Raw genomic sequence first — 110,196 nt, 5'->3', positions numbered from 1 at the left:
GGAGGATCCTGGCTCGTCTTTGCTTTACACTGGATATCTGTGAGGCTCCTCAAAGTGTATAGTGCTGAATTCTTCTCTCCCAGCAGTTTACAGACTGCCTTGGTTTCTCTGGAGTCACTCCTGACTCTGACCAGTGCAAGAGGAGATTCAGACCTTTAGTGTAGAGCATGTGTGAGCTGGAACAGGTACAGAATGTATGTACAGGCGTCTTCCTGCAGCTTGGGGGACAGATACTTCTGTATAATCTGCTTCTCTTAAGTGCTGGGTTTTTACTTGGTTTTATGGTCGGATGGTTGAAGACAGAGTTTGCTTGGTTGGGGATAGAGTCTCTGATCTGCCCTTCAGGAATGTGGTGCATTGAAAACTGGCAAAAGGGGGACACACAGGGGTTGCAGCCCCACTAAGATTTGGCCCATAGATGGAGATGGATTGGGTGTCTGGGCCAGACTAGAGTGAGGCTGTGACCCAGTGCACCGAGTCACTATGCCGCTTGGTTTGGGGGTCTGCTTAAATGGGGGATCTGGGGCAAACTGCCCCTCAACCCTGGGGACAGAGGATTCTGAGAGTCAAAGAGGGACAGTCCCACAAAACCCAGGACTCTGCGAGGTCTGGGTGGAATAAAGTTGTGTTACATTGCAACTTTCCAGCAAAAGTATCAGAGGGGTAGCCATGTTAGTCTGGATCTGTAAAAGCAGCAAAGAGTCCTGTGGCACCTTATAGACTAACAGACGTTTTGGAGCATGAGCTTTCGAAGGTGAATACCCACTTCATCAAATGCATGTAGTGGAAATTTCCAGGGGCAGGTATATATATGCAGGCAAGCTAGAGATAATGAGGTAGTTCAGTCAGGGAGGATGAGGCCCTGTTCTAGCAGTTGAGGTGTGAAAACCAAGGGAGGAGAAACTGGTTCTGTAATTGGCAAGCCATTCACAGTCTTTGTTTAACCCTGAACTGATGGTGTCAAATTTGCAGATGAACTGAAGCTCAGCAGTTTCTCTTTGAAGTCTGGTCCTGAAGTTTTTTTGCTGCAGGATGGCCACCTTAAGGTCTGCTATAGTGGAGGGAGGCTGAAATGTTCTCCTACAGATTTTTGTATATTGCCATTCCTAATATCTGATTTGTGTCCGTTTATCCTTTTCCGTAGCGACTGTCCAGTTTGGCCGATGTACATGGCAGAGGGGCATTGCTGGCATATGATGGCGTTGCACTCACAGGATCGCAGGGGTTGCCAGACCCAGGGTCCCTCTACCCACTCTCCTGTCTGTGACGCTGGCCAGCACCAGAGGAAGGAGCAAGACATCCCACAGTTCTAGGATAACCTGTCCCCAGGGGAAGATCCCTCCTGACCCCATTCCACCACCTCCTTCCTCCTTAATCCTTCATCTTCTCCCCCTTGGGCCTACAGGGTTTGTTCATGCAGCCCCCAGTGTCTGGATTGGCCTCTCTCTCCTGGAGCTCAAAGGAGCCTTTCAATCCACCTTCAGATCCCTCTTCAAACCCCACTTCACAGGGCCAACTCCCATCACCGCCTTTTGCTCTGCTGCTACTGGCTCCTCCCCCGGGGCCCAACCTCAGTCTCGGGTTTCATGACCTGCCCTTTCATGCTACACAACACTGGTTTGGCATCTTCCTGTCGTTACCCTTTGCCCATCCCCACCCCCATCCCCTGCAGCCCTGCCCATCTCAGCAGTGGGTGAGGCTGGTCTTTGGGACACAGGCAGAGCCCAGGGAATGGGAGGCGAGAGCAGCAAATGGCAGCACCCAGCATGGACAGGAAGCACCGATCTGAGCTAGCCCGCAGGATCAGAGGATGCTGATGGTGTGAACAACCAGCCAGGTGCTAAGCGATTTCTTGACCAAAGGCAATTTCCTGTAAGAGACCGCGGGTCAGGATCATGCTCGTGTGTTTGCTGAAGTGACTACAAAAATTTCCAGCGAGCTCTGTGGCTGGTTGCAATTCTTCCTACTACCTGCACTAATTCCGAAAACCTCTCTATTGACCTGCCGGATTGTAGCAGCACGAGCTGGTCAAAAAACACACAGTGTGATACGCAGCTATTCCAGCAGGTCACTGATATATAGAAACACAGAGGGAAAATCCCCACCCCACAACACAATCTTAACTCTGCCCTCTTTGAGCCCTGCCCCAGCCTGCCACTAACACACATACCAGCACTCTGCCCTCACACGTGCTACAGGACACGATGAGCACAAAGCCCGTGAGTGCGGAAGGGCAGAGAACTTTGGGGATCATGGTGGATGATCAGCTGAACACGAGCTCCCAGGGCGACACTGTGGACAAAAGGGCTAATGTGATCCTGGGGTGTATAAATGGGAATCTCGAGTAGGAGCTGGGAGGTTATTTTACCTCTGGCTTTGGCCCTGGTGTGACTCCTGCCGGGATCCTGCGTCCAGTTCTGGTGCCCACAATCCAGGATGTTTCAAGGATTGGAAAAAGCAGGCGGGCACATATGATAAGCACCAGCAGGGACTGAACCAGGCAGTTTCAGAGCGAAAAGCATGAGCCTCTCTACAGTGTGAACCAGAGAGCCAGGGGCTGTATGGGGGGCTGTAACAGACCCACATCCTCTGCAGATCAAGCACAACTGGGGACACCAAACATGCCGTGGCCAGTGATTTATACAGATCCATACATCCCCTCCCACTCTGCCCCCCAATGCTCGGGGGTGGGAGAAGAGGTTTCTTAGTTTCCCAGATTGCACCACTTCTGGGGGCTGAGCTGAGAAGAGCGGGATCAGTACCCAGAGGACATCGCAGTGGAAACGATTTAGGAGGCCAGAAGTGTGGACTCAGGGTGAACTTGCATCAGTTTGAAACCTGGTTCAGCATAGCTAGCTGAGGGGATTTTGTATTCAAAGCCATTCTGTCCAACCCATGCAGGTCTCCTGTACAGTCCAGGGAGGTTGGAGGAGAGAGATGTAGCTAAGCCCACACGTGCGCTTGGTACCTGCATTTCCTGTGTGGTTTCCCTTGAAGAACGGTCAGTGCTGGTGGGAGCCCTGACCTGCACAGACCGAGTCTGAGGGCCAGTTAATAGGGGGCCTCCTTTCCCCCCTCTGAGCAGCTGCTGGGAAATCAAACCAGGGACATGCTTGGCCAATGGAGGATGAAGAGGGCTACACGGTATTAAACCTCCGGCCAAAGCAGAGACAACCAGGCCACGCGCCAGGAGCTGGACCCCAAGGTAAGTGACTGAGCATCCTCCTGGGGCGTCCACTTTTTGCAACGCAGCAATTCCAGGGTGTGGCTGGGGCTTCACAGAGACCCACGGGAGCAGACATTTACTGGAACCTGGGAGCCCAACTCCACTGGATGGCTCTGACAGTCCCAGCCTGGGCCTTTGATCAAATGGTCCTATCTGGCCTTAAAACCTATGGACCAGCCCCTGTGTGTTGCTGTCACCTGCATCTCTGCAGAGCCAGGGCAGGTGTGTGGTTTAAGTCACCTCTTCTCTTCCCGGGTTGTTAAAAGGGGACAGGTGGGGGGATCCTGCTTAGATCCTGGGCAGGGGCCCAGCAGCCCCTGCCAAGCAGAAGATGCAAACACCCGCGCTAGAGCAATGACCTGGTGGGGAAAGGTTTTCTACCCATGAAGCGGGAGCCAGAGATGTCCACCTGGTGGCACCAGAGCCCCAGAGATGGGAGAGACCGCCTCTGAAGAAGGCTTGTCTAAAGAGACCCCCCTGCCAGGCCAGGCCAGGGGCTCAGCAGAGAGACCCCAGGCAGTGCCAGGGGTTAGTGACTCAGCTGTAACCAGAGACAGAAGGGAAGTTTGGACACTGTCTCCTCTATAAATAGTTAACGACCCAAGCACTGAGCCAGAGAAGCTGGGGGGGCAGCGAACATGAATAGGACAGAGGTGGGGGGATGGGACACATGGAGCCGGAGGTGGGGGTGGACAGGGAGGCTGGGAACACCCCTGCCAGAGCAATGATGGGAGCCATCAAAGCCGCGTCTCGGCGTCTCCATGTGGCAGGAATCCCAGATTCGCAACGAGACCGAGAACCTGGAAGAGACGAAGCCGCGAGTGCATCTGGGGCTGCTGCAGAGGTTGGGGGACTGGAGCCCAAAGCTACAGCCTGGAGCACGTGATTAAATGGCTCCTGTTATTAAAGGACAAATCGGGCCATTGTTTTCCCCGTCGCTCCTGCTCTGACTCTCCTGGGGCCCCTAACCCGAGTGTGCCCAGGCAAGTGGGGCTCAGCTGAGAAAGTGTCTGACTCCCCCTGCAGTCTCTGCCCCCTGCCTGAGGACCAGACTCTGCCAGGGACTCGGCCCACAAGCCCACCAGCCTGCCTTAGTCTACCCCCCCGGCTGCTCTGCCCTCTGGCTCCATCTTCCCTGCCCAACCCGCCCTGCTGCTCTGCCCTCTGGCTCCATCTTTCCGGCCCAACCCCTTGGTCAAGAACCTCCTGCTCCCTGCAGCCCCTGCTACAGCTTCCTCTCCATCTTCCCCTGTGGGACCAGGAGAGGCCGTTAATGAGGCTCAGGTGGGCTGGATTGAAGAGCCCATTGTTAAATATTTATTCCCCATGTAGGTACTGACAGAGGGCTTGGCTACACTGGAGAGTTGCAGCGCTGGTGGTGGGTTTACAGTGCTGCAACTTACTCACCGTCCACACTTGCAAGGCACATACTGCGCTGCATCTCCCTGGCTGCAGCGCTGGCTGTACTCCTGCTCTGCCTGGGGTATAACGATTGCAGCGCCGGTGATGCAGCGCTGCTCCGCCTGTGTGGCCACCAAAAGCGCTGTAATTGGCCTCCAGAGGTATTCGGAGGTATCCCAGAATGCCTGTTCAGCCACTCCCAACAGTGCTGCAAATGCTGCAAATGTGGCCACACTGCAGCGCTGGTAGCTGTCAGTGTGGCCACACTGCAGCGCTGTCCCTACACAGCTGTACGAAGACAGCTGTAACTCCCAGCGCTGTACAGCTGCAAGTGTAGCCATACCCAGACTGTGATCAACTCTCTCCTTCACCTTCTCTTAAGCTAAGTAGTTTGAGCTCCCGGAGTCTATCACTAGACGGCAGGTTTTCAAATCCTTTAATCCTTCTAGTGGCTCTTCTCTGAGCCCTCTGCAATTTATCAACATCCTTCTGGCACCAGGATAGAATCCCAGCCACGGTCGCAGCAGGGCGAAATCCAGAGGTAAAATAACCTCCTGGCTCCCACTCGAGATCCCGTTTATACATCCCCGGGGCACATTAGCTCATCTGCTCACAGCATCGCATTGGGAGCTCATGTCCAGCTCATCAACTGCCACCATTAACTGTTGCTGCTTCCCAGGATAAAGTCCGCCATCCTGTCAGTCTTTATTCAAGAGTGTCTGAGCCCCTGTCGTTTTTTCAGTGTGGACACAGTGCAAGTCACAGACCAGAGTCAGAAGGTGTGTGTGGTGCAGTATGGACCGGCTAGCATGGCTGTAAGACCTGGAGCCAGCAGTTGTCAGCCCAGGTTCATGCTGCAAGCACAGACTTGGAAACACTATGTCCACAAGGCCGGGACCCACAGACCAGATCCGGGTTTATAATACAGTGTGAATGCTCCAGTTCGGATCCCACAGACCCGGGTTTACAATGCAGTGTAGACAAACCCCCAGAGGCTCTGTTATGATTAAGGAGTCCCTCTGGCTCCGCTTGGGTCCCAGTAGGCTTCCCTTCTTTCCTGAGCTCTGTTCCTGCTGTCACCAATCATGGACTGGCTAGGCAGGCAGGGTTCGAATCAACCCCCCTGTCCCCTGGCTTTAGCTGTGTCAGAGCAGGCCTCCATCTCCGTTCCTGTGTCAGTGCCCAGATTCCTCCCCGGCAGCCCAGTCCCCGTCACCCTGCCACCTGCCAATCCATGACCAGCTGTCTTGTCCCAGATGAGGCACCGTCCCAGAAATAGCCCCCGGCGCCCTGCCTCACACCCGGCCTTTGTTTGTGGCCTGCTCAGATCTCGGGCTTTCCTGGTCCCTGGAAGCAGCAGCCCCCACCCAGGTGAGTGAGCATCTGCTCGGCTTTAAATTTCCCAGCCCAAGCTGGGACCCCAGTCACCCTGGGCAGTTTGCTGACAGTGGAAAGAGTCAGAGCCTATTTTCCCAGCCCTTTGAGCACTGCCAGCATCTAGCCCAGACCCTGGCCCAGAGAGACCTGTCAGCGGCCGCAGGCTTGTGGGGCTGATCAACTGCAGTGCAGATGCTCCGGCTCACTCTGGATCCCGGGCTCTGAGCCCCTCCCCCTGCTGCGCCCCAGCAGCCACCCGGCAATTCTGTAATTTCGCAGCCCTAGCCAGAGTCATCAGCCATGGCCCAGCCCCTGGGGTTTGACTGCAGCGGAGACATCCTCGTAATCTCTGCGTGACCATGGCTGGTTTCTTGGCATCAGAGCTGGCCTGGAGAACACGACCCTGCTTCACATGCCAGCAGAGACAGGCTAGGGGCCCAGAGCTGGAAATCTCTCTGGGAACAAATCCTTCCAGCCTTCCCATGGGTTATGAATGATGCACCTTGTCTAGCCATTCCGTGCACCTGCATTGGGGTGCAAATGGGATTTGAACGGGGCTCCAGCCCTTGGTCTCTTGTAACTTGCTGGGGAAGGGGATGCCCATCTGGTACTGTCTAATCAGTGACCGATCCCCTCCCATTGAAATTCAGCCCTGCTGCGCTTCTCTTTCCTGTCTAGGGTGACCAGATGTCCCAATTTTATAGGGATAGTCCTGATATTTGGGGCTTTGTCTTATATAGGTGCCTATTACCCCCCACCCCATCCCAATTTTTCACATTTGCTGTCTGGTCACCCTATTCCCGTCCCATCCCCGCCCTGATTCGGTAGCAGTGGAGAGCTCTTTGCTGAGCAATCGTCATGGTGTTCACTCACTGCCAATTCTGGTCTCTCTAGCAACCCAGGAGCACTTTCCCCAACAGGCCCATGGGACAGAGTTTGCAGCCAGAGCCGTCCGGGGAGAGGAGCGGTAAGAGATGCGTCATTAACGAATCTGACCATTCTGTGCCCTGGTTGTGCACGGAGCCTTCACGACATCAGCCAATAATAACAGCCCACGTCCTAGGGTCTCTCTTCAGTGTAATGCAACATTTTCTTGGCACCTTCCCCCCTGAATCCATCAGACTTACCCAGAATCCATCAACTGCTGACACCCTCACCTGCCACTTGCTATTATATTTGTATTAGAGAAACAGCTAAGTGACCCAACTGAGATCAGGGCCCCATTGTGCCAGGCGCTGCACAGACACACAGAGGAGACTGGCCCCACCCCAGCTGAGATCAGGGTCCTGTTGTGCCGGGCGCTGCACAGACACACAGGGAGAGACAGTCCCTGCCCCAGCTGAGATCAGGGCCCCGTTGTGCCAGGCGCTGCACAGACACACAGCGAGAGACAGGCCCTGCCCCAGATGAGATCAGGGCCCCATTGTGCCAGGCGCTGCACAGACACACCGAGGAGACTGGCCCCACCCCAGCTGAGATCAGGGTCCTGTTGTTCCGGGCGCTGCACAGACACACAGGGAGAGACGGTCCCTGCCCCAGCTGAGATCAGGGCCCCATTGTGCTGGGTGCTGCACAGACACATAGCGAGAGACAGGCCCTGCCCCAGCTGAGGTCAGGTCTCGTGCTGAGCACTGCACAGACACACAGGGAGAGAGAGTCCCTGCCCCAGCTGAGATCAGGGCCCCATTGTGCTGGGTGCTGCACAGACACACAGGGAGAGAGTCACTGCCCCAAGGAGTTTACCATCTAACTAGACAAGGGTAGGTCTGTTTTCCCCGTTTTACAGATGGGTTACTGAGGCCTAGGGAGATGAAGGTTCAGATATGGAGCTGGGTGGGAAAATGGCAAGACAATCTGAGTTCACAGGTCAATGTTAGAGCACTTGGAGTCACTGACCTTTAATCACAAAGTGACACTCAACCATCATCATAGCAGAACTGGGCCCCATCTAGCCCCCCCCCCCCCCACCCACACACACCCCCTCATCCATTCCTCCCCCAGCCTGCAGCAGGTCTGGTGGCCCCAGCAGCAGGTACTCCCCAGCCTTTCTAGCTGAGGTCTCTGGGGCTTGTGGGCCCATACTGACATGGTCTACCTTTACTTTGGAGGTGGAAGGAAGCCGGCTGAGACGGCCAGGGAGGGGTCTGAGCTGGAACACGGCCTATGTGTTATTGTGGACAGCTTCTACAGATACGCCAAGGGCCCGCCTGGAGCAAAGGCACTGGACCAGGGGGCTTTCCAGAACCTGCTCAGCAACGAGTTGAGCCATCAGCTCACGGTGAGACCCGGCAACTGGCACCCCAAGGCAACCAGAGTCATCAACCACTGACTGCTAGCAAAGAGGATCTGCTGATACCTCTTAGCCCTTCCCTCCAGCCTCCTGCTATCCCAGTTCTGGGCCTCCCCCCGGCTCTGCCTGTGTCTCTCAATCCCAATTTGCAGCCCCTGCTAACCCAGCCCTGGCTCCCTCGCCTCCAGAACTCCCCTGGAGCTCATCGTTCCTGACCCACAGCCCCCTGCTAACCCAACCCTGGCTCCCCCACCCCCAGAACTCCCCCAGAGCCCATCAATCCCAACCCACAGCCCCCTGCTAACCCAGAACTTGGCTCCCCTCCCCACAGTTCTGCCAGTGCCACTAAATCCTGACCCACTGATCCCTGCTATGCCATCTCTGGCTCCCCACAGCCCTCACAGCTCTGCTAATGGGCTTCGAGCTTGTATCTTACCTCTCCTTTATACACACATCTGTGTGTGTGTGGGGGGAGCAATGCTAGGCCAATCCCCTCCAGCAGGGGGTGGTATTGCATCCATCCCAGCAGTAGAGCCTGTTACTGATCTACATGTCAGACCCTGCCCCGAGCACTGACTCTCTGTTCTTTGGTGTGTTTTAGAACACAGAGGTCGAGGCAGCCGTGATGCGCACCTTTGAGAAGTTAGATGCCAACAAAGATCAGAAAATCTCCTTCGACGAGTACTGGCAACTCATCGCCTGGATTTGCCAAGTGATCCGGCGCCGTGATTATAATGAGTAGTGACTGGGGGGTTGCATCTGGTGGGGAAACTGAGGCATGCGCATCGGGAAAGGCCTCCAAATCCTTTGCCTTAAAGACTCAAAGCAAACCTGCACCTCCCTCTCCCTTGGAAACCCAGTGACCTTAATCTGCCTGCTGGGATCTCCCCACCCCCATCCTGCACATCTTATGTGGCCCCCGCCCCTCCTCGCCAGGATCCCATCCTGATCAGCCCTCGGCCTTTTCTCTCCATGCTGCCCATCTCTCCCCAGTGCTGCCCAACTCCCCCACTGCTGGGATTCACCCCGTACACCCCGAATCCATCCTGGCCTATGCTCCCCATGTCACCCTCCTCCCCTGCTGCCAGGATCCCTCACCATTCCATGCCCCCCCTCCAGCCCTGGTATGGGATGCCCACCCCACCCATCTCTCCAGCTGCTGGGCTCCCCCGCCGATCCCTGCCCCGTTGCTGGGATCTCTCCCCCACCCCCTACGGCCTGCCCTCCCAGTGCCACCCTGCTATCACTTGGTAACATGGCTTGAATAAAGAGTCTGCTCTGCGCTCCAGTGCGTCTCTGTTCTTACTGCAGCCTGGATTGGACTGGTCGGTTCTGAAGCGTGGACACGCCGTACAGCGCACAGCCAGCAGAGGGCAGTGGGGTGCTCCCAGGCTGGGCACATCATTGTCACGCTGCAGGCGGGACTCAGACAGGCCAAGTTCTGGGACTTTCTCAGCCGCCCTGGCATCCCTCTGTCCTCCACCCTGGCATCCTCCCCTGCTCCTCCCTGGCATCCCCTCGTCCTCCTCCTCTGCTCTGCCCTGGCATCCCCCCATCCTACGCCCCAGCATCCTCCTCTGCTCTGCCCTGGCATCCCCCTGTCCTCCAACTCGACATCCTCCCCTGCTCTGCCCTGGCATCCTCCTCTGCTCTGCCCTGGCATCCCCCTGTCCTCCAACTCGACATCCTCCCCTGCTCTGCCCTGGCATCCTCCTCTGCTCTGCCCTGGCATCCTCCCGTCCTCCGCCCCGGCATCCTCCCCTGCTTCACCCTGGCATCCTCCTCTGCTCTGCCCTGGCATCGCCCCGCCATCCTCCCCTGCTCCGCCCTGGCATCCTCCTCTGCTCTGCCCTGCCCTGGCATCCCCCTGTCCTCTGCCCTGACAACCTCCCCTGCTCTGCCCTGGCATCCTCCTCTGCTCTGCCCTGGCATCCCCCCATCCTCCCCCCTGCTCCTCCCTGGCATCCCCCCGTCCTCCTCCTCTGCTCTGCCCTGGCATCCCCCCGTCCTCCGCCCCGGCATCCTCCTCTGCTCTGCCCTGGCATCCCCCTGTCCTCCACCCCGACATCCTCCCCTGCTCCGCCCTGGCATCCTCCTCTGCTCTGCCCAGGCATCCCCCGTCATCCTCCCCTGCTCCGCCCTGGCATCCTCCTCTGCTCTGCCCGGGCATCCCCCTGTCCTCTGCCCATACATCCTCCCCTGCTCTGCCCTGGCATCCTCCTCTGCTCTGCCCTGGCATCCCCCCATCCTCCGCCCCAGCATCCTCCCCTGCTCTGCCCTGGCATCCTCCTCTGCTCTGCCCTGGCATCCCCCCGTCTTCCGCCCCGGCATCCTCCCCTGCTCTGCCCTGGCATCCTCCTCTGATCTGCCCTGGCATCCCCCCGTCCTCTGGGTCCCAGCAGCGGGGCCAGGGTTGGCATGGTCTAGCCATGCTGTTGTATGATGGGGCACGGGGCAGATTGGTGCAGCAGACAGAGGTAAAGGGTGTGGGCTGAACCTGGAGCTTCTGCTCACATGAGTCAGAGGGGGAGAGGCCGTGTCTACACCTGAAGCACTTGCCTGGTGCGTCGTACCAGCAAAGCAGTCCTAGGGTGCACGCCACTCAGACTGTCACCGCTGTCATGGTTGAGAGAGCCTGGCACGCAGGGCCTGGGGTAAGACCCAAGGCCGTGCTGTGAACCAAAGCCAGGCCCTGTGTCAAAGCAGATGCCTCCAAAGTTCAGTGTTTGTTACAGGCACTTGGCAGCAGTATCGCTGGTGCTGCTGAAACACAGGAGCCCCATAGCGATACCAGGCCCTGGGTGTTCATGGGCACATGCTCCAGAGGCTGGGCCAGGCCCAGCCCAGCACAAAGCCAGGCAGAAGCACAATCGTGGCAGCTGGTACAGGAGCACACGACCCCGAGGAAAGCGGAGGCCAGGGTGATGGATGGGGCTAGTTTGGTCGAGCCCACGGGTACAAGGTGCAGGGGAATAACTAACCACGTCATGTGGGTCCTGCTGCACCACTTATTTGGATCTGGGTGCAAAAGTGATTCAGAGGAGGGGATCTTTGTCTGGCTTAGGGGGCAGTGGAAAGTCCTGCCGCTGACTGAGCTGGTCTGGTGTCATGGGCGGACACACCCCAGTGTGCCTGTACACATACAAGGCACTAGTACCGTCCTTTGTCGGCAATTAACTTGGCCGAATGCCTTCACCACTGAACTGAGTGTGTGGTCGCTTGGGGCAGTTTGATGGAGGTCTCCTGAGCCAGCTGTCTGCAGGGCCGGTGGGGCATACAGAGAGGGCAGACAGACTGATAACGCTGGAGTGGCGATGCCATGTAGGTTTGCCCTGCTGCGTGATACATCAGTAGCTGATGTAGACCCAGCTGTTTCTTGGAGATGCTGCCTGCCAGAGAACCTACTGAATGGACAGTGACCAGTTCATCAGGCATTGCTATGTCAGGATTTCATATTGGTACCCAGACACCGAACACGAGTGTTTTGAAGAACATGCATCTGTTTGGAGACAGTGTCATTGACCCCAAATGGTGACTGGTGCTAAGGGGGGGGATTTGTCCACACAAGTTCTAGTGACTATGGCACATCAGCAGTACCAAGAGCTTCTTTCCCAATTTGTTTTTTCCTTGGCCTTTATGTGATTTGCGGCAATGAGTTGGTTCACGTTTGCTTGCATTTGGTTAAACAGTTTAGTGATGTCACGCACTTTGTAAGAGGGGGATGGCTCCTTCGGTAGCCAGCCCTTAATCCCTGGAGTTACAGGCTTAGAGACAGTTTCCCCTGCCTGCTGGTCACACTCGTGAATGTTCTGTTACGTACATAGAAAAACATAATTTTCATATTAGCCTGTTTCCAATTGGCCTTCAGATTCGGATCATCTCAAAATGTGACCCATCATTCCAGCTAGAGTTTGGAGTCTGCTACTTGGAGAGATCCCAAACCGTGGACTAGTCTCTACCCAGCCACTTTGGCCTGGGCACAGTTCTGATAAGGGGCTAGTACATCACTTCACAGAGAAGTTTACAGCAATCAGACAGTGGCTTTTACACTGTGGCCAAATGTATCCATATCTCAGTGATTTAAAACCACAGTCACATGAACTTAGTAATATACGTCTTTAAACACCAGTTAGATCTGGCCCAGCAAGTGGTTTCTAGCTGGTTGCCTACTTCGTATCCATATACAGTAAACTGAGGTGTAGTTGATCCATCTGTTATTTGTAAAGCTCTTTCTAGATGCCTGGGGGTTTCTTCGCTGTGCACTGTCTTCCTTCTGCAGGATGCACCCTTAACGTTGGTTAACAAATAGTGTCTTTGCTTCACACTTTCGCTTCGGTTCAGTAACCCAAATTTAATACACAGATTAATTTAGTTCGTTTGCACTGAAATAGGGACCAAGTCTTTTATAACACAAGCTTTGCTTTTGTTCTGATTTTCGCAAGTCTTTAGCATAGACAGACCTGTTTTAGATACGTTTGCAGTTGTTACATAGATATCCCTTTTCCCTTAACGTGTGCATTACGAAGTTTTTCATAGTAAGCACAGTGCTTGATTGCTAAAACGAGTGCTCTCAGTCTTCCGTGAGAAAGTGTCCGGCTCTTCCCGGCTGAGCACTCTGTTTTTGCAAAATAGTTAGGAATAGAATTTTTACTCAAGCTTTTTTGAGTTAATTTACTTGTGATCCCAATCCCACCATTATTAACTGTTCAGAAGCACAGACTTTACTGACCACTGCTTCACTTCAACATAACATAAAAGAAAAGAGTATAAAAATTACACCAAAATGAATTGTAAATGCAGGTCTGTGCAAACACTTTGAGGATATAAAACTTTCATGATACTTGTTTGTATCTGCTAGACAAAGATGGACTCCTGTTGAAATAGTTTGATTAACTTTAATATTTTGTATAAACAGGCATAGTATATATTGTTATATTTTTGACATCTTTGCTATAACATTCTTATGATTATATTTGAAGATGCAAACAAGTTTATAAAAACAAGAGCTGTCAATTAATTGCAGTTAACTCAGGCAATTAACTCTAAACTAATAAACTCGATTAAAAAAGTAATTACAATTAATCTCAGTTTTAATCACATTGTTAAACAATAATAGAATACCAATTGAAACTTATTATAAATATTTTTCAATGTTTTCTACATTTTCAAATATATTGATTTCAGTTACAACACAGAATACAAAGTGTAAAGTGCTCACTTTATATTAGTTTTGATTACAGATATTTGCACTGTAAAAAGAAACAAAAGAAAAGGTATTTTTCATTTCACCTAATACAAGTACTGGAGTGCAATCTTTTTATCATGAAAGTGCAACTTAAAATGTGGAATTATTTGTTTTTTACATAACTGCACTCAAAAACTTTAGAGCTTACAAGTCCACTCAGTCTTACTTCTCCTTCAGCCAATCGCTCAAACAAACAAGTTTGGTAACAATTTGCAGGAGATAATGTCACCTGAAAGTGAGAACAGGCATTCACGTGGCACTGTTGCAGGCGGCATTGTAAGGTATTTACATGCCAGATACGCTAAACATTTGTATGCCCCTTCATGCTTTGGACACCATTCCAGAGGACTTGCTTCTGGGCTGATAACGGGTTCTGTTCGATAACAGTCCAAAGCAGTGAGGACTGATGCATGTTCATTTTCATCATCTGAGTTAGATGCCATCAGCAGAAGGTTGATTTTCTTTTTGAGAGGATTTGGGTTCTCTAGTTCCCTAATCGGAGTGTTACTCTTTTAAGACTCTTGACAGCATGCTCTACACCTCGTCCCTCTCAGATTTTGGAAGGCACTTCAGATTCTTAAACCTTGGGTTGAGTGCTGTAGTTAGCTTTAGAAATCTCCTACCAGTACTTTCTTTGTGTTTGGTCAAATCTGCAGTGAACGTGTTCTTAAATCAAACAACATATGCTGGATCATCATCTGAGACTGCCATAGCATGAAATATATACGTCAAGGCGTTCAGTCACAAATTAAGGCATTATTTTTTAAACAAGAATCAGCAGCATGGAAGCATGTCCTCTGGAGTGATGGCCGAAGCATGAAGGGGCATATGAATGGTTAGCAGAATGGTATTATATTACTGTTCAACAGTCTGCTGAAAACTGTGATTAATCGTGATTAATTTTGTTAATTGTTTGACAGCCCTAATAAAATAAACCCCCGAAATTGACATTTTGCTAATATTACCTTGACGTTAATGCTGAAGATTCCCCTTACACTGTTTCCTTGTAATAAAAAACCTGTGATTAATAAAAGAAAATGCTTTTTGTTTGCAATTACATGTCTTGTTGAGGCAAAACTATATATACATCTATTTATCACTCAGGCCTTTTTGAGCTTTGCAAAAGAATTAATAGGTGTTATAATAGTTATGTGCCATGATATTAAAATAGTGCAGTACTACTTCTATTAAAAAAAAGTACAAAACTGACTTTTGTTGCAACAATTTTTCTTCAGTCACATGACACAAACAACATACCACACAGGATAACATGTGTGATGTGAAAGAAACTTTCAATTGTTTTTAAAAATGCTATTACATGGAAATAAGAAAAACTCATGTTTCAAATCTTAGTTGGTGTTTAATTAGAAGCAGAGTCTGTATTTCTGTTGCTCGGCAACCATATCTTCACAAAAGTTAGGAGTCATTCCAGCTGTTGCATTCCTGAAGGGTTAAAATAATTAATTCGCTGGGCTTATTAAAAAGAAAGTTTTTAGCTTGTTTTCTTTGCTCGTTTGTTGTTTCGTTTTCAGTTGCTTCATCTTTTCCAGCGATGGAGGCGTCTGTAATAACTAACTTTTCACTTTTAAAAGGAAGAGAGGGCAGAAGTGAAGGGAGGCGGAGGTAAGGGGTGAGAAGCAAGGTAGGAAGGGAGGGAGACCTGAACCAAGGGAAATTAGCAAACTCTGTCACGTTATCTTAAAGTACAGGCAGCACCAGTGAGTTTAGTAAATGGAGAGAGGATATAAAGGAAAACGTAACCAGTGGGGTACAATTCAGATTATATTATGAGCTATGAGCGAGGAGTGAGGCTCCGGGGGTGAAACACGATGGGAACCCGCACCCCTGGTTTTGATCCTGGCTCTCAGCGGACAGTGGGGGTTGTTGCCTGCTCATGAAAAACTTGTTTGTTCCCCCAGTGTCTGTTGCTTTTGTCTGCCTGCCAACTGGGTTGCAGGAGCGCCCTGGCCAGCTGCAGTTAACTGTTTCTGGGCACCTCCATGGGTTAATGCAGCAACCTCAGGTGTTACTTGCTCACTCTCGGGGTTCCACTTGGAAGTTCTTTGTTATCACTCCCCTGTGATCGAATCCAGCTCCCGTCTCCTCATGTGCTCTGTCACCTGGACCATTTTTAACCTCATCTGATTTACCAGTCCAGTGACAGGATTGTTTGCTGCTTCCCCCTCCTGGGCACTCACTTCTCCCGTTCGGCCTAGGTCTCGGTTCAGGCTTTACTGGAGCCTGGCACTTATCCGATGGGTGGCCTCTGCCCGTGGCTTGTTAGGTGGCTGGTTCGGGTCATTCCCAATGTCCCCATTGCAGCCCCGTTCCAGCCATTCCATGTGCCAGCTTTTAACTCTGCTCTGGCCACCATGTTCCCTTCCTGTCTCCATTGTTCAGACACTACAAAAGTGCCCAGAGTTCGTTGTTGCCCAGCAAGACTCAGACCAGGGGGCGGCAGGTCCCTCTCTTGCAGGTTCTCTACAGCTGTTTCCAACCATCTGTGCTGTTCCGGGGCCTGCCGTAAGGTACCATGTCTCTGCACTGCCGGCTTCCCTGGCTCTGCTGTGTCTCTTGTTTCTTTTCACTCTTTTTCTGTCCCTGTTACTACCCCCCAGCGAGTCGTCTTAACCATTTAACAGCCACAGCCATAGTTTGCAATATTGTCCATTTCTAACTCTTACTACTTTTCAAGGCTACAGTCTCGGCCTGAGCCTTACAGATTTGCTGGGCAATCGTCATGGCGCTCACACCTGATTCTGGTCTCTCTAGCAACCCAGGAGCACTTTCCCTTGTGGGCCCATGGGGCAGAGTCTGCAGCCGGAGCCGTCTGGGGAGAGGAGCGGTAAGAGACACGGCATTAACAAACCTGACCATTCTGGGCCCTGGTTCTGCACGGAGCCTTTACTACATCAGCCAATAACAATGGCCCAAGTCCTAGGGTCTCTCTTCAGTGTAATGCAACATTTTCTCTGCACCCTCCCCCTTTCCCCTCTGAATCTGTCAGACCCACGCAGAATCCATCATCTGCAGCCACAGTCACCCACTACTTGCTGTTATGATATTTGTATCAGAGAACCAGCTAGATAACCCATTGTGCCGGGCACTGCACAGACACACAGCGAGATCAGGGCCCTGTTGTGCTGGGTGCTGCCCAGACACACAGGGAAAGACAGTCCCTGCCTCAGCTGAGATCAGGGCCCCGCTGTGCCAGGCGCTGCACAAACACACAGGGAGAGACAGTCCCTGCCCCAGGGAGTTTACAATCTAACTAGACAAGACGAGGACTGTTTCCTCTGTTTTACAGCTGGGTTACTGAGGCCTAATGAGATGAAGGTTCAGATGTGGAGCTGGGTGAGAAAATGTCAAGATAATGTGAGTTCATAGATTTTAGAGCACGTAGAGTCACTGACCTTTATCACAAAGTGATGCTCAACCATCACCATAGCAGAGCTGGGCTCCATCTATCTCTGTAACCCCTCCACACTCCCATCCATCCATTCCTCCCGCAGACAGTAGCAGGTCTTGTATCCCCAGCAGCAGGTATTCCCCAGCCTTCCCAGGACATGGGCTCCTAGCTGAGGTCTCTGGGGCTGGTGAGTCCATACTGATACCATCTGCCTTTGCTTTGGAGGTGGAAGGAAGCCGGTCAAGATAGCAGAGGAGGGCTCTGAGCTGGAAAGGGGCCTCCATGCTATCGTGGGCAGCTTCTACAGATACGCCAAGGGCTCCGAGGGACCTAAGGAGCTGGACCAGGCGGCTTTCCAGACTTTGCTCAGCAATGAGCTGAGCCATCAGCTCACGGTGAGACCCGGCTACTGACTCCCCAAGGCGACTGGAGACATCAACCACTGGCTCCTAGTAAAGCGGGGAGGGTCTCTCTCTGACCCTCAGCCCTGCCCTCCAGCACCCTGCTGTCCCTGCCCTGGGCTCCCCGCCAGCTCTACTGGTGCCATTCAATCCCGACCTACAGCCCCTTGCTGTCCCAGCCCAAAGATCTCCCCACAACTCTGCGGGTGCCCCTCACTCCCAACCCAGAGACCCTGATTAGCCCAGACCTGGCTCTCCCCACACACCAGCGCTCTGCTGGTGCCCCTCAGTCCTGGCCCACATCCCTCTGCTCTCCCAGGAGTTAGTTCTGCTCCGCACAGCCCTGCCAATGGCACTAAATCCTGACCCACAGACCCCCCCTGCTATGCCAGATCGGGCTCCCCACAGCTCCGCCAATGGGCTTCGAGCTTGACTTGTATCTCACTTCTTCACACACACACACGTCTGTGTGTGGGGAGCCCTGCTAGTCTGACCCCCTGCAGCAGGGGGCAGCAGTGCGCACACACTCGCACAGACACACACCTGGCAATAAAGCCCATTACTGATCCACATGCCCGATGGGTCCCCAGCAGTGACATGCTGTTTCCTTGCTGAGCTTTAGAACCCAGAGGACCAGAAGGCAGCACTGGACATGTTTAAGACGGTGGATGCCAACAACGATCAGAAAATCTCCTTCGACGAGTACTGGGATCTCATCGTAGAGATCTGCCGAGTGATCCGGCGCAGCCATTATAACGACTAGTGACCGGGGAGCTGTGTCTAGTGGGGAAACTGAGGCATGCACCGCAATGGGAAATGCCCCCAAGTCCTTTGCCTGATGCACTCAAAGCAAACCTGCACCTCCCCCACACCACCACATCCCCACTAAACCCAGGGACCTTAATCTGTCTACTTGCTGGGACCTCCCCAAGCCCTTCCCGTTCCGCACGTCACGTGCTGCTGCAGCTGCCCGTCCCCCTCACCTGGATCCCACCCTGATCAAACCTCGGTCTTTGCTCCCAAGCTGCCCATCTTTTCATAACCCAATGGCCCCTTCCCTCAGGTCGCCTGGGAAGGCAGATCAGAATTGTATGTTGCTAACGCTGTTGCAAGCATCACAAGGCATTTTGGGAAGGGTTAAAGGTGTGAGTGCAGAGTGGGCGATTCCTTTGCAGGTTGCGAGAGGCCAAAGGGAGAGGAAGGAAGAGAGCAGACAACGGGTTACCTCGACACTTCAGCTCCAAAGAGAAGATGCTGGCCCCAGTCCAAGGTCACGGCGCTCGACAAGCTGAGCAGGGCAGCAGAGATTGCAAAAACAAGCGAGACGGCAAGGTCAGCGAAGGGGAAAACAAAGTCCCGCATCCCTGGAGCTGATGTGTTTTAGAAAAGCTGAGGAGGCCACAGAAAGCAGGTTTGGACTGGTACAAAGAGCACCAGGAACAGAGGTCCCTGAACGAAACACCCCCCAAAGAACCGAGGACTTAAAAACCCTCCTGAGAGCCAAAACAAGTTGGAGAAAAACAGCAGACCCTGGACGACCTGTGCATGGGACAAAAACTCCTGTCCACCTCTCCCCCTCTTCTTCTTACGTTACACCCAGGATTGGCCAGCTTCCGGTAGTGCGGGTGTGAGTATGAAAGGGGGTTAGGGCTTGGGGCACTAACGCTTTCTTCCTTCCTCTGAGTGACATGGGAACCCCCAGCACTCTCCGCTCTTATTTCATTAATAAAGTTTTAAAACTTAGACACTTGATGTGCTCCGTCATCTCCTCCCCTACCGATCCTGCGGCCTCAGCCTGATCACCTGACCCCTCAGGCAGATTGTGACAGATTTTTGTTACCAATCTCCCCCACTGCTGGGAGTCACCCCATACACCCCAAATCCGCCCTGGCCTCTGCTCCCCATGTCACCTACTTCCCCTCCAGCCCTGGCATGGGAGCCCCACACGACCCAGCTCTCCATTGCTGGGATCTCTCCCTGACCCCCTACGGCCTGCTTTCCCCATGCCACCCACTGCCCAGCTATCACTCGGTAACATGGCTTGAATAGAGTCTGCTCTGAGCTCCAGCCGCGTCTCTGTTCTTACTGCAGCCCAGATCGGACGGGTCAGTTCTGATGGGTGGACATGCAGTACAGCACACAGCCAGCAGAGAGCAGTGGGTCCACTCCCAGACCAGCCGCATCATTGTCATGCTGCAGGAGGGACTTGGACAGACCAAGTTCTGGGACCTTCTCAGCTGATCTGCTGCCCTCCCAGCACCCGCCCTGCCATCCGCACCCGCTCTCTGACCTTCCCAACCTGTCTGCCACCCACACCTACTTTGTAACCTTCCCATGTGCTCCGTGACCTTCCCAGATTGATGCAGTGTGAGTGTAGACACTGTGACCTATGTCAGTTCTCAAGCAGCTGTCCCACAATGCCCTCTCTGGTCACAACTGTGAACACCACTGCCCAGGGATCATACAGACAGGAAACCGTCCCCCGCCCCCGCAAAAATCCTGCATACTTTTTGAAATGCCTTTTCCTGATTGCCCACCGGTAATGGCCATATCACAAGTCTTTGCTTTGGGAGCTGGGGAAAGGAGAATCCATCACTCCTTTGGCACATGGATCAGTCCCTGTGGCCCCTGGAAAGCAAGTTTTCTAAGAGTTGAAGGAAAGGCTGAAACCCAGTTGTTGAAAGATCAAAATCGACTTGGAAAGACACCGAGGGTCATTGGTGATTGCGTGGAAGGTTTGTTCGGTGATAGGAGCTCTGTAATCAGGGGCTAAACATTATGATGACGTGTGTGTTATAAAAACACAGGATTAAGATGAGAGGAAGAAACAGAGAGATTCTTCAATTTATAAATCCTGCGGCTCTGCACTTTGCTTTTCTCATTTAGTTTGGTACAGTTCCTGTATCATCGTTCATATAAGCAGGGCTTGAACTGGACTGGCTGAGTTCTCATTTAAAAAAGACAAAAGGATGGCCCTAGAGCAGTTAACATCGCAAAGGAAGACCTGAAAAGGGCGCTCCAACGCTAACTGTTTCATCAATGCCTGCCTGAGTTTGCAAAGAGCCTCAGACAAGAGCCCTGTGGAGTGTGAACAGCCCCATGCATCTCAACGGGGGCGAACTCGGATGCCACAGCTATCGTAAAATGTCAACACTTCACTATGCGAGTGTTCAGAGACTGTAGGAAAGCTCCTACGAGGAAGAGCTTTGCAATCTACTCTAGGTGAGCACACATTTCAGTGCCGTGAGATATTAGCACTTGGGAGATTTTTTTTTTTTTAAACACACACCCACTCACCCACCCACGGAGCTAGAATTCAGAGAGCCACAAAAATTGTATTTTGAGCATCTGCACAATTGCTGGTGAATGGCATCAAATTTCAGAAATCTTTCAAATTGGAGCTTTATTCAGTCCTCTCAACAGTTACAAAAAACTATTTACAGGCGTTGGGCTGGATTCTCCTGTTCCCCTCGTGTAAATCCGGAGAGACCCCATGGGGCCAGGGCTGGATGCTGAGCGCGGTGTCAATCCAGAGCAGCCCATCGATGGCAGAGTCAGGGCAGGATTCTGATCCGGTCAGCCAGTGTGAATCCAGTCACTCCAATTCCGTGCATGAAGTTGCCACTGGTGCAAATCAGGTGTGACTTCAATTTAGTTACTCCTGATTTACACCAGATGAGAGGGGAATCAGCCTCACTAAGGCCAGTGCGGTTACTCATTTACACCCATCAGCAAAAGCAGGGTCAGTTGCTTTGTCTCTCAGGCCCCTGGCCTAGGGCAGGATAGGAGCTGGCGCCCACAGGGGAGAAAGGCCCGAGAGGAATCTCCTCTGGCTGCTGGAAAGCATCGAGTGTGGGGGGGAGGGGTGCATAAGGAGCGTAACCCAGCTGTGGATCACTCCATAGACGCAGGGTGCAGACCCACTCACACCTACCCCCACCCCCCACCTGCTTCTAACACAATCCCAACCCTAAGTCACATCTGGGAAGGTTGCATCCAACTCCACTCCCAGCCCATGGTTCTGGGGTGATCAGTGAAGTAGCCCCTCAAAAACTGATGCAGAGGGATGGGACCAGTTAGCCCCTGTGACAGGAGGGAAGGGGGGGAGTGTGTCATCATGGAACCCCTTTGCTGCTGAAAGAGATCTGCCAAAGGAGAGATCCAGTTTGGGGGAAGGGGTGTGCAGGGATGAGGGAGAGGTGCTGCAATTTAACCCCTTCCCTGCTGGAGATCCACTGAGCTTCCTGATGTCACCACTGAACACATCTCCCCTCCACCTGCATCCGGATGTCGGATGGCGGCAGCCCACTCCTCCGGGCCGGGCGCGGGGGCCCCTCAGGAGCTCTGCTTCTGCCTCTTCCAGAAGCGCTTGACGTCAGAGTGGCCAGCAGGTGTCACCACCATGAGGCGCTTGGCCGGGTTCTCGAAGACCAGCACGCCCAGGTCCCGCGCGTGGTTCCGCAGCAGCTCAAAGTCCACCTGGGACAGGAACTGGTTGTATAGCACCCCTGTACGGGGGGAAAGGGAGGAATGGAAAAGTGAGAGACATGGAGGGATGAAAGAAGAGGGAATGGGGTAGAGAGGAGGAAGGATGGATGGAGGGAAAAATGGGAGATGGAGAGATAGGAGGAGGAAGGATGAATAGATGGAAGGAATAGTGGGAGACATGGAGAGGGGGAGATGAGAGGGAATGGGGCAGAAAAGGGGAATGAAGGATGGATGGATGGGGGAGAGAGGGTGGAGGAGGAAGAGATTGATGGAGGCAGAAGGAGGTGGCAGAGAAGGGGATGAAGGACAGACAGATGGATAAATAGGAGGGGAAAGAAGAGGGAGGGAAGGACGGAGGAGGGAGATGAAAGGGGGAAATGGGGCAGAGAGGTGGATACAGGACAGATAAAGTGGAACGGAGGAGGGAGATGAGAGGAGAATGGAGCAGAGAGGGAGGAAAAAAACCCATCAGACTCCATCAGGGCACCATCTCCTCCCTGCTGCTGCTGCCCCCCCCCCCCCCCAGCATCCAGCCCTCCCCCCAAGACACTCACCCTCGGAGAAGCGCAGCCGGTCGCGTTCCAGTTCCCAGAGCCGGATCTGATCTGTGATGGTCGCGGGCAGAACTGGGGTCTGCGGGGGGAGCAGGCGAGGAGTCACTCAGCAGCTCCAGCCCCACGTCCCACTCCCAGCTCCCAAGGATGGAGAACATCTAGGCAACCATAGGGCCCTGATCTCTATGGTATCTGCCCTCTCCCCTCTGCCCACTGGGTCTCTGGACCGTCCCCCGTCTCTAACCCCTCTCCTCCACCTACCCTGCTCCATCAATAATCAGCTTTTCTTCTAGCCCAGCCCCTTTCATCTCTGCCCTGGCTAAGTCACTCCAGCCCCTAGAAGTTAGGGAAATATCAGTGGGGACCCAGGAGTCCTGACTTCCAGCCCCCACCCCCACCTTACTCTAACCCACTAGACCCCACTCCCTTCCCCGAGCTGGGGATAGAACCCAAGAATCCTGGCACCCAGCCCCCCGGCTCCTCACCTGTCTCAGCATCACGGGGTGCGCTCTGGTCCGTAGGAAGTGGATGATCTGAAGGCGGAGGGGACATTATTACTGGCCGGCACCCCCTAGCAACCACCCACAGCCTGTCCCTGCCCCCAGGGCTGGGGGTACAAACCCAACTTGGATGATCCTTCCCCATAACCAGACTGTCCCGTCGGAGGGGTAAGCGTGGGTCCATATGATGCCTCATAGACCCCCCTCACCCTGCTCTAACCACTAAACACCACTCCCTTCCCAGAGCTGGGGACAAATTCCAGGAGTCCTGGTTAGGGCAGAGGGCACTGGGAGCCCATTAGACCCAACTTCCCTCCCAGAGCTGGAAACTGAACCCAGGAGTCCTGGCTCCCGGTGGGCGTGCAGAGAAGGGAACTGGGCTATCCAAAGCAGGAAATGTTTGATCTGTTTCTCCCCCCAAGGGGCAGGCTGGGAGCCCCGTTGCTCAGGATTGGGGTGATCCCGTCCCAGGTGGGAGCCCTCATGGGGTCTCTGTGAACCCATGGCCCCTGCCCCCGGCTCTCACCTGCTCGGCCGTGATGCCGTTGGCGATGGCCTGCTGGACGCTCTCGCGGGTCACGTGGGCCACCACCAGGTTGGGGAAGCGATACTGCATCTCGGAGAAGAGTGCGATAAGCGCGATCTGCAGCTCCGAGTCTGGGGCAGGGCGGGGCGGCAGTGGATAGCAGACAATCAGGTAGTGGCCTTATCTAGGGAAGCCCCCTCCCCCCGAGGCATGGCCAGCACCATCTCATGGAATCAGTGCCCCCCAGGGAGTCATCACCCTTCGCAGCCTATGGGAGATCCCACCCATAGATCTCCCTGCATGTACACACTGGGGTCAGGATCACTGACCCTGTGTCAGAGGGGGAAACTGAGGCACGGGAAAGGGCACGTGCCCCTCAAGGTCACAGAGATCTGGGAACAGAACCCAAGAGTCCTGACTCCCAGCCCGTCTGCTCTGACTCATTAGCCCTACTCCCCTCCCAGAGCTGGAGATAGAACCCAGGAGTCCTGACTTTCACCCCTCCCCCCGGCTCCCATGATTTTGGCCTGTTAGGCAGCAGCAGCTGCTCTCATTTACCCCCACACGCTCCATGTGCTGGCGCTGCAGTGATGAGGGGATTGGGGATTGGAGACTAGTCACATGGGCGACCTCTGACCCTTGACCTCTGACCTGTGTAAGCGTAGACCCTGTAATTGGTCTCTACCACGACGAAGCCCTGGTTGTGGGTGTCCGTGGTTGTGCCAGAGATTCCTGAAGACAAATTAATGGCCAAGCGGGTGGGGTAATAGCGCCGTGACTTCCTCTGCAAGGGGGGGAAACACGGGGTGTCTTCAGAGACCCTCCTTTCATGCACAGCTCTGCTGGTGCCCCTCAACCCCGACCCGCAGCCCCCAGATCACCCCAACTCCCCACAGCTCTGCCGGTGCCCCCCAATCATGACCCAAAGCCCCCCACATAGCCCAACCTGGCTCCCCCCACTCCAGCTCCGCTGGTGCCCCTCAATCCCAACCCGCTGCCCCTGCTATCCCAGCCCTGGGCTCCCCCCACAGCTCTGCCGGTGCCCCTCAGTCCTTCTCCACATACCTTCCTCTGGAAGACCAGACCAAATTCCCGAAGGTGTTGAAGAAAATTGAGCAGCGAGTCGCTCATTCCCTCCACCGAGTAATCCTGGGAGGTGACGAAAGCAAAGTCGCTTTGTTTCCAGACATAAGGAAGCCCCAGTGAGACTCCCATATTATCAATCCCCTCAGAATCGCTCCCCATAGCTCTGCCCTGTCTGATCCTACATGTTATGTTCCCAACCGGGGGCTCCCAGCCCAACATCCATCCAGATTCTCCACCCGCAGCCTGAAATTGACCAGTAGGGTCAATTTCACGCAGCTTCCCTTAACTCCCCTCCCCTCCTCTCTGCAGCAGCAATGTCCCTGTAGAGGTTTTCTACCATGTGTTGCAAGAGCAAAAGGAAGGAGGGTCTAGTGGTTCAGGCACTGCGCTGGAGCTCAGGTGATCTGGTCTCAATTCCCTGACTCCCTGAGTGACCTGAAGCAAGCTGCTTCATTGCTCCCTGCCTCCGTTTCCCCAGCTGCGCAATGGGCGCGATACCCTTTCCCTGTGAGGCTCTCCGACGCTATGATTGTAAAAGAGAACAAACAGCCAGCAGGTCTCCCATGGAGAAGTTCATGATAGAACCTACTGTGTTTTCCTTCTTGCCTTGTTCAGCTGATCCAAACGCCAGTTAAATCAGTTTGCTCAAGAGGTGGGCCTGGGAGCCAGCACTCCTGAGTTCTATCCCCGGTTCTGGGAGAGGAGTGTGGTGTAGTAGGTTAGAGCAGGGGGGCCTGGGAGCCAGGACTCCTGGGCTCTATCCCCAGCTCTGGGAGGGAAGTGCAGTCCAATAGTTAGAGCCGGAGGTTCCCAGCCTACCTTGCCAAGGGTGGAAAAGCTGAGCTGGAAGAGGAAGGACAGGATCTCCACTAGGTCCATGCCCCGGGTCTGCAGGGGAGACAACGAGGGGTTAAAACAGCCGGTGGGGGCAGGGATGCAAGAGGCAGAGCTGCTGGGAAGTGGGGAGGGGCAGTGGGGAGAGGGGGGATAGTGGGGAAAGAAGGGGATTACTCCGGCAGCAGACAGAGGGGGAGGCAGTTGGGGGCTCTAGGGCCTGGGGGGAGAGACAAAGGGGGCAGGCAGTGGGGCGGGCGGGAGATCTCACCTCAGCGGACTGCAGGTACTGCAGCATGAAGTACCAGAGCTGGGAAGACGTGTCCAGCAGCAGAAACTGGAAGCCGGCGGAGGTGATGCAGGGGGGCTCTCCGGGTTCGCTGCTGGGGGCGGGCGGGGAAGACAGGGATTACGACTCAGCACCCCCGCAACTGCAGGTTGGGTCACTACAGCAGCCACTAGGGGGCAGAGGGGAGCTGGGGGGTCCCTGGTCTGTCCAGTCCTCGGCCTCCCTCCGTAGGTGGCCGGAGGGGGGGCTGGTTTCAGGGGAAAGGCCCGTGTCCCATTCTCCCCACCAAGCCAGCCAGTGCCCGGCCCTGGGGCAGGATCGGAGCCGGCGCCCCCTAGAGGGGAAAGGCCCCGTGTCCCCACTCACCTCTTCATCAGCCCGGCTTGGATGAGGAGCTGGGCGAGGTCCTGGCTGACCGCGGCGCTGGGGGAGCCCACCATGAAATGCAGGATCACCTGGGTGAGCAGGAGATGGACACAAGGATGGGTCAGCAACCAGGAACGCTCCAGACACATACCCCATTTCAGGTGCTGCCCTTTTCCGCCACCAGGGGGCCTCTCAATCCTGTTCCACTAGGCCAGGGGTGGACAAACTATGGCCCGTGGGCTGGATCCGGCCCACAGGATTGCCACCTCACGGCGTCGCTGGCCCCAAGCCGCTCCCAGAAGCGGCTGCACCACCTCCCTCCCCTGAAGCCCCCATTGGCTGGGAATGGGGAACCGTGGGAGCTTTGGGGGAGGTACCCATAGGCAAGAGCAGCGCAGGGAGCTCTCTGCCCCTCCTCCTCCAGGCCGCTTCCCAAAGTGGCACTAGGGAGCCTGCCCTGACCCCGGTGCGCGCCGCTGCCACCCCGGAGCTGCTCCAGCTAAGCAGCGCCAGGCCAGAACCCAAACTCCTCCTGCACCCCAAACCCCTGCCCTGAGTCCCCTGCCACACCCCACACCCCTCCTGCACTCCAGCCCTCTGCCCTGAGTTCCCTCATACACCATGCACCCCTCCTCCGCCCCAACCCCTTGCCCTGAGCCCCTTCCTGCACGCTGCACCAGCACTCCCTCCCGCACCCCAACCCTGCATGCAATTTCCCCACGCAGATGTGGCCCTCAGCCCCAAAAGTTTGCCGACCCCTGAAATAGTCAATGGCAAAAATCCCTCCTGGAACTCCGCACTCCCACGTTGCCGTGTGGCTGTTCCCCAACCGCCCCACCCCAGAAGTGGCTGCATTTCAGCACCGGGTGAGCGATCCCTATGCAGTGCTGCTGTGCAGCTGTTCTCCAGCGGCCTCACCCCAGAGATGGCTGCATCTCAGTGCATGGTTGAAAGGATGTGAAGCACACAAAGTGCTTCAGGATACTTTGTAATGAAGGTGTTGGGGAACTGTTTACAGGGTTATCTTAGTACAGAAGTGCCCACCCAGTTGAGTCAAGTGGTTAGACCGGGGGGGGCTGGGAGCCAGGACTCCTGGGTTCTATCCCCAGCTCTGGGAGGGGGATGGAGTCTAGTGGGTTAGAGCAGGGGGCGCTGGGAGTCAAGACTCCTGGGTTCTATCCCCAGCTACAGAAGGCGAGTGGGGTCTAGTGCTAAGAAAAGGGTGGTGGCTGGAAGCCTGGACTCCTAAGTTCTCTTGGAGTCAGCGCAGGGGGTTTACCAGCACTCACCTCCCACCTCTCCTCAGCATATTTATCCAGTGACGGGACATCCCGCGCGTGTTTGTCTGGTCCCAGCTGGCTGGTGTCATCGGACCAGGCCTTGCCCCTAGAACCAGGGGCGAGAGACAAAATGGATTCGCCAGGGTCAGAACAGGCCAACGGATGGAGCTGTGATCAAACAGGGACCGGCTCTTTAAACGCGCGCTGCGCCACTGGAGTTACCCAGCATGGCATGAACACAGGTCTTCTCCTGACTTTGCTGAGCAGCAGCGCCACTGGGTGGCCACAATGTGAACCGCAGGTTACATAGCAAGGCAGTGGATAGAACCCAGGAGTCTTGACTCCCAGCCCTAACCAACTAGACCCCACTATCCCCAACCCAAGGTATGCATAGAACCCAGGAGTCCTGGTTCCCCACCTCTTCCTCCCACTCTACCTACTGGACTACACTACTAAATGACTATAATTGGCACAGAGACCAGACCCAAATAAGTATTCTGATCTCAGTGATCCATCAGGACTCCTGGGTTCTATCCCCAGCTCTGGGAGGGCGGTGGGGGGCACCAGGATGCAGGACACCTGGGTTCTATCCCCAGTTATGGGAGGCGAGTGGAGTCTAGTGGGTTAGAGCGACGGGAGAGGCTGGGAGCCAGGACTCCTGTGTCCCATCTTTGGTTCTGGGAGGGAAGTAGGGTACAGTGGGTTAGAGCTGGGGGGCTGGGAGCCAGAACTCCTGGGTTCTATTCCCAGTCGTGACAAAGATTTGTATGGTCATAAGCGAATCCTGTCCCCTCTCCATACCTCAGTTTCCCCATTTGGGCAGTAAGGCTAGTGACTGCCCTGTGGGGGCACTGAGCTGCTCACGGCTGGAGTTTTCAGGGGGAATCAGGTATCCAGCACAGTCAGTCAATGGAAAGCAGGCACCTAACTCCCTTAGGAACTCCCAGCCCCCCTGCACACGGCACGTAGGCATCCATGCTGCTGCTCCCTATCCCCAGCTTCTCACCCGCCCAGCAAAGCGATGCGCAGGTTCTCCTTGAAGATGGGGTTCAGGACCAGCCCCTGCAGGCCCCCCGGGAGTAGCTGGGTGTGCCAGAGCCGCAGCCCCAGCAGGACGTCAGAGCTCTCCTCCTGCTCCCTGTGGCAAGACCAAAGAGTGAGTGAGCCGAGAGCCTGCAGTCACCTCCAGGCTGCAGGGCAGGGGCTGGGACCCCAGCCGGGGGGTCAGGAAGGGATCTGGCACCATGGGGTGACTGTGCACAATGAGGTGCATTATGGGAAGTTTATGACCTCCTCTGGTGCTGGTCACTCGGCTAGGGGACTGGCTGACTCATGGGAGATGGGGCCGTTTTCCTCTAGGGGGCGCCAGTTCTGATCCTGCTCCAGCGGACTGGCTGGCTCAGAGAGTGGGGCCTGGGACATGGGGCCTTTCCCCTCTAGGGGGCGCTGGCTCCGTACTAGCCCCAGCGTAGGGGACTAGCTGGCCTGGGGGGCAGGGAGTAGGACACAAGGCCTTTCCCCTCTAGGGGGTGTCGACTCCAATCCAGGGCAGGGGGACCGGCTAGCTCAAGGAGGTGGGGAATGGGCCTTTCCCCTCTAGGGGGCACCAGCCCTGATCCAGCCCCTGGCCAGGGAGACTGGGGGGTGGTGACCCCAGATCATTATTCAAACAAAGTTCCATCTACCCCACCCAGGTCACCTCAATGGCCCTCCAGCCCCCACTCACTTGACGTATTCCTTCTTTACCCATAATGCCACGGCAGCCTGAGGGAGGGGCTGCTCCAGGAAGAGCATCCGCATCACATAGTTCTTGGCCAATCCCGGCAGCTCACTGCGAAATACAAAACACAAGGACAGGCCCCCAGGGGCGCTCGACAGGGCAGCTCAACTAGGGTGCACCTGGGCTAGACACGCCCATGGGTCTGACCTCATCTGGCATGGCAGGGAGGCGGGATACCGGGCTAGATGGGCCCAGGGGTCTGGTCTGGAGTGGTAGGAGAGCAGGCGGGATACTGGGCTAGATGGGCCCAGGGGTCTGGTCTGGAGTGGTAGGGGAGCAGGCGGGATACTGGGCTAGATGGGCCCAGGGGTCTGGTCTGGAGTGGTAGGGGAGCAGGCAGGATACTGGGCTAGATGGGCCCACGGGTCTGGTCTGGAGTGGTAGGGGAGCAGGCGGGATATCGGGCTAGATGGGCCCAGGGGTCTGGTCTGGAGTGGTAGGAGAGCAGGCGGGATACCGGGCTAGATGGGCCCAGGGGTCTGGTCTGGAGTGGTAGGGGAGCCGGCCGGATATCAGGCTAGATGGACCCATGGGTTTGGTGCAGGGTGACAGGATACCAGGCTAGATTCAGAACAGTGCTGGAACAATCCTCCTAGTCTTCTCCTTTGCCTCCTCGGACCCAGCTGTCCCACCGGGGGGCTGGGGGGAGAGGGGAGCCCACGCACCGGAACACAGCCAGGCAGGTGGCGGGGTGGTTGTAGAGCCGATCCAGGATTCCTGGGCTCAGCCCCCGCAGGAATTCGTGCAGGTTCTTGCATTTCAGCTGCACCTTCTGCAGCTTCATCACGGAGTCCATCACCTGGAAGGCAGCAGGGCAGATCAGGCATGAGCAGGGATCCTAGAAACTTATTTGCCACGGGAGAAAATGCACAACCACCGTCTCTGGTGGTTGATTTTTGAATGGACACAGCTAAACAGACTCCAAGAAACTCTTTCTAGCATAGAGAGGTTACCAAAGGGCATATGAGGTTTGGGTTTTAATGCAGCTCAACTACCATTTCAGCCTCTCGACATGAGGAATTAAAGTTACGGAAAGATACCGAAATTTAAAAATCCCCCCTAAAGACTGTACCACTGAGCTCGGCAAGGACAAATTTCACGGTGATGGAAATTGCAAGGCTGCAGATGGCGTTGGCAGGCAGACAATTACAGAACACACAAAAAGCACTGACCATAAACGGAAAGAGAACAAAAATGAGGGTGAACCAGCCAGGCCATCAACAACGGGAAAGAAACAATGCACCGTGAGTGGATCATTCCAGGGTTTTACAACTGTAAATATATCAATAAAACGCTGTGTTCAGCAGATACCTCGATATACTGTGGCTCGGGAAACTAAAGTTCAGCGTTCCATTGTAATCATGGAAAAATGCAGATTTGTATATGGTGTTTTGTTTTTTTTAAATCGGAGAATGTTGGTGTTTTTATTATGGAAAATTAGGATCCTTGATGATGACAAAGGGTATCTGTGCCAGGTAACCCACCTTTACCTGCCACGTACTCTGTCTTCCTCTAGTGGCAGAACCGCAGAGGGGTTTCTGACTCCCCCAGCACCTCTGTGGTCCGGGATCTGCCCCCTAACTGGGGTGTGACATTAGCTTGGCTCCACTCCCTTGTGATTTGTGAATATAGGCTAATCAGCACCAGGCACGAGTGGATATTTAGCACTGGCACTTGATGTTGGAGCTTCAGCTGATAAGCTCCTAGGCCTTATTTCTAGAAGCAGAGGTATTATATGCATTATGGTAGCACCCAGACAGGCGGAGCCCAATTGCGTTAGGTGCTGTACACACACACAAGGCAGCTGCGGCTCCAAAGAGCCGACAATCTCCGGTTAGGGGCACTGATTTATTATTATTATCTGTAGTCCGATAGCACCTAGGAGCCCAGCCATAGACCAGACAGGCACTGCAGTGCCAGGCGCTGCACAAACATAGAAGAAAAGCCGACAATCTAAGCATAAGACAAGAAACAGAAGGGCAGGGAGCACATGGGAACAATGAGACAGCGTCGCTCAGCACCTGTAGCACACCAGCGGATAAATGATTATAGGTGTGACAAGGTGGGCATATTCCATGGTCTTGATTGAGCCAACGTCCATGCCTTAGTTTCCCTCTAACCTTTGCACTGCTGCTGAACGGGGGCAAAAGGGTTACATCTGCTCTTGGGGCAGAACTGGACACGCAAGGAACATGTGTCGTCTGGCTGTCTGGGGCGGACTGAAGGGGTTGTTAAAGGCTGACCCATATCAGTGGAAAACTCAACATGATGATGGAAGCCACGACAGGGAGGGGGATGAGAAGCCAGCTTTCAGGAGAGGCCGGGCTGCTCTCACCTGGGACTGGGAGAAGGACTGGATTGGAGCTCACAGCAGCCTGGCCAGATGGATTATGTCTTAACCTTCACTGACGGGAAGTCCTTAGATTAGGACTGGCGCAATCACTAAACCCTGCTCTGGTTCACAAAGGCTGCCGGGCGTTCCTGCAAACATGGGCTGGAGTGCACTGGTCCCTACAGAGGGTACAAGTCTCTATTAGGAGTCTAACTGGGCAGCGCTCACAGGATGAAGCAGGAGGGCCGAAGCGCAGAGTTTCAGTCTCAGAGGAAGAGTGGGTCCACTCGGGGGTCTGGCCCACTGACAGGCTTCCTCCAAGGGCCTGGGTAAAAACTGGGAGTGTAGCACTGACATGGTGGATCTGCGGAAGCAGGGGTCACGGCAGAGGAGAGCTATGAAGGAGGATGGCAGGGAAGCTCTGCAGACATGAATGTGGCGCTCCTCCCTAGCACAAGGGGCAGCGGGGGAGAAAGCGCAAAGGGGCCTGTCCGAAAACATACCAAAGTGATGGAGTCTGGGATCAAGGGCCGACCGGAGGCGAGAGCTGAGCTCTCCACGGAGAATAAGAGATTAGGTGGGGCTAGGCCGGCGTTCTCACAACAAATTTTTTGGTGGCCTCAGAATGTGACCACCATCTCTTGCTGGTGGCCACTCTGATAATTTTTCCTAAAATACTTAAGTAACTTTAGGAAATAAATAAATAAATATGCAGAGATACACATCCAAATCATGGTAATTTATTGACATGGGTGTTTTTTTTTCCTACAGACACAGTAATAAAAATAACGTACAGTTGTCTCTATTCTCTACTGGACCTACACAGATTAGAAACACAAACAACGTGCTTTGCACATTCTTGTCTTTCTGTGCTGTTGTTTCTTTTGCTTTTTTCGGTTGCTTTAAAAAAAAATAGAAAGAAAAAAAGACTTGCTAGCTAGTAAGTCTGTGCCTGTGAAAGGTGATGTCTGTATGTTTGTTAATACCACTCTTCAGAGCAGCAGACTTGCTAGCTAGCCCGGAGGCTGTGAAAAGCGATTATTAACAAACATACAAATATCGGTTCTCACAGCAGACTTACCCAGTCCACGCAAGCCAGGGGAGAAACTAAGCCATAGATGGGGAAGTGGGCAGGGAGACAGCGGTGACCTGGGGAGATGGATGGCGGGCTGGAAAGGCACCTGCTGCCACACAGCCAGAGTCCAGGGCCAGAGCCCAAAGCCTCATGACCAGAGCCTGCTACCCACCACCCCAGAGCTGAAGCCCAAAATCTGAGCCTCACCACGCCTGGGCAGGTGGGGAACTCACTGGTTGCCTGCTCTTCTGGCGTTTGTGGCTCCAGAAAGGGGCAGGGCCCAACCCCTGCTGACGGCCCTGGGGGAGGGCCCAACACTTTGCACCTGCCAGTCACTGCCCAGCAGGCTGTGGCAGCAAGAAAAGCCTCAGGGGGGCTGCATTTGCTGTGAACGGCACTGGAGGTGAGGCAGTGAGGCCTGGTGGACAGACACTCCAGAGAACTAAGTTCTAGTCCTGGCTCTGTCACTGGCTTGCTACGGGACCTTGGGCAAGTCACTGCTTTGTGCCTCAGTTTCCCCCAACCAGGAAAATCTTCATAAAGTCATAGAAATCTAGGGCCGGAGGGGACCTCAAGAGGTCATCCAGCCAAGCCTCCTTTGTACAAGGCCTTGAGATCTGCATAAGGGATCCCACCGCCCTCCCCGGTCCCCTAATTCCCTCCTTCTACAGCCAAGTGGCCCCCTCTGTGCCCCCACAAATACTTTACCAACCCCCCAATTCACCCCATCCCCCACAATTTCCAAGCTATCCAACCCCCTCCACCCAACACCACAGATGGGAACAAGGCTGCTGCTAATCCATCCCCAGCCCCTCAGGTAACCCCCTATTACCTAGCAATGCCCCCATCTACCTCAGGGCTTCCCCATTCTGCCCTCTCACTTCCCTAGCAATCGCCCCACTGCCCCACCCTGGTACTAGAGGGGCATCCTCTCTGCTCCCACCTATATCCCTAGGGTCTGCCCTTCCTTTCCCCCCCAGGGCTCCCCTCTCTGCCCCCAAGCTCCCCCCCCAGGGCTCCTCTCTCTGCTTCCCCCTCCCCTCCCCGGTGCCCCTTTCTCCTCCCCCTGCAACCTCCCCCTCCCCACTAGACTCCCCTCTTCGTTCCCAACCTCTCCCTCCCCCCAGGGCTCCCCTCTCTGCACCCCCTCTACAACCTCCCCCCCTCTGCCTCCCCCCAGGGCTCCCCTCTCTGCTTCCCCCCTCCCCTCCCCCCAGGGCTCCCCTCTCTGCACCCCCTCTACAACCTCCCCCCCTCTGCCTCCCCCTCCCCCCAGGGCTCCCCTCTCTGCACCCCCTCCGCAATCTCCCCCTCTCTGCCCCCAACCTCTCCCCCCAGGGCTCCCCTCTCTGCTTCCCCCTCTCCCCTCCCCCCAGGGCTCCCCTCTCTGCTTCCCCCCTCCCCTCCCACCCCCCCAGGGCTCCCCTTTCTGCCCCCCTCCCCTCTTTACGTCCTCCTCCCCATTGGACTCCCCTCTTCGCCCCCAACCTCCCCCTCCCCACAAGGGCCCCCCCAGGGTTCCCCTCCACCCCCCAGCCCAGGGGAACCCACCTTGGCTCAGCCTGAGCAGCCGCCCCGGGGATAAAGGGCCGCGAGCTCCCTCCAGTCCCCCGCCCACGGCTCCATGCGCAGCCCCCCGCCCCCCCGGCTCAGCCCTCCCACTTCCCATCATGCACCGCGCCCCATCATGTGGCGGGGGGGAAATGAGCACAGCGCCTGGGCTCCGCCTTTCTCCGCTGATTGGCGGGCGCGGGTGAGGTCACAATTGCCGGGCAGGGGGTTGCGGGGCTGGAAGCTGCGGAGTTGCAACGTGAGGACGGGGGGTGAGAGCGGGAGGAGGGGCGGGAGCCAGGACGCCTGGGTTCTCTCCCCAGCTCGGGGAGGGGAGTGGGGGCTGGTGGGTTAGAGCAGGGGGGCTGGGAGCCAGGACGCCTGGGTTCTCCCCAGCTCGGGGCTGGGAGCCAGGACTCCTGGGTTCTCTCCCCAGCTCGGGGAGGGGAGTGGGGGCTGGTGGGTTAGAGCAGGGGGGCTGGGAGCCAGGACTCCTGGGTTCTCTCCCCAGCTCGGGGAGGGGAGTGGGGGCTGGTGGGTTAGAGCAGGGGGGCTGGGAGCCAGGACTCCTGGGTTCTCTCCCAGCTCTGGGAGGGGAGTGGGGGCTGGTGGGTTAGAGCAGGGGGCTGGGAGCCAGGACTCCTGGGTTCTCTCCAGCTCTGAGGGGGTGTGTGGTTAGAGTGAAGGGGGGGCCTGGGAGTCACGACTCCTGGGTTCTCTCCCCAGCTCGGGAGGGAGTGGGGATCCAGACCACTGGAGGCAGATAGCTCCAGTCCCTGTGTCTCAAGTCTTGTCGCCTTCCCCAGCACCATGCCACCCCCGTGCCAGCATCGGTGTAGGGTGTGAGCTGCCAGGAGATGGGAACTCCCCCTTTATCCAGCTGGCAATCAGAACCACCCACCCCCAGACATGGCACCAAACTGGATTGGATCCGGCACTGGTCGGACTCTGAGCTCCCTCCGCCAGCTGCTGCTCCAGGCTGGGCCCCGGCACATCCCTTGCGGGCGGAAAACGTCCTCCCAGGCTAGCAAATCTGACCCTGAGGGGCTGGGGCAGAAAATGACCCAGCTCAAGAACAAGGCAGAGAAACGGAGAAGGCAGCGTGAGAGGCTGGAGTCCATTGAAGCCGGAGTTGCCCGGACGCAGGAGGTAGGCAGTGCTCTCTCCTGGCTGTGAGTGCTGACCCCAATGCCCTGTCTCTGGTGAAACTAAATAGCCCTTTTTAACTCCTGGGGAGGACCTTATTTTTCCTTTTCTGTGACCCTGATTTGCAGAGTTGCTGTGCGCTCTCTATGCAGCTGCCCCACCCCAGAAGTGGCTGCATTTCAGCACTGCAAGAGGAATCCCTGTACAGTGTTGGTGTGGACTGTTTTCCCCTAGCAGCTCCACCCCAGAGGCGGCTGCATTTCAGTGCTACAAGGTCAATCCCTGTGCCGTTGCTGGCAGCTGTTACCTAGCCGCCCCACCCCAGAGGTGGCTGCATTTCAGTTCAGTGAGATCCCACCCCAATCTTCTCTATCATAAATGACACAGATTAAATATCTGTTATTCTGTAGCGTGGCAAAGCCAGATCTATGCAATCGTCCCCAGTATGGAGTGTGGTTCATATCCCAGCATCCTCTTGGGTGTGTTTGTTGTTTTCCACAGGTACCTCGGGGGCAGGCTAAGGCGTGGACTCCGAAAGACGTGGTTCTGTATGACATCCCAACAGCCGCCGGTCAGAAGAAAGGTATGATGGGAAAATGTAACCTCTCATGTACCCCTCTGCCTCACAGCTGGCATGAGAGCATTCTGTGCAGGGTCCATCCATCCATAGCTTCGCTGTGTCTCTCCAATCCCTAGGCCAGGTACTGCCCCCACCCCGACAGAGACTTTGTTAGGGGCCTCTCTGTTTGTGGCTAACAGTATGCTGGGTCTCTCCCTAGACACTTCCGTGCCCCTGCCGGCCGCTTACAGCCCCCGCTACGTGGAAGCCGCGTGGTATGCGTGGTGGGAGAAGGAAGGATTCTTCAAACCTGAATATCAGGTAAAAACATCCCACGGAATCAGAGTATCACCCTTGACATGGGTGGTGATAGGGCTCAAAGCTGCACTAGGGGGCGCTGTGCTGCGGGGAGCGGGGCAGGGGTCTCAGCAGGGGTCGCTCCCCCCTCACAGTGCTGGCCCCAGCAGTGCAGTAGGGGGGGCTGTGCTGGTTAAAACACCCTCTCTCTCTGTCTCAGAACCAGCAGCCCCATAGGAAACCAGAAACCTTCTCCCTCTGCATCCCCCCGCCCAACGTCACGGGTTCCCTGCACCTGGGCCATGCCCTCACAGTAGCCATCGAGGACTCGCTGGTGCGATGGTGAGTAGGGGCTCAGAGGAGTGGAGAATGGGCTGTGGGGCATTTCCCCTCTGGCCCTGGGGCAAGGGACTGGCTAGCTCGGGGGTGGGGCAGGTTGTGGCACACAGGGCCCGGCTGGTGGTTCTACTTGTGTTGCAGGCGCAGGATGCAGGGCTGCCAGGTGTTGTGGGTGCCGGGATCGGATCATGCAGGAATCGCCACTCAGGTGAGACCAGAGGGGAAAGGGTCCGGGTGCACATACACTGCCGGAGAGTAGCCGCAGAGAGGGCTGATGGAAGCATTAATCTGCCGGAATGAGGGGTCAGGTCGGCAGAGCTACAGGGCTCCAGATCGTGGGATTTTTCCACCCCTGAGTGACGGAGCTAGGTCAGCTGAAATTCTAAGTGTAGGCTAGGCTATAGTGGATGTGTGCTGGAGGGAATCAACACTGCGCATAGTGCTGAAATGCAGCCACCTCTGGGGTGAGGCAGCTGAGGGGAACCGTTCCCAGCAACGCTGCACAGGGATGGCTCTTGTAGCACTGAAATGCTGCCACCTCTGGGGTAAGGCAGCTGGGGGGTCTCGTTGTGTGTGTGTGTGTGTGTGTGTCCCTCTCTCTGTTCACTCTCCCTTCTCCCCCGGCAGGCGGTGGTGGAGCGCAAGCTCTGGAAGGAGCGGGGCGCCCTGCGGCAGGACCTGACGCGAGGGGAATTCCTGGCCGAAGTCTGGAAATGGAAAGAGAAGTGAGTGCAGCTGTGGCATCACCAGCCTGAGTCAGTGCTGGGCTTTGCAGGGGCAATAAGAGGTGCTGGGCTTCAGAGAGCGAGACAGGGGCTTAGTGGGGGCCGAGGGCGGGTGCAAGGGCCCCTGTGTGGAGCTAGGGGGCGCTGTGCTGCAGACAGGGGGCTGGCACTGTCCCCTGGCAGTCAGTGCTGTAAATCAATGTCTCTTTCTCTGATCAGGAAGGGAGACGAGATTTTCCGACAGCTCAAAGCTCTGGGGGCATCTCTGGATTGGGACCGAGTCTGCTTCACCATGGATCCCGTGAGTGTCTGATGTGCAAAGATGCGACTGTTCATGATCCAGGACTCGTGGGATGTAGTGGTCAGAGCACAGCTGGCTGGGGTCAGGACTCCTGGGTTCTCTCCCCAGTTCTGGGAGGGGAGTGGGGTCTCTTTGGTTGGTCCTGGGACATGCCCAAGCGAATGCCATTCCCTTCAACCACACAGGGGTTCTCAGCGGCTGTGGCAGAGGCATTCGTGCGATTGCACGAGGACGGGCTGGTGTACCGCGAGCAGCGCCTGGTGAACTGGTCGTGCGCCTTGCGCTCTGCCATCTCCGACGTGGAGGTGAGTGGGGGGCAACGCAGGGGAATGGGGGTGGGTTGTATCTTGGAGGGCTGTAGTTGGAGGAGAGCAGTGTGGTTGTCCCCCCCCCCCCCCCCAAGTCTCGTGACACAGTCTCTCCCCGGCAGGTGGAGATCCAGCAGCTCCGCGGTCGGACTGTGCTCCCTATGCCCGGCTGCCCGGCCCCGGTGCCCTTTGGATTGATGTTCACCTTTGCCTACAAAGTGGATGGACAGGAAGGTGAGTTCCCAAGCTCAGTACAGGTGGGGATGGCAGGTGTTCCCCAGCTACCCCACCCCAAAGGTGGCTGCCTCTCAGTGCTGGGTGAGCGATCCCTGTGCTGTGTCGCTGTTCCCCAGCTACCCCACCCCAAAGGTGGCTGCATTTCAGCGTTGGGTGAGCAATTCCTGTGCTGTGTCGCTGTGTGACTCTTCCCCAGCGACCCCACCCCAGGGGTGGCTGCATCTCAGTGCTGAGTGAGCAATCCTCGTGCTGTGGGGCTGTTCCCCAGCTGCACCACCCCAGAGATGGCTGCATTTCAGCGCTGGGTGAGCAATTCCTGTGCTGTGTCGCTGCGTGACTCTTCCCCAGTGACCCCACCCCAGAGGTGGCTGTGGGTTTTGTTTTTTTTTTTTCTCATGGTAAAAATCCAACCCCATAAGGTCACCCCCTTTCTGTCTCTCCCTTGCCCTGTCTCTGTGTCGGGGAAGACGAGGAGCTCCCCGTGGCTACCACCCGCCCAGAGACGATGCTCGGGGACGTGGCTGTGGCCGTCCATCCCGACGACCCACGGTTCACGGTAAGGGGCAGAGAGGGGGGCATGTCTGGGATGAAGGGGGCAGGGTGTCTCGCAGGTGAGAGATCATCTCCATGGAGACAGGGTGGAGCCACTTTGGGGCAAAGGAGAATAAGTTGTCTCCTTGGAGAAGGGGGCGGGGTTTTGGGGGGAAGGCGGCATCTTCTCCATGGCGACAGGGCTTGGGTCTCATGGACGGAAAGGTGAACTGTCATCTCCATGGAGACAGACTGGTGTCTCCTGAGAGACGGGGCGTGGTCTCTTGGGGGGGAAGGGGGCACATGGCTGTGGAGAAGGGGCTGTGGTCTCATGGGGAGGAAGGCAGAGTCATCACTATGGAGATGAAGTTCATCGTCATGGAGACTGTCGTCTCTGGGGTTGGGGCGGGCTCTGGAGGAGAAGAGGGTCATTGCCGTGGAGTTGGGGGGTGAGGTATCCTTGGAATTTAAAGTGGGGGGTCACTGGAAGTGTCGGGGCATAATGGATCTTGGCTTTGATTCTCCTCTTTTATTTTGACAGCACCTGCATGGCAAGCAGCTCCGGCACCCATTCTCTGGGCGCCTCCTGGCCATCATCACGGACCCCCTAGTGGAGCGAGACCTGGGCACAGGTAAGCACCAGGCCCCTCAGCCCCGTCATGTCTCCGAGTTCGGCACTGGTTGGATGGTGGCTGTATTGATGTGGTGGGATCCAGTTGGTGTCAGGAGTGGGATCCAGGTCTCAGAGGTTCTTTCCTCTCCACCACGCCCACTGCAGGAGCTGTGAAGGTGACGCCGGCACACAGCCATGCTGACTACGAACTGGGCAAGCACCATGGGCTTCCCCTGGTTTCTGTGATTGGGGAGGATGGGGCCATGACAGCTGAGTGTGGAGACTGGCTCCAGGTAATGACTCTCCTCAGTCCTGACCCACAGCCCCCTGCTGTCCCAACCCTGGACTCCCCCCTTTCAGCTCTTCTTGTGCCCCTCAATCCCAACCCACAGCCCCTCTGTTTTACTCCTACTGCTCTGTTCCTTCGTAGGGCCTGAATCGCTTTGTGGCTCGCGAGAAGGTGGTGTCTGCCTTGAAGGAGAGAGGCCTGTACCGGGGTATGAAGGATCATGCCATGGCGCTGCCTCTCTGCAGGTAGTACCCCCCCCCTTGCCGATGGAGGATGGTACTGGGGAGTGAGGGGGGGGTTCAGTAGGGGGCACTCTCCCCTTGCTGTCATTATTAGCCCCAATGCCCCAGTGTGGCACTAGGGGACGCCGTGCTGCAGGGAGTGGGTAGGAAGTTCCAGGATATTACAAATAAATCTATTTCTCTTTTTCCATTGCACAGTCGCTCTGGGGACGTGGTTGAGAACCTGCTGAAAAGCCAGTGGTTTCTCCGGTGTGAGGGAATGGCCCAGAGAGCCCTGGAGGTGAGGGAATCCCCTAATGGCAGCTCCCGCATGGCCACCGCTCAGCACAGGGAGTCCTGACTCCCAGCCCTCTGCTACTTTAACCACTAGTTCACCTGACCTTGATTTAAGCTGTGATGGTGCCTCCATCTTGAACTGCACAGATCCCTGAAGCATAGGCTGTAAGAGTTAATCTTGCTCTGGATGGGACTTACATAAGAATCTCCTGGTGGTGTTTGATGGCAGTAATGGGATACAGAATTCTCTCCTGAGAACTTCCCTAGTTCTGGGGGTGTAGTGCAGCTTGGTCTGTCTGCCCTCTTGGAGGTTCTTCTGTCCAAGACAGGTTAGCTCATCAGTCTCTGTCTCGCTCCTCAGGCTGTGGAGTCAGGGCGTCTGAAACTCACCCCAGAATTTCATGAGAAGAACTGGAGGACGTGGCTGTCAAACATCAGGTGAGGGGAGTTCTGCCCCACTCTGTCATTAGATCCTCCTCCCTCTCCAGAGCTGCAGATAGAACCCAGGAGTCCTGGTGTCCAGCCCTACCTGCTGTAACCCACTAGACCCCATTCCTCTCCCTGAGTGGGGAGAGAACCCAAGAATCCTGAATCTCAGCCCCCCCATCTCCCCTCTCAATCCTGGGATAGAACCCAGGAGTCCTGACTCCCAGGCTCCACCCCTCTCCTTTCTGGAGCAGGATCAATCTTTGTCTAGTTTGTTATTGTAGGGTTGTTCACAAGCTGGCATGTCAACAATTCAGAGGGAAGGCTGGCTCCTTAGCTCAATCTGGAATGGCTCTCTATTGCCCCTTGTGGCTAACTGGGGAACTGGCATTAAACAAAATAATCTTATTGGCTTTATTCTTTGCTTTATTGTAGTGATTGGTGCATTTCCCGACAGCTGTGGTGGGGCCATCAGATTCCAGCCTATCAGGTCTCTGTCTCAGGGTCATGTGACTTAGGCAAGGTGAGCTATTTGCTTATCTAAAATGTTGTTGGCTGTTGGGGGGAGCTCCTAGTTATGCCAGCCCCAGCCTTTCCCAGCAGGAGGCACTGAGGGGAGTGGGGCAGGGACGCTGGCTGTTGGGGGAGCTCCTGGCTACTCAACAGGGTGCACTTTAGCTAACTTACTTGCATCTCTTGTCATCTGTTTATTAACAGGATGGAAGTGATGCATTGTGGGTAGTGGGCAGGACAGAGGCGGAAGCCCGCAGAAAAGCATCAGGGATTTTGAAGAGACCGGAAGAGGAAGTGGAGCTGGTGAGAGGTGAAGAGAAAGGGCTTCTAGGGGGTGACTCCGGCAAGAAAGGAGGGGGTAAAGCCTCAAGTAACAAACGGGGCAACACCCCAGAGCTTCTCACTCCTTGCGTGCCCTCACTTTTCACCCCTGTCTGCTTCAGGACCTGCTTTTGGTGGTTGAAGTGGAATACACAAAATTTCAACTATTTTTGCATAGGCTGTTACCCAGAATACTTGGCTTACGCCAGAGCAGGCCTTGGCGTCCCCATTCTGGAATCAGGGGAATGCCCTGTAAGTTTGGGGGTGCTCCTGAGGGCAAATAACCCCGGAGTTGTTTCTTGTAGTGATCCCCACTTGTTTCAGACCCAGGGAAATTGGGGTAGTGCCCTACCGTAAAGGAGGCAGACGAGACCATGCAGAGATAAAGGAAAATACCCAATCCTGTGGAAGTCGTTTATTATTGCAGGGTCCTCAGCGTGCTGCCTCTTTTGCTAACTTACCAAGCGGCTCATCGGCCGATGCTCTGTTTGTATCTCTAGATGCTGATGTCCTGGATACCTGGTTCTCTTCTGCTCTCTTCCCCTTCGCGGCGCTGGGCTGGCCCCGTAAGGTGAGCGACACAGAGAGCAAAGGGGACAGGTGGGATGCCGGGCTGGATGGGCCCATTGCCTGCTCAGGGTTGACTCACTCCTTCTCTTCCTTGACTGCAGGTTGGAGACCTCCAGGATTTCTATCCCAACAGCCTCTTGGAGACAGGCAGCGACCTTCTCTTCTTCTGGGTGGCTCGGATGGTGATGCTGGGAGAGCAGCTGACTGGAGAGCTGCCGTTCTCCCAGGTGTGTGGGGCAGGGAGAGCCTTGGGCTGAGATAATGGGGGCTGTGAGTTGGGATTGAGGGGTGCCGGCAGAGCTGTGGTGGAGGGACCCAGGGCTGGGATAATGGGATCTGCGGTTCTCTCTTTCCAGGTTTTCCTGCACTCCCTGGTACGCGATGCTCATGGCCGGAAGATGAGTAAATCTCTGGGGAATGTCGTAGACCCACTGGACGTCATTCATGGGGCTTCCCTGCAGGTACCAGACCCCCCTCCCTCCCCGAGAGACCCTCCAATGGCAAACTGGCCCCTGCTGCGTTCCAGCATAGCCCCAGAGAGACCCTGCAACAATAAACTGGGCCCTAAGTCTCTTCCCCGACCCCGAGAGACCCTACAATAACAAACAGGGCCCTGCATCTCTCCCTCAACCCTGAAGGACCCTTCAGTAACAAACTGGACCCTGAATTCCCCATCCCCCTCAAGAGAGACCCGACAATAACAAGGCCCTTCATCTCTTTCCCTCCCTGAGACACCTTACTATAACAAACTGGACCCAGCATCCCACCCCCAGAGAGACCCTGCAAGGACAAATAGGGCCCTGCACTCCTCCCACCCAACCATCCCTTTCCACCCTGCCATGCCAAGAGAGACCCTACAATAACTGGCCCCTGCATATCTCTCCTGGCTATCCCAGTGAAACCCTACCATTCCAAAAAGAAAAAAAAAACCAACCCCAAACAACACAAACTACGAGCTCCAGGAGACCCTACAATAACAAACTGGCTTGCGCTCACCGGAGACCCTACAAAAACTCATGCCTGCCAGTGATTAAGGTTCTCTCCTCCATTGCAGGATTTGCAGGGGAGGCTGCGAGATGGGAACCTGGACCTCCGAGAGGCGGCCATCGCTATGGAGGGACAGGTGGATCCTTCCCCTCCCTGGTCCTGCCCCACTGACCCCCTCCCCCATTCCCTTCATTCAGCTCCTCCCCTTCATATCATTACTCTTCCATTCCAGAGACGAGACTTCCCCCAGGGGATCCCCGAATGCGGCACCGACGCCCTGAGATTCGCGCTGTGCTGCCATCGGGTCCAAGGTGAGAGCAGGTGCCTTTCCCCTCTAGGGGGTGCTAGCTCTGACCCTGCCTTGGGTGGGGGAACTGGCTTGCTCAGGGAAAGGGACATGGGGTCTTTCACCTCTAGGGGGCACAGGCTCTGATCCAACCCCAGGGTGTGGGACTGGCTGGCTCAAGGGTGCGGGGAATGGGACATGGGACCTTCCCCCTCTGGGGGGTGCTGGCTCTGATCCAGCCCCAGGGCAGGGCACTGGGTCGCTCAGGGAAAGGGACATGGGGCCTGTGCCCTTTAGAGGGGAAAGGCCCCAAGCTCTGATCCAGCCCCAGGGAAGGGCACTGGCTGGGCCCGGAACCTTTCCCTATTTCTCTACTTTGCCTCCAGGGGACGACATTAGCCTGGATGTGGCCACGGTGCTGAGCTCCCGGCACTTCTGCAACAAGGTGTGGAACGCCGTCCGATTCACTCTGGGGGCCCTGGGAGAGGGGTTTGCCCCACAGACCCCAGAGGAGGTAATGGGGTATTTCGGGGGTGGGGAGGGGTTATGAACAGCATTGGTTTCCTCTGCTGGCTGTGGGTGGAACTGCAGGGGGCAATATAATCGGGAGGAGGGGGCACTGGGTATCAATGGCTCCTTCTGCTGGGCATGTGGCATTGCAGGGGGTAGTATAATGAGTGAACATGGATGTATCTGACATGCTCTGCTGGGGACAAGGTGTATGGCAGGGAGGTGGGGAAATACTGGGTCTATGTGGTGCCCTATTCTGGGCTTGGGTGGTATTGCAGGAAGGCAGCAATGAGCCCCAGAGATTTCTATAACTAGGGCTGGAGTCAATCTTCCATCCCCTCCCCCCCAGGTCTGCCCCAGCTCCCCCATGGACCGATGGATCCTTAGTCGTCTCTACCACACTGCAGCAGACTGCAGTCAGCGGTTCGGGGAGTACGAGCTGCATTTGGTCACATCCACCATCCACCACTTCTGGCTGCACAACTTCTGCGACGTCTACTTGGTGAGTGTCAGTTCTCCTCTGGCCTGGGTGGGAATCCTGCCCTAGCCCCTGTTTCTGCCTGTTTATAAAAATATATGCTCAAGAAGAAGCAGATCAGGATTGAGGGGTCTGGGGGGCCTGCGGGTCAGGACTGAGGGGTACAGCTAGACCTGGGGGGAAGGGGAATACCTGGGGGGAGGGGGGAGGGGAGATGTCCTAGTGTCTTGGTCCCATCTACAACCCTCCTTTGTTTATCCTTCCAACCCATCATCCAGTCTTCCACCCAACTTTCTAACATACCCAACCCAACGTATCCAGCCTAACCGTCGCATCCATCCAACTGTCCGTCCAACCCAGCCCAACTGTCATATCCATCCAACCATCCGTCCAACCCAGCCTAACCCATCGCATCCAACCATCCATCCAACCCAGCTCAACCCATCGTATCCATCCAACTGTCCGTCCGGCACAGCTCAACCCGTCATGTCCAACCCATCATGTCCAACCCAGCCCAACCTATCTAACCCAATGTAACTAACCAATCCATCCAACACAACCTATCTACCTAAGCTATCATCACCCTGGTATATGGCCTCTCCCTCCCTTGGCAGGAGTCGGTGAAGCCCGTGTTGCAGAGCAGGGATCAATCCCGGATCCTACAGACCCGCCAGACGCTCCTCAGCTGTGCCGACCTGGGCCTGCGCCTCCTCTCGCCCTTCATGCCCTACCTGACGGAGGAGCTGTGGCAGCGGCTCCCTAAGCCGAATGGGGACTCTGCTCCCAGCATCTGCGTGGCTGGATACCCTAGTGCTGGGAAGCTGGTGGGTGAGCTTGGGGTGCTGAACAGGAAGGGGTGGCTCAGTGGAGAGGGGATTGGGATCTCCAGGATGAGTTGAGTTCCCAGCCCTGCCACTGCCTGCCTGTGTCATTGTGGGCAAGTCACTGAATCTTTCTGGGCTTCTGTGAAACAGGAATAATAATTAATAAGTCTTCCCTCGTCTGGTAGACAATGAGCTCTGTGGGGCAGAGACTGTCTCTCGCTGTGTGTCTGTGCAGTGCCCGGCACAACGGGGCTCTGATCTCAGCTGGGGCAGGGACTGTCTCTCCCTGTGTGTCTGAGCAGCACTCAGCACAACAGAGCCCTGATCTCAGCTGGGGCTATTCTGTGTTACCGTAACACAATAATTAACAACAGCATCACAAGTGAGAGGTCACTGGTTTGTTACTGTAGCTTTGGTTATAAACCCATGGTCTTTGCTAGCAGTAGATTGACAGAGATGGTAGTAGGAGGTGGAGAGGTTGTTACTGGAGGGTTGATAATACACCCTGGGCTTTGCTAGCAATAGGTACAAAGAGGTTGGGGAATTTGGGCATGGGGGCGAAACACCTGGTTTGGTTTTGTAGGGTTGCGTGTAACACTTGATATTTACTCTCAGTAGATCCACAGAGGTAAGAGTTGGCCCTGGTTGGTTATTGTGAAGTTGCCAGGCACGTGTAGATCCACAGAAGTAGGAGCCAAGGCTGGGTTGTTGCTGTAGGGTTGACCATAAACTCCTGGACTTTAACAGCAGGAGAGAGCGCTTTGGGGGTGAGAGGTGCTGGGTTGTTATTGTAGGGTTGCTCATGAACAGTCAGCCCTGGACTCCAGTAGGACCTGGAGGAAGCAGCCTTAGGCAGTGCTGCTTCCTGGTGGGGCCGGTCGGAAACCACTGAATTCCCTTCTCTTCGCTGCAGGCCCATTGGTGTCGCCCCGCGGAGGAAGATGACTTCCTGCTGGCGCAGGAAGTGGTGCGGGCGGTGCGCACTCTGAGGGTGACCTACCGGCTGACGAGAGCCCGGCCGCCTGGTGAGCAGAGGGATCCCTGGCCGTAGGGGCAGGAGAGAGTTCATGCCCCATGGCCTCTGTGCTGAGCTTGCCAATGACAGGCACTGGTTAGTGCCACCTGGGCTGTGTGTTTAGGAACACAGCTAAATTGCCTTGTCCTTACAGGACATGTGAGGGTGCAGCCCATTGGGGACTGCAATTCCCAGCATGCACTGGGAGAGCAGCCTCACCCCATTGGCTGCCACGCTGGCACTAGCACCACCATGTCTACCTGATGTGATAGGTGTGGCCTATGGGGGACTACAGTTCCCAGAATGCACTCGGAGGGGAGCCTTTGCTCCATTGGTTCTAGCCTTATCTTGTGTGGTTGCCCTATATGGGTAAGATGGTGGCTGTGCCCCACTGGGGGAGACTGCAATTCCCCAGCATACACTGGGAGGGCAACCTTACCACATTGGCCAGCAACCTGGCTCTACCCAGTTGGTCCTTCCAACATGGTGGGTATGGCCAATCAGCACTACAATTCCCAGCATGCCGTGAGAGGGCTGCCCTGTCCCATTGGCTTATGGGCTCTCTCTGTCCCTACAGTCTACCTGATGTGCTCAGAGCCAGTTGCCCACAGGGTGTACGAGAAGTACAGAGAGCCCCTGCAAACCCTGTCCCTGGCCGGCTCTCTGGAGCTTTGCCCCTCCTCCAAGGGGGCGGAGCCTCCTGTGGGTTGGGTGCGGGGAAGAATGAACAACCACACTGAGGTCTATCTGGACCTTCAGGTAAGAGCCAGATGCAAACTTCAGACATCAGGGCAGGTTGGGGTGGAGGGGGGTGGGGGTTCACGAAGAACACGATAGTGTTGTTCAGTGAGGTGCATTGTGGGAGAGGTTATGGCTTCCTCTGGCCATCGCAGAAGGTGGGATACCGGGCTAGATGGGCCTGTGGCTCTGATCTGGGGTGGCAGAGGCCAGGGAAGGATCCCAGGCTAGACTGGTCCCTGGGACCTTGCGTTTGGAGATGGGTTAGAAGAGACAGGGGAGCAGTGTTCAGAGATCGGGGCCAATTGGGGAGAAGGCACCGGGCCGGTCAAGAATGTCCTGCTGGGGAGCCGGAGAGGAGACGACTCAGGCTCCAGTTCCCATTGCCTAGGGGGTTAACTAGGCTCTTGGCTTGAGGTTGCACCACATCCCTTGGGAAAATTATTTCCCTAGCGGGACTGTGGCTGTATTGCCACAATGGGGCGTACTTCAGGATTGAACCTGGGACCTGAAAACTCATCCTCAAGCCCTTCGGCTAAAGGGCTCCTCTCCCCACGCCACTAAGCTGTGGTGTCAGCAGCAGGATGCTATATCCACTGTCACCTCTAGAGGATGATAGGGTCACACATTAACCAGGGTGTCTGTCCTATCCCCAGAAGGGTCTGTTCTACCCAGTGTCACCTCTAGAGGGTAACATGATTGCACACACTTAATGCTTGTATTATTCTTCACCTGGCCATTTCTTACCATCCTTTCCTGACAATTCCAGGGGCTGGTTGACCCCCAGACGGAGCTCCCCAGGCTAGCATCCCGTAAGAAGAAGCTGGAGCAGCAGATCTCAGCGCTCATGGCACAGACCCAGGCATCTGGCTATCAGGAGAACGTCTCACCAAGAGCCCAGGCAGAGTGTCGGCAGAAGGTGAGGGGTGGCAGTGGCTGGTGGGTTTTATGTCTGGTTGAAATGCTTTTAAAATATGTATTCAGTGGGGGAAAAAAACCCTTTTCCTGCATTCACATTTTCACCTTTCTGATCATTATTTTATTATTTCTTGAATATTTGGGGGGGGGAGGTTAAAGCAAAACTTTTTTCCTGAAAATTTTGATTATTTTTAATCAAAACCTTTCTCTTTGTTTTCCCCAAGTTTCAAAAGTCACCTCCTTTTCTTTTTTTTTTGAAAACCATTTGTTTTTAAATATTTCCAGTCACATTTTTTTAACCCCACCCTGTGATTTCAACTGACTCAGATTAAAAAAAAGAAACCACTTGAGACAGATCTTAGGAAAGGAGAAACTAACACATTTGATTTTAAACCAGGCAAAAAGGCCAAGAAAAGCCATTTTTGAATTTTCAAAATTTCTTGGGCAAACGTTTTTCTTTTGTATGTAAGAGAGAGAGAGAGGGACTTGGGCCAGCGCTGTGTGTGTGTGTGTGTGTGTGTGTGTGTGTGTGTATTGATCCCAGTGACGGGTGAATTTGGAGGTGGGGGGATGTCAGCGATGGAGGACGTGACTACATTGATCAGATCTGGATTCCCCTCTCCCTCCTCCCTGGTAGATTTCCTCTCTCCGGACTGAGCTGGCGCAGCTGAATCAGGCCCTGGAGAGCTTCAGCCACATGGCAGCAGGCCTGGGAACGTCTCCATCAGCTGCTGATGAATAAGTCACCTCTGGGCAAACTGGATCCATCGCTGCTGGATGTGGAAGGGACCCAGGCGATCGGGAGGCCGCAGGCTGGACTCTAATGCTGAGGATCAATGTGACTGAGATGCGAAGAGTCTTGAAGGCCTGGAGGGGGCCAGCTGCAGGGGGTCACTCGTGCTGCAGAGCAGGACTGTGCGTGCAAAGCACCAGAGCGCAGGTGCAGACTGCTCTCCCTTGGCCACCAGGGGTCACGTCACAGTCGCGCCACACATAGCGCAAACAAGCCAATTTCTGAGGGACAAAGGAAACTGCCCTGTCTGGGTGCATGGCACATCCCTTGTCCCCCTCTAACCTCAGGGCAGGGCTCACTTACCTCTAAGGGGCGCCGTGACGCTCGGGCTCTGCCACCCCCTCCCCCCACCATGAGGGCAATTCAGACAGAATGGCCTCTGGGCTTGGATTTCCCGCAGGATCCACCCCAGAACCAGCTTCTGTTTGTCAAACCAGGTGCATTCCGGTGGGCAGGTGTCACAGATGTATAGCCTGTTCATCTCTAATGGCGCTGGCTTTTATGGAAATGAGGCGGGGCCCCGCGGGCTTCTGGGAAAATGAGCCACCGGGTCGGTGGGGAAGTTGGATCACCCATTAAAACTGATGGGGAACTAACCCGCTCTGTGATGTCTGAGCTGCTTTTAGAGCGTCGCCTGAAGACACAAGCCTGTGTGTGTGTGTGTTGTGGTTGTCACTGGGCTCCTGATTGTGTATGTATTATACTGAGGACCTTAGGAATTCCCCGTTAACACTCTGAAGTTTGGTAGGTTCTTGGTCCAAGATCGGGCCCTGGATCAGTAGAATTGCTGTTCACTTGGGAACCCTGGCGTGCAGGGGTGGAACATTCACGCTTAGAAAAAAAAAAAACCTTCTGTATTTGGAATCGTTTTAACACACGTCGCCAAGTGACAAACATTCCAGCCCAAGATAAGACAGAATGTGCAGCTGAGCATCTATCTACTCACACCGATCTGGCAGAACAACCTAAAATGTTAGTCATTATCTTCCTCCTCCTCCTCCTCCTCCTCCTCCTCCTCCTCCTCCTCCTCCTCATCATCAATGGTCGTCATGCCCACCTCTCCCAACCGCTGCTTATCCTAAGGCGTTTTGGGACTTATGCCTTGATTAATTGAACTAAGTTATTGTCTGACAGGCCTTGAGGTGCACTGGTTCATGGCTGGTCTGTCTTAACTTACACGGATGCCTGACTAGCAAATGCCTCTATCGTATTGCTCCTATATAAATTCATGGTGCTCCCACTTCTTGAATACTGCAGGCAGGTGTGGTCACCGCATTTCAAAAAAGATGCATAGGAATTGGAAAAGGTTCAGAAAGGGGCAACAAAAATGATTAGGGGTATGGAACAGCTTCCATAGGAGGCAAAATTGATAAGGCTGGGACTTTTCAGCTTGGAACAGAAACGACTAAGGGGGGATATGACAGAGATCTATAAAATCAGGACTGGTGTGGAGAAAGTAAATAAGGAAGTGTTATTTACTCCTTCACAGAACACTGGAGCCAGGGGTCACCCAGTGAAATCAACAGACAGCAGGTTTAAAACAAACAAAAGGAAGTATTTCTTCACACAACGCACAGTCAACCTGTGGAACTCCTTGCCAGAGGATGTTGTGAAGGCCAAGACTATAACAGGGTTCAAAAAAGAACTAGATAAGTTCATGGAGGACAGGTCCATCAATGGCTATTAACCAGGATGGGCAGGGATGGTGTCCCTGGCCTCTGTTTGCCAGAGCTGGGAATGGGCGACAGGATGGATCACTTGCTGCTTACTGTTCTGTTCATTCTCCCTGGGGCACCTGGCATTGGCCCTGTCACCAGACAGGACACTGGGCTAGATGGACCTTTGCTATGACCCAGTATGGCCGTTTTTGTGCCTAGACCTGCAGGCTACAGTGTGCGTGGAGTAGGGGGCTACCTCTTCAGACAGCATGATATAACTATTGTAGTGTGTGAACGGGGGGGTGTCTCTGAATGTGTTGCCACCTAGCAACTGCCCCTGTGTACACTATACTAGACCCATCACCAGGAGAGGATCCCCATTGGGTCAAACAGAGATGTGAGAGTTTGGGCTTGGAAGAATCAGGATTCTAATCCTGTCTCCTCAGTCCAAAGTTGTTACAGATGGGGAAAGGGAGGCACAGAGTGGCTAAGGGATGTGCCCATGATCACACAGGGAGTCAGTGGAAGAGCTTGGGATTGAACCTGGGTCTCTGGAGTCTCAGCCTCGCAGAGTAAATAGATGTGAGCTGGAGAAGTAATATGAAATGTTAGTGGACTAATAGGACAGGGATGGGTTTGGAGTTAAGGCTACACTGGCGCTTTACAGCGCTGCAACTTTCTCGCTCAGGGGTGTGAAAAACCACCCCCCCCCCCGAGCACAGCAAGTTACAGCCCTGCAAAGCGCCAGTGTAAACAGTGCCCCACTCCTACTAACCCAGCCCCCCTCCTCCCCACACTCCACTGATGCGCTAATCCAGTGATTCTCAACCTGGGCCACAGGTTGAGAACCACAACGCACCCCTCTCAACCTCCCCCACAGCCCCCTGTGCCCAGCATCTCCAACCCAGAGACCCCTCCACAGCGTGGGGCCAGGAGCATAGCCCTGGGCAGGGGATCGGACGGCAGGGACCCTGGAACCCGCTGTGTGGGGCCGAGCAGCAGCCCTGGCCCCAGACCCAGGGCAGCTCCAGACCCCCAACCCCTCCGGGTCGGCTGGCAGCCTAGCACACAGCTGCAGCTCAGCTGTGTGCTAAATTGGGCAGCGGGTTGCGCTAACCACTCCCCTCCCAGAGCCAGGGGCAGACACAAATCCACCTGCCAAGATGCCAGGAAGTGGGTGGGCCTGAAGGAGCTCAGCCCTCTTGTAAGTTTCTGTTTCTCTTGTCAGCCATGGCCGCTGTTCACCCAGAGAAAGCTCTGGCAGATGATCTGGCCTGTCCCATCTGCTTGGATTCCTTGCAAGACCCCATACTCTTGAACTGTGGGCACAATTTCTGCCAGGCCTGCATCACCCGGGTCTGGGAAGGACTGGAAGAAAACGTCTCCTGTCCCAAGTGCGGGAAGAGATTCCAGGAGAGGCATTTGCACCCAACCCCCCTGCTGGGGAAGGTGGTGGAGAGAGCCAGGCAGCTGGGGTGGGGGGCAGAGGGCAGCATGTGCCAGAGGCACAAGAAAGGTCAAGCTGTACTGCGAGGAGGATCAGGCCCTGATCTGCCTGGTGTGTGACAGATCCAAGGAGCACAGAGCTCACAGGGTGGTTCCCATTGAGGAGGCAGCCCAGGAGTACAAGGTAACTGGCTCTAACAACAGGCACTTGGAGCAGAGCAGTGGTGCTGGGAGGGGCAGTGTGGGGGTAGAACCCAGGAGTCCTGGCTCCCACAGCCTGGAACCAGTAATAGAACCAAGGAACTGTCCTAGTTGTGCGCTAAGCACATACCCCCCTTTCCCGGAGCTGGGTTTAGAACCCAGGAGTCCTGACTCCCAGCCCCCCTGCTCTAACCACTAGACCCCCCCTCCTCTCCCAGAGTTGAGGTTAGAACCCAGGAGTCCTGGCTCCCAGCACCCCTTGCTCTAACCCGCTAGACCCCCCCTCCTCTCCCAGAGTTGAGGTTAGAACCCAGGAGTCCTGGCTCCCAGCACCCCTTGCTCTAACCCGCTAGATCCCCCTCCCCTCTCAGAGCTGGGCACAGAACCCAGGAGTCCTGAATCCTCTCTCTGTGAGCCAAACCCTGATTTCCTACTCCCAGCTCAGCCTCCCACTATAAGCCAACCTTCCGCTGTTATTGACAGGGCCAGTTTCAAAGGCATCTGCAGATTCTGAAAGATGAGAGCTCCTGCCAGGAGGCCTTCACTATTAGTGAAGGGAGGAGGCTGGAGACGCTGCTGGTAAGTTCTTTCCCCAGCCCCTGGGCTTCCCTTGGGGTTCCCCTGCACTTTGCCGATGCAACACCCTTGCAGAGCGTGTCTCACGCCCCCCTCTAGTGGCTGGTCCCCATAGAAGGCCATAGCCTCCTACTGCCAGAGCTACAGTTAGTCTCTCTCTCTGGCCCAATGACTTTTTATGCCAGAGGTTCTCAAACTGTAGTCCATGGGCCACCAGTGGTCTGCGAGCTCCATTCAGGTGGTCTGTGGATAGTTCCGTCTAAGGTGCGCGCCTGGGCAGCTGCACACAAGCGAATGAAGGGCCACCCACCTAATTAGTATAGCCGTGCAGGTGTGGCTCCACTTCTCCACTGGACCCTGGAGAAGACTCGCATGTAAGGTGAGATGGTGGCCTTGGGCGGAATAGGGAGTAGGTGGGAGGGGGCAGTGGTGTGAGAAGAGAGTGTGGAGCGGAATTTGGGACATGCAGGGCTGCGGCGGCTAGAGAAAGAAGCGACTTACCTCAGCTCCAGGGCTGTGGCTGCCGGGGAGAGACAGCCCTACTTCCCAGCCCCAGCCCTGTGGCTGCTGTATCAGGGGAGAGACCTCCCTCCTTCCAGCTTCAGCTCGAGGGCTGCTGCAGTGGGGGAGAGAGGGAGAGAGGGAGAGACCCCCCCCTTCTTTCCAGCTCCAGCTCGGGGGCTGCTGCAGTGGGGGAGAGAGGGAGAGACCCCCCCCTTCTTTCCAGCTTGGGGGCTGCTGCAGTGGGGGGGAGAGAGGGAGAGACACACACCCCTCCTTCCCAGCCCCAGCTCGGGGGCTGCCATGGCGGGAGAGAGAGAGAGCACATCCCTCGCATTAGAAAGGTACGACTACTGATATTAAAATATGAGTTGTGTGCTTTTATTTATAGAACAAAAAAAGTTAATTCTTATTAAGTTTTTTTTATATAGTGCTTTTCTCCAAAGCGCTTTACAATAGTTAGCTAACAGTACAAACAACATTTGGGAAGATCATTAAATGGTCTGCCAAGACCCTCAGCAACTTTCAAGTGGTCCATGGGGAAAAAAAAAGTTTGAGAACCACTGATTTATGTAAAATGGAGCAGCTTCAACAGAAGAGATGGAGGGCACCTGGCCTTGGAGTATCCCAGACTCCCTGGTTACAGCACTTTCCTCAAAGGTGGATGACCTATGTTCAAATTCCAGATCCAATCAGGCCACATGGGGATTTGAACCTCTGTCTTCCACATCCTAGCTAAATGTCCATTTAACAACTGGGCTACTGGTTATTCTGGGAGCGTAGAGCTCTCACTTTGACCAGAAGTTCCTGCATCTGCGGAAGTTTAGTCAAAACAGATAAGTTCCCACAGAACATTTCAGGTGTGACAAATCAGTATTTTCTGATGGAAAAACAGAGTTGTTTAAAAATTTCTGAGCAGCTCCATTCTAACGGCTGGTCCTGCTAAAGGATAACAGCTCTACTGCTGCTAGGTAGTGGAGTTACTCCCTTCGCTCATGTGATCCGCGCTGTGGGATCCTAGTTTTGAAGATAGGTCATTATAAAGACTGAGTTCAGGCTGGATATCTCAATGGGTCCCACCCTCTAGGGGCTGGTCCTTTGTAGAGGAGAACAGTTCTGCTACTGCTGCCAATTAACCCAGTTTTCTATCAAAAAACACATTGGATGCTTGCACCTCTCTGTCCATCTGCTCCTCCCTCCCTTGTGTATTACCATGTCCTGCTCCCACAAATCCCATGCTGCCCCTTCACATGGGAATACCATGCCCTCCCTCTCTGAGGTGCCTGCAGCTGCGCATCCCATGTCCCAACCTGTCCCCCCTCTCTCCCTGCCCACCACAGGCTCACACCAAGGCCGAGAAGCAACGAGTGGTGTCTACCTTCCAGCATCTGTATTGGCTGTTACAGGAAAAGGAGTGCCTCCTGCTGAAGGGGCTGGGTAACGTGGCCCAGGGTGTGAAGCAGCTGCAGTGGGAGAACATCAGCTGCCTCCACCAGAGGGCAACACTGCTGCATGGACTGGTCGTCGAGCTAGAGGGGAAGTGCCGGCTCCCAGCTTCTGAGCTCCTGAATGTGAGGGGGGGAAAGACAGAGAGAGAGAGGCCCCCAACTTGCCACCCCTCTGCACCATCTCATGCTGCCAGTACTCCCCTTGCTTGCTGGACTTATCAGAGAATCACCCTCTGTTCCCAGCAGTGAAGGGGCTCTGACACACATCCAAGCAGTGCCGGTTTACATCTGACAGGGGGTGGCCTAGGAATCACTGATTCCTTTCTAACCATAGTCCACAATACTCCTGCTCCTGCTCCAGAAATACACGCCCCGGCTTCCCTTCCAGCCCCTGGGCCACCAAGCTCCAGTTCGTGACTGGAGAGCTGATGGTCTCTTCTTTCTCTCCCACGTAGGACGCTGAAAGCACCTTGAACAAGTAGGAGCCTCCTTCGTGCCCTCTGGTATCGGGGAGGGGGCAGGGGGGAGAGGCCTCCCCATCCCAGCTGCAGAATATTCCTGCTTCTGCATCAGCAGCAGAGTGGCCTACAAGCTCCATTTGGTTTTAGCTTGTGCACCCACCTATAGAAGGTCATGTCGGGGGCTGCACCTGTGGCAGTAGCAGAAGGGGATGGGGGTTTGTTTGGGTCCCTGGGGAGCCCAGAGAGCTCACCGAGGGAAAGGAGGGGCACACAAGGAGTCACTAAGGGGATGGGGGGGCCACATGGGGATCACCCAGGGCAAAGCAGGAAGGGGACCACCATGGGAATGGGGGGCATAGGGGGGCTGCCAGGTGTGGGGCAGAAATGGAGGGAGCTGTTCTGGGGTCACTGAAGAGTGGGAACAGGGTCACACATGGGTCACCGTGTTACCCGGGGTTCTTTCAACCCAAAGCTCTTGGTAACTTTTACTCTGTGCGGGGAGGTGTCAGGAAATAAATCAGGAGAGACACAGCCGTCCGACCGATAGATGGCTGGCACAAACAGGACAACACACGAGTGCTTTCACTTAAAGCTAAACTTTACTGAGCCCACGTCCAGACTAACCCGCGGCATCGGCGAGTTAAAATCGATTGCTCGGGGATCGATATATCGCATCTAGTCTGGACGCGATGTATCGATCCCCAAGCGCGCTTACATCGATTCCGGAACTCCATCAACCCGAACGGAGTTCCGGAATCGACACGGAGAGCCGTGGACATCGATGCCGCGCCGTCCAGACGGGTGAGTACCTCGATTTTAGAAATTCGACTTCAGCTACGTTATTCCCGTAGCTGAAGTTGCGTATCTAAAATCGATTTTAATACCTAGTCTGGACGTGGCCTTAGTCTAAAGCACTTACTTACGTCTGCAACAGGTTAGTAAAACACCCCCAACCCTCGACAATTACCGAAGCTGAGTGTGGCGCTCGAGTGGCACAGCGGCTGTGGGTGGGGAATACAAGATGTATCCGGAGGGAGAGTCCAGTCCTGGAGAGTCCCCCTACCTCAAACTTTCCCCCCTTATTTATACATTAATAATCGAATGCCATGTCCCTCAAAGAAAACTTGTTAAGCAAATAGTTTCAATGGTCAAGCAAGAGGTTTCCTTCTGATTATTGATTAACCAGGTGTGGGGTTTTCCCAGAGTTTGCAACCTTGAGACCCCAATAGACATTCCTGGGGCACATGCTCTTCTAAAATGCATGTATCAGCAACTTCAACACAAGTCTTATCAGGAAGGACGCAGGGTCAAGCTGCCCTTTCTGTGGCACCCAAAAAAACCCCTCCCCTCCTGCCTTGGTCAAACTGAGCCTGCCGAATAGGCTGCTTTTAACAATAAGCCATAGTGGTTTCAGGCACTTTACTGGTTTGCCAAAATCTACCCCTACAACCGAGAGGCAGGAAAGGGATGGGAAGGCTGCATGGGGTATGGGGGTGGCTGCGTGAGGGTCACCGAGGGGCAGAATGGGGAGGGGATGGGTGTAACTGAGGGGTGGGGAGAGGAAGGACAGGGACTGCACAGGTGCCTGTTTGTTTGTCCCTGCCAAACTTTTCTCCTTGGTCATTGGCTAAATGCCAAGGACCCAGCTTGACTCTCGGATCTCAGGGAGAGTTTTGGGGGTTGGCAAATAGATGCAGCATCCTACTGCAGGTCAGCTGTGCCCACTGGATCCAGCATTGCTGAGAGATGCTCCCCCTGGCACACTTAACATGCACATGGTTCCCTTAATACAGAGTCCCTCTGGTGTGTGCCTGTTTGTTTCCCGTAGGTATAAAAAGATGACGCTGCCCAAATTGGCGTCTGCACCCACGGCTGAACTGAAGGAGAGCATCAGGCATCACTCCCGCAAGAAGAGAGCTCTCCAGGATGAGATGTGGGAAAGCCGAGGTAAGCAGTGGTACTGTTGTTGTTGTTGTTGTTGTTCTTTTTATTTATGTAGGGTTGCTCCGGGGTAAGACATGTAAGGAAGTCTCTGCTCCAAGGTCTTTCCAATCTAAATGATTAATTATTTGTAGTGTAATTGAGTCTCTGCTGAGCAGTAGGAGATTTGGGGGGCTTCCTGTCAGGCACACTGGTTCTGCCAGTGGGTGCCCCACACTGGCTCCGCCCCCTATCCCTAAGCCCCACCCCCACTCCAACCCAGGGCTCCGCCCCTACACCACCTCTTCCTGCCCTTGCTCCGCCCCCTCCCCTGACACTACCTCCCCTGAGCACCTCATGCTCGCTGCTGGCTCCTTTCTGCCCCCTCCTGCCTATGGACTGGCTCTGAATGGCATGAGGGCTGTTATGCTGTATATGGACTGGGTCTGAAGGGAAGGGGACTGTTATGCTGTGTATGTACTGGCCCTGAAAGGAAAGGGGGATGTTGTGTTGTATATGGACTAGTTCTGAATGGCATGAGGGCTGCTATGCTCTATATGGACTAGCTTTGAAGGAGGGGGGCTGTTTTGCTGGATATGGATTGGGTCTGAAGGGAAAGGGAGCTGCTATGCTGTATATGGACTAACTCTGAAGGAGGAGGGGCTGTTATGCTGTATATGGACTGGCTCTGAAGGGAAGGAGACTGTTGTTCTGTATATAGACTGGCTCTGAAAGAAAAGGGGGCTGGTACGCTATGTATGGACTGGCCCTGAAAGGAAAGGGGGCTGTTCTGTTGTATATGGACTTACTCCAATTCTCTTCTGCCCCTCCAGAGATCCTGACCCTGGATGCCGCTTCCGCTCACCCTGGCCTGGTGGTGTCCCCAGACCGGCACAGCATGTGGCATGGGAACAGCAGGGGCTGCCTGCCCAGTGACCACCGCAGATTCTTCCCAGCCTCCTGCATCCTGGGCTCTGAGGGCTTTTCCTCGGGCCGGCACCGCTGGGAGGTGGAGGTGGGGGACAAAGACGGCTGGGAGTGGCGAGGGAGTGGCGAGGGAGTCCGTGAGGAGGAGGGACCCCACGGAGCTGCAGCCCCAGCACGGGGTCTGGGCTGTGGAGCTGGGATGGTACCAGCTCCTTCCCCTGTCTCAATGGCCACCAGCGGCAGCCCCGAGCCGAAGGCCCCACAGGATCCAGGTTTGTCTGGACTACGAAGGGGGACAGGTGTCGTTCTACGATGCCGAGAACCTGAATCCACTGTTCACTTTCACGGCCTCCTTCACCGAGACACTCTTCCCCTTCTTCTGGCTCTGGGCCCCCAGTGCCCGCATCATGCTATGCCCTTGAGGGAGACAGAAAGCCCACCCTGCCAGGACCATGGCCTGATTGCTAGGTAACAAAGATGCATGCCATACACCAGGCCCCACCAGTCAGGTTGCTAGGCGATGGACCAGGGACTCTTCAGAGCATAGTTTTGTATCCCTGCCCATCCTGGCTCATAGCCATCGATGGACCTATCCTCCATGAACTTATCTAGTTCTTATTTGAACCCAGTTCTAGTCTTGACCTTCACAACATCCTCCGGCAAGGAGTTCCACAAGTTGACTGGTGTTGTATGAAGATGTCCCTTTGTTTGTTTGTTTAAAGCTGCTGCTGCCTGTTAATTTCATGGGGTGACCTCTCATTCTTCTGTGATGTACTAACGCATACTTATCACTCCTAAATCCAAATCAAACTTATATTTCTGTAACACTACGACTTACATTTACTTAGCATACATTAATTATATGTAACAGTGTATAAATCATATTGCACACCACAACAATAAATGGATAATAAAAGGAACTAATGGGCTATAACCCCCCCATACTTGACCCCACCAGGTAACAGAGAGATGGCCCATAAACCCAGCCCTATCTGTGATCCATCTGTGGCAGAGGACAGCAGGGAGTACAAGTTCCCGGGATGCCGTAGGTTTGTTCTCTCCATCTTAACTCACCAAAACATGCCATGTAAGGTCTCTACAGAAAGCTGGCATCACACTGCTCCTCGTAAGCACTGAGAGATGCCTGGATGGCTGATGCAGCAGGAGCTGTGGGTGCAACCTGGACATCCCCCATGGGCAGCTGGTGTTGCAGGCCAGGGCATGCTGAGCCTCCCCAAACAGCCAAGCATGGCCCTGCCCACGCTCCACCCCAAATTCCCCTCCTGCTTCCCGCTCTTCCCCTGTGGCCCTAGCCCAGGCTGTTTCTCTTCCCCAAAGTGAATGGGGGCTAGGGCTAGGGCAGGCTGCTCAGTAGCCTGAGACTCGGAGCGGCTGGGGATGGTCACTGGACTGCCTGGGCTGAGGCCGCCCAGCGCTCCAGGGCTGGGGGTGGTCGGGCAGCCCAGCTGGGATGGGGAGGCTGGTGACTGGGGCCATCCAGCAGGCCGGGACTCTGGGTGCCTGGGGCAAGGCTTCTCCGGCCACAGTGGGTGGGGAGGGACTCCGGGGGGAGGAGTGGGGCCTCAGCCAGAAGGAGTGGGGCCAGGCGCTAGCCCCCCCGAACGGGAGGTTCTTGTGCCATCCACGACATCCCATTCTCTAGAGCTGTGAAGTGGGGCAGGCGGCCCCCAGAAGCTGACAAACACTGCCCGCCTGAGAGAAATTGGTTTGGCTGTCAGTGTCTCTGTGTAAACTGCATGTGGCTTCCAGCGAGAGGGTCCGGACGGGACGAAAGACAGCCGCAAGGGGGAGGGAGATGGCGTCAGATGCGACCGGGGTGGTGCTCTGTTCTGTTCAAGGTCGAGATCAGTCGGCTGCGGGCGTGTGCTCCCTCTGTGTGCTGCCCCGGCTCTGCGCAGATCGCTGGCACAGCAGACCCTGAGAGAACCCCAATGACCAAAGGCACCCGGCCAGGTTTATTGTCGAAAAGGAACACAGTCTCCAGCTCCTTGAATCAGATATCCAAGGTGCTGTGAGCCAGTACATATGTGCTCCCTGACAATGGACCGGCTCAGTCAGGGACTTTCCACTGCCCCCTAGGCCAGACAAAGACAGCGCCCCAGAGATGCGTTTTTATACACAGGTACAAACAGGTTACACATCCCTCCTGACATATTGAGGTACAACCCCTCTACGTAGCAAGGTGCTGCCTCTCACTTTGTACATGGTGGTTCGAACAAAACACCTCCACCCATCATATTCCCCTTCTGACCCTGTCTTTGGGAGGGGTGGGCTTGTTCCTTATCTGTGTGGAATGTCCCAGTATTGGAGTGTCCTGGTGCCATGTTTATATTTCTAATAGCCAATACTCTCTAGGTATATTATGCAACATCAGCCCGATCCCTGCCAACTTCTGTGAGCAGCACCTGCCTCTGGTTCACAGCCTCACTTTGCTGTATGAAACGTCTTGACTATTTCTTTAGTTCAGGCCTTAGGCCTCATACCAGGCCTCTGATACGAAGGTTTCTGTTTCAGGGCCTCTTCTTACTACAAGAGACACATGCTGCGCCCTCATCGCCCAAGGGAGGGTCCCAGCCAGCCTGGCTGTTAAATGCTGGGAGAACTTGAGGGGGAGACGACCCACAAGACACTCTTCTGGCTAAAGCAGTTGAAATCTAGGCTTCAGGGGGTGGGGTCTGGGTTTGTTTTATATGGACCCCTTTCCATCCGCTATTTCCCCTTCAGATCCCCTCGGCCTTCAATACACCTTGCTTCCACTGTGACCAAACGCAACATTTATATGGACCTAATCCCTGGTGTAGCCAGCTCTATGCCGAGGGGAGGGCTTCTCCCATCGCTTAGCACTGCAATGGTGCAGCTGCAGAAATCTGTGTGTCAACAAGCCCCTAGAGTGATCCTAGTTTTTCCATCTAAATGCCTGTCACTGTACTAATTGCTTGTCTCTTTATTATTACTGTTTGTTACTGTGACACCTAGATGCCCTATCAAAGATCAGGGCTCTGTTGTGCCGGGCACTGCACAGACACACAGGGAGAGACAGTCCCTGCCCCAGCTGAGATCAGGTCTCATTGTGCTGGGCACTGCACAGACACACAGGGAGAGACAGTTCCTGCCCCAGCAGAGATCAGGGTCCCGTTGTGCTGGGTGCTGCACAGACACACAGAGAGAGACAGTTCCTGCCCCAGCTGAGATCAGGGTCCCGTTGTGCTGGGCGCTGCACAGACACACAGTGAGAGACAGTCTCTTCTCCAAACTACTCACAGTGTAAATAGACAAATGATGGATTATCACCACCATTTTTAGGTGGGGAAACTGAGGCCTGGAGCAATCCAGTGACTTGCCCCTAGTCACAGAGGAAGTCTGTGTCAAATTTGGGATTGGATTTCAGGGATCCTGAGCCCCAGAACTGTGACATAACTCTCCATTCCCAGCTGTGGGAAGAGAACCCAGGAGTCCTGACTCCTAGCCCCCTCCTCACCCTACTGTAACCTGGAGCCCCCACTCCCCTTCCTGAGCCTACAACGGAACCCAGGAATTCTGTTGCCCAGCCTTCATTTTCCAAAGACACTTGCATTAAGCAGGAAGCCCCACCTCTGCTGTTTGCAGTACAGAGACTATGACAAACCTCTGCCCTAGCCCTGAACCCCTCGCACACCCCAAACCCCTCATCCCCAGCTCCGCTGGGTCACGGGCATCAGCAATTTTCTTCATTGCCTTGGAGAGGGACTTTCGAAAGCTGTGTTGTAGTTGCTGGGTACCACCACCAGGGGGAGACACGCTCTCAGAGGTGGGTTGCAGCCATGCCTCAGTTACCCCTGTATCCATCAGAGCCAGTATTTGGCCAGGAGACGGGAGCTAAAAGTAGGGGGGTGGGAACAACTTGTACAGTGGGGGGGAGCCTGAGCACCACTGAACCAAACTGCAAACCCTGGATATGATGAAAACCACTTCAAGCTGGGGGTGCAGCAGCCTCCCTACTTCCAGCTCCTATGGCAGGGGCATGCACGAGGAGGGGGGGCTCCAATCAGTGGGGGCACAGAACTGTGCACACCCCTGACCTGTGGTTAAAAGCAGCATCCCAGCAATGCCCCTCCCCACGCATGTAGCCAATCTGTGACTGCTAGCCGCAAATATAGCCCAAGGGCCACATCAGGGTTCCAAAACTGTATGGGGGGGCTGGTAGGGAAGACAGTGCCCCCATAAGCAGCCTGCCCCCTGCCACTATCCACCCCCTCCCACTTTCCACCTCCGACTGTCCCCCTCTGAACCCTCACCCCATCCAACCCTTCCTGCTTCCTATCCCCTGACTGCCTTGACCCCTATCCACCCCTCCTGCCCCCTGACAGGCCCCCCCCGGACCACACACCCTATTCAACCCCCCCACTCCCTGTCCATGGACTGCCCCGATCCCTAGTCACACCCCTGCCCCCTGACAGGCCCCTGGGACCCCCCCATCCACCCCCCACGCTCCTTGTCCCCTGACTGCCCCCTCCCAGGACATCCTGCCCTTAACTGGCCCCCCAGGGACCCCACCTCCTATAGAACCCCCCCCAAGCCCCCTTCCAAATGCTTCGGCGGAGGACTCAGGAGGAGCAGGGGCAGCTGTGCAGCTGGAGAGAAGCGGTGGTTTCCCCTTCAAAGCACCACTTCTCTCTGCCCGGCTGCATGGCCACCCGGTATCCTGAATCCTCTGGTTGTGTTCCCCGCGCTTCCGTCACCCGCACTGCCCGCCTGCCTCCCAGAGGCTGTGGGTGAGCCTCCCTCCCTGCTCTCCTGCCCAGCGTGCCCCCCACGGCACAGTGAGGTGAGGCTGCGGGGGAAGGGGGCCAGTGGGAGAGGGGCCGGGGATGGCCCCAATGGCTGGTGATGGGACACCAGGTGGGGTGGGATCTGAGTCACTATAGAGAATTCTTTCCCAGGCATCTGGCTGGTGGGTCTCGCCCACACGCTCAGGGACTAACTGATCACCAGATTTGGATTCAGGAAGGAACTTTCCCCATGTTAGATTGGCAGGGACCCTGGGTTTTTTGGTTGTTTTTTTTTGCCTCCCTCTGCAGTGGGGGGCACGGGTCACTTGCAGGGTTAAACTAGTGTCAGTGGTGGGTTCTCTGTAACCTGAAGTCTTTAAACCATGATTCAAGGACCAGTAACTCAGCCAGAGGTTAAGGGTCTATCACAGGAGTGGGTGGGCTTGATTCTGTGGCCAGGGATGAGCCGGAGGTTCGACTGGATGATCACGATGGTCTCTTCTGGTCTTAAAATCTGTGAGTCCCCTCACTGCAGCATTAATAGACTATCACAGAATATCAGGGTTGGAAGAGACCTCAGGAGGGGCTCACAGCAACTGGGGAGCTGCTCCGAAATGAACACGACTCCCCAGCCCCAAACATAACGCCCGGGTCTCCCATCCAAGCTTCAAACAGGCCTGATGGTGCTTAGCCGAGAGGCAGAAGCAATGGCAGCTGAGGGAAGGGGAGGCCGCTTTTGTTAATAAATGCCTTGGTGATGACAGTAATTGGCTAATTAAGGGATTAGTCAGGGCAGTTACAGCCTGGGTTTGTTTCATTTTCACTGCTATAGGAAAATTAATGCCAATGGCAACCACACACATCCTGGCTAACAGCGCGATGATGGACTTTGCTGGGATAGGGAATGGGATATGCGGCTTTCCCCTCCAGGGAGCACCGGCTCTGCTCCTGCCCCAAATGGGTACTGGCTGGCTCAAGAGGGTGGGAAATGGGATACAAGGTCTTCAGCCTTGCGAGGGTGTGAGCTCTGATCTAGCCCCATATCATGCGGCCTGGAGAGCTCGGGTGGGTGGGGAAGGAGACATGGGGCTTTTCTCCTCTACAGGGCACCAGTTCCAATTTGGCCCATGGAAACTAGCAGTCATTGCTGTTGCGGAAAGGTTCAGTGACCTGTGTGACGTGAGCTACAAGTTTTCAGCACCGACAGGACGAGAGCAGCATTTTGGTGCAGCTAGTAAACAGCTGTTTCAACACACGCCAGAAGTGGCTGGATGAGTCATACTTTTGCTGCGCAGCTATGAAATACGTGCTGTGCCCCATCCCAGAAGTGGCTGCATCTCAAGGTCCAGTGAGGGATTCCTCTGCAGCGTAGCTGTGCAACTGTTACCCAGCTGTCCCGCCCCCAGAGGTGGCTGCATTTCAATGATTGGCAGATGATCCTGTGCAGCATTGCTGTGCAGCTGCTAAACCGCTGTCCCACCCTGGAGATGTCTGCATCTCAGTGCTGGCTGAGCGATCTCTGTGTAGTACAGCTGTTCAACAGCAGCTGCGTCCTACCCCAGAGGTGGCTGCCTCTTGGCAGTGGGTGAGTGATCTCTGTGTAGTGCGGCTGTTAAGCAGCGCCCCACCCCAGAGACAGCTGCATTTCTGCTATGTGATGACAGAAAGAGCATCGATTCAAACCTGAAACTATAAAGAGCCAGCAGACAAGCACCAGCTTATTGTGCCTTGGTGTCCAGGCAGGTTTACACCCCATCAGGGAGGGAAATGGCATTTTCATTTGTTTGCTTTGTTGGGGACATTTTGCTCGCCTTCCAGCATCACCTGGTTGAGTTATGCGTAACTACACCAGTTTATCAATTTTTAAGAGACACACCTGTGTGGCGTGGCTGAATTTTCCTCCACTCTATAAAATCCCTACCCAAGTCGTTCTCATTCCAGGAGTCAGCAGCAGGTGAAAAGTTCAGCGAGCCACACAGTGCAATTCTCCTGCTGATCCTGCGCCGCCGAGAGACACCGAGTTCCCCAGGCTCAGGGCCTGGAAGGACTGGCCCTGACCCAAAGCGCAAAAACTCAATAGAAAGGCACCCATTGGTGTGCAGGGGCCAGGGATCCAGCCAGGTCTGGGGCAGCCGCTCTTACTTTCCCCACCTGTGACTGGGGAGAAAGGTGTCATTGCTCCCCTGCGGGGCTGTTGGGGGGACGCCATTCATTGGGTTTGTGTAGACAGGGGGATTCTCCTCTCATGCTGTCTGGTGCAACGCCATTGAATCTGCCATGAAGCACAGCTCTAGCCATCCAGCCAGAGCGCCCTCTGTCTATCCACGCCATGGCTTCCTTTATCCATCGCTCTCTCTATCCATCTGCCCATCGGTCTTCCATCCATCCATCCCTCTATCCATCCATCCACCTGCCCATAGCTCCTCCCTCTAGCCATCCATCCATAGCTCCCTCCATCCATCTGCCTATCGCTCTTCCATCCATCCATCCCTCTATCCATCCATCCACCTGCTCATAGCTCCTCCCTCTAGCCATCCATCCATCCATCCATAGCTCCCTCCATCCATCTACCATAGTTCAGTCCCTCCCTCCGGCCATCCACAGATCCCTCAATCCATAGCTCTATCTATCCATCCATCTCTCCACAGGTCCCTTTCCAGAGCACCTTATCCATCCATCCGTACTTCCCTCTATCTATCCATCCATCCATAGTTCCCTCCATCCATCTACCCATAGATCCTCCATCTATCCATTCCTCCCTCTGTCTGTCCCCACCTTCATCTAGCCAACCATCTACCCTTAGCTCCCCCTGCCAGGTCCTCTATCTATCCATCCATCCACAGCTCTTGCTATCTATCTATCTATCTATCTATCTATCTATCCTCTTCATAGCTCCCTACCTCCATCTTTCCATCCAGCTCTCCACAGCAACTCTATCCATCCACCCAGAATTCATTCTCTCTCTCTCTCCCCATATACCCCATCTATTTATCTATCTATCCCCATGCACCCCCTCTATCTATCTATCTGTCTCCATACACCCCCATCTATCTATCTATCTATCTATCTATCTATCTATCTCCATACACCCCCCATCTATCTATCTATCTATGCCCTTCATAGTTCCCTCTATCAATAGCTCCCTCTATCCATCCATAGCTCTCTCTCCTTCTCTAGATCTCTCTCTCTCGTCCCCTGCATGTTGGCTTGTCTGTCTGCTGGTTTTTCTCTAGCACCCATCACTGTCCTCACTGTTGTTTGCATTGTGGTAGGGACAGGAGGGAAAGCAGCCAAGCACGGTGTGTTGACTGAGAAGAGAAGGGTGCTAGCTTTCTCCCCTGTCCTGGAGGAGCAGGTTGGAGCCTGAACCATAGGCTGCCCCCTAGGGATAACATACCCAGCTCAGCACATGTTAAAAGCACAGCTTGCCTAGCACTCCAGAAAGGTGCTTGTGAGCTCCAAGGTGCTCACATAAACAAATCCCTGTGTCCGCACAGCCTCTGAGGCTGGAGCACAGGCCTGAGAGTGAGGGATTCTGGAGTCTCACACCTCAGCAACTCACTACATGGCCTCAGGGGAGGGATCCTGCCTCCCAGCCCCCAGCTCTAACTACGAGACCCCACTCTCCTCCCAGAGCCAGGGACAGAACCCAGGAGTCCTGAGTCAAAGCCCTCTGTGCTCTAACCACTAAACCCCACTCCCCTCTCAAAGCTGGAGATAGAACCTAGGAGTCCTGGCTCCTAGCACCTCACTTCTCTAACCAGTAGGTCCCACTTCCATTCCCGAGCCAGGGATGGAGCCCAGAAGTCCTGATTCCCAGCCCTCCTGCTCTCACCCACTAGATCCCACTCCCCTCCCAGAGCAGGGGATGGGACCCAGGAATCCTGGCTCCTAGCACTCCCTGCTATAACCAGTAGGCCCCACTCCCATTCCAGATCTGAGGAGAGAACCCAGGAGTCCTGACTCTGAGCCCCCATGCCTACCACCTACTTCCTTTCCTTGCCAGGTACCGTCAGCGCCCGGGGCTGGTTGTCAGTTCTGCTGGCCCCATCACTGATATCATTCACTCCACAAAGGAGAGGGTTATTTCTTCCGTCCTTGACGGGGACATTGGGACAAAAAGCAGGATCCTGGAGATAATTGGTTTAACATCCCCCTGACGAGCAAGTTTGATTTAAATAGTAACGAGGCAGGCACAAAATCGACTGGCTTCTAGCGACACAGCACAGAGCCTGCCCTACTTCCCCAGCTCCGTTGGACTGAACGCCGGAGGGAAACGGAAAGTATCTATCTCCAGATCTTAATATTATCTGTCACTGCCCCTCCATCTCTGGATACCCTCTATTCCTATCCATCTGTCTGTCCAAGCCCCCTAGGCTCTGCTAAACTCCTGGCTGGCTGTCTATCTAATCACCCTGGGTCCAAATTATACTTTTGTCTGTCTGATCCCCCCTAGAGCTGAATATACTTTGTCTGGTTGTCTGTCCCCCTAGATCCTAATATACGCTGGTCTGTCTGTCTGTCTAACCCCCACCACCCTGATCTTAATATACTTGTGTCTGTCTGTCCATTCCCCCGGATCCTAATTTAACTGAACTAGCTAGCTTTCCATCTTTTCATTCCACTTAGATCCTATCTATCTATCCCCATACACCCCCTCTATCTATTTATCTAGCTAGCTATCCCCACCCCACCTATCTATCTATCTATGCCCAAACACCTCCTCTATCTATCTATCCCCAAACACCTCCTCTATCTATCTATCTATCTATCTATCTATCTATCTATCTATCTATCTATCTATGCCCATACACCCTATCATCTATCTATCGATCTATCTCCAAACACCCCCTCTATCTATGTATCTAGCTAGCTATCCCATGCCCCACCTATCTATCTATCTATCCCCATACACACCATACACCCCATCTATCTATCTATCTAATCTTAACTTCCTTATTATTTAAAATTAAAAATAGGAGGATATAATCCAACTCTTCTGCTCTGTATTTGTGTATGCATGCATGCTCTTAAGACACACTGTTATGGGGCGAAACTTTCCCCTCTTCTGGGCTTCACCATTATTGCTAATTTCAATAACATAAATACAACATAAATCTCCTCCCATTTACTGGAATTGTCTGTTCCTGGGCTTTTATTTATTTTTCCTGCTGGGCCACTATGCCACTGCCCCTAGATTTCTCTCTGCCAGAAAGAGTCCTTCCAATCCTGTTATTATACTTGGAGGTAATGAATCGATAAATAATAGAACCCCCCTGGTCTGATACCAGGGTGAATCAGCGAGAAAGAGCTATGCAGCTCTATGCAGAGTTCTGTATGACACAGGCATTTTGCCCTTCACACGTTCCTACAGCTCTTCATTACTGGTGGTTTGAAATTAGTAGGACCAGTTGAAATATTTCATATACAAAAAAGTTTTATGATCTAAAGATTGCTCCTTTTGTAAACAAAATTTTTCACACAAAATCTTCAACACTTTTTGTTTTTCACTAGAAAAAAATTCACTTTTTAAAAAATCAAAAACGTTTTCTCCTAAAGTTTGAAAGAAAACAGCATCAGTAATTGCATCAGTACTCAGCTATCAGTAATAGCCCTTTTAAAAACAGTGATCAGCTTAAAATGTGGTCTGTTTTGAAAGCATTTAATGTGCTAAAAGGAAAAATTGGTCCATTTTGAAAATTTTTCAGTGACAACTTCAGGACATCAAAATGGTAATGAAAGTTATTTTTTCTTTTAATTTGTTTACTAGCCCTAGAAGTTAGTAGCACATTAATTCAATTCCTGGGCACAAATTTTCCATCTGAACTGATTTTAAATAGAAATTTGAGTTTCAACTTTTTATTACATTTCATATATATATATAAACAAATGCAAAGAAACTTTACCTAAACTTCTCATAATACATAAATTTCTCCTAATGTGTTAAGTGTTTGTTGCCTGACCTTCACTGTATATGAAACGGTTGATTAAATACAATGTGAATGGTTTGAGACTTTTCTTGGGTATTTCTGTTACAGTATACAATTCTTTCCAGATGTCTATGCTCCAATTTGTAACTGTTGGTTGCTCTTTGGATTTCTATTTTGTAGTATGAGTCTTTTAGCAATTGTTAGTGCTCTGCTCTGAGACAAAGTTTTGAAAATGGAGTTTTTGATTAAAAGAATTTTTTTTTTGCCAAAAGTGTCTTTTTTATGCAGATTTCGGATTTTTCACCAAAAATGCCAAACTCCTGAAAATGGAAAGATTTTGGCCCAAAACTGTAATATTTTGGTATTTGAATTTTTGCCAGAAAGTGAGTATTTTCCATGTAAAAACGTTTCCTAACCAGCTCTAGAGCTGAGGCCAATCCGAACGCTGGCAGGACTAACCAGTGCCCATGGCTGGGATATGATACAATTATGTTTCCCATTGTGACCTGATTTCTTCTGGATTTTGTTGTTGTTCCGCTGCAGCCCCATCGCTGCTGAGCAAGGTCTGACTCACAGGACAATGGACACAGCCAGTAGATTGGAGAGATACGTCCATGCTAGGGGAGACAGCCTCCCTCCTGGTGTGAATGGGGCAGTGAGCTTTGGGGACAGAGCTACAGCGAATGGGACCACCGCCTTCAGGGATCCCACTGCTAAGCCCAGGGAGACCACATCCCATGAGGACTCCACAGACCCTGGGGATGGTACAATCATACCTGGAGATGCAGACGCTGCCATGCTCCAACCTGAAGACAATGATGCTTCCAGCGCCACTGCAGACACTGCCACCATCACCGTCACGCCTGGAGATGATGACAGCGCCAGCATCGACGGACGCATCAGCTCCATCCCTGGAGATGATGACTCTGCCCCTGGAGACGGAGACATCAGCCCTGTCCTCGGAGACGGAGATGCCAGCATCGCCCCCAGAGACGATGACAGCTCCAGCACCAACGGAAGCATCAGTCCCATCCCTGGAGATGATGGTGCCACCCCCCCAATGGAGACACAGCCATCACCCCCGGAGACACAGCCATTGTCCCTGGAGATGCCACTGTTGCCCCTGGAGACAAAGCCATCGTCTCTGGAGATGCCACTGTTGTTCCTGAAGACTCCACCATCACCCTTGGAGATGCCATCGTCACCCCTGGAGATGGCACCACTGCCCCCAGAGACACTGTCACTCCTGGAGACACAGCTATTGCTCCTGTTGGTGATGATGTCACTGTCCGCGGAGACGCCAGCCCCTGCCCCAGGGACGCTGCCTCTGTAGATGTCACCACCGCTGTGAGGGAAACCACCGCTGGAGACCTCACCAGCACTGCAGCTCCTGGAGACATCATCACCTCCCCCTCTGGGGCCACCCCTATGCCTGGAGAGATGGTTATCTCTAGAGACACCACCCCGGCTAAGCCGACCATTCCCAGCCAGCTCAGCCCTCTGGGGCAGCCTGGCACGCCTAGGGACAGTGGCATCCCCAGGGAGACCACCACTTCTGCTGTGGCCATCAGTCCTGCAGCCAGTGTGACCCATGGTTGGATCACTCCCTTTGGGGGCACAGAGACCCCAGGCCGGGGCACCCAAGGGAGCCTCACTGTTTCCAGAGAGATCACCACAGCCCCTGGAGACTCCACCAGCACCGGAGATACCACAGCTGTCACCATTATCTCAAGAGACACCGTTGCTTCCGCCGCCCTTGGAGACAACACCACCGTTTCTGGAGGAGACACCGACAACATCGTTGCCTGCCCTGGAGATGCCGCCAATGCCCTCCGAGACTCCAACACCTCCCTTGCCACCCCTAGTGACACCACCACCTCTGGAGACGCTGGTGCTGCTGCCTCTGGAGACGCCAGCACCACTGAAGCTGGAGACACAGGAGTTACTACCACTGCCTCTGGAGACAAAACCACCACTGCCATCCTTGGAGACACAACAGCCCCTGGAGGTGCCACTGCCCCTAGAGACACCATCATCCCTGAAGATAGCATAGTCCCTGGAGATGTCACAATCAACACCACAAACCCTGGAGATGCTATCGTCCCTAGAGACCCCATCCCCACTACCAGCACTGCCCCTGGAGATGCTACACTCCCTGGAGATACCATCACCACCATCACTGTCACCCCTGGAGATGCTGAAGTCCCTGAAGACTTCAAAATCCCTGGAGAAACCACCACCAACACCTGTGGAGACACCATAAACCCTGGAGATACCACCACCACTGCTGCTGCCCCCAGAGATACCACAGTCTCTGGAGACATCACCACTACTACCATCCCTGGAGACACCACACACCCGAGTGACACCACCACTGCTGCCCCTGAAGATGCTGCAGTACTTGGAGACACCACCACCACCATAGCCACCCCTAGAGACGCTGCAGTCCCTAGAGATGCCACCACCATCACTGCCACTGCTAAAGATGCAGCAGTCTCTGGAGACTCCACCATCACCACCAACACTGCTCCTGGAGACACCATCACCATCACCATCACTGCTGCCCCTGGAGATGCTGCAGTCCCTGGAGACACCACCACCACTGTCACTCCTGGAGATGCGGCAGTCCCTGGAGACACCACCGCCACCCCTGGAGATGCAACTGCCCCTGGAGATGCCACCACCATCACTGCCCCTTCTGAAGATGCAGCAGTCTCTGGAGACTCCATCATCACCACCAACACTGCTCCTGGAGACACCATCACCATCACCATCACTGCTGCCCCTGGAGAAACTGCAGTCCCTGGAGACACCACCACTGTCAGCCCTGGAGACAACGACATCCCTGGAGACACCACCACCTCCTCCCCAGGAAATGCCACCACCATCACCACCCCTGCTGAATATGTGGCAGTCTTTGGAGACCCCATCACCACTACCAACACTGCCCCTGGAGACACCACCACTGCTGCCCCTGGAGATGCTGCAGCCCCTGGATACACCCCCACCGTCCCTGGAGACACTGAAATCCCTGGAGACACCATCACCACTGCCCCTGGAGATGCTGCAATCTATGGAGACACCATCACCACCACTGCCCCTGGAAATGCTGCAATTCCTGGAGACACTACCACTGCCCCTGGAGATGTTGCAATCCCTGGAGACACCACCACTGCCCCTGAAGACACTGAAATCCCTGGAGATACCATCACTACCACTGCCCCTGGAGATGATGCAATCCCTGGAGACACCACCACCATCCCTGGAGACACTGAAATCCCTGGAGACACCATGACCACCTCTGCCCCTGGAGATGTTGTAATCCCTGGAGACACTGCCACTGCTGCTGCCCCCGGAGATGCAGCAATCCCTGATGACACCACAGCTGCCCCTGGAGACGCTGCAATCCCTGGAGACACCACCGCCGCCGCTGCCCCTAGAGATGCTGCAATCCCTGAAGACACCACCACCGCCCCTGGAGATGCTGCAATCGCTGGAGACACCACCATCGCTGCTGCTCCTGGAGATGCTGCAATCCCTGGAGACACCACCACTGCCGTTGCCCCCGGAGATGCTGCAATCCCTGGAGACATCACCACCACCGCCCCTGGAGACGCCACCTCCATCACCGCCACCTCTGGAGATGCAGCAGTCCCCGGAGACACCACCACCACCACTGCCACCCCTCGAGACAGCACAGGCTCTGGAGATGTTGCCACCACTGGTGCTTCCAGAGACCTTGTGGTTCCTAGAGTTTTCACCATCACCCCTGACCCTGGAAACATCACCACTACTACCATACCTGGAGACACTGATGCCCCTGGATATGACAATTACTTTGCTGACACACTTGAAGACACCACCTTCATCACCGTCCTTGTAGATACCACAGTTCCTAGAGTCATTGGCACCACTGCTTCCCATGGAGACACCCCCATGGATCCTGGAGACACCACCACCGCCATGCCTGGAGACGCTACAGTCCCTGGAGACACCACCACCGCCATGCCTGGAGACGCTACAGTCCCTGGAGACACTACCACCGCCATGCCTGGAGACGCTACAGTCCCTGGAGACACCACCACCGCCATGCCTGGAGACGCTACAGTCCCTGGAGACACCACCACCGCCATGCCTGGAGACCCTACAGTCCCTGGAGAGACCACCAGTGCCACCCCTGTAGATAGCACAGTCCCTGAAGACATCAGCACCACTGCTGCCCAGGGAGACACCCCCACAGTCCCTGGAGACACCAACCCCGATGGCCCCGGAGGCACCACTGTCCCTGGAGATGCAGCTGCCACCACAGATGATGCTGGAGATGCAACCGTCCCTGGAGCTTTCCCAGTCCCTGGAGACGTTCCTGCCACCACAGATGGCACCAGAGATGGCACTGATACCCCTGGAGACACTGCTACTGCTGCCCTTGGTGATGATGGGGATGATGCCCATGGAGGCGACACTGCAGCCACCACCCCTGGAGATGATCATGATGCCCCAGGAAACACCAGGGCCCCCAGAAAGTCCATCATCCCCGGTAAGCAGCAGCGAAGCCCAAAAGCCGGCTGCCCTAGGGGGAGAGAGGGAGGGAAATCAATTGCCCCCTGCCCCAGTGCCACAATAGTTACTGTCTCCCGGGAGATGCCCTGTTGCTATGGTGACGGGCACCACAGTAGGGATTTAGCTGGGTGGGGAAGCCAGGCATGAGCCCGCGGGCAGCACAGCCCTGCAGAGTGCTGGGAGCTCGGCTTCCACCTATCTGGGGAAGGAGCCTCTCACCCATTCTGCTGTCTCCTTCTGCAGCGCCCCAGACCCCCTGGCCATACCGGTCCGTGGGGCTCATCAGCTTGCTCTGTCTCTTCGTCACCGTGGGCCTGCTCACCGGGATTGTTGCGGTAAGGGCCATGTGGGGCCACTTGATGCTTCGGAAGCCAGCCTGGCCCTCAGTGTCTGGATCTGGGGAATGCCCTGTCTAGGCCCCTCTCCCTGCCCCAGCTCCCATGCTTGCAGCTGACTCAGGACTCCTGGGTTCTATCCCCAGCTCTGGGAGGGGAGTGGGGTCTAGTGGTTAGAGCGGGGGGGAGGCTGGGAGTCAGGACTCCTGGGTTCTCTCCCCAGCTCTGGTAGGGGAGGGGGGTCTGGTGGTTAGAGCTGGGGGGGCTTGGAGTCAGGACACTTGGGTTCTATCCCCAGCTCTGGGCAGGGAGTAGAGTCTAGTCTTGGTTACCCAGGCTGTACCACTGACATCCTTGTGTCTCTTCCAGGTTGTCTGCTATGTGAAGGTCATTACCATCAGCTCTGCCGCCTTAATGGAGTCAGTGGCGAGTTCATTTCCTTGAGGTCCTTCTTTGGGGTGGTACCCCCTGATCCCCAATATGCCACCTCGGGAGGGGGGCTTGGGGTGAGTTGCCCACATGGGCTGCAGTGGAATATGAGGAAGACACTCATCTAGCTGCTCCCCATTTAATAGCATAGGTAATCAGTTTCCAGAGCCCCCTGTCCTAGGGAAGACTGCAGCATCGCGGTGTGTCAGGAACTGGATGAAGGAGACTGGAAAGTATATGGGACTGGTTCATCTAATCGCAAAAGCCACCTCTGGTCCATACAGAATCGGAGCAAGGGTCCATTCAATTTGAGGTGCCGCCATCTGCCCTTGCCAGTCCCTCTGGCACATATGGGAGCAGACCCAGGGGTCCATCATTCATTGGATCGGAGCAACGGGCCCCCCCAGCGCAATACTGCAGCTACTCAGATACCTGATGTGCAGCATTGCTTTGCGGCTGTTAAGTGGCTTCCAAAAACCCACCCCAGAGGTGGTTGTGGTTAAGCGCCGGGCGAGCGAGCCCCATGCCACATTGCTGTGTGGGTGTTATCCACCTGTCCCACCCAGAAGCAGCCGCAATTCAGCAGTAGGCATGTGGGCTTAATAGCAGTTTGTCAAACTTTTAAGCTGAACCTCTCATTGTAAATAATCAATAATAAGACGTTCTTTCCTTACCAGTTCCCCTAGGGAACTACGGTTCTGTTAGCTGGCTGCTTCTTGCATAATACAAACCATCACAGCGCTCAAAAACCCTCGCCTCTCTGTTCTCTTAATGCTTATGATAAAGAGGTTTCCTCTGGGCTGCCAAGGTTTAAGGCTGAAGGTGTTCGAAGTCAGAGTATGAGTTCTATGTGCACTTCTGCCCACTAGAAGGAAGGAGCCTCTGAGATCCCCTGAAGTGAGCTCTGTGGAATTAGGTTAGCACGAGGCCGGCTGGAACCCCAGAAGCAGCTCCAAGGTTTTCAGTGTATTTGCATAGACACCAGGAACAAGGCTAGCCAGAATGAGGGCTAGTGGTTAGGGCAGGGGGGCTGGGAGCCAGGACACCTAGGTTCTATCCCCAGCTCTGGGAGGGAAGAGGGGTCTAGTGGGTTACAGAAGGGGGGGCTAAGAGCCAGGACTCCTGGGTTCTATCCCCAGCTCAAAGAGAGGACTAATGGTTAGAGCAGGTGGGGGCTAGGAGCCAGATTCCACCCCCTGGTCTATTGCCAAGTTTAAAAATCACACATGGTGTGAAAGGAAAACAAACACAAGCAGCTGGGAAGGGCCAGTCTTGGAACGATTCCCGAAGAGTCCTGATTAACACGTCCCTCCTGCGTGACTCCCTCCAGAAGCCGGACTCTCTGTTTAGGAAGGCAACCAACCCGTCCAGATTTTTGCTTCCGCCCCGGCTGAGCTCACAAAGAGGTTATAAAAAGCAAGTCGTTCCCTTTGCAAGTTACCCGGCCTGTAATTAAACCAGTCACCGTGCCAAGCAGGAGCCAGCATCATTAACTCTTAAGGGACAATGTGTCTTTCCTTGGTCTGACTTTGTGTATTTGAAGCGGGGCAGAGGTTAGCACTGACTGCCAGGGGAGAGCGCCCCCTACTGAGGCTGCTCCATGCAGCACAGAGCCCCCTGATCCTGCCCCCTGCAGCACAGTGCCCCCTAGTGCTGTACTGGGGCGTTGGGGTTAGCATTGATTGCCAGGGGAGAGTGCCCCATACCTAGCCCACTCCATGTGGGACAGCGCCCCCTAGCACCACAATGGTGCACTGGGGTCAGCACTGACTGAGGGGAAAGCGCCACCTCTAGGCTCCCCCACCCTGCTGCTTGCAGCACAGTGCCCCCTAGCAATGTACTGGGACACTGCACGAAGCACCAATGTGAGGGCAGAGCGCCCCCTGCTGAGCCCCACCCGGCTCCCTGCAGCACAGCGCCCCCTAGTGCAGCACTGGGGCCGGTACTGGCTGCCAGGGGAGAGCAAGCCCCCTGCTGAGCCCCACCCCTAACTCACTCCTTGCAGCACAGGTAGCACAACCATCCTCCTGGGGGATAGCATGCAGGAGGGAGAGGGCATATGCACCTGTGGTAGCCTGCAATGCGCTGGCCATTGCACTGGGCGTGGTAGCCATGCTGTGTGTCCTGGGGCCATTGGTGGAGACCCCAGGAGGCGGGGACAGAGCATCACCTGCTCCCTAGTTGTCTCACACCCTGAGTGACTTTCATAGCTAGCCCCAGACAGGATCAGACCCATGGTCCACATAGCCCAGTCGCCTCTCAGACAGCTCGCCTGCGTCAGTTGCTTAAGAGGAAGGGCCACTACACACCCCCTTCATGGTAATTTGTGGAATAACCAGCTCGTTAAGAGAGACGTTTCCTCCTGACCCCTAATAACTAGCGGCTGTGGGGGGGTTAATTCATTAGTATGATTTATTTTTTGTATTTTTGTAGCTTCACATAATTGTCTTTGTTTTCATTCTCTGTGTCAATGTCCACGTTTACTGTTGTCTCTTGCCAAGCGCTTGGCCTCAAGGCGATCATGTAGCAGTGAGTTCCACAGGTTCAGCAGGACTTCTGCAAACAAAGAATTTCCCATACCGGTGGCCTCTTGCATGCAGGGAATCTCAAAAGCACTTCAGAAATAGGAATTCAGCCCAGGGAGAGGTGAGGGTGGTTGTTGTTACCTTGGTTTAGCAGGTGGGGAAACTGAGGCCCAGAGCACTGGGGTGACATGGTAAGTCAGCGGGAGAGCCAAACCACAACATAAGAATCTGCAGTCACAGCCCCCACTACTCTAACCATTTATCCACTTCCCCTCCAGACTCAGCAATAGAATCCAGGACCCCCAAACTAGCCATCACTCCCCACCCAGAGCTGAGAAGATAACCCAGGAATCCTGGCTCCCAGCCCCCTGCTGTAACCCCTAGACATTACTTCCCTCCCAGAGCTGAAAACAGAACCCAGGAGTCCTGACTTGCAGCCCCCCCACACACACACTCTAACTACTAGACCACCTTGGTGGAGTAACACCAGGGTAGATGAAAGGAAACTGGGACCTTACATGCCGCCTTTATGCCATCCATCACGTTCATTACTCCCCCATGTCTCTGTCCTAACCTGTCCTGCGCTAAGCACCCGCGTGGCCTGAGAAAGTCCATGATCAGAGGCTCCATTCTTGCCATTTCTTGACAAAAATAAACTGCTTCTGAGGGAGTTGTTCCGGTCCGCACCCTTGAACCTGAAATGCTACATCACTGCACCCTATAATAAACTGTCCTCTCCCGCCATGACGGTGTGACTTATAGGACGAGGCAGGACGGTACTTAAGCTGCCAGCCGCCAGGATGTGCCTGGCAGATGCCTGAGGATTTGAAGCATTCGGCTAAGTACAGCGTTCAGCATGCAGTGGTGGCGAGACTCACCCCAGGCTGTGTTCAGGCTAATCCCGGTGCTGATTTTAGTTCTACACTTCCCAGGTAAGGGTGGGTTTTGTTCACCCTCGAATGCAGCATGTCCCAAAGCTCTGAACCTCTCTGGTTTGCTGGCCAAGGTCTTCAGCTTTCATTTCAGACACAAAGGAAGTCTCCAGCTGTTATAGTTGGGGAGATAACCTTGAAAACACTCCCAGAGTGTAACCAATGTCTGACTGAGTTTGCAGAGAGCCTGAGCCCATCACTCTGAGGGTCGGGGGGAACTGCCCTGTGCATCTGAATGGCTGCTGATCCAGATGCCAAGGATGATCATTTAAATCTCAGCATTGCTCGTTATTTCTCTGCTTTTGCCAGAAGGGAGAGAGAGGATGATAACGGAAAGACCTACACAATCTGCTCTGAGTGGCAGCTTGTTTTCAGTAGGGTCGTTAGGAAACATGATGGCTGTAGTGGGGACACGACTGCATTCCTTTATTTGACGCGGGGAGCTCAGCTTTTTAGAGTCTGGAAAACACTGCTCCGCTGGCAGGTGAGATGGTGCTGAAGTGAACCCAGAGGGAACCGGGTCACTGGGCTCAGTACTGGACTCGCTGGGAGGAATTCCCCGGCCTGTGAGAGGCAGGACACATAGAGCCCAGGAACCTGTCATGGACCAGGAGCCTGTTGTGCTAATACTGAGCACTTACAGCAGACAAGTGGCTTCATCTCTCTGTGAGTCAGTTCCCACCTGTAAAATGAGGATAATATTAATTCCCTTGTCTGTTATCATCATTATTAAATATCCGGTCTACTTAATTTGTAAGATCTTCTGGGCAGGGACTGTCTCTCCCTGTGCGTCTGTGCAGCGCCTGGCACAGTGGGGCCCTGATCTCAGCTGGGGCAGGGACTGTCTCTCCCTGTGTGTCTGTGCAGCGCCTGGCACAGCAGGGCCCTGATCTCAGCTGGGGCAGGGACTGTCTCTCCCTGTGTGTCTGTGCAGTGTCCAGCACAACGAGACCTGATTTCAGCTGGGGCAGGGACTGTCTCTCGCTATGTGTCTGTGCAGCACCCGGCAAAACAGGACCCTGATCTCAGCTGGGGCAGGGACTGTCTCTCCCTGTGTGTCTGTGCAGCACCCGGCACGACGAGGCCCTGATCTCAGCTGGGGCAGGGCCTGTCTCTCCCTGTGTGTCTGTGCAGTGCCCAGCACAACGAGACCTGATCTCAGCTGGGGCAGGGACTGTCTCTCACTGTGTGTCTGTGCAGCACCTGGCACAATGGGGCCTTGATATCTGTTTGGGTGATTTGCCCGAGGTCACGCAGGCAGAACTGAAAATAGAACCTGGCTCAGCTTTGTCCCACTGCCTGAAAGATATGATCAGCCTGCCCTAACCCAGCCCTGTCTTTATTCTTTGGAGGAGGAAACCCAGGCCTGCGGATCACACCCAGCCCTCTGTTTAGCTGTTTATCGCCAAGACAGTTAGAAACAGATTATCCTGAGCGTCATCCAGCCAGAAACCATGCAACGTGTGATTCACAGAGCAGGACACCGCCTGGGATTTATGACCAGAATTAGCGTCCCAGTGTAGGAAGCGGCTGGGGGCAGGGAACTGTCTTTATGTGCAGTGTCTGAACAGCACCTAGCGCCCCGGGGCCCTGGGCTGTGAGTGGGGCTTCTGGGGGCTATGATAAGAGAAATGAAAAGTAAGAATAGGCCCAAGACTGCTCCAGGACTGGCTCTGAGCTCCAGTGAAAGATGCAGTGGCCGTCAATCATCCTGTTTTCTCCCCTATAGGCTGTGGAATCTAGAGCAGAAACCTAACGGGAAGCTGGAACCAGCCCCACGTTCCCAAGGCCGGGACAGTCGAGCTATGCAATACGCAGAAAATGGGGGGGTAGGTGATGGGCTGCTGCAGGGACCAGGGTACAGGCGCTCTCCCCTCACAGTCAGTCCTGGCACCAATGCTCCAGTGAGGCACTACGGGGCGCCATGCTGCGGGGCAGTGGGCGCCGTCCCCTCGCAGTCAGGGCTTGCCCCAGTGCCCCTTACAACACGCAGAAAGTGAGTTACAGATGGGCAGTGTCCCACCTACAGTCACACAAGTCCTGCTCTAACCCACCAGCCCCACACCCACTCCCAGGGCTGGGGATAGAACCCAGGAGTCCTGACTCCAAGCTCCCCCTGCTCTAACCACTATCCCCCCATTTTCCTCCCAGAGCTGGGGATAGAACCCAGGAGTCCTGACTCCCAGCTTCCCCTGCTCTAACCACTAGACCCCACTCCTTTCCCATAACAGAGAATAGAACCCAGGAGTCCGGCTACCCACCCCCACCACTGTTCTAACCACTGAACGGTAACGCTAAGATGAAGGGATGATGCCATAAGGGGGAACCCGGAACACGGTCGCATAGGGGGATGGGGGTTTCAGACGCCCAGACGGAAGATCGAGCTCTCCTGACGATTTTCCGCACGTCCCCGGTGAGTGGCCTAGTCACTGTAGGGGAAGCTGTGCTCCAGCCCCAGGCAGATTTCAGTATTTCTACAAGGAGAAACACAGCTCCAGTGGGCAGAGCTGAGACCAACCGGGCCGGCAGGGCACTGACCCGGTGGCGGGAGGGGCATGCACTGGGGGGGACTCCGGCAGGGAGAAGGGGGCTGTATTTACATGAGCAACTCTCATTATCTTCCCTGTCTAGCACATTCAGGAGTTACGTCCACTGCTGAGACCCCCCCGACCAGATCCACCACATCCCCTCCCCCGGGCACCGTGACTGGAACTGACACGTCCCCTCCCCCGGGCACCGTGACTGGAACTGACACGTCCCTTCCCCCGGGCACTGTGACTGGAGCCGCCACTTCCCCTCCCCTGGGCACCGTGACCAGAGCCGCCACCTCCCCTCCCCTGGGCACCATGACCAGAGACGCCACGTCCCCTCCTCTGGGCTCCGTGACCAGAGCCGCCACGTCCCCTCCTCTGGGCACTGTGACCAGAGCTGCCACGTCCCCTCCCCCGGGCACTGTGACCGGAGCCGCCACGTCCCCTCCTCTGGGCACCATGACCGGAGCCGCCACGTCCCCTCCTCCAGGCACTGTAACTGGAACCGCTACATCCCCTCCCCTGGGCACCGAGACCAGAGCCGTTACGTCCCCTCCCCTGGGCACCATGACCAGAACTGCCATATCCCCTCCCCAGGGCACCATAACTGGAATCACCATCTCCCTTTCCCTGGGCACCACGACCGGAGCCACTACCTCCCCTCCCCTGGGCAACATGACTGGAGCTGCCGCCTCCCCTCCCCAAGGCAACATGACTGGAGATGCCACGTCACATCCACAGGGCACCACGACTGGAGATGCCACGTCCTATCCACAGGGCACCACGACCGGAGATGCCACATCCCCTCTCCAGGGAACCACAACCAGAGCCGCTACGTCCCCTCTACTGGCCACCATGACCGGAGCCACCATGTCCCCTCCCCAGAGCGCCGTGACCAGAGACACTACATCCTGTCCATCGGGCACCGGAACCAGAGATGTCACGTCCCCTCCCATGGGCACTGCGATTGGAGCCACCATGTCCCCTCCCCAGGGCACCATGACCGGAGATGCCACGTCCCCTCTCCAGGGCGCTGTGACCGGAGCCACTGTCTCCCCTGCTGACTCCACTTCGACTGCTCCAGCTCTCACCACCCGAGACGTCGCTACGTCTGCAGTTGCCACCAGGACCCCCTCAGCTCGCAACACCCCTGATGCCAGCACATCCCTAGCCCCCAGAACCGCAGCTCCACCCAGCATTGGTATGGTGACAGCCTGGTCAGGATTAGGAAGTGTACGGTGACATGACAGAGATAGGGCACAGCCTCCCATCGTAGCTCCCCTCCCTACGGTGGGGTGTTGAGCCCCGTCCTGTCTCTCAGACACGGCCTCACCCACATCTCCCGGGCCCTCCCGGAGCCGCTCAGCTCAGACACAGCAGTTGCTGGGTGGAGCAACAGTGAAAATAGCCTCTGCGGCTTCGTCAAACAGCTGGTGTGAATCGACCACAGCTCCATTGAGTCAATGGGGCCAGATCCCACCTGGTGTGAATCGACCACAGCTCCATTGAGTCAATGGGGCCAGATCCCACCTGGTGTGAATTGACCACAGCTCCATTGACTCAATGGGAGCAGATCCCACCTGGTGTGAATCTGCCAAAGCTCCATGGAGTCAATGGGGCCAGATCCCACCTGGTGTGAATTGGCCACAGCTCCATGGAGTCAAGGGGGCCAGATCCCACCTGGTGTGAATTGATCACAGCTCCATTGACTCAATGGGAGCAGATCCCACCTGGTGTGAATCTGCCAAAGCTCCATGGAGTCAATGGGGCCAGATCCCACCTGGTGTGAATTGGCCACAGCTCCATGGAGTCAAGGGAGCCAGATCCCACCTGGTGTGAATTGGCCACAGCTCCATGGAGTCAATGGGGCCAGATCCCACCTGGTGTGAATAGGCCACAGCTCCATGGAGTCAAGGGGGCCAGATCCCACCTGGTGTGAATCTGCCACAGCTCCATGGAGTCAAGGGGGCCAGATCCCACCTGATGTGAATCTGCCACAGCTCCATGGAGTCAATGGGGCCAGATCCTACCTGGTGTGAATTGGCCACAGCTCCATGGAGTCAATGGGGCCAGATCCCACCTGGTGTGAATTGGCCACAGCTCCATGGAGTCAAGGGGGCCAGATCCCACCTGGTGTGAATTGGCCACAGCTCCATGGAGTCAATGGGGCCAGATCCCACCTGGTGTGAATCTGCCACAGCTCCATGGAGTCAAGGAGGCCAGATCCCATCTGGTGTGAATCTACCACAGCTCCATGGAGTCAATGGGGCCAGAGTGACCCCCATTGACATCAATGGAGTCAGGGCTGGATTCTGATCTTAGCGGCTCAGCTACAAATCTGGAGTGACGTCCATTGACATCAATGGAGTTGGGACCAGATTCTGTGCTCAGTGACTCTGCTGTATTTCCAGAATAACGTCAGTGAGCCCCCACTGAGGTCAATAGCGTTACTCTGGGTATACACTGGAGGAACTAAGATGAAGAAGCCAGGGCTTAAAGAGGTGGTTTTGAACTACATCTTCAAACACCCAGCCAGCCCGCAGCGTACCTTTAAAAAGAAGGACTCCAGCATCCTAGAGGAAGGGTCCACAAGTGGAGTTCACAGTATATGTTACTGCAGCACTACAATGGTTGAGTACTGTGTTTTCAATCGGGCAGCTGCTTCTATACATGCCGGTCACGAGTAGGATTTGAACCTTGGCCTGCCAGCAGGACATCCCCATGTTACCGTTTGTGCTAGAGCAGTGGTTCCCAAACTGGGGTTCATGAACCCATGGAGGGTTTGTGAAATGTTACAGGGGGTTCTCGGGAAAAAAATCCCTAATGGCGGACAGAGCTGTCCCTAAGGACCCCAGGCAGCCCGGGGCCAGCAGACCAGAACCCCTGGACTTCCAAGAGCTAAGCAGATCAAAGCGAGCCTATCTATCACACCGGGGAGATTGAACCTTCAAGACTCCTTATAAGAAACAGAAAGGGAGGTGAATATTTTTTGCTGTTTTTAAAATTAAATAGGCAGCTAGTCTTGTTTTTAAAATTATTGTGAAGAACAAGTTTAAGCTTTGTTGTAACGTGCGTTGTTTGCCTGGACTGCTCATGCCCTGAATGCTTGTGTAGGAGGAACTCTTTGAGTTGGCTTCTTAAATACCTTCCTGCTGTTTCACATCTGATACTCCTCGAAGAAACCTAGGAGTCTTGTCTTAGAACAGGCTTATTCAAAGTGATACCCGCTACAGAAGTGAGATCTTGGAAGAGTTTCGCCGTTTTCATAATGTAATAAAAATACTGTAATGATAAATAATAATTAATAAATAGTGTGTAATAAGCATGTCATAAAACAAATTTGATATTTCCAAGATCACTGCTATTATAATTTATACTCAGCTAAAGGAGAACATCCCTGGAAATATTCATTTTTAAGAGGGGGTTCGCGAGATTTGACGTGCTAGTGAAAGGGGTTCACAGGCTGTTAAAGTTTAGGAACCACTGTGCCAAAGGAACCACTTCATCAGCAGTTGGCAGTTGTAGACTGTTATCCCGTAATGGGCGAGTCGCCAGTAGGTGCTTACCAATCTGTTCCCTTTTCTCTTGCTGAGCTGTGATTACAGAGCAACTGTCACTGGCTTCACTATACAAAATTGGCCCTTTCCCTCTCTGTTTTCCTTAGTACCAGCTGCCAGCGGTCTGCCATATTGGGCCATCATCCTCATCTGTCTGGCTGCCATGTTTGTCTTCCTCGTCCTGCTCTGCCTCCTGTGTGTGGTGAGTATCTGAGCTGCAACATGGGGGTGGGATTCATACTGTAAGGTCTTCAGAGCAAAGACTGTCACCCCGGGTATATTTGTACAGCCCCTAGCACGAATGGGGCCTGATGGGGCTGAGATTTCTAGGGGAAACCACAATGTTAAATATGAGAATGATAATCCCCACCCAGTCATTCAACTGCTAAGGGCTGGGTTCTGACGTAAATTAAATTAAGGTAAATCCAGAGGGACCCCACTGCAGCCAAGATTCTGAGCTGAGTGACTCCACTGATGTCAATGGAGTCAGCGCTGGATTGTGATCTCAATAACCCTGTATGATTCCAGAGTGACCCTGATGTCAATGGAGTCAGAGCTGGATTCTGATCTGAGTGACCCCAGTGTGAATCTGGAGTGACTCCACTGATGTCAGTGGAGTCAGAGCTGTATTCTTCACCGACTCTAATGGAGATATTACATTTTATTGCATTATAGTTGGCATAAAGGACAGATTATGGCCCATGATCACTGTCTTTATAGACCAGGGGTGGAATACTGATTTTCGTTTCACCAGTGTAAATACATTCATTTCTTTGGAGCCACTCCACTTTAGCACTGGGGTTACTGAGGTCAGAATCTGCCCCTGACTCCATTCATTGCAATGGGGTCACTCCAGATTTACACCATGAGATCAAAGTCCAATCCCTGATGCCATTGACACCAGTGGGGTAACTCCAGATTCACACCAGGGTCACTGTCATCAGAATCCAGCCCTGACTCCATTGACATTAGTGGAGTCACTCCAGATTCACACTGGAGTCACTCAAATCAGAATCCAGCCCTGACTCCATTGACTTCCTTCACTCGTGGCCCCATTAAAGAACCATGTCTCCCCTTCTTATTTCAGATCCCAGGATCCCTGCTGAGGAGACACACCCAACCAGCCAGCTACTTTCTACACAGCAGACACAGGGCGACTGACTCTGGCATAGAGCTAGAGAGCTCATGAAGAACTAGAGACGCAGAAGAGAGGAGGAAGGGGGAGCCCTGGGGAAAGAGAAAGGGGTGAGTGGCGATGCAGAGACCTGCTGACCCTGCACATGGGAAATCTACTCTGAGCTCCCCCCATACACAGACTCATTTCTCCAGTTAGAGGGTCAACATATTTAAAGACACACATCTCCCATTCAGATCAATCAGGGTTTGGCGTCTAAAGCCCGTATGTACTAGAGATTACAGATTGGGGAGTAAAATGAACGGGCGTTACACATCCAAATCCCTGAGAGACTGGGATTAGTGAATATGGATTGAAAGTAATTGGTGATATGTGTTTAAATTCTTTACACACAGGAGCGGCGCCAGGGTTTTTGGCGCCCTAGGCAGGGGTCCTTCCGCACCCCCGGTTGGCTGCAATTCGGTGGCGGGGGGGGGCCTTCCACGCTCCCGATCTTCGGGGCACTTCAGCGGTGGGTCCCGGAGCGAGTGAAGGACCTGCCGCAGAATTGCCGCCGAAGACCCGGAGCGCGGAAGGACCCCTCGCTGCTGAATTACCGCCAAGGACGGCAAAATGCCCCCCCCCCCCAAATCCTGGTGCCCTAAATAACCGCCTAGATTGCCTAAATGGAAGTGCCCGCCCTGCTTACACATTAGGGATTAGAAATTTGGGATTAAAATGAATGAGTATCGTGTCTAGATTTCTTAAAAATTGGAAAAAGGGACGAGTGAATTAAATTAATGGGATTCTGTGTCCAAATCCCTTAGACATGAGGAACTAAAATTAATGGACGTTATGCAGCCAAAAATGGTAGATATAAAGGAGTGAAATTAGTAGTGTTATGTGTCCAAATCCCTTAGATATTAGGGATTGAAATTAATGGGTGTTATGTGTCTAGATCTCTCAGAGACTGGGAGTAGATATTAGGGATTGAATTATGCATCTAAACCCCTTAGAGATTAGGGTTTATATATTAGGTATGATAGATTAGAGATTTATGGCAATTATGTGTCTAAATCCTTTAGTGATTAGAGATTAGCAATTAAGAATGAGTGATTAGAAGTAATAGGATGATGTGTCTAGACATCCTGGAGAGTAGCAATTAGAACCAGGTGATTTAAAATTAACGGGTTTATGTATCTAAACTCTTTAGAGATTAGACATTAATAATTAGGTCTGAGCAATGAAAATGAATGGGCAATATGTGTCTAAATCCCTTGGCCATCTATGAAAATCTCAACCTTGTACGCTCATCAAGCAGGGAGATATTTACCTATGCAGCAACTGCAGGAATTGTAGGAATGCCAGTCAATGACGTAGAATGATAAACATTCGGGGCGGTATCGGCTAGCGGGTTAGAGCAGGTGGGCTGGAGGCCAGGACTCTTGGGTTCTCTCCCCAGTTCTGGGAATGGAGCATTGGCTGAAGTCAAGCATGTTATTATTCAGCTTCTCCTTGTGTGAAACGGGTGTCGGCCTTACCTACTTCACAAGGAAGCTGTAAGAATGCTTAAGGGAATGAGTGTTTGTAAAGCTCTCCAAATGCCAAGGAAAGGAATTTATCTGAGGACAAAGGATTATGCAGGAGAGTTTGCCAACCCCCGACTCATCATGGCATTTTGTGGGTGTTCCTCTGAGCCCCTGGAAGCAATGCTGAACTGGAAAATGGGGCATCGGACCCATCTATAGGCCACCAGTGACTTTGCAGGGAAGAAAATTGCATGATCTTCATCGCAAAGGACAGACACGCAGCCGGGATCAGACTTGCAACCTGCAGCACCAGTGATGCAAAGGAACCGCTCAGCGCACAAGCAGCATGCTGGTTACAGGACAGCAGCAGTCTGGGAACGTGTTGCTTTATTCGGCTTCGGATCAGTGTCAGGGAGAGGGGAGGGAACCAGCCCCTAGCTAAAGAGGACATAAGGGAGGGGTGGAGCATGGGCCATCCCATAATGCTCTGGGTAACCCGAGTAACCCCACAGTGACCACTTTACTACTCCTAACACTTGCGCTGAAAGAGTAATTCTCTTGGGTGGGTGAGCTATAGGGGAAGACATGGTCACATGTGCTAACCCAGCGGAGCAGGTTTACATTACAGTGGCTTGTTCGGTGGTGAAGGCTGTGGGCTGGGAATCGGGAAATCTCCCTGTGTTACCTTGGGTACAACAATTCATCTCTCTGCTCCTCAGTTCCTCCATTTATAAAACAGTCGGGGGAGTGAATAATTCTGTCTCTTTAGATTGTAAACTCTTTGGGGCAGGGACTGTCTCTCCCTGTGTGTCTGTGCAGCACCCGGCACAACAGGGCCCTGATCTCAGCTGGGGCAGGGACTGTCTCTCTCTGTGTCTGTGCAGCGCCCGGCACAACAGGGCCCTGATTTCAGCTGGGGCAGGGACTGTCTCTCGCTGTGTGTTTGTGCAGCACCCGCAGGAGTGGCACCAGGATTTCTGGTGCCCTAGGCAGAATTCAGTGGGTGGCATTTTGTGTGCTCCCCACAGGGCGCGCGGGAGCTTCTGGTTCCACTCCCATCGCGCTGCCGCAGAAGGACCCTCCACCAAAATGCTGCAGGTGACAGCGGCAGTCATTGAGCTGCTCAATAGGCTGCCGCTGTTTTCCGTGGCACATCGGCAGAAGGTCCTTATTCGCGGTGCGATGGGAGTGGAACCGGAAGCTCCCGTGCGCCCCGAGGGAAGCGCACAAAATGCTGCCCCCTGAATCCTGGCGCCATAGGCGACCGCCTAGGGTCGCCTAATGGAAGTGCTGGCCCTGAGCACCCGGCACAGTGGGACCCCAGTCTTGGTTGAGCCTGTGTGCATCACCATAACACACTTTCTTTTTCTCAAAAAAGTAGGTGATCAGATCATTACAGGCAACTGCACCTTTAAACATGACCCTGGTGGAACATTTTTGGATTTTAACAGAATGAGAAGTCACTAAAGAGACACAAACCACTCTGAGAAAGACGGTGTGCAAAAATGAACATTCCAAGGCAGATTCTAAAATGGTGCAAATCAAATCCCTAATCTCTACTCCCTAATTTAATCTGTAATCCATAATGTATACTATCCGTCTCTAATCCTTCTACTCTTCCATCTCTAATCCCTGCTATTTAATATATAATCCTGCATTTTTAATCTCCGATCCATAATATCTCCCATCTAATCCTTCACTTTAAAGGCTTCTACCTTTCTAACTCTAAACACCATCTAATCTCTCATCCTGTAACACTTATTCCTAACCTTTCACCTCTAATACCCAATCTCCCCAGGGTGCTCTTTGGCCTGCAGCACTGCCAGGAATCTCCCACCCAGCTTTAGCCCTGAGCCTTTCAGCTCCCTAAAACAGGCCCAGTGAGGGCATCCCCAGAAGGCGACGTTCTGGCTGTCATCCGCAGTCCCTGCATCGGGGGGTTCTTCCCCCCTCTGGACCTGGCCGTTGCTGTTGTCCTTGTACCAGCCATGCATGGAGAGGAGTCAGGGTAAAGATCTCACCTTAATTTCTAAATTCTAATCCCTAAATCGTAGTTTTGGATCCCAAAGCTCTCCCTTACATAACCTAAAAATATTTATATATAATCTAATCTCTAATCCCCAATCCCTACCTCCTAAACTATCACATTTAGGGCCCAGACCAAAATCCACTGAAATGAATGGGTATCTTTTGTTGGCTTTTGGATCAGTTTAGAAACCCCTCATCATGGCAGCTGGAATTACTCCATCATCTAGTTTTAGATCCCGAGGGAGTCCTGGAATATTTCTGACACTGGGGCAACCTCAGGAATGAATCCTGAAAGGGAAAGAGTTGACGGGATCAGCTGGCCCCCAGCACCAGAGCTGCTAATCCAGCGTGACTGTGAAGTCACTGGAGTCGAGGCTGGATTCTGATCTCAGTGACCCTGGTGTATATCTGGAGTGATCCCGCTGACGTCAACGGAGTCAGGGCTGGATTCCCCAGTGACCCCCGTGTAAATCCAGAGTGACTCCCCTCCCACCCATTTATGCTGGAGTGGAGTTTGGGGCACGTTGCCAGATTTCCCTCCTCTGAAGGGAAAGAACTCAATGAGATGAAAAGAGGACAGAGGGGAACCCTGTTAGAGACAGAGGAGGAGCAGAGGGGTACTGATGCCTCATTAGACAGAAGGAACTGGAAGGGTTTGGTTAGGATTAGGGATTTTTTGGCTGGGTTTTGGTTTCTATTCCCTCTGTTTATTACTCTCCTGCACAGATTAGAACCTGCTGCCTTCATGGCTCTTTCATATCACACGCATGCACGCACACACCCCTATACTCTCCTCCCCCTGCACAACTGCCCTCTCCCCTAACTGGCTCCCAACTGTCCTGCTCTCTGTACCTCAAAGAGCAAGGTCTCTGAAATCCATGCACACGCAGGCCCCTCCCACGACCAAAATAGCCCCAGGTCAGCAGGTTGAGTGGGTGGGGGTGGGGCCCAGGCATCCCACTGCAGAACTGAGAAGCACCAACTTTGCTGTCTCCTGGCTGTGTGCCATGGCAGGGCGAAAGCCAGCTGCCTTCCCGATTCATTCAGAAATATTAGTCACGGGCTGCACCACTTGCAGGGCCTCTATAGTCTCTCTCTTCCCCGCTCTGGCTCTGGCTCAGCCCCTCTTTGTTTATCCCATTGCCATGCCAATAAAATATTTGGATCTGAATTGGTCTGAGTCACATGTGCACACACGCATTTATCTGCAGCTATAACCTTATAACTTGACCCTGTGTTCCTACCTCCCTGCCCGTGGGTTTAACAGCTGAGCCTTTCAAATCTAAAATGAGGAGCCCAACTCTCTGTGAAAATCAATCCGTTTAATTCCTTTTGGAGCCTTTTAAAAACGCCCTGGTGTACAGGTACCCCGGCATGTAATTATCCTGTAGTCAAACACAAAGGAAAAGGCAGAGCATGATGCAAAAAGGAAGAATTAAACTGACCAAGAAAGAAAGAATTAATCTGATGAAAAGCAAGCTACTGCTGACAGTAACCTAATCCCTCAGTAACTTGATTCACCTTGGTTTTAAACCATATTTTTATTTATAGTAACTAAACAGAGACTGTTCATTTCAAGTTATCTATTCACACACACACACACACATTTCCTGATCTAAGTCACTTAAAGGATTAAAACTGAGAACAATTAAAAATCGAATTGATTATTTCTTATACCCCCTGGCGGGTTTTCATTTTTCTTTATTTCATTCAGACTGGACAGTGAAAACAGACTAGCCAGTCAGATCCAGCTTTTCAGTGGACGGAAATCGATGTAGGTTTGCTCATTCGCACCGGCTGAGGATCTGGCCCAAAGAGTCACATTCACCATCGTGTGCCTCTGTTTTGATTGCAGGCCATTGAGATGAACGGAGTTATGCGGCACAAATATGGAGCGATGCATTGATCGACAAACTCCTGAACTTTTAGTCAGTTTCATTTTAACCTTAGGTCAATTTCAGTTTTAACCCCTTGTCAATAAGAGATTTGAGGCCAAATTTTCCAAGTCATTTTGATCCCTAAAGATGCAGATGGATGCCTAGTAAGACAGGTGCCTAAATACCCCATGAAAATCTGGCCCTTTGATTTCCAGCTGTTTGCTAGCAGGGCTGGGCTAGTCATGGGGAAAGCTATACCTAGACTTTTGACAATGCCCAGTCCAGTTTTCTCTTTGATCCACATTGCATTCCTGAGAGACAAGATTTGCTTATGCAAAACTTTTGCAGAAGGAAAATATGTTTGGGCCCATGGGCAGTGTGTGAACCGCTGGCTGGGGGAAGCTAGCCCCCTCCTCACCCTTTCATCTGAGGTCCCGCTCCCCTCTCCCCCGCTGGAGCCCAAAGTTCCCGCCACACCACAACTATCTACCCCAAGCCCTACTTCAGACTAGCCCCACAAGCCCCAAAGGAGCACCAGGAGGGTGGGCGGCACATGGCCACACCTTCCCAGCCCCAGAGCACCAGGAAGGTGGGTAGCACAGGGCCCCAGCTCCCCCCGCCCCACAGCCCCAGAGCACCGGGAAGGCGGGTAGCATAAGGCCCCAGCTCCCCCTGCCCCCCAGCCCCAGAGCACCGGGAAGGTGGGTAGCACAGGGCCCCAGCTCCCCTAGTCCTGGAGTGCCAGCCCTGGCCAGAGCACACGGGGACTGGAGGAGCCACATGCAGGCAGAGAGGTGGTGGCAGGAGGGGGGGGGCCTGGGCACGGCAGAGTGTGGGAAAGACCACGCCTGGCTGTTTGGGGGAGGCACAGCCTCTCCCAGCCTATGAGACCCACCGCACATGTTTGGGCCCACGACTGAAGTCCGTATAGTACCAAAACACTACACATATCTGGAAACTAATCACGTATCTGGTGTCTAATTGTTTCGGAAGGAAGCAGTTTATAAAGGTCAGATCATTCAAATCAGGGGCTAGAAATAGCCGCAGGTGACGTAAAAATACACGCCTAGCTGTTATCCTAGCTCTGCATACCTTCACTTTTCTATTTATCCATCCATCCATCATCTCGCTGTTTGTAGTATCTAGCTATCCAAGCACATGTGACCTGCGTATCTAACTAAAACACTTAGTCAAACACTGCTCATTCTTTCCTCTGGCCTTTTTTGTATGGCAGCACACTCCACCTGATCTCTACCAAACCAGAGGGGTAGAAAAAATATAAATCATTCTGCTTCTCTTCAGTGTTATCATAATCACTTCCACTCCCTTCCCCTGATAAGGATTTTTGTATGCCTTCATCACTGCGTGCCTGACCATGCAGCTCAGGGATGTTAATAACTTGTTATTGTTTCTAGCCCGGCCCCTTAGGTACACTCTGCGGTATTGGGGGAAAGATCAGCATGACACCGAAGTGAAGGAATACCAAAAAGGTGTGTTCTGATTACATGCCGTTAGAAAGCGTCATCTTCAGAATGACGTCTGCAGGGACTTAACGAGACATCAGAAAGCCTTTAAAAAGCAGAGCTTTCCCCCAGTTGCCAACAATCTCGCTTTTGACTGCACCACGATGGGTCGTGCCCGGATGGCTCCCGGCGTTCCTTTGTGGATTGTCTTGGGGTTCATGGTCTTTTCTCTCCCCTTGACAGGTAAGGGCTTACGGCATTCCCTAATAGTAAGAATGAGCCAGATCCTCAGCTGAAGTCGATTTATGCCTGCTGGGGACCAGGCCTGATTGACTCCAATGGAGCTATGGCCAATTCACACCAGATGGGGATCTGGCCCCACTGACTCCACCCGCTGGGGAATCCAGTCCAGTAAGGAGATTTTAGGCTATATAGGGTCTTTGATCTGAGCTTCACAAAATGGGTCATTATTATTATCCATACTGTATAGAATGGGGAAACTGAGGCACAGAGAGGCCACATGACCAGGCCAGTGGCAGAGATAGGAGTAGAACCCACCAGGAGTCCTGGCTCCCTAATTCCTTTTGGATCCTTTAAAAACACCTAGGGGACGCTATAATACACATGCTAACCACAGATTTTCTTGCACAGGCTAACTTGCCCTGGAGTTGACAATAGCCCCCACCACTCCCAGTCCCGCTTCCTAGGTTTATTGAGGTGAGAGAGAAGCCCCAGCTGCTCACATCAGTGCTTGAGTTAGATCTAGATCCAAATTTTGGAACCCTTTAAGGTTCTGGGGTTGTTTGGATCTGGGGTTTTACTAAAGTGGCCCATTAAATCTCAAGGGAGTTAAGCTGAACAAGATTTATGAAAAGATCCACATTTCCCAATGAGTGGGCACAACGGCCATGGTTAGTTTTACAATGATGTTCTTGTGAGTAACGTACAGGAGTGGGAGTCACGACACCTGGCTTCTGTTCCCAGCTCCAGGAGGAGAATAGGATCTAGTGGTTAGAGCAGGGGGGGCTTTGGTTCTAGTCTCAGATTCAAGGCTGAAAGTCATCAGTTCCTTCCTGTGCTGCTTTTCTGTATGAACTTGGCCAACGTAATTCTCCCCCTTTTTCCCCACCTATGGAATATGGGGCTAATTATACTTTCTTGCCTCAACAGGGACTTGTGCAGAGGAATTCATTTCTAAAAAACTTTGATAACTTTGGATGAGGTGGGTGGGGAAATAGACACCACAAAGGATTATTTAATCCACTGGGTTTGAAACTGAATGAATTTCTATAATCTGATGAATAGTTCCTCCGTCACGCACAGCTTAAACTGCTTATATATTTTTTGTTAGAATTTCACCCATGACTGGTCAATTACTGCCAGTTCTTGTACTGCCATAGCACCTGCCAATCCCAGCTGAGATCAGGGCCCCGCTGTGCCAGGCACTGCACAGACACACAGGGAGAGACAGTCCCTGCCCCAGCTGAGATCAGGGTCCCTTTGTGCTGAGCGCTGCACAGACAAGGAACAAAGAGATTGTCTCTGCCCCAAGATAAGACCAGTGACAAATGCCCATCCATTTTCATGGATTTTTCTGGGTCTCACTGCGTTTTAAGCTAAATTTACAGTTGAGAAATAAGCGAATAAAAGCCGGGAGAGGGTGGCCTGAGAGTTCTGAAACAGGGCATCACCAGCGGAACGGGTTCCATTGGCAGATGGTTTATGGAAAGTGAAATAATGTCTGTTGTGACGAATAAAAGGGCAAGCAGCGACCAAGAAATGTGCTATTGATGGCGCTGTCAGCAATAGGGAGGTTGCGAGCAACGAAGGAGCTTGTCCGGCACGGGTGGTGGGCTGTGCGTCCTGAACGGTCACTGCGTATGGTCTTTGGATGTGTTCTGGGTGGAGACGTCTCCTTGTGACTGGAAATACCTCCCAGCCCCATCAGCAGGGCAGGGACAGGGAGGAATCAGGAGGATGCTGATGTAGGGAGGCAGCTGGCTGGGTCCTCTGCAAGGAGCACAGAGTCCAGGCAGAGGCCTTAGCTCAGGAGCAGAGCCCTCAATAGCGAGCTCCACTGCAGCCACTACATGGCGACTCCAAGCACGGCAGGAAGAGTGACTGGCCTTACCTGGCTGCTGTATAAACTGCTGCTGTTCTTCCTTTCCCCAGGGGCAACTTCCACCACGACAGGTACAAATCAGAGCCCAAGCACATCCAGCACCACCTCTAGCAAGGCCACCGTCACCTCCAGCTCTGCTGCCACCGTGAGCCCCAGTTCCACTCCCCCTGAGACCCTCAACACCGCTGGCACCGCAAACCCCAGCTCTGTGGCCACCACGACCTCCAACTCTGCTGCCCCCGTGAGCCCCAGCGCCACTCCCACTGAGACCCCCAGCACCTCTCCCACTGCAACCCCCAGCTCCACTCCCCCTGAGACCCAAAGCTCCTCTCCCAGTACAAGCCCCAGCTCCACTTCCACTTCCACCCCCAGCTCCTCTCCCAGTGCAATGCCCAGCTCCGCTGCCACCTCAACCACCAGTTTCTCTCTCACTGAGACCTCCAGCTCCCCTGCTGCCTTGACCCCCAGCTCCGATGCCACCACAACTGACAACTCCACTCCCACCACAAACCCTAGCTCCACTCCCACCACAACCGACAACTCAACTCCCTCCTCAACCCCCAGCTCCATAGCCACCATGACAGACAACTCCACTCACACCTCCACCCCCACCACGACTGACAATTCCACTCCCACCTCAACCCCCACCTTCACCCCGACCACGACCGACAACGCCACTCCCACCTCAACCCCCATCACCACCCCCGACACGACCAACAGCACCACTCCTCCTTCAACCCCCAGTTCCACTACCACAACGAGTGACAATTCCTCTCCCACCTCCATCCCCACCTCCACTCCCACCACGACAGACAATTCCACTCCCATCTCAACCCTCAGTTCCACCCTCACCATGACTGACAACTCCACTCCCACCACAAACCCTAACTCCACTCCCACCACGACCGACAACTCAACTCCCTCCTCAACCCCCAGCTCCATAGCCACCATGACAGACAACTCCACTCACACCTCCACCCCCACCACGACTGACAATTCCACTCCCACCTCAACCCCAAGCTCCACTCCCACTAAGACTGACAACTCCACTCCCACCTCAACCCCCACCTTCACCCCGACCAGGAGCGACAACTCCACTCCCAACTCAAACCCCAGCTCCACTCCTACAACAACTGACAACTCCACTCCCACCTCAACCCCCATCACCACCCCCGACATGACCAACAGCACCACTCCTCCTTCAACCCCCAGTTCCACTACCACAACGAGTGACAATTCCACTCCCACCTCCATCCCCACCTCCACTCCCACCACGACAGACAATTCCACTCCCATCTCAACCCTCAGTTCCACCCTCACCATGACTGACAACTCCACTCCCACCACAAACCCTAGCTCCACTCCCACCACGACCGACAACTCAACTCCCTCCTCAACCCCCAGCTCCATAGCCACCATGACAGACAACTCCACTCACACCTCCACCCCCACCACGACCGACAATTCCACTCCCACCTCAACCCCAAGCTCCACTCCCACTAAGACTGACAACTCCACTCCCACCTCAACCCCCACCTTCACCTCGACCAGGACCGACAACGTCACTCCCAACTCAACCCCCAGCTCCACTCCCACAACAACCGACAAATCCACTCCCACCTCAACCCCCATCACCACCCCCGACACGACCAACAGCACCACTCCTCCTTCAACCCCCAGTTCCACTACCACAACGAGTGACAATTCCACTCCCACCTCCATCCCCATCTCTACTCCCACCACGACAGACAATTCCACTCCCATCTCAACCCTCAGTTCCACCCTCACCATGACTGACAACTCCACTCCCACCTCAACCCCCAACACTACCCCCACCATGACCAACAATTCCACTCCCACCACGACCGACAATTCCACTCCCACCTCAACCCCCAGCTCGACTCCCACCACTACAGACAATTCCACTCCCGCCTCAAACCTCAGTTCCACTACCACTATGACCGACAGCTCCACTTCTACCTCAACCCCCAACATCACCCCCACCCCGACCGACAATTCCACTCCCACCGCAGCTCCCAGCTCCACCCCCACCACCACCGACAACTCCACTCCCACCTCAATCCCCAACACTACCCCCACCACAACAGACAATTTCACTCCCACCTCAAACCCCAGCTCCACCCGCACTACGAGCGACAACTCCACTCCCACCACAACTCCCAGTTCCACTCCCCCCAGCACTGACAACTCCACTCCTACTTCAACCCCCAGCTCCACTCCCACCACAACTGACAATTCCACTCCCACCTCAACCCCCAGCTCGACTCCCATCACGACCGACAATTCCACTCCCACCTCAACTCCCAGTTCCACTCCCCCCACCACTGACAACTCCACTCCTAACTCAACCCCCAGCTCCACTCCCACCACAACTGACAATTCCACTCCCTCCTCAACCCCCAGCTCCACACCCACAACAGACAACTCCGCTCACACCTCCACCCCCACCACGACCGACAATTCCACTCCGACCTCAACCCCAAGCTCCACTCCCACTAAGACTGACAACTCCACTCCCACCTCAACCCCCACCTTCACCCCGACCAGGAGCGACAACTCCACTCCCAACTCAAACCCCAGCTCCACTCCTACAACAACCGACAACTCCACTCCCACCTCAACCCCCATCACCACCCCCGACATGACCAACAGCACCACTCCTCCTTCAACCCCCAGTTCCACTACCACAACGAGTGACAATTCCACTCCCACCTCCATCCCCACCTCCACTCCCACCACGACAGACAATTCCACTCCCATCTCAACCCTCAGTTCCACCCTCACCATGACTGACAACTCCTCCCCCAGCTCAACCCCCAACACCACCCCCACCACGACCGACAATTCCACTCCCACCTCAACCCCCAGCTCGACTCCCACCACGACCGACAACTCCACTCCCACCTCAAACCCCAGCTCCACCCCTAGTATGAGCGACAACTCCACTCCCAGCTCAACCCTCAGTTCCACCCTCACCATGACTGACAACTCCACTCCCACCTCAACCCCCAACACTACCCCCACCATGACCGACAATTCCACTCCCACCTCAACACCCAGCTTGACTCCCATCACCACAGACAATTCCACTCCCACCTCAAACCTCAGTTCCACTACCACTATGACCGACAGCTCCACTTCCACCTCAACCCTCAACATCACCCCCACCACGACTGACAATTCCACTCCCACCTCCACCCCCACCACGACCGACAACTCCACTCCCACCTCAAACCCCAGCTCCACTCCCACCATGACCGACAACTCCACTCCCACCCCCACGTCCACTCCCACCACAACTGACAATTCCACTTCCACCTCAAACCCCAGCTACACTCCCACCATGACCGACAACTCCACTCCCACCTCCACCCCCAGTTCAACTCCCACCATGACCGACAACTCCACTCTCACCTCAATCCCCAGTTCTACCCTCACTACAATCGACAACTCTACTCCCACCTCATCCTCCACCTCCACCCCGACCACAACCGACAACTCCACCCCCACCTCAAGCCTCAACCCCAGCCCCACCATAACCGACAACTCCTCTCCTCCTTCAACCCCCAGCTCCTCTCCCACCATGACCAACAACTCCACTCCCACCTCAACCCCCAGTTCCACTCCCACCATGACCAACAACTCCACTCCCACCTCAACCCCCAGTTCCACCCCCACCACGACTGAAAATTCCACTCTCACATCAACATCCAGCTCCACCCCAACCACAACCAACAACTCCACCCCAACCACAACCACTAGCTCCACACCCACCACGACCCCCAACTCCACTGCAATCATGAACCCCAGCTCTGCCCCCACCATAACCAACAACTCCACTCCCACCTCAACCCTCAGCTCCACTCCCACCATGACCGACTTCACCCCCACCTCAACCCCGAGCTCCACCCTCACTATGACTGACAATTCCACTCCCACCTCAGCCCCCATCATGACTAACAGCACCACTCCTTCCTCAACCCCTAGCTCCACTCCCACCACAACCGACAACTCCACTCCCACCTCAACCCCCAGCTCCACCCCCACCACCACAGTCAACTTCACACCAACCTCAACCCCCAGCTCCACCCCCATCATGTCCGACAATTCCACTCCCACCTTAACCCCCAGCTCCACTCCCACAACCCCCAGCTCCACTCCCACCACAACTGAGAACTCCACTCCTACCTCCACAACCGACAACTCCACTCCCACCTCAACCCCCAGCTCCCATCCCACCATGAGCAACAATTCCACTCCCGCCTCAACCCCCACCTCCACCCCTACCACTACCAACAACTCCACTCCCAACTCAACCCCCAGCTCCACTCCCTCCTCAACCCCCATCACAACCCTCGACATGAGCAACAGCACCACTCCTCCCTCAACCCTCCTTTCCACTCCCACCACGAGTGACAACTCCACTCCCACCCCCACCTCCACTCCCACCACGACTGACAATTCCACTCCCACTTCAAACCCCAGCTCCACTCCCACCATGACCGCCAACTCCACTCCCACCCCCACCTCCACTCCCACCACGACTGACAATTCCACTCCCACCTCAAACCCCAGCTCCACTCCCACCATGACCGACAACTCCACTCCCACCTCCACCCCCAGTTCAACTCCCACCATGACCGACAACTCCACTCCCACCTCAACCGCTAATACCACCCCCACCATAACCGACAACTCCACTCCCACGTCAACCTCCATATCCACTCTCACCATAACCAACAACTCCACTCCCATCTCAATGCCCAGCTCCACTCCCACCACGACCAACTCCACACCCACCTCAACCCCCAGTTCTACCCTCACTACAATCGACCACTCTACTCCCACCTCAACTTCCACCTCCTCCCCGACCACAACCAATAACTCCACCCCCACCTCAACCCTCAGCTCCAGCCCCACCACAACCAACAACTCCACTCCTCCTTCAACCCCCAGCTCCTCTCCCACCACGACCAACAACTCCACTCCCACCTCAACCCCCAGTTCCACCCCCACCACGACCGACAATTCCACTCTCACATCAACGTCCAGCTCCACCCCAACCACAACCAACAACTCCACCCCAACCAGTGCCACAACCACTAGCTCCACACCCACCACGACCCCCAACTCCGCTGCAGTCATGAACCCCAGCTCCACCCCCACCACAACCGACAACTCCACTCCCACCTCAACCCTCAGCTCCACTCCCACCATGACCAACTTCACCCCCACCTCAACCCCGAGCTCCACCCTCACTATGACTGACAACTCCACTCCCACATCAACCCCCACCCTGAGCACAATCGACAACTCCACCCGAGTGGGTGCCACAACCCCCAGCTCCACCCCCACTGTGACCAAAAACTCCACCCCCACCGTGACCCCCAGCTCCACTCCTACCTTTACTCCCAGTTCCACCCCCACCACAAGCTTCAACTCCACCCCCACCACAACCGACAACTCCACTCCCACCTCAACCACCAGCTTCATGACCCCCAACTCCACTGCAATCATGAACCCCAGCTCACCTGACACTTCAACCCTCAGCTCCACTTCCACCTCAACCTCCAGCTCCCCTGACACCTTGACCTACAGCTCCACTGGGATCCTCAGCTCCACAGGCTCCTCAACCCCCAATTCTGCTGCCACCTCAACCCCCAGCTCCACAGGCCCCTCGCCTCCCAATTCTGCTGCCACCTCGACCACCAGCTCCACAGGCAGCTCGACCCCGAATTCTGCTGCCACCTCGACCCCCAGCTCCACAGGCAGCTCAATCCCAAATTCTGCTGCCACTTCGATCCCCAGCTCCATAGGCACCTTGACCCCCAGCTCCGTTTCCAGAGCTACCAGCTCTGCTACAATCTCTCCACAATCTACAGTCACTATTTCCAAGAATACTGGGCATCCTACTTCTTCTGGGTCTCCTGCAGTCACGCCCACCCCCTCTGTTGTCAGCTCTGCAAGTTCACCTAGCTCCAGCACTTCTGGTGTCCCAGCCTCATCTGCTCCCACCCTGGGTATGTTTACTTCACATTCAGTGTGTTTAGGCAGCCCCAAAGGGCTCCCAGCTGAGCTCACGGCCCCCATGTGCCAGGTGCTGTACATCCAACCCAGCAATACCAACCCTGAAACCACCTACCAAATTAGCACATAGATCTGCATGCCCGGGCTTCCCCAAGTAGAACACATCAGGTTGAATGCTCATAGGTCTGGGAGGGAGGGGGTTGGATGCGCCAACGGGGTCATTGATGGAGGGGCACAGAAGGTGCCTGGTGCACTCTCTTCCTATGAGATGGCCCTACTTTGACGAAACTTAGTGAGTTTCTTACTCAGGGAAACTTCCCAAGTGGCTGTGCCTAGATAGGGGCTGAACAGCTGTCCTACATGGTTCACCTCCATAATCAACCCTTGCTGGGACTGGGCGACAGGGGATGGATCACTTGAGGATTATATGTTCTGTTCATTCCCTCTGAAGCACCTGGCATTGGCCACTGTTGGAAGACAAAACACTGGGCTGGATGGAGCTTTGGTTTGACCCAGTCTGGCCGCTCTTATCTTCTTATAACTTGTGGCCATTTTTATCCACCAGGTTCCATCCCAACTAGCAGAGATACGACTTCTTCTGGCCCACCAGCTACTGGACCAACCACCTCACCCAGTCTACATGAATCCACAACACCTTCAGGGTCTGGCGCTACCACCTCATCTCTTGAGACCGTTTTTGTCACCTCACAGACCACAGGTGAGGTTATTTGTTTGTTAAATAACAGGACTGGTCAAAGGAATTCTGTTGAGCCATTTTGGCTGATGGGCGATGGGGGGCTTTGACCCAATGAACGTTTTCACAGAAAAGGGCCACTTGCTGCGAAAACTGTTCATATTTCATCAGCAAATTGCAAATCAAAGCTTTTCAGCTGAAAAACAAAAAGGTCCCAGGGTTTGTCTTACAATTTGGGTGGCGCTTGCATACGTTTTTTATCTGTCGGCTGTTTAGAGCTGAAATCTTTCCTTTTTTTTTCCTTCCAGTTTTGGACCGATTTTGGCTTTCTTTCGTGGTCAGTTTAAAAATTAGTAGTTATTATTTTGTGGGGTTGGCTTAACACTTGAGGGGGTTTGGTCAAACAATTGCCCCTGTTTAATGTTTCAGTTAATGCAATATTTTCAGTGGAAAGTTTTGATGATGATGATTGAGGCGGGGAGGGGCTGTTTCTTTTCATTGACATGCTCCACGGAAAAATAAACCCCTTTTCTGCCCCCCTGTATGAAAGAGGGAAGGGGTTTGTGCCAGTGGATCAGGACTGGGATTCAGGTACCCTGGGCTCCAGTCCTGGCTCTACTACAGTCCTGTTGGACAAGTCACAGCGCCGCTCTCTGCCTCAGTTTTCCCGTGTACAATAGGGATATGACACTAACCTCCTTTGTGGAGCTCTTTGAGAGCTACTGATGAAATAAGCTCTCTAAATTAGATTCCTGCTGTTATTATTTCTTTGTATTACAGTAGAACCTAGAGGCTGTTTTTGATTTAAAAAACTCCCATTTGTTGCACTAAATAAACAAAAATAATATTAAAAATATAAAACAGACAATTTTATGACACACATTTCTGATGTGGAAGAAAAGCTCCCAGTCATTTCCGCACTCAAATAAAAATGTCAAGCCGCTCTATTAGCCCCATTTTGCAAATAGGAAAACTGAGGCCTGGAAAGACAAGAAGACATGCCCAATGTCATGCAGAAAGAGGCTGAGCCAGAAACTGAATCTCTTGAGACCCAGACTGTTTTATAGAGTAGAATCGTTCCCAGAAGCTGCATTCAGATGGGGTCTCTTCTAATTGATGAGGCCAGCCTGACGCTCAGAGAACTAAAATGAATCATGCCAGAGGAAGCTTGCAACCCGAGGAGGAAAATGTAACAGGATTTGGGAGGCCAAACCACTCTGATCCCACATGGCTCTTTGTCTCCCTCTAGTGGTGACGCTATGGCTTGATTTGCGAGTCTGCTAATGCCCCTGAACTAATGCCCTTGAACATTTTAAGGCCAGAAAGGCCGGTGAGATTGTGGATAACACAAGCCTTCTGCAGCAAACCCCGAGCTTCTGCGGGAGCCGGAGCGCATTATGCAGGCGGCACTAGTGTCTCAAAGTGCTCTAAAATCCGCCTGCCTGCTCAGCCGGTCAGCTGGGCCTCATCAGGGCACTAGGTAGGACACCTGGTTCAAATTTGCACAAGGGGTCCCAGGGCCTGGGTTGTCCTGAAAGTTGCTGCGGCTTATCCAGGCGTGATCCTGTCGCTGAAGCATGAGGCTCTAATGCTTGGATAAGAGACGGCCGCCCAGGTGACAGAACAGGCTCAGGGGGTTGGGTGGGCCTGTACACAGGTGGCTAACCCAACACAGCATGGCCACACTGGTTTTAGTATGCCAGTGACCCTTTACCTGACCATCAGGGGGAGCTGTGCTCCCTCAACACCCCCTGACTGTGAGCATGGCCTATTATGCTTTCACCCTGGCCTGACCGTCCGTCCCCTCCCTCATCTTGTCCCCTGCAGCCTCTCCGGATAGCAGCGCCCTCCCCTACTGGGCCATCATCCTCATTTGCCTGGCCGCGCTGATCCTGCTGACTTTCTGCTCTCTGGTAAGGATCCCGGTGAGAGGGTGCCAGTCCGCGGGGCGGGGCATAGGTTGGTGGTGGGCTGCAGCGTGGCAGCCCAGTCCTTGCCACCTTCAGCTAAAAGGCGTGTGGTTGCAATAGTAGGTTGTTATCCTCTATGCTGGGCAGATGATAGAAGCAGGGGCGGCTCCAGGCACCAGCACGCCAGGTGCATGCCTGGGGCGGCAAGCTGCGGGGAGCGCTCTGCAGTATGCCTGCGGTGGGTTCACTGGTTCCGTGGCTTCAGCGGACCTTCAGGCTGCCGCCGAATCCATGGGACCAGGGACCTCCCACAGGCAAGCCACCGAAGGCAGCCTGCCTGCCGTGCTTGGGGCAGCAAAATACTTAGAGCCGCCCCTGGCTAGAGGGCAATACGGCAACCACTTTGGGGGTGCATGGCAGAAGGTGGTGTAAGAAATACCACCCTGTATGTGTGTGGGACAGCCACCCACCTGCATACACTACAGGACTCCTGGGTTCTAGTCCCAACTCTGGGGGAGGCATGGGATCGGGGGGACAGGGGGAGTCAGGACTCCTGGGTTCTATCCCCAGTGTTAGGAGGGCCATACTGTTTAGAGCACAGGGGTTGGGGGTCAGGACTCCTTGGTTCTCTCCCCAGCTCTGGGAGGAAAGTGGTGTCTAGTGGTTAAAGCAGGGGGGGCTGGGAGTCATGTTTCCTGGGGTCTCACCCCAGCTTTGGGAGGGAAGTGGTGTTTAGTGGCTACAACACACATACACAAACACATATTCTCTGTATCTCTTTCCCCTGCCATTCACCCTCTGTCTCTGTCTCCTGCAGTTGGTGTTTCTCCTAAAGTCGAGGCTGGCTGACGCCACCTCCTACTCCGTTCAGAAGGCTCATCAATTTCTCCAGAACCAGAGCTGACGCAATCACAGTTGAGGGAAAAATGGGCCATCCAGAACCCTTGACTACAGCCACCCACAAGGGGGCTGCTCTGATCCGGCACGCCTGGGCTAATCCAGAGCCACTACACTCATTATTGAGCTGAGAAAGCCAGTATTAATCCTTAGCTGCCAGATGAACATATGCTGCTCTCTGGGGGGCAGCGGTGGGATGGAGCTTCGGTCCCCTTCTGGGACCAGGGAACACAGATCAGTGGAATCTACACCGAGAAACACAAGCATCCTATGGTCTGTTCACTCATTAGGTGGCACCCAGAAGAAAGGAACAAATCAAAAAAAGATGGATGGCTATCGAATGGGCTGGATAGTGGTGGAGTTGTCCAGTGGTTAGCGCACAGGACTCCTGTCTTCTATCACCCGTTGTGGGAGTGAAGTGGGGTCTAGCAGGTTGAGCAGGGGGAGCCAGGACATCTGGGTTTTATTCCTCTGACTGCACAGCATCCATTGAACAAATATTTTCTTTGCTGGTCTGCACTGCTGTATTTCTGTGACCTCTTCATAGCAGGGCCTGTCTCTCTCTCTGTGTCTGGGCAGCGCCCGACACAACAGGGCCCTGATTTCAGCTGGGGGAGGGCCCGTCTCTCACTGTGTGTCTGGGCAGTGCCTGGCACATTGGAGCCCTGATCTTAGCTGGGGCAGGGCCTGTCTCTCACTGTGTGTCTGGGCAGTGCCTGGCACATTGGAGCCCTGATCTCAGCTGGGGCAGGGCCCGTCTCTCACTGTGTGTCTGGGCAGTGCCTGGCACATTGGAGCCCTGATCTCAGCTGGGGCAGGGACTGTCTCTCACTGTGTGTCTGGGCAGTGCCCAGCATAACAGGGCCTTGATCTCAGCTGGGGCCGGGACTGTCTCTCACTGTGTGTCTGGGCAGTGCCTGGCACATTGGAGCCCTGATCTCAGCTGGGGCAGGGCCTGTCTCTCACTGTGTGTCTGGGCAGTGTCCGGAATAATAGGGCCTTGATCTCAGCTGGGGCCGGGACTGTCTCTCACTGTGTGTCTGGGCAGTGCCTGGCACATTGGAGCCCTGATCTCAGCTGGGGCAGGGATTGTCTCTAACTGTGTGTCTGGGCAGTGCCTAGCACATTGGGGCCCTGATCTCAGCTGGGGCAGGGACTGTCTCCCCCTGTGTGTCTGGGCAGCGCCCGGCACAACGGGGCCCTGATCTCTGCAATTGTCTCCCTATCAGAATCACTGAGGCTTGAATCAATATACTGGAAGCTTTGTCCTTGGTGAAAATATGTACATTGGCCAGGGGCAACAGTTGTAAATTTTGTATCAAAGATTTTATTGTAAAATTGTGTATTTTACTCTTGTTCCAAGTTTGCACATTTGCACTATGTTGGGTTATTTAACTCTGCCTTTGTCTATACCTCATGTATTAATCTGTGGATTGTTATTTTATATATAGATATATATTATATATGTAATAAATATTAAATATTTCATCTGTACCATTCCATTAAATTATATTATCTCTTCCCAGTACGTCACATTATTACTGGCTCATACCAAGGGACACTATCTAGGCTGGTATCTCCAACCCAACGCCAAGCCCACCCTGGGTCAGAGCAATGGACCCCCACCTAGACTGGTATCCTTACCCTGACTCTATTTTCACCATGGTTCAGACCAACAGGCCCATCTAACCCAGCATCCCCCCTCCCCACACCCAACCCATGCTACACAATGGAAATAACCGTTAACATGGGCCTCCCTATGCTGCAATGCCACAGGTGGCTACTAGGTCTCAGCCCGGCCCCCGTGCACACAGCCTGGCTCTTGTGCTAACCAGGGCAATCAGACACTAGGATAGCAGGGTCTGTATCTCTGGGGAAAGCTAAAGCTGCCCTGATGGCCTGTCCTTGGGTCCCAGGCTTTTCTGGGGGGCAGGAGAAAGAGGACTAAAGGGAGCCCCACTTTTATCATGCTTGAGTCAGGCTCCAAAAAAAAAAATCACAATTTTTTAATGTTAAGGCTAATATACGTGTATAGCAAGGCGGTGTGGTCCCCCGCCACCCCGGAGAGGGACGAGCCCTTCCTGACATCAGAGACGGTGGAGCCAGCGAGTCCCGCCCCCGCCCCCCAGAGCTCAAGGCGCAGGACAGGAAATATAAAAGCCCGACCCCAGAGCTCACTTGAGGAGCAGCCACCAGAGAGGCCAGACGCCTCCGGCCTCGCTCCTGGTTGGGACACCCCCGGCGACCTGTGGCGGACCCAACGACTGCCTGACCTGTCGACACTCGACACTGACCAGAGCCCAAAGGAGCTGCCCAGCCTGCCCCTCACCAGTTACCTTGAGGAGCCCATGGTGCTGGACCCCCCAGAGGACACCATCCGGACCTAGGGACCTCTAGAGGGGAAGTTTAGAAACAGCCCGGGGGCAGCGAGGGTGACCAGACAGCAAGTGTGAAAAATCAGGATGGGGGTGGGGGTAATAGGAGCCGATATAAGAAAAAGACCCCAAAATTGGGACTGTCCCTATAAAATCTGGTCACCCTAGGGGCAGCCGACCCTAGTCTGGCTGCAGCACTGCGAAAGCCTATGTCAGTGTATTGCGGTCAGGATCCCCACTGACACAGCAGTGGCTCTTCTGCTGCTGCCAGGGCCCCGGGCTGGGATGCAGTGGAGTGGGTGGGCCTGCGTCCCCCCTGACACCCAACACGTGCGTGGCATCTCTCCCTCTCCCAGGCCCCTCTGAGCCGAGGTCCTGGGCTTGCTGTTTACCTGCCTTTGCTCAGCCCCTGCCTGAGGGCCTGAGCCATTGACTCCTTGCTGCCCCGCCTTGACTCAGGGGCTGCTAATTATAACTGTTTACTCAGCCCCTGCCTGAGGGCCTTAACCCCTGACCATGGGCCGAGTGCAAATAACTCTGTGTTTGCCTCTACTGCTGCCCTAGCGAGAAACTCCCATGGCCAGGCTAATTCTCCGTCAACAACTGGAAGGAAGTAGCGAGGTGCTGTGGTTCCCGGCCACCTCGGAGAGGGACGAGTCCCAGTCAAACCCCTCTAAAATGTGGGAGGGTTTTTTTTCTGTGACTGCTGGGCTGTGAGTCCTGAGGGGTCCTGTTCGCCATTTTTACTCCACGGTCAGGGCTAGAGGTTTACCTTGTATCCAAAAAAATGAGAGCTGAGTGCCTCATCCACTCCCATGACTCCAGGAGCAGGGGCTTCAGGATGGGGGGAAGCCATGCACAAATCACAAGTGTTTTCAACACTGGAGCCCAGGTTGCCTGCTCTCTCTGGCACTGTGGAGCCCGGGCAATGGAGGGCGAAGAAAGAAATGGATGGGCCTATGGATCTGATCGAGGGTAGCAGGGACCAGGCAGGATACTGGGCTAGATGGGCCTGTGGGTCTGATGCAAGTGTAGAAGCTGACATATCTGGGCTCAGCCCACTGCAGGGAGCACCCGCGCCGGGTGGGACTGGCTGATAATCCCAGGGAAAATATGCAACCCGGCCGAGTCATGCAAGGACCGCTCAAGGACCAGATCATCCAGTGCGTATAGTTCTGGGGACCCGGCCCTTCCCCAGTGCTCCTGAAGGGCCCCTCTGGTGCACCCCTTAAGCCAGCCCATCTGGAAAGACAGGACAGTAGCCCTGAGTCACCTCCCCAGCCTGTCCCGCTCACCGATTGATTCTTCCTGTTGGCTCCTTATACACCAAACCTGTGCATGGGAACAGGCCTTCCAATGATCCTGCTGCTGGTACCCCTTAATCCCACCTCCCAGCCCCCCTGCTATTTCAGTTGCCCCCCACCTCTGCTGTTGCCCCTCTACCCTGACTCCTAGCCTCCCCTGCTATCCCAGCCCAGAGCACTCCCCTCCACCACAGCTCTGTCAATGCCCCTCACACCCCACCTGCAGCCCCTCTGCCATTCCAGTCCTGTGTTACCATATCTCCCCCTAGTGGCTGCACAGGAGAGGGGATAAAAGACATTCTATAGCAGTGCCAATCGGCAGCTGCATTTCAGCACCGCGTGAAGCTGCGCAGCTGTTCCCCAGCTGCCCCACCCTAGAGGCGGCCGCATTTCAGCCCCAGCTGAAGCAATCGCTGTATATACCGGTGTTGGGATCCCTGCCAGCATCTGTCACCGGTGTTAATCCAGCTGGAAACAGAGATGACACATTCCGATACTATATTCTTTTGGCCGTTACCTCCTCTTTCAGGTGTCTGCGGGGAATCGGGAAAGACACATCTTAGAGAAGACACATGTGGGGGGAATGTAGGCAGGGCTATCTCAGGAACACACCGCATCAGTCCAGAGCCCTTACAAATACAGCGGGGCTGCCAGCCGGCCAGGACAGAACCCAGGGGCACAGAGCATCCTGAGTGAAGCCAATCTCTGCCCCTCTCTGCCCCCGGAACAATGCTACTGTGCTTCTTTGTTTTCTGGCTGTGCTTAGCAGGTAGGTCACTCAGGTGCCAGGCTGGAGTGGGCAAGACGGGGCAAGGTGGCCAGCAGGGATGATAATTAATTGCATCCTGCTGTCAAGAGTGTTCTGAATGTGGGGACCGTAAGGCACAGATCAGGGTGGGATTAGGTCGCAGAGAGAGAGAGAGCACAGAAGAGAACCTAGCCATCCTGACTGCCAGGCTCACACCCCTCCTCTAGCAACTGGACCCAATAGTCCTGACTCCCAGCCCCTCTTCTCTAACCCACTAGACCCCATTCACCTCTCAGAGCCAGGGAAAGAACCCAGGAGTCCTGACTTCCAGACCCCCTTCTCTAACCCACTAGACCCCACTCACCTCCCTGAGTTAGGAACAGAGTCCAAGACTCCTGGACTCCAAGCCCCATCCTCTTCTATAACTGCCCCACCTGCCTGCCCCCAGAGAATTGAACCCAGGAGTCCTGGCTGGAATCTAAACACTCCCGAAGCAATGGGATGAGATTGGATACGTTTCCCGGGTGGATCAGACATTTCCCAAGGGGGTGGGAGGTCTATTAGCATGTGGAGTTTTCTCCCCAAGGGAAACTCCAAACAACAATAGGAGCCCTGGAGAACAGGCTGCAGGGGATGGTGATGTATTGGCCAGGGGCTGCGAGAAATGGTGACATATCCAGTCACTCCTTTCTATGTGTCACTCTAGGGTGGGAAGGGAGAGAGAGGCAGGAATTTCTGACCTTCCCCTGCACCAGGAACCTCACCTTGCTAAGGCTGATTCTAGAAGCCTCTTGCATCTGGGTGAAGACTGAAGTTACGACACAGAAGAGAGTGGAAAGTTGTGGTATTGATCTAAGTAACATTCAGTGAATTCCTGCTACTCCCTTCTCACGAGCCTAAAGAGACTCCTGGAAGTAAGTGACAGCAAACCAAACAGTGACCTGCCCAGTGACATGAGACGATCAGAATTATTATGATCCAAGAGTTTCTCCCATCAAAGAGGGATTTTGTCAAACGGAATTTGATGGGGAAAGTGTCATCTGAGTCTTTTCCCTCCAATGCTTTGATGGGAAAATTCAAAGTGAAAGGAAAGAGGAAATGGTTTGGTGTCTGTTCCAACTGAATTTTTAGTTTTGTTCTCATTTTTGAAAAAATAAAACACCAAATATTTTTTTCATGGGCAGGAGGTAAAAAAAAATTTAAAACAAAGAGAGAGCAATCACCTCGCCTGTTCCAAAAGTAAAAGTCAAAAACCAAAACCAAAGTGATCAATTGCAATATGAAAGGGAATAATGTATTTTATTGTGATGAAAAACATTTCGTTTTGATTTTTCATTGAACAAACAGAATGCCCAAAAAGAGAATTAAAAATATTTCAATTCTGATTTGCCGTTGCAGTGTCTCATGGAAGTTGAAGTTTGGCCCCCTCACGGCTTCATTCTCCTCTATGGACTGAGCTCCCCATACAGACTTCATCTCCCATGATGCACTGTAGCCAGGATGGGCAAGCTTGGAAGCTCATGGGAGTTGTAGTCCCCCCAAGGAGCCCAGCCTATAGAGGAAAATAGAGGCATGAAGCACCTGAACTACGACTCACATGAGGCATTCTGGCACCATTTCAAAATCCAAATAGTTCACGTTTTTTGGGCAAAAAAGTTGAAATCACCTTCCAAAAAGCTCCCATTTTCCCAACCAGCTTGAGTCTCCCCAGCCCTGCTCAGTAAAACCTTCCCAACGTGATGTCCATCTCTTTTTAGTCACCACTGCACCAGCCAACCTCAACTCAGCACCGCTGACAGTTACTGGTGGCCCCATGGCAACTGTGCAAGTCACCGACAGCACCGTGGCACCGAATGAGGTCACCTTCACCACCCAGGCGCCTCTGGCCGTCATCACCAACACCACCGCACCAGGAACATCTAATGTCACTGTGTCACCACCAGCAGTCACCAGCAACACTGCCACATCCGCCCCGACCAACACCAACCCCTCCTGGGTCCCAGACAGTGCCACCACCATATTGGCAGCGGGAACAGGTTCAGCTGCACCACGTACTGAGAAGAAACCCCTCTCCTTTGTCTCCAGGGCTAGATACAATTGGAGACACTAAGGTGCCCCCGACAGATCATTCTGTGAGTCCCCCCGGGTCCCCCCCAGCTCTACGTCCCATTCTCAGAAGATGTAAAGCTGTTACAGTCCCAGCTAGAAAAATTCTTAGACCAAAAACCTCATCAAGTTTCTCTATAAGTGGCATCCATTGGCATACTAATAAGGTGTATCACAACCTTTAATGTATTTCCCTGCGAGGTGGAGCAGCGATATTCTCTCTATTTTAGAGATGGGGAAACTGAGGCACAGACTCAGCAACGCGCTCAAGGTCACGGAGGAAGGCTGTGGCTGAGCAGGGAACGGCACAGGGGTTTCTCACAGTCTGAGCTAGTGTCCAGACTCTGGATCCAGAGCTAAGGAGATTGATATTGATCTAGTAAATCAGAGCACGGAGGTTTACCAACATTCATGAGAGTCTAGTTAGTGCTAAGGTTAAACAACAAGGTTTGAAAGTCCCCATAGTTATGCGACTTAAGAAAAACAGCCTTAACCTTGGCCCCTGCAATACTCCCTGGCTCCCCTTGCCTTGCTGAAATGCCAGGTTCCTCCAGAGGTTATCAGGCGTATATCACATTTGCAGGCAAAAACAACCAACCACCAAGTTTTGGTTTGGTTTCAGTAACCCCAGACCTATTCTGTTTAGCTGAAAAGCCATAAAACAAAACACATCTTCCAAGGAGCAGACTCACCACTGGACCTCCCTCTGCTGGCTGGGCATGGTGCAGCAGGCTCTCTCAGCCAATTCAAACAGTTTTAACAATCTTGCAAATCAGATGCCCAGCATCTCCTGAGAACAAAGAATTTTTTATCCCCCCCAGTTCCTGAATAGGGGGAAAGAACAGCCCCAAAGCTACCTCAGCTACTCATGCAAAACTCCTGAGGGTGGGGTTCTCTGCCTTTAGGTATTATCCGAGGATATAACAAGTTATGGTGGCTCCCAGACTGTGCCTGCAAGAACTCTGGGTAGAATGCTTATGCAAATGAAGCAGCACCATGGCTGTTCTTCCCCCTGATCACCAA

The 110,196-nt window shown here is 54.2% G+C and overlaps 5 protein-coding genes across 10 annotated transcripts; 4 read left to right on the top strand and 1 right to left on the bottom strand.

Moving 5' to 3' along the window:
* Positions 1-5,902: 5,902 nt before the first annotated feature.
* LOC115640908 (protein S100-A16-like) lies at positions 5,903-9,571 on the top strand. The gene is made up of 4 exons (XM_030544003.1): positions 5,903-5,998; positions 6,899-6,971; positions 8,113-8,282; positions 8,896-9,571. Exons 2-4 carry the CDS (start codon positions 6,929-6,931, stop codon positions 9,034-9,036), a joined length of 354 nt encoding a protein of 117 aa, XP_030399863.1. The 5' UTR covers positions 5,903-5,998; positions 6,899-6,928; the 3' UTR covers positions 9,037-9,571.
* An 11,162-nt stretch (positions 9,572-20,733) lies between these two features.
* GTF2H4 (general transcription factor IIH subunit 4) lies at positions 20,734-34,105 on the bottom strand. Of its 4 annotated transcripts, none has more exons than XM_030543804.1 (14): positions 34,011-34,105; positions 29,718-29,851; positions 28,999-29,103; positions 28,279-28,410; positions 27,282-27,378; positions 25,993-26,081; positions 25,609-25,720; positions 25,323-25,391; positions 24,483-24,566; positions 24,069-24,201; positions 23,418-23,548; positions 22,877-22,924; positions 22,392-22,470; positions 20,734-21,857 (listed from the first exon to the last, which is right to left on the bottom strand). In XM_030543804.1, exons 2-14 carry the CDS (start codon positions 29,846-29,848, stop codon positions 21,685-21,687), a joined length of 1,383 nt encoding a protein of 460 aa, XP_030399664.1. In that variant the 5' UTR covers positions 29,849-29,851; positions 34,011-34,105; the 3' UTR covers positions 20,734-21,684. The 4 variants fall into 4 exon arrangements, with proteins under 4 accessions (XP_030399664.1, XP_030399666.1, XP_030399665.1 ...); XM_030543806.1 differs by having other exon boundaries at positions 25,609-25,717; XM_030543805.1 differs by lacking the exon at positions 34,011-34,105 and adding an exon at positions 32,693-33,087.
* Positions 34,106-34,205: 100 nt separating this feature from the next.
* VARS2 (valyl-tRNA synthetase 2, mitochondrial) lies at positions 34,206-48,791 on the top strand. 3 transcript variants are annotated; one of them, XM_030543627.1, is made up of 30 exons: positions 34,206-34,269; positions 34,817-35,159; positions 35,658-35,739; positions 35,936-36,036; positions 36,233-36,354; positions 36,493-36,559; positions 36,979-37,076; positions 37,296-37,377; positions 37,563-37,682; positions 37,808-37,919; positions 38,390-38,478; positions 38,995-39,085; positions 39,232-39,359; positions 39,497-39,600; positions 39,796-39,877; positions 40,235-40,311; positions 40,735-40,822; positions 41,017-41,122; positions 41,634-41,704; positions 41,805-41,930; positions 42,060-42,164; positions 42,758-42,826; positions 42,923-43,001; positions 43,363-43,490; positions 43,836-43,988; positions 44,579-44,788; positions 45,702-45,813; positions 46,381-46,562; positions 47,311-47,460; positions 48,097-48,791. In XM_030543627.1, the coding sequence occupies exons 2-30, from the start codon at positions 34,920-34,922 to the stop codon at positions 48,199-48,201; spliced, it is 3,279 nt and encodes a 1,092-aa protein (XP_030399487.1). In that variant the 5' UTR covers positions 34,206-34,269; positions 34,817-34,919; the 3' UTR covers positions 48,202-48,791. The 3 variants fall into 3 exon arrangements, with proteins under 3 accessions (XP_030399487.1, XP_030399489.1, XP_030399488.1); XM_030543628.1 differs by having other exon boundaries at positions 34,241-34,282; XM_030543629.1 differs by lacking the exons at positions 46,381-46,562; positions 47,311-47,460; positions 48,097-48,791 and having other exon boundaries at positions 44,579-44,792; positions 45,702-45,810.
* A 2,447-nt stretch (positions 48,792-51,238) lies between these two features.
* On the top strand, positions 51,239-58,015 carry LOC115640858 (E3 ubiquitin-protein ligase TRIM7-like). Its single transcript, XM_030543916.1, has 6 exons — positions 51,239-51,540; positions 52,041-52,136; positions 53,975-54,205; positions 54,538-54,560; positions 56,372-56,490; positions 57,297-58,015. Exons 5-6 carry the CDS (start codon positions 56,382-56,384, stop codon positions 57,860-57,862), a joined length of 675 nt encoding a protein of 224 aa, XP_030399776.1. The 5' UTR covers positions 51,239-51,540; positions 52,041-52,136; positions 53,975-54,205; positions 54,538-54,560; positions 56,372-56,381; the 3' UTR covers positions 57,863-58,015.
* An 8,264-nt stretch (positions 58,016-66,279) lies between these two features.
* MUC22 (mucin 22) lies at positions 66,280-103,257 on the top strand. Its single transcript, XM_030543570.1, has 11 exons — positions 66,280-66,442; positions 68,633-72,626; positions 73,354-73,540; positions 76,856-76,870; positions 78,600-78,728; positions 79,545-80,602; positions 93,142-98,779; positions 98,852-99,132; positions 99,705-99,857; positions 101,661-101,746; positions 102,561-103,257. The coding sequence occupies exons 2-11, from the start codon at positions 69,518-69,520 to the stop codon at positions 102,645-102,647; spliced, it is 10,743 nt and encodes a 3,580-aa protein (XP_030399430.1). The 5' UTR covers positions 66,280-66,442; positions 68,633-69,517; the 3' UTR covers positions 102,648-103,257.
* Positions 103,258-110,196: the final 6,939 nt, after the last annotated feature.

Source organism: Gopherus evgoodei, unplaced genomic scaffold, assembly GCF_007399415.2.
Source record: "Gopherus evgoodei ecotype Sinaloan lineage unplaced genomic scaffold, rGopEvg1_v1.p scaffold_32_arrow_ctg1, whole genome shotgun sequence".
Classification (NCBI taxonomy): domain Eukaryota; kingdom Metazoa; phylum Chordata; order Testudines; family Testudinidae; genus Gopherus; species Gopherus evgoodei.
This window is presented reverse-complemented; position numbering and strand designations above follow the sequence as displayed.

Coding starts and splice junctions, on each gene's coding strand:
- LOC115640908 (XM_030544003.1), top strand. CDS start 6,929: ATGGGACAGAGTTTGCAGCCAGAGCCGTCCGGGGAGAGGAGCG. Junction 6,972..8,112: donor GCCGTCCGGGGAGAGGAGCG/GTAAGAGATGCG, acceptor TTTACTTTGGAG/GTGGAAGGAAGCCGGCTGAG. Junction 8,283..8,895: donor AGTTGAGCCATCAGCTCACG/GTGAGACCCGGC, acceptor GGTGTGTTTTAG/AACACAGAGGTCGAGGCAGC.
- GTF2H4 (XM_030543804.1), bottom strand. CDS start 29,848: ATGGACTCCGTGATGAAGCTGCAGAAGGTGCAGCTGAAATGCAAGAAC. Junction 24,202..24,482: donor GTCTGGTCTTCCAGAGGAAG/GTATGTGGAGAA, acceptor CCCCCCTTGCAG/AGGAAGTCACGGCGCTATTA. Junction 22,471..22,876: donor ACCCCGTGATGCTGAGACAG/GTGAGGAGCCGG, acceptor CTCCCCCCGCAG/ACCCCAGTTCTGCCCGCGAC.
- VARS2 (XM_030543627.1), top strand. CDS start 34,920: ATGGCACCAAACTGGATTGGATCCGGCACTGGTCGGACTCTGAGCTCC. Junction 37,683..37,807: donor CTGCCATCTCCGACGTGGAG/GTGAGTGGGGGG, acceptor TCTCCCCGGCAG/GTGGAGATCCAGCAGCTCCG. Junction 44,789..45,701: donor ACCCTAGTGCTGGGAAGCTG/GTGGGTGAGCTT, acceptor TCTTCGCTGCAG/GCCCATTGGTGTCGCCCCGC.
- LOC115640858 (XM_030543916.1), top strand. CDS start 56,382: ATGACGCTGCCCAAATTGGCGTCTGCACCCACGGCTGAACTGAAGGAG. Junction 56,491..57,296: donor TGAGATGTGGGAAAGCCGAG/GTAAGCAGTGGT, acceptor CTGCCCCTCCAG/AGATCCTGACCCTGGATGCC.
- MUC22 (XM_030543570.1), top strand. CDS start 69,518: ATGCCTGGAGAGATGGTTATCTCTAGAGACACCACCCCGGCTAAGCCG. Junction 80,603..93,141: donor CGCAGCTCCACCCAGCATTG/GTATGGTGACAG, acceptor TCCTTTCCCCAG/GGGCAACTTCCACCACGACA. Junction 101,747..102,560: donor TGCTGACTTTCTGCTCTCTG/GTAAGGATCCCG, acceptor TGTCTCCTGCAG/TTGGTGTTTCTCCTAAAGTC.